The 144,179-nt window shown below is 47.3% G+C and overlaps 3 protein-coding genes, 6 non-coding genes and 2 pseudogenes across 9 annotated transcripts; 4 read left to right on the top strand and 7 right to left on the bottom strand.

The window, feature by feature from the left end:
• Positions 1 to 23,391: 23,391 nt before the first annotated feature.
• On the bottom strand, positions 23,392 to 130,296 carry LOC137315739 (zinc finger protein 850-like; annotated as a pseudogene).
• On the top strand, positions 47,127 to 47,198 carry trnat-cgu (transfer RNA threonine (anticodon CGU)). The gene has a single exon. It is a non-coding gene; the product is annotated as a tRNA-Thr (tRNA).
• trnas-aga (transfer RNA serine (anticodon AGA)) lies at positions 51,589 to 51,670 on the bottom strand. Its single transcript has one exon. It is a non-coding gene; the product is annotated as a tRNA-Ser (tRNA).
• On the bottom strand, positions 52,339 to 52,421 carry trnal-uaa (transfer RNA leucine (anticodon UAA)). Its single transcript has one exon. It is a non-coding gene; the product is annotated as a tRNA-Leu (tRNA).
• trnas-aga (transfer RNA serine (anticodon AGA)) lies at positions 53,718 to 53,799 on the bottom strand. Its single transcript has one exon. It is a non-coding gene; the product is annotated as a tRNA-Ser (tRNA).
• trnas-aga (transfer RNA serine (anticodon AGA)) lies at positions 63,127 to 63,208 on the bottom strand. Its single transcript has one exon. It is a non-coding gene; the product is annotated as a tRNA-Ser (tRNA).
• Positions 63,880 to 63,962, bottom strand: trnal-uaa (transfer RNA leucine (anticodon UAA)). Its single transcript has one exon. It is a non-coding gene; the product is annotated as a tRNA-Leu (tRNA).
• Positions 73,920 to 77,399, bottom strand: LOC137315713 (probable G-protein coupled receptor 139). The gene is made up of 2 exons (XM_067980222.1): positions 77,330 to 77,399; positions 73,920 to 74,824 (listed from the first exon to the last, which is right to left on the bottom strand). Exons 1-2 carry the CDS (start codon positions 77,397 to 77,399, stop codon positions 73,920 to 73,922), a joined length of 975 nt encoding a protein of 324 aa, XP_067836323.1.
• Positions 93,340 to 97,762, top strand: LOC137315712 (probable G-protein coupled receptor 139). Its single transcript, XM_067980221.1, has 2 exons — positions 93,340 to 93,436; positions 96,864 to 97,762. Exons 1-2 carry the CDS (start codon positions 93,340 to 93,342, stop codon positions 97,760 to 97,762), a joined length of 996 nt encoding a protein of 331 aa, XP_067836322.1.
• On the top strand, positions 109,623 to 110,350 carry LOC137315711 (zinc finger protein 436-like). The gene has a single exon (XM_067980220.1). The coding sequence runs from the start codon at positions 109,623 to 109,625 to the stop codon at positions 110,322 to 110,324; it is 702 nt and encodes a 233-aa protein (XP_067836321.1). The 3' UTR covers positions 110,325 to 110,350.
• Positions 130,297 to 130,419: 123 nt separating the features above from the next.
• On the top strand, positions 130,420 to 131,767 carry LOC137315817 (zinc finger protein 436-like; annotated as a pseudogene).
• The last annotated feature ends 12,412 nt before the right edge of the window (positions 131,768 to 144,179 follow it).

The following is a 144,179-nucleotide window of genomic DNA, read 5'->3' as shown; positions in this document are numbered from 1 at the left end:
TGCTGCACCTGTATGTTGACTTATTGTGTTTAATGTACGAGGACACCCAGATCCCTCTTTACTGCAGCAATTTGTAGTATTTCTCCATTCAAATAATATTTTGCTTTTTTTATTTTTCCTCCCAAAGTGGATGAATTCACATTTTCCCACCTAATATTCAATCTGCCTAATTTTTGCCCATTCACTTAACCCGTCAATATCCCTTGGCTGACACGTTGTGTCCTCATCCCAACTTGCTTTTCCACCTATCTTTGTATCATCAGCAAATTTGGACACAAGACACAATGTTCCTGCATCCAAGTCATTGATAGATATTGTAAATAGGTGAGGCCCCAACACAGATCCCTGCGGCACCCCACTAGTTACAGATTGCCATTTTGAAAATGACCCTTTTATCCCGACTCTTTGTTTTCTGTTAATTAGCCAATCTTCTATTCATGCCAGTATATTACCACCAACAACATGAGCTCTTATCTTGTGCAGTAACCTTTTATGTGGCACCTTATCTAATGTTTTTTGGAAATCCAAATATACTGCATCCATTGGTTCCCCTTTATCCACCCTGCCCGTTACTTCCTCAAAGAACTTTAATAAATTTGTCAGACATCATTTCCCCTTCATAAGACCACGTTGACTCTCCTTGACTGTAGTTTGATTCTCCAAATGTCCTGCTACTACTTCCTTAATAATGGATTCTTGCATTTTCCCAAAAACAGATGTTCGGCTAACTGGTCTGTAGTTATCTGCTTTCTGTCTCACTCCCTTCTTGAATAGGGGTGTCACGTTTGCGGTTTTCCAATCCGCTGAGACCTTTCCAGAATCTAGTGAATTCTGGAAAATTACGAACAATTCATCCACTATCTCTATATCCACTTCCTTTCAGACACTCGGATGAAAGCCATCAGGTCCAGGGGACTTGTCAGCCTTTAGACCCATTAGTTCACCACGCACTTTTTCTCCAGTGATAGTGATTGTTTGAGGTTCCTCACTCCCCTTTGCCCCTTGATTTTCTATTATTATTGGTCTGTTATTAGTGTCTTCTACTGTGAAGACTGATACAAAATATATGTTCAATTTCTGTGCCATTTCCTTGTTTTCCATTATTATTCTCCCAGTCTCACCCTCTCAGGGACCAATGTTTACTTTCGCTACCCTCTTCCTTTTTATATACTTGTAGAAGTTTTTACTGTCAGTTTTTATATTTTTTGTTAGTTGACTCTCATCATTTATTTTCTCCCTCTGTATTATTATTTTCGTCATCCTTTGCTGGTTTTTAAATTTTTCCCAGTCTTCATGCTTACCAGTAATCTTTGCCATGTTGTATGCTTTTTCTTTCAACCTGATACCATCCTTTACTTCCTTATTTAGGCATGGTTGGTTCACCCTTTTTGTGGAGACTTTCCTCCTCACAGGGACATATGTTGTTGCGAGTTATAAAATATCTCTTTAAATGTTTGCCACTGCTTATGCACCATCATACCATCTAACCTGTTCACCCAGTCCACTTCAGTCAGTTCCACCCTCATTCCTCTATAATTGCCCTTAATTAAGTTTAATACAATAGTTTCAGACCCAAGATCCTCGCTCTCAAACTGGATGTGAAATTCTGTCATGTTATGATCGCTAACCCAAGGGTTCCTTTACTTTCAGATAACTAATTAATCCTGTTTCGTTACCCATTACCAGATCCAAAATGCCCTGTTCCCTGGTTGGTTCCTCGACGTATTGGTCTAAGAAACAGTCCATAATACACTCTATGCACTCCTCCTCAGGGTTATTTTTTTCCAATATGTTTTGTCCAATCTAAGTGAAAGTTAAAATCGCTCATGATTATTGCATTACCTTTTCTTTACAAGCCCCCCTGATTTCCTGATTTCTATTTTGCCCTGCAGTGTAGCTACTGTTCGGGGGCCTATATATTACTCCCACCAGTGATTTCTTTCCCTTGCTATTTCTTACCTCCACCCAAATTGATTCGACATCTTGATCTTCTGAGCCAAGATCATTTCTCACTGTTATACCAATTTCATCCTTTATGAACAGAGCTGCCCCACCACCTTTACCTTTTTTCCTATCCTTCCGCAATGTTAAATTACCCTGAATATTGAGCTCCCAACCTTGGACATCTTGCAACCACGTCACTGTAACGGCCACGAGATCATACCCATTTGTTTCTCTTTGTGTCGTCAATTCATCGATCTTATTATGAATGCTGCTCGCATTCAGATAAAGAACCTTTAATTTTGTCTTTTTACCATTCTTTCCTACCCCGGTCCCATTTGCTCGTGTTGTACGGTCTGTCCCTTCCTGACACACTCTGTTTGTCATTACCCCCATCACTTTCCTGCACTACTTCCTTGTCTTTTCTCTTTATCAATCTAAACTTCGCCCCACCTGCGTCCTCCGCCCCTCTATTTGGTTTAAAGCCTTCTCTACCGCCCTAATTATTCGTTTTGCCAGGACACTGGTCTCAGCATGGTTCAGATGAAGACCATCCCAACAGAACAGCTCCCTCTTTCCCCAGTACTGGTGACAGTGCCCCATGAATCGAAACCCACTTCTCCCACACCAATCATTGAACCACACATTCATCTCTCTGATCTGATTTACCCTGTGTTAATTTGCTCGTGGCTCAGGTAATAATCCGGAGATTATCACCTCTATGGTTCTGCTTTTTAATTTAGTCCCTCGCTGCTCAAACTCCCTCAGCAGAACCTCTTTCTTAGTCCTACCTATGTCGTTGATACCTACGTGGACCACGACAACTTGATCCGCCCCCTCCCACTCAAAGTTTCTCTCCAGCCCTGAGGAGATGTCCTTAACCCTGGCACCGGGTAGGCAACACAGCCTTCGGGACTCTCGCTCTTGGCTGCAGAGAACAGTGTCTATCGCTCTAACTATACTGTCGCCTACGACAACCACATTCCATTTTACTCCCCCCACTTGAATGGCCCCCTGAACCACGGTGCCGTGGCCAGTTTGCTCATCCTCCCTCCAGTCCCTGCACTCGTCCTTCAAGAACCTCATATCTATTGGACAAGCGCAGAGGCTGAGGCTCCTGCAATGCTACCTCCTGGATCCCCGTACCCGGCTCACTCGCAGTCACACCCTCCTGTCCCTGACCACGTGCCAATTCTACAGTATTAAGACTAAGGGGCGTGACTGCCTCCTGGATCAAACTGTCCAGGTAACGTTCTCCCACCCTGATGCATCGCAATGTCTGCATCTCAGACTCCAGCTCCTCAACTCGGAGCCGAAGATCCTCGAGCTGCAGATACTTACCGCAGATGTAGTCGCCCTGGACAAAACTGTCCAGTAGCTCCAACATATTGCAGCTGCAACACATCTCCTGCCCTGTCATAACTATTTTATTTATTTAATTGATCACTACAATGCCCATCAAATTATTTTTAGGTTGAACCAAGTACTGGCCTTGTTTAATTTATTAAATTAAGTTCATTTTTTAAATGCAGTTTTATGCTGTAAGTTCCTGAGCCCACAGTCCTACGAATGAAGAAAGCAGAAGAGATACTCACCACCAACCACCGAACTGTCTTACCTGGGACATCACACGACAGTTTGGTTTTGTTGTTGCTGTGACCCGCTCTCGGTCCGCTCCGCTCTCCACTCCACTCCGCTCTGCTCTCCGCTCTCGGTCCGCTCCTCTCCGCTCCTCTCCGAACTCGATCCGCTTCTCTCCGCTCTCGATCCGCTCCTCCCTGCTCTCGGTCCGCTCCTCCCCGCTATCGGTCCGCCCCTCTCCGCTCTCGGTCCGCTCTTCTCCGCTCTCGGTCCGCTCCTCTCGGCTCTCGATCCGCTCCTCCCCGCGATCGGTCCGCCCCTCTCCGCTCACGGTCCGCTCCTCTCTGCTCTCGGTCCGCTCATCTCGGCTCTCGATCCGCTGCTCCCTGCTCTCGGTCCGCTCCTCCCCGCTATCGGTCCGCTCTTCTCCGCTCTCGGTCCGCTCCTCTCGGCTCTCGATCCGCTCCTCTCCGCTCTCGGTCCGCTCCTCTCTGCTCTCGGTCCGCTCATCTCGGCTCTCGATCCGCTGCTCCCTGCTCTCGGTCCGGTCCTCCCCGCTCTCGGTCCGCTCCACTCCGCTCTCGGTCCGCTCCTCTCCGTTCTCGGTCCGTTGCACTCCGCTCTCGGTCCGCTCCTCTCCCCTCTCGGCACGCTCCTCTCTGCGCTCGGCACGCTCCTCTCTGCTCTCGGTCCGCCCCTCTCTGCTCTCGGTCTGCTCCCTTCTCTCTCGGTCCGCTCCTCTCCGCCCTCGGTCCGCTTCTCTCCGCTGTCGGTACGCTCCCCTCCGCTCTCGGTCCGCTCTTCTCCGCTCTCGGTCCGCTCCTCTCCCCTCTCGGTACGCTCCCCTCCGCTCTCGGTCCGCTCTTCTCCGCTCTCGGTCCGCTCCTCTCCCCTCTCGGTCCGCTCCTCTCTGCTCTCGGTCCGCCCCTCTCTGCTCTCGGTCTGCTCCCTTCTCTCTCGGTCCGCTCCTCTCCGCCCTCGGTCCGCTTCTCTCCGCTGTCGGTACGCTCCCCTCCGCTCTCGGTCCGCTCTTCTCCGCTCTCGGTCCAATCCTCTCCCCTCTCGGTCCGCTCCCCTCCGCTCTCTGTCCGCTCCTCTCCGCTCCTCTCCGCTCTCTGTCCGCTCCTCTCCGCTCTCTGTCCGCTCCTCTCCGCTCTCGGTCCGCTCCTCTCCCCTCTCGGTCCGCTCCTCTCCTCTCTCGGTCCGCTCCTCTCCCCTCTCGGTCCACTCCTCTCCCCTCTCGGTCCACTCCTCTCCCCTCTCGGTCCGCTCCCCTCCGCTCTCTGTCCGCTCCTCTCCGCTCCTCTCCGCTCTCTGTCCGCTCCTCTCCGCTCTCTGTCCGCTCCTCTCCGCTCTCGGTCCACTCCTCTCCCCTCTCGGTCCGCTCCCCTCCGCTCTCTGTCCGCTCCTCTCCGCTCCTCTCCGCTCTCTGTCCGCTCCTCTCCCCTCTCGGTCCGCTCCTCTCCCCTCTCGGTCCGCTCCTCTCCCCTCTCGGTCCGCTCCTCTCCCCTCTCGGTCCACTCCTCTCCCCTCTCGGTCCGCTCCTCTCCGCTCTCTGTCCGCTCCTCTCCCCTCTCGGTCCGCTCTTCTACGCTCTCAGTCCACTCCTCTCCGCTCTCGGTCCGCTCCTCTCCGCTCTCTGTCCGCTCCTCTCCCCTCTCGGTCCGCTCCTCTCCCCTCTCGGTCCACTCCTCTCCCCTCTCGGTCCGCTCCTCTCCCCTCTCGGTCCACTCCTCTCCCCTCTCGGTCCGCTCCTCTCCGCTCTCTGTCCGCTCCTCTCCCCTCTCGGTCCGCTCTTCTACGCTCTCAGTCCACTCCTCTCCGCTCTCGGTCCGCTCCTCTCCGCTCTCTGTCCGCTCCTCTCCCCTCTCGGTCCGCTCTTCTCCCCTCTCGGTCCGCTCCTCTCCGCTCTCTGTCCGCTCCTCTCCCCTCTCGGTCCGCTCCTCTCCGCTCTCTGTCCGCTCCTCTCTCCTCTCGGTCCGCTCTTCTACGCTCTCGGTCCGCTCCTCTCTCCTCTCGGTCCACTCCTCTCCCCTCTCGGTCCGCTCCTCTCCCCTCTCGGTCCACTCCTCTCCCCTCTCGGTCCGCTCTTCTCCCCTCTCGGTCCGCTCCTCTCCGCTCTCTGTCCGCTCCTCTCCCCTCTCGGTCCGCTCCTCTCCCCTCTCGGTCCACTCCTCTCCCCTCTCGGTCCACTCCTCTCCGCTCTCTGTCCGCTCCTCTCCGCTCTCGGTCCGCTCCTCTCCGCTCTCAGTCCACTCCTCTCCGCTCTCGGTCCGCTCCTCTCCCCTCTCGGTCCGCTCCTCTCCGCTATCTGTCCGCTCCTCTCCGCTCTCGGTCCGCTCCTCTCCGCTCTCGGTCCGCTCCTCTCCCCTCTCGGTCCACTCCTCTCCGCTCTCTGTCCACTCCTCTCCCCTCTCGGTCCGCTCCTCTCCCCTCTCGGTCCACTCCTCTCCGCTCTCAGTCCACTCCTCTCCCCTCTCGGTCCACTCCTCTCCGCTCTCAGTCCACTCCTCTCCCCTCTCGGTCCGCTCCTCTCCGCTCTCTGTCCGCTCTTCTCCCCTCTCGGTCCACTCCTCTCCCCTCTCGGTCCACTCCTCTCCCCTCTCTGTCCGCTCCTCTCCCCTCTCGGTCCGCTCCTCTCCGCTCTCGGTCCGCTCCTCTCCCCTCTCGGTCCGCTCCTCTCCGCTCTCTGTCCGCTCCTCTCCGCTCTCTGTCCGCTCCTCTCCGCTCTCGGTCCGCTCCTCTCCGCTCTCTGTCCGCTCCTCTCCGCTCTCGGTCCGCTCCTCTCCGCTCTCGGTCCGCTCCTCTCCCCTCTCGGTCCGCTCCTCTCCCCTCTCGGTCCGCTCCTCTCCGCTCTCTGTCCGCTCCTCTCCCCTCTCGGTCCGCTCCTCTCCCCTCTCTGTCCGCTCCTCTCCCCTCTCGGTCCGCTCCTCTCCGCTCTCTGTCCGCTCCTCTCCCCTCTCGGTCCGCTCCTCTCCGCTCTCTGTCCACTCCTCTCCCCTCTCCGCTCTCTGTCCGCTCCTCTCCCCTCTCGGTCCGCTCTTCTCCCCTCTCGGTCCGCTCCTCTCCGCTCTCTGTCCGGTCCTCTCCCCTCTCTGTCCGCTCCTCTCCCCTCTCGGTCCGCTCTTCTACGCTCTCGGTCCACTCCTCTCCCCTCTCGGTCCACTCCTCTCCCCTCTCGGTCCACTCCTCTCCCCTCTCGGTCCACTCCTCTCCCCTCTCTGTCCGCTCCTCTCCCCTCTCGGTCCGCTCCTCTCCCCTCTCGGTCCGCTCCTCTCCCCTCTCGGTCCGCTCCTCTCCCCTCTCGGTCCGCTCCTCTCCGCTCTCTGTCCGCTCCTCTCCGCTCTCGGTCCGCTCCTCTCCCCTCTCGGTCCGCTCCTCTCCGCTCTCTGTCCGCTCCTCTCCCCTCTCGGTCCGCTCCTCTCCGCTCTCTGTCCGCTCCTCTCCCCTCTCTGTCCGCTCCTCTCCGCTCTCGGTCCGCTCCTCTCCCCTCTCGGTCCGCTCTTCTACGCTCTCGGTCCACTCCTCTCCCCTCTCCCCTCTCGGCACGCTCCTCTCCCCTCTCGGTCCGCTCCTCTCCGCACTCGGTCCGCTCCTCTCCGCTCTCTGTCCGCTCCTCTCCCCTCTCGGTCCGCTCCTCTCCGCTCTCGGTCCGCTCCTCTCCGCTCTCGGTCCGCTCCTCTCCCCTCTCGGTCCGCTCCTCTCCGCTCTCGGTCCGCTCCTCTCCGCTCTCGGTCCGCTCCTCTCCGCTCTCGGTCCGCTCCTCTCCCCTGACTAATCAAATGCACCTCACCCCTTACTGCACTGAATCCCCTCACTCACCAAATTCCCAATTATAGACTCTGTCGAAACCAGACTCCGTCGATAGCTGCTACTCCGTGCTCCATCACTCTAACTTGTGGTCAGGATTGAGGATTGGGGTCAGTGGTTCGGGCTGGTGGGTAGGATTGAGGATTGGGGTTAGTGGTTCGGGCTGGTGGTTAGTATTTATGTGGCTGGTCCAGTTAAGTTTCTGGTCAATGGTTTCCCCCAGGATGTTGATGGTGGGGGATTCGGCGATGGTAATGCCGTTGAATGTGAAGGGGAGGTGGTTAGACTCTCTCTTGTTCGAGATTGTCATTGTCTGGCACATGTCTGGCGCGAATATTACTTGCCCCTTATCAACCCAAACCTGGATATTGCCCAGGTCTTGCTGCATGCGGGCTCGGATTGCTTCATTTATCTGAGGGGTTGCGAATGGAACTGAACACTGTGCAATCATCAGCGAACATCCCCACTTCTGACCTTATGATGGAGGGAAGGTCATTGGAATAAAGAAGGATAAGGGGGAAGATCCTGTCTCTTTCATTCTGGTTTACAGATGTGTTTTGTATGCAGCGTACTGTCTCTTTAAAAAGCCGAATGAACGTTACTGCCCCTTTTAAAAAGCCGGAGAAACGTTACCGTCCGTTTAAAAAGCCGGTTGACTGTCACTGTCCCTTGAAAAAGCCTGATGAATGTTACCGTCTTTTTAAAGAGCCTGATGCATGTTTCTGTCCCTTTAAAAAGCCTGATGAATGTTACCGTCTTTTTAAAAAGCCTGATGCATGTCACTGTCCCTTTAAAAAAGCCTGATGAATGTTTTCCCACCTGTTAGCACTAACCACATTGTGTTCTTTTTATTTTTATTTATTAATAACACTGTGTTATTCCCCCATTACTCCCTGCTCTCTGTCCTGAATTGATCCATTTTACTAACTAATGTTGAAATCTTTGCTCCGCCCCACAGGGTTCCATCTGTTTGAAGCCACAACAGAAAGGTCCAGTTTTCTCCCGGAGTTTGAGAAAAATCAGGTTTCATAATGGTGCAGAGTTTCAGCCAATGAGGGAGATCCGGGCTCAGCCCCGCCCACTCGGTGCCGCAAGTCCCGCCCCTCACTCGCTCCCATTGTTTGGAGGACCCGTCGCCCGCTCGGTCCTCCAGCCCCGCCCTCGCTCTTCCTATTGGGCCGGATCCCCCGTCAATCAACCGGGACAGTGCGAGCTGAGCATGCGCGGGGGGCGGGCGGCGACTGAGGGAGTGGCGGAGGGGAAAGAGCTGGAGAGAGCGGGTTAATAAAGGGCGGGGATCGCAGGGCCGAGAAACACCGAGTGCAGGGCCCAGGACCCGAGAGAAAACAGGCGGCAACATCCCCCCTCCATTATCCCCCCTTTCCCCCAGTTAGTGACCCGTCGGTTCAAGCGGAAACGCAGCAAGCGGCCCGTGGGCCCCGCGCATGCGCCAAACTGCAGGACTGTCAGGGAGCGTCTGTAAACGATGAGAAACGGTGACGTTAAAGGAGCGTCTGCAAATGAAGGAGAAAAAGTGATTGGGTCAGGGAGTGTCTGTAAATAAAGGAGAAATGGTGATTATCTGGGAGTGTCTGCAATTGAAGGTGAAATCATGATGCATCAGGCAGCGTCTGTAAATGAAAGAAAAATAACAATGTGTCAAGGAGCATTTGTATCGAAGGAGAAATCATGATGGGTCAGGGAGCGTCTTTAAATGATGGAGAAATCATGTTGGAGCAGGCAGCTTCCGGAAATGAAGGAGAAATCATGCGTCAGGGATCGTCTATAAACGAAGAGAAATGGAGACGAGTCAGGGGGTGTTAGAGAATCTTCTTACCTATTTAACACACAGGCTAAAAATCAACATAACAAAAATATAAAGACAAATCATCAGCAATATTATATGAGCGCTTTTCATCAGTTCACTTCAAGGCAGTTTGCAAAGCTCTGTTGCCAGTCTGATTAACCCTTTCCTTAAAGAGAGACAACTCCTGCTACTTCCCCCTCGACCATGTCCCCACCACTGAAGATCATCAATTCTCAGACCGTAACTTACCTCATCTCTTCAGGAGGAGAAACCAGTCATTATAGAACTGAACCCAGTCAGAGTCAGCACCTTCAGGGGAGGAGAGAGAGAGGAACCAGTGAGTGTAGAACTGAACCCAGTCAGAGTCAGCACCTTCAGGGCAGGAGAGAGAGGGGAACCTGTGAGTGTAGAACTGAACCCAGTCAGAGTCAGCACCTTCAGGGGAGGAGAGAGAGGGGAACCAGTGAGTGTAGAACTGAACCCAGCCGGAGTAGTGGGAGTGAGAAAACTGGATATGGAGTAAGGAATATAGAAATGGTGCGATGGGTTTGGATTTCAGCAGAGGGAGGAGGGAGAGTGTGTGGGACGGGGATTTACAGCTTTGGGGGAACAAGAGATGAAAGAATGTTCCATTGAAACTGAAATTGTCTGTTCTGAATTTCTATCCTGTATTTACAGTGATGACTTTTGTAAACTCCTTTTACAGGGCACTAGAAGGGGAGGATTAACAGACCAGAAACTCAAATCAAACATCACTTCAAGATCTGAGAGAGACTCTCGATTCATCAGGACCTGCATATCATCGGCCTTTGAGTATGGAAGGAAACAGCACCATTCACAGAGGGGAGAGGCCGTGTAAATGTGGGGACTGTGGGAAGGGATTCAATTGCCCGTCCCAGCTCGAAACTCATCGACGCAGTCACACTGGGGAGAGGCCGTTCATCTGCTCCGTGTGTGGGAAGGGATTCACTAAATCATCCCACCTCATTGAACACAAATTTGTTCACATTGATAAGAGACCGATGAAATGTTCTGACTGTGAGAAGAGCTTTAAAAACACAAAGGATCTCTTGACACACCAGCGAGTTCACACTGGGGAGAGACCGTTCACCTGCTCCGTGTGTGAGAAGCGATTCACTCAGTCTTGACACCTGCTGACACACCAGCGAGTTCACACTGCAGAGAGGCCGTACCTCTGCTCTGTGTGTGGGAAGGGATTCACTCAGGCTTCCAACCTGTTGAGACACCAGCGAGTTCAGACTGGGGAGAGGCCGTTCACCTGCTCCGTGTGTGGAAGCAAATTCAGTTTTTCAGCCAGCCTCAGTAAACACCAACTTGTTCACACCAATAAGAGACACTTTAAATGTTCTGACTGTGAGAAGAGCTTTAAAAGCACTAAGCATCTGCTGAAACACCAACGTATTCACACTGGGGAGAGGCCGTTCACCTGCTCCGCATGTGGGAAGGGATTCACTCAGTCATCCCACCTGCTGAGACACCAGCGACTTCACACTGGGGAGAGGCCGTTCACCTGCTCCGTGTGTGGGAAGGGATTCACTCAGTCATCCCACCTCCTGTCACACCAGCGAGTCCACAAGTGACTGCAGTGGTTGGATTCTGCTGCTATTGCCGCTGTTAATCACATCCAGGACTGAACCATGTTCATTTTCGCAGTTGGGGATTGTTTCTGCTGATGTTAATTACATGTAGCCGTGGTATCCAGGGAAGGGATCGGTAACACGCTGCAATTTAATATTTAATACATGTGAAATAAATCAGCTTTGCTTCAAACACACAGTTTGTCAAGTCCTTGAGTTCTCCAAGGTAAGAGGAGACTATTTGACGTCCTGTTACCCACTGTTCCATTTTTGGATCTTTCTCCTTTCTAACTCTGGATTATTTCAGTTCTCATACCTTCGGTTACTCTCATGGACAAGTCCCAGCTCTCCATACCTCCCAGATTCCTTCTCCGAACATCAGTATCCAGGGAAGGTATCGGTAACAGGCCCGGGATCTCTAAACACGAAACCCAGTCTGTTAATTACTCCACTGTAGGGGTGAGGGCTGTAACAGGTGAGTGTGATCCTCTCCCAACCAATGTGTGATGCTTCTGCAGTCAAATATCCTGCTGCCACTCACTGCCCCGACTGACGGGTGAAGAGTTGCCACTTAACTGGTCTTGGAGCTTGACCGCAGCCTATGGATCTGTAAGCCCAGTGGGAGTCGGGACCTTCAGGAGAGGAGAGGAGAAAATGGTGAGAAACCCCATGTGAGCAGAGTGAGAATAAAATAAATGAGGCACTGGGACCCTGAAGCCCCGCCCAATCTTTGTTCCCTGTCACTGGGACCCTGAAGCCCCGCCCACTCTTTGTTCACAGTCACTGGGAACCTGAAGCCCCGCCCACTCTTTGTTCCGGGTCACTAGGACCCTGAAGCCCCGCCCACTCTTTGCTCCCGTTCACTGCGACCCTGAAGCCCCTCCCACTCTTTGTTTCTCGTCACTGGGACCCTGAAGCCCCGCCCACTCTTTGTTCACAGTCACTGGGAACCTGAAGCCGCGCCCACTCTTTGTTCCGGGTCACGAGGACCCTGAAGCCCCGCCCACTCTTTGCTCCCGTTCACTGGGACCCTGAAGCCCCTCCCACTCTTTGTTTCTCGTCACTGGGACACTGAAGCCCCGCCCACTCTTTGTTCCCGGTCACTGGGACCCTGAAGCCCCTCCCACTCTTTGTTTCTCGTCACGGGGACACTGAAGCCCCGCCCACTGTTTGTTCCTGTACCATGAAGGCTGCGCCTGCGCAGTTCTGCTGACAAACGTCCTGACCTTCCTCTACAAAAATGGCGGTCGGAGACCCGCGCCTGTTATCGGAGAATGAGGCTCACGGCTTCAATCCGGGTGAACACGTCCGGTCCGGTGGCCTCTGAGGCCGCACTCTATCTTTATAAACCCTGCGGCGTGGGCTTGCCCGGTTTATTAATCTCCGGCCCCCGGTGTCTTTCACCTGCTCCGGACCCGCGGCTCCGGGCAGAAGTCACTCTCGCGCCTGCGCGCTGATCTCCTGCATTGGGGAATAGGGCGTATTCGCACTCGCGCTGCACTCTGGGTAACTCGGACCGCCATTGAACACATTTTATTGACATTTGCAGTGATCGGCGGGGGCCGGGGGGACGGTGGGGGAAACGGGGGGATAAGCGAAAATAAATGGAACTTGATCGGAACATTGGAGCCCGGGGCTCGGCCGCCACATGGAGCGTTCTCCGCCCCGCGCCAGGCTCGCTGGGCCGCCAATAACCGGCAGCAACAGGAGACTGTCGCCATTCTTAAAGGGACAGTGAGCGCACTGTCTCTGCCGTTGGCAGTTAAAATGCTCTCTTCGACTCCAAGTTGTATTTTTGTGGTAGTTGAACGCACAGTGCTTCTCCTCAACCGTGGGGCTGAGGCGGATCTTTAAAGGGACAGTGGTTCCCTTCTTTTACATGGAATTACTTCGAGATTACAGCAGAGAAACAGGCCATTCGACCCAACTGGTCTCAGCCCGTGATAATGCTCCACACGACCCTCCTCCCTGCATCATTTAACTCCTTTCTGTGCGTGTTTATTGTTAAAGGTACAGTGCCACTTCTTACCTGTTGGAGTGGTGCAAATATTTAAAGGGACAGTGACTCCACTTTATGCATATATTTATAGTTAAAATTACAGTGCACCTCCTTACCTATGGTAGTTGGCGGGGTTTCAGGGTCACTGTTCCCAACCTGGTTCCAGTCACCAGGAGACAAAATCTTTGACTCATTTAATGTGTTCTCACGCTGCACACAGGGGTTTCTCACCGTTCTCTCAGCTCCTTCCCTCAAGCTGCTGACACGCACTGGGGTGAGTCTGATTCCCAGAGATTTCTGAAGTAACAACCCCAGGGTCGAATTCCATTTTAAAGTCCCAGGGTTAGAATCCCCATCTACACTCCCAGGGTTCGAATCCCCATCTACACTCCCAGGGTTAGAATCCCCATCTACACTCCCAGGGTTAGAATCCCCATCGACACTCCCAGGGTTAGAATCCCCATCTACACTCCCAGGGTTAGAATCACCATGTACAGTCCCAGGGTTAGAATCCCCATCTACACTCCCAGGTTTAGAATCCCCATCTACACTCTCAGGGTTAGAATCCCCATCGACACTCCCAGGGTTAGAATCCCCATCGACACTCACAGTGTTAGAATCCCTATCGACACTCCCAGGGTTAGAATCCCCGTGTACAGTCCCAGGGTTAGAATCCCCATCTACACTCCCAGGGTTAGAATCCCCATCCCATGTACAGTCCCAGGGTTAGAATCCCCATCTACACTCCCAGGGTTAGAATCCCCATCTACACTCCCAGGGTTAGAATCCCCATCTACACTCCCAGGGTTAGACTCCCCATCTACAGTCCCAGGCTTAGAAACCCCGTGTACACTCCCAGGGTTAGAATCCCCGTGTACAGTGCCAGGGTTAGACTCCCCATGTACAGTCCCAGGGTTAGAAACCCCGTGTACACTCCCAGGGTTAGAATCCCCGTGTACAGTGCCAGGGTTGGAATCCCCATGTACAGTCCCAGGTTTAGAATCCCCGTGTGCAATCCCAGGGTTAGAATCCCCATCGACACTCCCAGGGTTAGAAACCCCGTGTACACTCCCAGGGTTAGACTCCCCGTGTACAGTGCCAGGGTTAGAATCCCCATGTACAGTCCCAGGGTTAGAATCCCCGTGTACACTCCCATGGTTAGAATCCCCGTGTACAGTGCCAGGGTTGGAATCCCCATGTACAGTCCCAGGGTTAGAATCCCCGTGTACAATCCCAGGGTTTAAATCCCCATCGACACTCCCAGGGTTAGAAACCCCGTGTACACTCCCAGGGTTAGAATCCCCGTGTACAGTGCCAGGGTTAGAATCCCCATGTACAGTCCCAGGGTTAGAATCCCCGTGTACACTCCCAGGGTTAGAATCCCCGTGTACAGTGCCAGGGTTAGAATCCCCATGTACAGTCCCAGGGTTAGAATCCCCGTGTACAATCCCAGGGTTAGAATCCCCATCGACACTCACAGGGTTAGAAACCCCGTGTACACTCCCAGGATTAGAATCCCCGTGTACAGTGCCAGGGTTAGAATCCCCGTGTTCAATCCCAGTGTTAGAATCCCCATCTACACTCCCAGGGTTAGAATCCCCATCTACACTCCCAGGGTTAGAATCCCCATCGACACTCCCAGGGTTAGAATCCCCGTGTACAGTCCCAGGGTTAGAATCCCCATGTACAATCCCAGGGTTAGAATCCCCGTGTACACTCCAGGTTTAGAATCCCCATCTACACTCCGAGGGTTAGAATCCCCATGTTCAGTCCCAGGGTTAGAATCCCCGTGTACAATCCCAGGGTTAGAATCCCCATCGACACTCCCAGGGTTAGAATCCCCGTGTACACTCCCAGGGTTAGAATCCCCGTGTACATTGCCAGGGTTAGAATCCCCATGTACAGTCCCAGGGTTAGAATCCCCATCTACACTCCCAGGGTTAGAATCCCCGTGTACAGTCCCAGGGTTGGAATCCCCATCTACACTCCCAGGGTTAGAATCCCCATCGACACTCCCAGGGTTAGAATCCCCGTGTTCAATCCCAGTGTTAGAATCCCCATCTACACTCCCAGGGTTAGAATCCCCATCTACACTCCCAGGGTTAGAATCCCCATCGACACTCCCAGGGTTAGAATCCCCGTGTTCAATCCCAGTGTTAGAATCCCCACCTACACTCCCAGGGTTAGAATCCCCGTGTTCAATCCCACGGTTAGAATCCCCATCGACACTCCCAGGGTTAGAATCCCCATCTACACTCCCAGGTTTAGAATCCCCGTGTACAGTCCCAGGGTTAGAATCCCCATGTACAGTCCCAGGGTTAGAATCCCCGTGTACACTCCCAGGATTTGAATCCCCATGTACAGTCCCAGGGTTAGAATCCCCGTGTACAGTCCCAGGGTTAGAATCCCCATGTACAGTCCCAGGGTTAGAATCCCCATGTACAGTCCCAGGGTTAGAATACCGGTGTACAGTCCCAGGTTTAGAATCCCCATGGACAGTCCCAGGGTTATAATCCCCGTGTGCAATCCCACGGTTAGAATCCCCATCGACACTCCCAGGGTTAGAATCCCCGTGTACACTCCCAGGGTTAGAATCCCCGTGTACAGTGCCAGGGTTAGAATCCCCATGTACAGTCCCAGGGTTAGAATCCCCGTGTACAATCCCAGGGTTAGAATCCCCATCGACACTCCCAGGGTTAGAAACCCCGTGTACACTCCCAGGATTAGAATCCCCGTGTACAGTGCCAGGGTTAGAATCCCCGTGTTCAATCCCAGTGTTAGAATCCCCATCTACACTCCCAGGGTTAGAATCCCCATCTACACTCCCAGGGTTAGAATCCCCGTGTACAGTCCCAGGGTTAGAATCCCCATGTACAATCCCAGGGTTAGAATCCCCGTGTACACTCCAGGTTTAGAATCCCCATCTACACTCCCAGGGTTAGAATCCCCATGTTCAGTCCCAGGGTTAGAATCCCCGTGTACAATCCCAGGGTTAGAATCCCCATCGACACTCCCAGGGTTAGAATCCCCGTGTACACTCCCAGGGTTAGAATCCCCGTGTTCAATCCCACGGTTAGAATCCCCATCGACACTCCCAGGGTTAGAATCCCCGTGTACAGTCCCAGGGTTAGAATCCCCATGTACAGTCCCAGGGTTAGAATCCCCGTGTACACTCCCAGGATTAGAATCCCCATGTACAGTCCCAGGGTTAGAATCCCCGTGTACAGTCCCAGCGTTAGAATCCCCATGTACAGTCCCAGGGTTAGAATCCCCATGTACAGTCCCAGGGTTAGAATCCCGGTGTACAGTCCCAGGTTTAGAATCCCCATGTACAGTCCCAGGGTTAGAATCCCCGTGTGCAATCCCACGGTTAGAATCCCCATCGACACTCCCAGGGTTAGAATCCCCGTGTACACTCCCAGGGTTAGAATCCCCGTGTACAGTGCCAGGGTTAGAATCCCCATGTACAGTCCCAGGGTTAGAATCCCCGTGCACACTCCCAAGTTTAGAATCCCCGTGTACAGTGCCAGGGTTAGAATCCCCATGTACAGTCCCAGGTTTAGAATCCCCATCTACACTCCCAGGGTTAGAATCCCCATCTACACTCCCAGGTTTAGAATCCCCATGTACAATCCCAGGGTTAGAATCCCCATCTACACTCCCAGGGTTAGAATCCCCATGTACAGTCCCAGGGTTAGAATCCCCGTGTACAGTCCCAGGGTTAGATTCCCCATCTACACTCCCAGGGTTAGAATCCCCATCTACACTCCCAGGGTTAGAATCCCCATCTATACTCCCAGGGTTAGAATCCCCGTGTACAGTCCCAGGGTTAGAATCCCCATGTACAGTCCCAGGGTTAGAATCCCCGTGTACACTCCCAGGATTAGAATCCCCATGTACAGTCCCAGGGTTAGAATCCCCGTGTACAGTCCCAGCGTTAGAATCCCCATGTACAGTCCCAGGGTTAGAATCCCCATGTACAGTCCCAGGGTTAGAATCCCGGTGTACAGTCCCAGGTTTAGAATCCCCATGTACAGTCCCAGGGTTAGAATCCCCGTGTGCAATCCCACGGTTAGAATCCCCATCGACACTCCCAGGGTTAGAATCCCCGTGTACACTCCCAGGTTTAGAATCCCCGTGTACAGTCCCAGGGTTAGAATCCCCATGTACAGTCCCAGGGTTGGAATCCCCGTGTACACTCCCAGGATTTGAATCCCCATGTACAGTCCCAGGGTTAGAATCCCCGTGTACAGTCCCAGGGTTAGAATCCCCATGTACAGTCCCAGGGTTAGAATCCCCATGTACAGTCCCAGGGTTAGAATCCCGGTGTACAGTCCCAGGTTTAGAATCCCCATGGACAGTCCCAGGGTTATAATCCCCGTGTGCAATCCCACGGTTAGAATCCCCATCGACACTCCCAGGGTTAGAATCCCCGTGTACACTCCCAGGGTTAGAATCCCCGTGTACAGTGCCAGGGTTAGAATCCCCATGTACAGTCCCAGGGTTAGAATCCCCGTGTACAATCCCAGGGTTAGAATCCCCATCGACACTCCCAGGGTTAGAAACCCCGTGTACACTCCCAGGATTAGAATCCCCGTGTACAGTGCCAGGGTTAGAATCCCCGTGTTCAATCCCAGTGTTAGAATCCCCATCTACACTCCCAGGGTTAGAATCCCCATCTACACTCCCAGGGTTAGAATCCCCATCGACACTCCCAGGGTTAGAATCCCCGTGTACAGTCCCAGGGTTAGAATCCCCATGTACAATCCCAGGGTTAGAATCCCCGTGTACACTCCAGGTTTAGAATCCCCATCTACACTCCCAGGGTTAGAATCCCCATGTTCAGTCCCAGGGTTAGAATCCCCGTGTACAATCCCAGGGTTAGAATCCCCATCGACACTCCCAGGGTTAGAATCCCCATGTACACTCCCAGGGTTAGAATCCCCGTGTTCAATCCCACGGTTAGAATCCCCATCGACACTCCCAGGGTTAGAATCCCCGTGTACAGTCCCAGGGTTAGAATCCCCATGTACAGTCCCAGGGTTAGAATCCCCGTGTACACTCCCAGGATTAGAATCCCCATGTACAGTCCCAGGGTTAGAATCCCCGTGTACAGTCCCAGCGTTAGAATCCCCATGTACAGTCCCAGGGTTAGAATCCCCATGTACAGTCCCAGGGTTAGAATCCCGGTGTACAGTCCCAGGTTTAGAATCCCCATGTACAGTCCCAGGGTTAGAATCCCCGTGTGCAATCCCACGGTTAGAATCCCCATCGACACTCCCAGGGTTAGAATCCCCGTGTACACTCCCAGGGTTAGAATCCCCGTGTACAGTGCCAGGGTTAGAATCCCCATGTACAGTCCCAGGGTTAGAATCCCCGTGCACACTCCCAAGTTTAGAATCCCCGTGTACAGTGCCAGGGTTAGAATCCCCATGTACAGTCCCAGGTTTAGAATCCCCATCTACACTCCCAGGGTTAGAATCCCCATCTACACTCCCAGGTTTAGAATCCCCGTGTACAGTCCCAGGGTTAGATTCCCCATCTACACTCCCAGGGTTAGAATCCCCATCTACACTCCCAGGGTTAGAATCCCCATCTATACTCCCAGGGTTAGAATCCCCGTGCACACTCCCAGGGTTAGAATCCCAGTGCACACTCCCAGGGTTCGAATCCCCATGTACAGTCCCAGGGTTAGAATTCCACAGGAACATGGGAACATAGGAACAGGAGTAGCCCCTCGTGCCTGCTCCGCCGTTTGAAAAAATCATGGCTAATCTGTGATCCATCTCCATATACCGACCTTATGCCCATATCTCTTAATACCTTTGGTGGCCAAAAAGCTATCTCTCTCAGATTTAAATTTAGCAATTGAGCTCGTATCTATTGCCGTTTGCGGAAGAGAGTTCCAAACTTCTACAACCCTTTGTGTGTAGAAATGTTTTCTAATCTCGCTCCTGAAAGGTCTGGCTCTAATTTATAGACTGTGCCCCCTGCTCCTAAAATCCCCAACCAGCGGAAATAGTTTCTCTCTATCGACCCTATCTGTTCCCCTTAATATCTTATAAACTTCGATCAGATCACCCCTTAACCTTCGAAACTCGAGACAATACAACCCCAATTTCTGTAATCTCTCCTCGTAACTTAACCCTTGAAGTCCAGGTATCATTCCAGTAAACCTACGCTGCATTCCCTCCAAGACCAATATGTCTTTCCGAAGGTGCGATGCCCAGAACTGCTCACGGTGCTCCAGGTGTGGTCTAACCAGGGTTTTGTACAGCTGCAACATAACTTCTGCCCCCTTGTACTCTAGTCCTTCTTGATTATTTTCTGCACCTATTCATGACACTTCAATGTTCTATGTACCTGAACCCCTAATTCCCTTTGGACATCCACTGTTTTTAACTTTTTACCATTGAGAAAGTACCCTGTTCTATCCTTTCTTGATCCAAAGTGGATGACCTCACATTTGTCGACATTGAATTCCATTTGCCACGATCCCCATGTACAGTCCCAGTGTTAGAATCCCTATGTACCACACCAGGGTTAGAATCCCCATGTGCAGTCCCAGCGTTAGAATCCCCATGTACAGTCCCAGGGTTAGAATCCCCGAGTACACTCCCAGGGTTAGAATCTCTTTATAATGTGTAGAGGGTGCAGTCGGAAAATTTATGCCTGCATGTGTAAATTGTCTTCAGTCGGTTGTATCTGTGTGTAGCATTTTTGTAATTTCCTTCTGTGTGTCGAATGTGTGTTGTTCGTGTGTAGTTTGAGTGTGTAATTTGTGTCTGTGTGTAGTGTGTGTTGTTTGTGTGTACAATGTGTAGTTTGTGTGTCCAATATGTGTCTGTGTGTAGTGTGTCGTATTTGTGTGTGTAGTTTGTGTCTGTGTTTGTTTGTTTATAGTTTGTGTCTGTGTGTAGTCTGCCTGTGTTGTTTGTATGTGTGAGTTCGGTATTTTTCATTCGTTCATGGGATGTGGGTGTCGCTGGAGGGCCAGCATTTATTGCCCATCCCTAACTGCCCTTGAGAAGGTGGTGGTGAGCCGCCTTCTTGAACCATGCAGTCCATGTGGTGAAGGTTCTCCTACAGTGCAGCTCGGAAGGGAGTTCTAGGATTTTGACGCAGCGACGATGAAGGAACAGCGATATATTTCCAAGTCGGAATGGTGTGTGACTTGGAGGGGAACGTGCAGGTGGTGTTGTTCCCATGAGCCTGCTGCTCTTGTCCTTCCAGGTTGGAGAGGTCATGGGTTTGGGAGGTGCTGTCGAAGAAGCCTTGGCGAGTTGCTGCAGTGCATCCTGTGGATGGTACACACTGCAGCCACAATGCGCCGGTGGTGAAGGGAGTGAATGTTTCGGGTGGTGGATGGGGTGCCAATCAAGCGGACTGATTTGTCCTGGATGGTGTCGAGCTTCTTGAGTGTTGTTGGAGCTGCACTCGTCCAGGCAAGTGGAGAGTATTCCATCACACTCCTGACTTGCGAACTGGGAACTGAGGTTAAGGGATATGTCAGTAGAGATGCAGTGGCAGACATTTAATGGGAAATTTCATCACACTCAGCAAAGATACATTCCAGTGAGAAAGAAAGACTCCAGGGGAAGGACGTACCATCCTTGGCTTACTAAGGAAGTTAAAGATAGTATCAAATTGAAAGAAAAAGCAAACAATTCCGCAAAGCTTAGTGACAGGTCAGAAGATTGGTCAAAATATAAAAAACAGCAAAGGATGACTAAAAGAATAATGAGGGAGAGATTTGAGTACCAGAGAAAGCGAGCTAGAAATATTATAAGAGATAGTAAGAGTTTCTACAGGTGTTTAAAAAGAAGAGTAAGTAAAGTGAGTGTTGGTCCTCTAGACAGTGTGTCTGGGGAATTAATAATGGAGAATAAGGAAATTGTGGATGAATTGAACAGGTATTTAGCATCCGTCTTCACTGCAGAGGATACAAATAACATGCCTGAAATAATTGTGGATCAAGAAGTGAAAGGGAGGGAGGAACTTAAAACATTTACAATCACCAGGGAAAGGGTTTTGAAAAAAATATCAGATCTAAAAGCTGACAAGTTCCCAGGTCTGACGGACTTGATCAGAGGGTATTAAAAGAAGTCGCTGCAGAGATAGTAGGTGCATTGGTATTAATTTTCCAAAATTCCCTAGGTTCTGGAAGGGTCCCATCAGATTGGAAAATAGCAAATACTCCTCTCTATTCAAGAAAGGAAGGACACAGAAAGCCGGAAACTACAGGCCAGTTAGCTTAACATCTGTCATGGGGAAAATGCGAGAATCTATTATTAAGGAGGTTCTAGCAGGGCACTTAGAAAATCTCAATGCAATCAGGCAGAGTCAACACGGCTTTGTGAAAGGGAAATCGTGTTTGACTGATTTATTAGAGTCCTCTGAGGAAGTAACAAGCAACGTGGATAAAGGGGACCCTGTGGATGAGGTGTACTTGGATATCCAGAAGGCTTTTGACAATTAGCCACATCAAAGGTGACTACACAAAATAAGAACTCATGGTGTCGGGGTAACATATTAGCATGGATAAAGGATTGGTTCGCGAACAGGATACAGAGAGTGGGCATAAATGGGTCATTTTCAGTTTGGCAAGATGTAACGAGTGGAGTGCCACAGGGATCAGTGCTTGGGCCTCAACTATTTACAATCTATATTAATGACTTCGATGAAGGGACCGAATGTATGGTTGCTAAATTTGCTAATGAGACAATTGTCGGGAGGAAAGTAAATTGTGAAGAGGACATAAGTAGTCTATAAAGGGATATCGATAGGTTAAGTGAGTGAGCAAAAATTTGGCAGATGGAGTATAATGTGGGAAAATGTGAACTTGTCCATTTTGGCAAGAGAAATAGAAAAGCAGTATATTATTTAAATGGGGAGAGATTGCAGAACTCTGAGGTGCAGAGGGATTTGGGTATCGTCGTACATGAATCACAGAAAGTTAGTATGCAGGTACAAGAAGTGATTAGGAAGGCAAATGGAATGTTGTCATTTACTACAAGGGGACTGGAATACAAAAGTGGAAATGTTTTACTACAGTTGTTCAGGGCATTGGTGAGACCACATCTAGAATACTGTGTGCAGTTTTGGTCTCCTTATTTCAGAAAGGACATAATTGCTTTGGAGGCGGTTCAGAGAAGGTTCACTCGACTGATTCCTGGGATTAGGGGGTTATCTTATGAGGAAAGGTTGGACAAGTTGGGCCTGTATACATTGGAGTTTAGAAGGATGAGAGGTGATCTTACTGAAACCCATAAGATCCTGAGGGGACGAGAAGGGATAGATGCTGAGAGGATGTTTCCCCTTGTGGGAGAGACTAGAACTCGGGGCCACAATTTAAACATAAGGGGTCTCCCATTTAAGATGGAGATGAAGAGAATTTTTTTCCTGAAGGTTGAGAGTCTGTGGAACTCCCTTCCCCAGCGAGCGGGGGAGGCAGGGTCATTGAATATTTTTAAGGCCGAGTTAGATAGATTCCTGATTATCAAGGGAGTCAAATGTTATAGTAGGTAGAAGGGAAAGTAGGGTTGATGTCACAATCAGATCAGCCACGATATTATCAAATGACAGAGCAGGCTCGAGGGGCCGAATGGCCTACTCCTGCTCTTAATTCGTATGTTTATACGAGTGAGCAATATGAACACCATGAGGTTACAGATTGTGTTGGATTACAATTCTGCTGCTGCTGATGGCCCACAGCGCCTCACGGATGCCCAGTTTTGAGCTGCTCGATCTGTTCTGAATCTATCCCATTTAGCACGATGGCAGTGCCACACAACACGTTGGATGGTGTCCTCAGTGTGAAGACGGGACTTGGCTCCACAAGGCCTGTGCGGTGGTCACTCCAACCAATACCATCATGGACAGATGTTTGCCTTGTTTGCCCTCCCCAATTGCATTACCTCACACTTCTCTGGATTGAACTCCATTTGCCACTTTTCTGCCCACCTGGCCAGTGCATTGATATCTTCCTGCAGTCTACAGCTTTCCTCCTCACTACCAACCACACGGCCAATTTATGTATCATCTGCAAACTTCTTGATCAAGTCCTCCACATTCAAGTGCAAATCATTAATACGTACCACAAAAAGTAAGGGACCTGGTACTGAGCCTTGAGGAACCCCACTGGAAACAGCCTTCCAGTTGCAAAAACATCTGTCAATCATCACCTTTTGCTTCCTTCCACTGAGCGAATTTTGGATCCGACTCGCCACTTTCCCTTTGATCCCAAGGGATTTAACTTTTTTGACCAGTCTGCCTTGTGGGACCTTGTCAAAAGACTTGCTGAAATCCACATATAGCAAATCAAACGCGTTGCCCTCTTCGACCCTCCTCGTTACCTCCTCGAAAAATTCAATCAAGTTAGTCAGAAACGACATTCCCTTAACAAATCTATGCTGACTGTCCTTGATTAATCCGTGCCTTTCTAAATGACGATTAATACTGTCCCTCATAATTGTTTCCAATCATTTGGCCACCACCGAGGTTCGGCTGACTGGCCTGTAATTACTCAGTCTATCCCTTTCTCCCTTTTTAAACAATGGTACACTGTATTGAAAAGAAAGCTGATTTATTTGAGACTGATACAGAATATTAAACTCCAGCCCAGTTATAGGGGTTATTATCAGAAACAAACCCAACTGTCAGAATGAACATGGTTCAGTCCTGGATGTGATTAACAGCAGAATCCAACCCCTGTGGTAACATGTGAACTCGCTGGTGTGACTGCAGGTTGGATGACTGAGTGAATCCCTCCCCACACACGGAGCAGGTGAACGGCCTCTCCCCAGTGTGAACTCGCTGGTGAATGAACAGGTTATATGACTGACTGAATCCCTTCCCACACTCTGAGCAGGTGAACGGTCTCTCCCCATTGTGAGTGCGTTGGTGTGTCAGCAGTCTGTTTGTGCTTTTAAAGCTCTTCCCACAGTCAGAACTTTTAAAAGGTCTCTTATCAGTGTGAACAGGTTTGTGTTCAATGAGACTGGATGAACAAGTGAATCCCTTCCCACACTCTGAGCAGGTGAACGGTCTCTCCCCCGTGTGAAATCGCTGGTGTCTCAGCAGGGTGGATGACCGAGTGAATCCCTTCCCACATACGGTGCAGGTAATCGGCCTCTCCCCAGTGTGAGTACGTTCGTGACTCAGGAGAGCATTCCTGCTTTTAAAGCTCTTCTCACAGTCAGAACATTTCAAAGCTCTCTTATCACTGTGAACAAGTTGGTGTTCAATGAGACCAGATGAACAAGTGAATCCCTTCCCACACACGGAGCAGGTGAACGGACTCTCCCCAGTGTGAACTCGCTGGTGTCTCAGCCGGTCGGCTGAATAAGCGAATCCCTTCCCACAGTCTGCGCAGGTGAACGGCCTCTCCCCAGTGTGAACTCGCTGGTGTCTCAGCAGAGTGTATGACTGAGTGAATCCCTTCCCTCACACGGAGCAGGTAATCGGCCTCTCCCCAGTGTGAGTACGTTCGTGTCTCAGTAGAGCATTCCTGCTTTTAAACCTCTTCTCACAGTCAGAACATTTAAAAGGTCTCTTATCAGTGTGAACAAGTTGGTGTGAAATGAGGCTGGATGAACAAGTGAATCCTTTCCCACACACGGAGCAGGTGAATGGCCTCTCCCCAGTTTGAAATCGCTGGTGTCTCAGCAGGGTGGATGACTGAGTGAATCCCTTCCCACATGCGGAGCAGGTAAACGGCCTCTCCCCAGTGTGACTGCGTCGATGAGTTTCCAGCTGGGATGGGTAATTGAATCCCTTCCCACAGTCCCCACATTTCCACGGTATCTCCATGGTCCGGGTGTCCTTGTGTCTCTCCAGGTTGGACGATCAGTTGAAGCCTCGTCCACACACAGAACACGTGGACGGTTTCTCCCCGCTGTGAATGGTGCGATATATTTTCAGGCTGTGTAACTGGTTAAAGCTCTTTCCACACTCAGTGCATTGGAACACTCTCACTCGGGTCTGAGAGTCTCGGTGATTTTCCAGTCACACTGAAGTTTGATCTTTTCCCACAGACAGAACAGACAAACATTTCTCTTTCCACATTCAAAGGCCGATGATATTCAGCTCCTGATGAATCGAGTGACTCGGTCAGATTGACTTGAGGTTTGGTTTGAGTTTCCCGTCTGCAAATCCTCCCCTTCCAATCGCCTGTAAAAGGAGTTTACAAAAGTTATCACTGTAAATGCAGGATAGAAATTCAGAACAGACAATTCGAGTTTCTGCAGAATATTCTTCCCGGCCATTCCCCCAGACTGTAAATCCACGTCCCACACTCTCCCTCCTCCCTGTGCTGAAATCCAAACCCATTGCACCATCCCCAACATATTTAATTCTTTCTGAGTTTTCACACCCTCCCTCTGAAGGTGTTGACTCTGGCTGGGTTCAGTTCTACACTGACTGGTTCCCCTCTCTCTCCTCCCCTGAAGGTGCTGACTCTGACTGGGTTCAGTTCTACACTCACTGGTTCCCCTCTCTCTCCTCCCCTGAAGGTGCTGACTCTGACTGGGGTCAGTTCTACACTCACTGGTTCCCCTCTCTCTCCTCCCCTGAAGGTGCTGACTCTGACTGGGTTCAGTTCTACACTCACTGGTTCCTCTCTCTCTCCTCCCGTCAAGGTGCTCACTCTGACTGGGTTCAGTTCCACACTCACTGGTTCCCCTCTCTCTCCTCCCGTCAAGGTGCTCACTCTGACTGGGTTCAGTTCTGCACTCACTGGTTCCCCTCGCTCTCCTCCCCTGAAGGTGCTGACTCTGACTGGGTTGTGTTCTACACTCACTGGTTCACCTCTCTCTCCTCCCCTGAAGGTGCTGACTCTGACTGGGTTCAGTTCTACACTCACTGGTTCCCCTCTCTCTCCTCCCCTGAAGGTGCTGACTCTGACTGGGTTCAGTTCTACACTCACTGGTTCCCCTGTCTCTCCTCCCCTGAAGGTGCTCGCACTGACTGGGTTCAGTTCTGCATTCACTGCTTCCCCTCTCTCGCTCCTCCCCTGAAGTTACTGACTCTGTCTGTGTGAACTTGCTCTCTCCCCCTCTTTCCAACACTCTGTCGCTCCGGATATGCTGTCCCTCCACAACATCTCCCAATTTTGGTGATGGGCTCTCCTTGACCCATCTCCATTTTTCCTTCTTATATTCACTGACACATCCCGATTTCTCGAACAATGAAACGCTCTCTGACCAGTTACCATTCCTACTTCCTTTACTGACGTTCCCTGATCCATCGTCATTTGGATCTGGGGGCAGGGGGGGGATAATGTTCATTGTTTTATATTCAGGTCCAGAGGGATAATGTTCACTTTTATATTGGGGTCTGGGGGATAATGTTCACTGTTTTATATTGGGGTCTGGGGGGATAATGTTCACTGTTTTATATTGGGGTCTGGGGGGGATAATGTTCACTGTTTTATATTGGGGTCTGGGGGGATAATGTTCGCTGTTTTATATTGGGGTCTGTGGGGGATAATGTTCACTGTTTTATATTGGGGTCTGGGGGGGATAATGTTCACTGTTTTATATTGGGGTCTGGGGGGGATAATGTTCACTGTTTTATATTGGGGTCTGGGGGGATAATGTTCACTGTTTTATATTGGGGTCTGGGGGGATAATGTTCACTGTTTTATATTGAGGTCTGGGGGGATAATGTTCACTGTTTTATATTGGGGTCTGGGGGGGATAATGTTCACTGTTTTATATTGGGGTCTGGGAGGGATAATGTTCACTGTTTTATATTGGGGTCTGGGGGGGATAATGTTCACTGTTTTATATTGGGGTCTGGGGGATAATGTTCACTGTTTTATATTGGGGTCTGGGGGGCACTCGGTGTTCACTAAAGTCTGCGACTCCTGCGCCTGCTCAGCTCACACTGTCCAACAACGGGCCTATGTCACCTCTCAGCTCACACTGTCCAACAATGGGCCTCTCCCACCCCTCAGCTCACACTGTCCAACAATGGGCCTCTCCCACCCCTCAGCTCACACTGTCCAACAATGGGCCTCTCCCACCCCTCAGCTCACACTGTCCAACAATGGGCCTCTCCCACCCCTCAGCTCACACTGTCCAACAATGGGCCACTCCCACCCCTCAGCTCACACTGTCCAACAACGGGCCTCTCCCACCCCTCAGCTCACACTGTCCCACAATGGGCCTCTCCCACCTCTCAGCTCACACTGTCCAACAATGGGCCTCTCCCACCCCTCAGCTCACACTGTCCAACAATGGGCCTCTCCCACCCCTCAGCTCACACTGTCCAACAATGGGCCTCTCCCACCCCTCAGCTCACACTGTCCAACAATGGGCCTCTCCCACCTCTCTCTGTGTGGCTTTAAACAGATGGAACCCTGTGGGGTGGAGCAAACATTTCAACATTTGTTCATAAAAAGGATGAATTCAGGAAAGACAGCACGGATTATTTGAGGAAATAACACAGTGTGGTGAGAAAGGGAATGCAGTGGGTGTTGTGTGGATGGATTGTCTAAAGGTGTTTGAGAAGGTGCAGCACAGGAGGCTTGTTGATAAAATTAAGGCTCACGGAATTGAAGGGAGTGGGGCAGCGTGGACAGGAAGTTGGGGAAAGGGCAGAAAACAGAGAGTCGTGGATAATGGATATTGTTCAGACTGGAGGGATGTAAACGGTGGTGTCCCCCAGGGTCAGTGTTGGGACCATTGCTCTTCTCAATACAGAGAAATGATCTGGGCTTGGGTTTATCGGGCACAAGATGAAAATCTCCAGATAATTCAAATGCCACCAAGATAGGGAGTGTGGGGAACTGTGAAGAGGGCTGGAAGTGACTTCAGTGTCACGGACACTGGATAATAAATTGGACAGATAGATGGCAGATGAAATTTAATGCAGAGAAAAGTGAAGTGATAGATTTTGGGAAGAAGAATAGGGAGAGGAAAAGTGAGAGGCTCCGTTGACAAAGATCTTTAGAAACCATATCCCAGATTTTAATAAATAGGGGTGAATAATGTTAATCATTGGTCATTGATGGCCGCACACTGTCCCAAACACTCCCAGGGCAGGTATCGCAGCGGTTAGATACAGAGTAAAGCTCCCTCCACACTGTCCCTTCAAACACTCCTGGGGCAGGGACAGCACGGGTTAGATACAGAGTAAAGCTCCCTCCACACTGTCCCATCAAACACTCCCAGGGCAGGTACAGCACGGGTGAGATACAGAGTAAAGCTCCCTCTACACTGTCCCTTCAAACACTACCCGGGGCAGGTACAGCACGGGTTAAGATTCTGAGTGAAATGTGCTGAAGCCCCGCCCACACTGTTCCTGTAGCAAGATGGCCGCGCATGCGCCGTGACGCTCCCTCCTCCTGTACCAAGATGGCGGCCGGTTCCATGGTAACCCGGGCCTTTCACCGGGGAGAAGTCCCGCAGTTGCCGTCCGGCTGCTCACACTCGGGACCAGAGGATCCGACTCGGTTCCTGCGCCTCGCTCCATGTTTATAAGCCGTGGGGCGCGGCATCCGCCCGGTTTCTCAGTGTCCTGTCCCCGGCCACCCGCCTCCCTGCTCCCGACCCTCCGACTCCGTCTGGCGAACGCGCAGAGCCTCTCCCGCGCCTGCGCGCTGTGCTCCTGGAGACGTCAGAGCCGAGGCCCCGCCCTCACACACTGGCCCCGCCCCCTCATGGAGCTGCTCCCTCGCGCGAGGCCCCGCTGGTTTTGGGCGGAATGAGACCGCGCGCTGTTCCTCCTCCCACTGCCTGTGGGAATGGGGCAGATATTTAAAGGGACAGGCACTCCCCTTTGTTTACAGTTAAAGGGACAGTCCCGTTTATCTTTGAAAGTCAGGGGATTTCACGAACAGAGCTCCAATTAACAGTCGGCCCGTTCTGTAATTAGTGCAGTGATTAGGAACATTTAAACATTAGGATCAGGAGGAGGCCATTCAGCTCCTCCAGCCTGTTCCGCCATTTAATTCGATCATGGCTGATCTGTATCTTAACTCCATCTACCCGCGTTGGTACCATAACCTTTAATACCCTCGCCTATCAAAATTCTATCAATCTCAGATCTGAAATGTTCAAATGACCCCCAGCCTCGACTGCTCTCAGGGAGAGAGTTCCTAATTTCCACTACCCTTTGTGTGAAGACATGATTCCTGACATCGCCCCTGAAAGGACTCGCTCTAATTTTAAGGTTATGCCCCCTTGTTCTGGACTCGCCCACCAGAGGAAGCAGTTTCTCTCCATCTACCCTATCAAATATTTTAATCATCTTAAACACCTCGATTAGATCACCCCTTAATCTTTTATACTACACCCAATACAGGCCTAGTCGATGCAACCTGTCAGTATCATTCTGGTGAATCTGCTGCACCCCTTCCAAGGTCATTGTGTCCTCCCTGAGGTGCAGTGCCCAGAACTGAATGCAGTCTCCAGATGGGGTCTAACCAGAGCTCTGTCCAACTGTAACATAACTTCCACTCCTTTATATTACAGCCCCCTTGAGATGAAGGGCAACATTCCTTTAGCATTTAAAATTATTTTTTTTAACTGTCCACCAGCTTTTAGTGATTTCTGTACTTGGACCCCAAAATCTCTTTGCTCCTCCACAGTTTCTCGCTGCTTGCCATTTGGTAAATACTCTGATCTCTGTCTTCAGTCCAAAGTGGGTGAATTCACATCTCCCCACATTCAACTCCACCTGCCACCGTTTTGCCCACTCGCTGAATCTATCATTGCCCCCTTGCAACTTTCTGCTCCCATCTACACTATTTACTGTGCCACCTAACCAGTGGACGTAGTGTATTTAGACTTCCAGAAGGCATTCGACAAGGTGCCACATAAAAGATTATTACTTAAGATAAAAAATCACGGGATTGGGGGTAATATTCTGGCATGGGTGGAGGATTGGTTATCAAACAGGAAGCAGAGAGTTGGGATAAATGGTTCATTTTCGGACTGGCAACCAGTAACCAGTGGTGTTCCACAGGGGTCGGTGCTGGGTCCCCAACTCTTTACAATCTATATTAACGATTTGGAGGAGGGGACCGAGTGCAACATATCAAAATTTGCAGATGATACAAAGATGGGAGGGAAAGTAGAGAGTGAGGAGGACATAAAAAACCTGCAAGGGGATATAGACAGGCTGGGTGAGTGGGCGGAGATTTGGCAGATGCAATATAATATTGGAAAATGTGAGGTTATGCACTTTGGCAGGAAAAATCAGAGAGCAAGTTATTTTCTTAATGGCGAGAGACTGGAAAGTACTGCAGTACAAAGGGATCTGGGGGTCCGAGTGCAAGAAAATCAAAAAGTTGGTATGCAGGTGCAGCAGGTGATCAAGAAAGCCAACGGAATGTTGGCTTTTATTGCTAGGGGGATAGAATATAAAAACAAGGAGGTTTTGCTGCAGTTATATAAGGTATTGGTGAGACCGCACCTGGAATACTGCATACAGTTTTGGTCTCCATACTTAAGAAAAGACATACTTGCTCTCGAGGCAGTACAAAGAAGGTTCACTCGGTTAATCCCGGGGATGAGGGGGCGGACATATGAGGAGAGGTTGAGTAGATTGGGACTCTACTCATTGGAGTTCAGAAGAATGAGAGGCGATCTTATTGAAACATATAAGATTGTGAAGGGTCTTGATCGGGTGGATGCAGTAAGGATGTTCCCAAAGATGGGTGAAACTAGAACTAGGGGGCATAATCTTAGAATAAGGGGCTGCTCTTTCAAAACTGAGATGAGGAGAAACTTCTTCACTCAGAGGGTGGTAGGTCTGTGGAATTTGCTGCCCCAGGAAGCTGTGGAAGCTCCATCATTAGATAAATTTAAAACAGAAATAGACAGTTTCCTAGAAGTAAAGGGAATTAGGGGTTATGGCGAGCGGGCAGGAAATTGGACATGAAGCTGAGTTCGGATCGGTCAATGCCCTGTGTGTGGCGGAGAGGGCCCAGGGGCTGTGTGGCCGGGTCCTGCTCCGAATTCTTGTGTTCTTTAGATTTGTGGTTGGGATCAGATCAGCCATGATCTTATTGAATGGCGGAGCAGGCTCGTGGGGCCGATTGGCCTACTCCTGCTCCAATTTCTTATGTTCTTATGTTCTTTATACCCAGTACATCACCACTTTATACCCTGTGCATCACCACTTTATACCCGGTCCATCAGCACTTTATACCCTGTACATCTCCACTTGATACCCTGTATATCACCACTTTATACCCTGTACATCACCACTTTATACCCGGTCCATCAGCACTTTATACCCGGTACATCACCACTTTATATCCTGTACATCACCACTTTATACCCTGTCCATCACCACTTTATACCCTGTACATCACCACTTTATACCATGTCCATCACCACATTATACCCTGTATATCACCACATTATACCCGGTACATCACCACTTTATTCCCTGTACATCAACGCATTGTTCAAATAGTTTTCAATTAAGTAGAGATAAAGCAGGAAATCATAAAAGCATTCGTCTGTAATCAATTGTGGGGAAGTTAGTAGAATCTGTTATTAGGGACAGAGTGACTGATCATCTGGGAAAATTGGAGCTGATCAGAGAGAGCAGCATGGATTTGTAAAGGGTAAGTCATGTCTAATGAACCCCGAGTTAAATTTTTTGAGGAGGTAATTAATGTGGCAGGCAATGGCGTGGCTATGGATGTTATTTTTATGGACTTCCAGAAGACGTTCGATAAGGTTCCACGTAAGAGTCTGTTAATAAAATCGAGAGTGCATGGAATTGGAGGCAACCCATTGGCCTGTGTAGGGAATTGGTTCGGAGTTAGGAGACAGGGAGTAGGTTTAATGAGTCTGTACTCCAATCAGCAGGATGTGACTAGTGGTGTCCTCAGTGAACTGTACTGGGACCGCAGCTTTTCACTGTATTTATAAATGACTTGGATGAAGGAATATAGAGCCGGATATCTTCGTTCACTGACGACATCAAGTTAGGCAGCACAATAAATATTGTAGATGGGAGCAGATAGTTGCAAAGGGACATTGACAGATTGAGTGAGTGGGCAAAACTGTGGCAGATGGAGTTCAAAGTTGGAAAGTGTGAGGTCATCCGCTTTGGTCCGAAGACAGAAAGATCAGGGTATTTTCAAAATGGTGAGAAGCTGGGAACTGTGGAAGTGCCGCGAGATTTAGGGGTCCAAGTACAGAAATCATTAAAAGCTGATGGACAGGTACAAAAACGAATTGAAAAGACTAATGGAACGTTGGGCCTGATCACAAAAGGCTGGAATACAAAAGGGTGGAAGTTGTGTTCCAGTTGGACAGAGCTCTGGTCAGACCCCAGCTGGAGACTGCGTTCAGTTCTGGGCACCGCATCTCAGGAAGGATATTTGGCCTCGGAGGGGGTGCAGCACAGATTCACCAGAATGTTATCGGGGCTAAAACGGTTAAATGATGAGGACAGGTTGCATGGACTAGGCTTGTCTTCCCTTGAATATAGAAGATTAAGGGGTGATCTAATTGATGTTTAAGATGATTAAAGGATTTGATAGGGTAGATAGAGAGAAACTATTTCCTCTGGTGCGCTAGTCCATGACAAGGGAGCATAATCTTAAAATGAGAGGTTCAGAGGTGATGTCAGGAAGCATTTCTTCACACAAAGGGAGTGGAAATCTGGAATCCTCTCCCCCAAAAGCTGTTGATGCCGGGGGTCAATCGAAAATTACAAAACTGAGATTGATAGATTTTTTTTGGGCGCGGGTATTCAGGGTTACAAAACCAAGGGGGTAAATTGAGTTAAGGTACAGATCAGCCATGATATAATTCAACGGAGGAATAGGCTCGAGGGGCTGAATGGCCTCTTCCTGTTCCTCTGTTCTTAAAGAGAAGTGAAATGATTAATAAAAGATGATTCTCTGGTCCTCACACCATGGGCTGCATGTGTGCCCCGCCCCGCCCGCTTTCTGTAAAAACATGAAACAAGAGCCTGGCGGACGGGAGCTTCATCCACCCGCCCCAGGCCGCACCAGAGGACTTAACGGGGCTAAAAACCAGCAGGAATCAAGCGGGACTGATCTCCGTGGACTTCCCCACCTCTCCCGTTCATGTTCGTCACTAAATCAGGGCGGTGAAAGATGAAAACCGGCCTCACTGTGTTTGTATCACAGAGATGAGGGGATTGGGCAGAAAACCAGACCAACACCTTGTGATGATGGAAAGTCTTCTCATTATTTAGTGAATTTAACAATTCCAGTAAAGGGATATTTCACCACATTCTTCAACTCCTCTCTGAATTTAGTCTGGGTCACGGCATAAATACACGTGTTGGTGCAGCAACTCAGGAGCTGGAGCATAAATCCCAGTTCTTGTACAAATTCAGGTAGAGACACAGGAATAAATTCTAACAGATACAATCGGTTCCATACAAAATACAACAGAAACACCGCCCATAACAGGATAAAATTCCCCGATATAACGAACAGTAAAATGATGGATTTCCTTCTCTTCTCCATTTCTGGGTCACTGGGACTCTCCCCACTGCTGTGGGCCCGGAGTCTCCTGCGGACTCTGCTCGACACTAAAATGTGTCTGACGGTTAAAGCATTGAGCAGCAGAATCAGAACAAATGGAAAAAATGGGGTTCCAATATAATGAAGGAATACAATTAATGTCCACACCTGTGAATGACGAACATCCCATGATATATAACAAAACCAGGGAGAATTACTAATCCAATATTCACCTCCAATCATAAAGTACCAGAAAGTGTTCTTCACACAGAACAGCACACTCACTGTTCCCAGAACCACAGCCGCCGTTTTCTCGGTGCAATATTTTGTTTTCAGCTTCTGGCAACAAATGGCCACAAATCGATCAAAGGTGAAAGTGACTGTGAACCAGACAGAACAGTCTGTGGCTGCGTAAAGCAGGACGGCGTGGATATTACACACTTTAAAGTTCCACATGAACTGAAACTGAGTCGAATAAAGAATAGGAATTTGCCTGAATATCAGATCAGTGATAACGACCAGTAGATCCGCCGCTGCCATGGACACCAGGTAACGGGTGACACATTTGGAGAGACCGCACCTTCCTCGAGACAGGACCACAATCGTCACTAAGTTCACTGTAAGGAAGAGAAAAATAGGGAATTCTACATCAGACTGGGAGGAAAAGCAGCAGCCTGGTCGCTCATCCCTGGGAACATTCTACTAAATCTCCTCTGCACCCTCTCCAAGGCCTTGAAATCCTTCCTAAAGTGTGATGCCCAGAATTGGAGACAATTGGACAGCTGAGGCCTGACCAGTGATTTATAACCAGTGGTTAGTCCACTCTTGGAGTATTGTGCACAGTTGTGATCTCCATTAGTAACAAGGGCTTAAAGGCACTGGAGTGAGTGCAAAACTGATTTACAATGATGATACCAGAACTGAGAGGATATACTTATCAGGAGATGCTGAAAAGGCTGGGACTCTTTTCTCTCCTTTTTTTCACTTGTGGTGTAGTGGGGGGACAAAACTAGTGCTCATAAATGTAAGATAATGACAACAAATCCAATCAGCAGTTCAGGAGAAACTGAGTTACCCAGGGACTGGTTAGAATGTAGAGCTCGCTACCACAAGCAATAGTTGAGGAGAATAGAATAGATGCATTTAAGGAGAAGTTAACTAAGTACTAGAGGGAGAAAGGAATGGAAGAATATGCTGATAGGGTGAGCTGAAGTAGAATGGGAGGAGGCTCGTGTGGAGCATAAACACCGGCATGGACCAATTGGGCCGAATGGCCTGTTTGTGAGCTGTAAATTCTGTGTATTTCTCTGTAACCCGAGTTTCGGAATTTTTAAATTGAGGCTTCGCTCGACTGGGGGCCAATGTAAGTCAGCAAGCAGAGGGGTGATGGATGAACGGGACAAGGTGCGAGTTTGGATGCGGGCAGCAGAGTTTTGGATGAGCGCAAGTTTATGGAGGGTGGTGGGTGGGAGACCGGCCAGAAGAGCATTGGAATAGTCGAGTCTGGAGGTCACAAAACCATGGGTCAGGATTTCAGCAGAAGATGGGCTGAGGCTGGGGCAGAGACGGGCAATGTTCGGGAGGTGGAAGTCGGCGATCTTGGTGATGGAGAGGATATGGTTCAGAAGCTCAGCTCAGGGTCAAACAGAACGTCTACTAGTCCGGTTCAGCCTCAGACTGTGACCAGGGAGGGGAATGGAATCAGTAGCGAATGAACGGAATTTATGATTGGGGCCGAAGACAATGGCTTCAGTCTTTCTAATGTTTAAATGGACGAAATTTCTGCTCATCCAGGACTGGACGTTGGATTCGCAGTGAAGGGATCGAGAGAGGCGGTGGTGAGAAACAGCTGGGTGTCAGTTACATGTGGAATCTGACTTTGTGTTTTCGGATGATGTCACCGAGGGGAAGCTTGAATATGTGAAATAGGAGGAGGTCAAGGATTGTTCCTTGTGAGACACCAGAGATAACGGTGTGTGGGCGGGAAGATGAATCATTGCAGGAGATTCTCTGGCTAAGCCTGGATTGATAGGAATGGAACCAGGCGAGGGCAGTCCCACCCAGTTGGACAACGGACGAGAGGCGTTGGAGGTGGATGGTGTGGGCACCCGTGTCAAAGGCTGCAGACAGGCCAAGAAGGAAAAGGAGGGATAGTTTTCCACGGTCAGTCACATAGGATGTCATTTGTGACTTTGATTCGGGCCGTTTCAGTGCTGTGCCAGCGGTGGAAACCTGATTGGAGAGGTTAGTAATGCATTTGCAGGAAAGATGGGCACAGATTTTGGAAACGACAACACGTTCAAGGAGAGGAAAGGGAGGTTGGAGATGGGGGCCGTAATTTACAAGGACCGAGGGGTCATGGATTTTTTTTGAGGATGGGGTGATGACGGCAGATTTGAAGAGGAGACGAGAGAGAACCGTGAATGGAAGGGTTAACTTTGCCCCTTTGGACATTACATTTGGACATTGTAAGTTTAAACTGCAAAGGCAGCAATGTGCAGAAACTTTGAGAAGCTTCGGTTTTCAACAACAACTGATCTGAATGAAAGCAACGATGAGTAGAAGCTTCGAAAAGCTTCGAACTGGCTTTTGGTTCTCAAAACAACTGATAAGAACCTCAACAGAGAACAAGTTGGAAAAAACAATGCTGAAACAGTTGGAAACCCTTGGGAAAGACAATTCAAGTTACTTGTTCACAGGTAACAGGAGTTTTAAGGTCTGCTGGTTGTAGTTAATGACACTGATCTGTGGAAACCAGCGTTAACAGATAGGTCACCAATACACGCTGAAATATTGGACAATATCCAATAATGATTCAGCTCCAGGCAGCTGTCTTACTCGATGAACCCATATTTCTGATCCGATACTGGGGTTCAGTGCAGAGAGCAGACGGCAAACTGTTCAAAAAAGAGAATCGTCCACCAACATTCCTTGTGTACGAGACTCAAATAACAGTCAAATCCTAAAAAATGACCATCAGTTGAAGAAAGTTATGGAAAGGAAATGGTGTTCATCGAACTGGGGCAGTGAATCGGCAACTGTTCACATGTTACATGAAGGAAACAAGGTGCATTACCAGAGACTGAACAAGACGATTACACTGAATACAATTAATAACCTGGTCTTAAGGACAAGGGCAGTAAATACTGTTAAACATGGTTTACAGAATTGATTGCTGAAATAATGACTTACCAGGAACACCAACAGCAGCGAGGAGCGGATAGTAAATCTTTTGTACATCAAAAATTGCCCACAGAATCCGAAGCTGAGTTGGAATGTACCAGAACATGACTTCATTATCTGTGAGATCCAATGATCACTGTTTGTACTGGAGGCAAAGCTGCATCAAACACTCTGCTGTGACGCCTTGAAAACAGTCCCTATTTATGGCCCAGAGGGAACTCTCCAGTGAGACAATTAAACGACACATTGACATTAATTAAGGTCAGTGAACAAACAGGTTCGGTTAATCCCTTAACACCATCACTCCATATTGAAAATTACAGGTAAACAAGCATTTTACTGATGTGAAGTGAAGCTACCGAAAGTTCTGAATATTACTGAAAGAAAATGACGTAAAAAAGAAAATATGAATCCCGCAGTCTTACAGTGCTGATGTGAAGAGAGAGCAGCTTCACTGACAGAGTTCAGATTATTTCTGTGATTTGAATTCAGCCGGCAATTTCAGAATGTTTCAAATACGTTTTCTGGGGTGGAGTTAACAAAAGTGCAAAAGACAACAAGGATAGATTGAAGCAGATCAAGTAATGGTCAGTAAGGAGACATGGGGGCTGATAATATAATGGTCAGTAAGGATACATGGGGACTGATAATACAATGGTCAGTAAGGATACATGGGGACTGATAATACAATGGTCAGTAAGGATACATGGGGACTGATAATACAATGGTCAGTAAGGATACATGGGGACTGATAATACAATGGTCAGTTAGGGTACAGGGGGACTGATAATACAATGGTCAGTAAGGGTACACGGGGGCTGATAATATAATGGTCAGTAAGAACACATTTGGTGTGATAATGCAATGTCCTGTACGGATACATGTGGGTGACAACTGAATGTTCCGTAAGGATTCTTGAATGCAGATAATGCAATGATCAGTAAGGAAACACAGGGTTTGCTAATGCAATGGTCAGAAAGAACACATTTGTGTGATAGTGTAACGGTCAGTAAGAACACAGCGGAATGATAATACAGCAGTCAGGAAGAACACCTGGGGTTTATCCGACAATGGTCAGTAAGGATACGTGTGGTGTGATACTGCCATGGTCAGTAACTGTAAATGGGGCAGATAATATAATGGTCACTAATAATGTGTAGGGGTGATAATACAACGGTCAGCACGGATACTTGAGATGTGATAATGCAATGGTCGATAAGGATACTTGGATGCAGATGATACAATGGTCAATTATGATACATAGAGGTTATAATACAATGGGCAGTAAGGATACTTGGGGGCTGATAAGGTAATGGTCAGCAAGGAGAGATGGGATTGATAATACAATGTTCAGTAATTATACATGGGGTGTGATAATGCAATGGCAATAAGGATACATCGGTGGTAATAATACAATGATCAGTAAAAATACACGGGTTGATAACACAATGATCCATAAAAATACACGGGGGTGATAATACACTATTCATTCAGGAAACATGGGGCCGTTAATTCAATAGTCGGTTAGAATACATGGGATCTGACATTTACATGCTCATTTAGGATATTTTAGGCAAATAATGCAATGGTCAGTAAGGAGACATGGGGGTTGATAATGGAGTGGTCTGTGGGAACACATGGTGGTGGTAATACAATGGTCAGTAAAGATAATTGGACATAGATATTACAATTGACAGTACGAATACATGTGAGTGATAATGCAATGGTCAGTAAGAATACATGACGGTTCATAATACAATCGTCAGTCAGGATACATGGGATTGATAATACAGTGGTCAGTAAGCATACATGGGGGCCGATAATACAGTGGTCAGCAAGTATACATGGGGGCTGATAATTCAATGGTTACCACGGATTCAGGGGGCCAGATAATACAATGGTCAGTAAGGATACATGGGGGCCGATAATACAGTGGTCAGTAAGTATACATGGGGGCCGATAATACAGTGGTCAGCAAGTATACATGGGGCCCGAAAATACAATGGTTAATAAGGATACATGGGGGCTGAAAATACAATGGCCAGTAAGTATACACGGGGGCCGATAATACAATGGTCAGGAAGTAAAGATGGGTGCTGATAATATAATGGTCAGTAAGTATACATGGGGACTGATCATATAATGGCCAGTAAGTATACATGGGGTCTGATATTACAATGGTCAGTAAGGATACATGGAGACTGATAATATCATGGTCAGCAATATACATGGGGTCTGATTTCACAATGGTCAGTAAGCATACATGGGGGCTCATAATACAATGGTCAGTAAGGATACATGGCGGCTGATAATAAAATGCTCAGTGACTATACATGGGGTCTGATATTACAATGGTTCGTCAGGACACATGGGGGCTGATAATACAATGGTTACGAAGGATACATGGGGGCTGATAATACAATGGTTACGAAGGATACATGGGGGCTGATAATACAATGGTTTCAAAGGATGCATGGGGCCTGATAATACAATGGTTACTAAGGATACATGGTGGCTGAAAATACAATGGCCAGTAAGTGTACATGGGGACTGATAATACAATGGTCAGTAAGGATACACGAGGGCTGATAATACTGTGGCCCGTAAGTAAAGATGGGGATTGATAATACAATGGTCAGTAAGGATACACGTGGGCCGATAATACAATGGTCAGTGTGGATACATGGGGGCTGATAATATAATGGTCAGGAAGTATACATGGGAGCTGATAATATAACGGTCAGCAAGTATACATGAGGGCTGACAATGCAATGGTCAGTAAGGATACATGGGGCCTGATAATACAATATTTACCAAGGATACATGGGGGCTGATAATATAATGGTTACAAAGGATGCATGTGGCCTGAAAATATAATGGTTACTAAGGATTCATGGGGCCTGATAATTCAATGGTCAGTAAGGATGCATGGGGCCTGATTGTACAATGGTTACTAAGGATACATGGGGGCCGATAATACAGTGGTCAGTATGTCGACATGGGGGCCGATAACACAATGGTCAGTAATTATCCACGGGGAGTATTAATACAATGGTCAATAAGTATACAAGGGTGCTGACAATACAATGACCAGTAGGTATACACGGCGGCTGATAATACAATGGTCAGTAAGTTTACACGGCGGCTGATAATAGAATGGTCAGTAAGTGTACACGGGGGCTGACAATACAATGGCCAGTACGTATACATGGGGGCTGATAATACAATAGTCTTGAAGTACACATGGGAGTGATAATATAATGGTGAGTAAGGATACATGGGAGTGATAATAGAATGGTCCATACGTATACATGGGGGATAATAATACAATGCTCAGTAAGTATACATGGCGGCTGATCATACAATGGTCAGTAAGTATACATGGGGGTTGATAATACAATGGTCAGTAAGGATACATGGGGGCTGATAATATCATGATCAGTAAGTACATATGAGGGCTGATAATACAATGGTCTTTAAGTACACATGGGTGATGATAATAAAATGGTCTTTAAGTATACATGGGAGTGATAATAGAATGGTCAGTAAGTATACATGGGGGCTGATAATACAATGGTCAGTCAGTATACATGGGGGCTGATAATACAATGGTCAATAAGTATACGCGGCGGCTGATCATGCAATGGTCAGTAAGTGTACATGTGGACTGATAATACACTGGTCAGTAAGTGTACATGTGGACTGATAATACAATGGTCAGTAACTGTACATGTCGACTGATAATACACTGGTCAGTAAGTGTACACGTGGACTGATAATACAATGGTCAGTAAGGATATATGGGAGTGATGATACAATGGTCAGTAAGTATACATGGGGACTGATAATGCAATGGTCAGTAAGGATACATGGGAGTGATAATACAATGGTCAGTAAGTATACATGGAGTCTGATAATGCAATGGTCAGTGAGGAAGCATGAGGCAGATCTTGCCAGAAATTGTTCGGAGCGTCGAATCAACGTTCACCGCCGCTCCTTCGATTTAAATTAACGAAATTCCTTCCGGCGGGCTCTTCGGCGTCGAATTGTTTGAATTGGACCATGAATCCAATCCTGCTCTGTCCCCCGAGCCTCTGAGCAGTGTTGGTTGCAGCGGCTGGAAATGTCTGTGGGAGGAGAAGACACGCCCACAAAATCTGTCAGGAAGTGAAGTCACGCCCACAGCTCCAGCCTTCATTGCTCAAAGAGGTGAACAGACTTCTCATTGAAAGTTCGTGTTCAGCATGTAATTGTGAATTCAAAACAAAGTTTTTATAAAAAGCCGAATTTAAATGCATTTTTAAAAAGCAGTGGAAACTTAAATAAACAGTCTTTAAAAGGGAGTGTAAAATAAAATGAACTATTTTTGAAAAGGCTGTTTTTACACTGAGAAAAATGATGGAACAGCAAAAGATGAATGAGAAGAGGTGAAACAAATGTTGTGATGAACACCTCTCCACACTCCTCAATGAGGTTGAGGTGAGGCTTCGGCGGCTTCTGGGGAACGGAAGTCTCGGGCGGCACAGAAAGTTAGCGTGTTGGTGTGGAAGGAGGTGGCACAGGTTCTGAGCACGAACAGCACCGTGTCACGGAGAGCGGAACAGGGCCGCAAAAAATCAATGATTTAATGCAGTCGGGTAGGATATATAGAGAGTTTTTGAAATTCAAAAGTTCACATTTAACTGAGCTGAGTTTAACTAATGCATAAACACAGGTTGTTTCTGGGTGTTGTGGTCAAGGTTCAATCTAATGGCAACTGGTCGTAAAACTCAGTTGCCATTGTGGACGGGCCTCACTAAATGCTTTTCGAGATCTTTTATCCCCACTCCAGAGATTTGAGGTGTTAAATTACAATGAGTGAATTGGACCCTGCCCCCAAACCCCCAACTTATCTCTCTCTCACAAACAAGAACAAACTGATTTTTATTGTTAAATGTCCTGTAGAGTCAATTGGCTTTTAATAACCGTGAGAAGGCGAAGACCGGCGGCGGTTCAGCCTTTATGAGGGAGATGACCGAGCATGAAGAAAGGGCCACTCAGCTGCAGGGCAACACTTCCAGTTTAGTGCCTGGTGACCGATGAGACACTGGAGCGAGGAAAGGTGAGTTTCACATTCCTCTATTGGCCAGCTGCATGTTTGAAACCTGCGTGTTGTCTGAAGGATGGGAAAAGGAGATTCGAGTCTGACCATGCTCGTGCAGCGTGTGGGCGTCTGTGATGTGACCGATGAACATGCTTCACCAGGGGAACATTTTGTTCTTCCTTCCCACAGGTTCACAGCCGTCTGAGGACACTCGGGCTGCAGCAGGTGGTGAGTCGGCGGCGGCAGAGGGTGATGGTGTTTGGGCTGCAGAGGGTGATGGTGTTTGTGCTGCAGAGAGTGATGGTGTTTGGGCTGCAGAGGGTGATGGTGTTTGTGCTGCAGAAGGTGATGGTGTTTGGGCTGCAGAGAGTGATGGTGTTTGTGCTGCAGAGGGTGATGGTGTTTGGGTATAGAGAGTGATGGTGTTTGTGCTGCAGAGGGTGTTGGTGTTTGGGCTGCAGAGAGTGATGTTGTTTGTGCTGCAGAGAGTGATGGTGTTTGTGCTGCAGAGGGTGATGGTGTTTGGGCTGCAGAGAGTGATGGTGTTTGGGCTGCAGAGCGTGATGGTGTTTGGGCTGCAGAGAGTGATGGTGTTTGTGCTGCAGAGGGTGATGGTGTTTGGGCTGCAGAGGGTGATTGTGTTTCAGCTCCTGACGCCACCTGCCACCCTCAGGGTGTTGATGTGGGGGGAGTGCGTGACAATGAGTCGCCTCACCTCACCGCCTCTCCAACTCCAGGCCCCTCTGGCTCTGTGTGAGACACACACAATCCCCGTCTCACAGGCAGCCGCCAGCTGAGTCCGACCTGTCGGTGGTTGAGGGATCGATGCGAGTTGTGGTAGATGCGCCCCAGTCCCTCGTGAGGCGACGTCGACGTCATCACACCTCTCCCCCCCAAAAAATGTGCATGAAGAATTGGGAGAGGACATCAACGTTCAACAAGTAAGACGATTGACGGCTGATGAGAGCGACAATTACCATGACTGTTTCGTCGCCATGGGACAGGAGATCAAGGATGCTGGTCAGAACATTAGTGCCAAGCTGGCCCATACTGGACACAGCATCAATGCCAAGCTGGCCCATACTGGACAGAACATTGCCCAGCTGGCCCATACTGGACAGAACATTGCCCAGCTGGACAATACTGGACAGAACATTGCTCAGCTGGCCCATACTGGACAGAACATTGCCCAGCTGGCTCAGACTGGACAGAACATTAGTGCCCAGCTGGCTCATACTGGACAGAACATTGCCGAGCTGACAAATATTCACCAGGCTCTCGTGCATTTCATGGAGTTGAATGCGAGTACGGCTGTGCTGCACCCGAAGCCCGTGATACACCCCGTGCCACTTCCTGCCGCAGACAGAGTACAGGCCCAAAAGCCAGGAGCTATTCCTGCACCTGACGCTACTTTTATTCATGTCCCCATGGAACAGCAGCACTCCAGCTCCGAACTCCCAGATTACAGCCATTTTGTAAGACACAGATTTCGTGCCCTTTGCTCAAGAGGGGCTCGATCACAGGGAGGGATGGGGGCCAGGAGGAAATAGGATGCTCCTCTCGTGCAGAGTTGCCCTCCTCTTGTTCAGAGTGTCACAGCGACCCTCGAGCATGCCGCAAGGGGGCGTCTGTAAATCTTATTGCTGTTTGTTCGGTTGATGTTTTGGTTGTTTGTTTTTATTCGCTTGTTGATATTTTGTGATGTAATGAATCTCCTCTGATTGTTTGTGTGATAATTTTTGTTGCTGCTGCTGCTGCCCTTCGAACTTAATCAGAAGTCATTTGTAATTGTTCTAAAATTTTATGAACCATGTTAACATCGCAACTGATTTCGAACTAGAAAATGAATAAGTTAACGCAACTTTTATTTAAAGTTTTGCACTACACACCTCAATGTTCACAATAAAGTTTTGCAATAACTAACGACCTCAAAATGTCAATGTAAAGATTCGCACTAATTTTTTGATGCTGCAATTTAAGCTCACTGTTTCACTTTCAATCTTGTTTGTCCTGTTATCTGCTTTCCCGGGAGGGGGCGAGGAGACAATTACCCATTTTCATCGATGTCTGAAAGCATCAGCCACTGGGTGCTCTCTCGCTGCCCTGTCCCCTGTTGCCACGGTTTCCTCGGGGGTGGGAGTGTGGGCACCAACAATGGCCCCAGCAACATCCGGGTTGTCATCCTGCATCTCGTCCATTCCCAGCGGTATCTCGTCTTCCTGGTCAAAGGTCAGCCCTTCCCGCAGGGTAAAGTTGTGCAATGCGCATCAGACAACCACAACCCTGGACACCTTGACAGGTGAGTACGGCAAAGATCCCCCGACCTGTCCAAGTATCGAAAGCGTGATTTCAGCTCCCCGATTCTCCTCTCCACGACTTGGCGTGAGCACACGTGGGCACGGGTGTTCCTCTCCTGTACTGTACTATTGGTCCTGTGGCAGGGTGTCATCAGCCACGGCTTCAGCGGGTATCCCTTGTCACCTGATATCCATCCAGATCCTTGCTGCTCTCCGGTGAAGGTATCATTGCAAGTCTGAGTGGCGAAGGACGAAGGCATCATGGGCACTTCCCTTGTGATCTGTATTTACACTCATGATCCACAGGTCGGCATCGCAAAGGATTCTCACATTTAACCAATTAAACCCCTTCCTGTTGAAGTTAGTGACAGGTGCCTCATTGGGTGCCTTCCACATCACATGGGTTCCATCGACAGCACCCTGCACTCTGGGGAATCCAGTGATCCTGTGGAACACGGTAGATCTCTTCCTTTGGGGAATCCAGCGATCCTGTGGAACACGGTAGACCACTCCCTTTGGGGAATCCAGCGATCCTTTGGAACACGATAGACCTCTCCCTTTGGGGAATCCAGCGATCCTGTGGAACACGGTAGACCTCTCCATTTGCCGAATCCAGCGATCCTGTGGAACACGGGAGACCTCTCCATTTGCGGAATCCAGCGATCCTGTGGAACAAGGTAGACCTATTCCTTTGTCGCTCTGGGGACATGTCGAGGTTGATGAACTGGGAAATCCTGCGGAATACCGCGCCTATGACCTCATGAATTCACTCTCGCAGTGCTCTGGGTGATGGTGTCTCTGTGATCTGATGAATTCAGACTCTCACAGGGCTCTGGGTGATGGTGTATCTGTGAGCCGATGAATTCTGACTCTCACAGGGCTCTGGGTGATGGTGTATCTGTGACCTGATGAATTCAGACTCTCACAGGGCTCTGGGTGATGGTGTATCTGTGATCTGATGAATTCAGACTCTCACAGGGCTCTGGGTGATGTTGCACATGTTACCGGGGCCTGACTGAAATGACCCACATGCCACTGACGAGGCCCTGCAGGAAATAGAAGGTGGCTGAAGCTCCTCTTGTGATATCTCACAGAGGCGGCCGATTGCCTCCTTGCTGAAACGAAGTCTCCACAGAAATATCTCTTCCGACAACAATGTGGTTGATGTGGTGTGTATGGACTTCCAATGGGCGTTTGATAAAGTTCTGCCTGGTAGGCTTATCATCAAGACTGCGGCCCATGGAATAAAGGGGACTGTAGCAACATGGATACAGAAATGACTGGGGAACAGAAACAGAGAGAAGTGGTAAACGGTTGTTTTTCGGACTGGAGGAAGGTGTACAGTGGTGTTCCCCAGGGTCAGAGCTCGGACCACTGCTTTTCTTGATATATATTAATGACTTGGACTTGGGTGTTCAGGGCACAATTCCAAAATTTCCAAAGCTTGGAAGGGTCGTATGCAGTGAGGAGGACACTGATAGACGTCAAGAGGATATAGACAGGCTGGTGGCTTGGGCGGGCACGTGGCAGATGAAATTTAAAGCAGAAAAATGCGAATTGATACATTTTGGTGGGAAGAATGAGAAGACGCAATGTAAACTGGAGGGCACAACGCTAAAAGGGATAAAGAAACAGAGAGATCTGGGGGTTTATGTGCACAAATCGTTGAAGGTGGCAGGGTATGTTGAGAAACTGTTTGAAAAAGCAACGGGATCCTAGGCTTTATAAATAGAGCCACAAGTACGAAAGTATGGAAGTCATGATGAACCTTTATAAAACACTGGTTTGACCACAACTGGAATATTTTGTCCAGTTCTGGGCACCGCACTTTAGGAAAGATGTGAAGGTCTTCGAGAGGGTGCAGAAGAGATTTACGAGAACGATTCCAATGATGAGGGACTTTAGTTACGTGGATAGACTGGAGAAACTGGGGTTGTGATTCTTGGAACAGAGACGGTTGCGAGTAGATTTGATCGATGTGTTCAAAATCATGAAGGGTCCAGGCAGAGTAGATCGAGAGAAACTGTTCCCAATGTGGAAGGGTCAAGAACTAGAGGACATAGCTTTAAGGTGATTGGCAAAAGAACCAAAGGTGACGTGAGGAACAGCTTTTTAACACAGCGAGTGGTTGCGATCTGGAATGCACTGACTGAGGGGGTGGTGGAGGCAGATTCAATCATGGTTTCAAAGGGGAATTGGATAAATACTTGATAAGAAAAAAATGCAGGGCTCCAAGAAAAGGGACGAGCTGGAATGATCTTGCACAGCCGAGGCACAGATTCGATGGGCCGAATGGCCTCCTTTCGTGCTGTTGCCTTTCTCTGACGGTGTGATGGAAATGGGAAAAGAGTGAAAATGAGACCGTAATAACAACTATCAGGAGGGGGGTTTGAACCCACGCTGGTAAAACCCATTGAATTTTCCGTTTCAACTCTTAACCACTCGGTCATCCTGGTCCTTCCAGCACGACCGTTAGTCTTTAGCTTTTTACATCCCGGGAGAAGCTTTTAGAGTCCGTTATGTTTCTTGCCAGTTTACTCTCATTTTCTATTTTCCCTCTTTATCAATTTCTTGGTCCTCCTTTGCTGAATTCTCAAATGCTCCAAATCCTCAGGCTTACTGCTTTTTCTGGCAACTTTATTTGCCTCTTCCTTTGATTTAATACGAACTTAAATTTATCTTGTTAGCCACGGTTGGACCACTTTTCCTGTTGGGTTTTTGTGCCTTAAGGAATATATATTTGTTGCAGTCTATCACTGTCCTCCTCACTGTTCACTACACTTCCAAGTTTTGTGTCATCTGCAATTTTTAACATTTTGCCCTGTACACCCAAGTCCAAGTTATTAATATATATCAAAAAAGCAGTGGTCCGAATACCGAACCCGAGGGAACACCACTGTACACCTCCCTCCGTCCGAAAAACTTTCACTTGCAATTTATCTCCAATATTTGATGTGGAAAATACATTGAAAGACTAACCCAGATAATCCCACTTTGGACAATTTAATTTCACTGATATTCCAGCGATTTTAAACTCCATTCAGGTCTCTCTCTGCACCCGACCGACCCCCCCGGCTCCGCCCCGTCCCGCCCCCTTGTCTCCATCTGTGTCAATCTCTCCATCTGTGCATCTCTCTCCCTCTGTCTGTCTCTCTCTCTCTCTTTCTGTCTGTCTCTTTCTATCTCTCTGTGAATCTTTCCACAATAGCCCGTTAAATAAACTGTCATGAAATTATTCGTTCAGGCGGAACAGTCGAAATCCATTTTTCCTCAATCAGTCGATTGTCGCAATCAGTTGCAGAAACCTTTTGATCTGACTTCACCCACTGAAGAACATTATCATCCGAGTGTCGATCATGGGGTGCGGTGGCCAAGTGGAAAGGCGTCGGTCTCGTACACCGAAGAGCGCGGGTTCGATCCCCGTCCGCACCTGCTTCAGGTTTCAAATTTTAATGAAATGACCGAATTGATGACAGTTTGTTGAACTTTCCACGGGCCACTGTTGAAAGAAGACTCACTGTTCACATTTCCATCTCTCTGTTGGTTCAGATTCAGAATAAAGTGATGTGGGGTGCGAGGAAAAGAGTGATAAAGAGAGACACTCAGAAAGAGAGAGAGATTCACTGGGACAGAAAGAGACTCTCTCGGTCTGTCTGAGTCTGTGTCAGTCTCTCTCCCTCCATCTGTCCAATACTCGCAGATTTGAGAATCACAGGGTCAAAGAAGGAAACAGATTGGAACACATTGAGCCTGTGTCCTGTTTCAAAACCGACTCCCAGGAAAACGGCTCCGGTAGAATCGTTAAATGGTCAAAGTTTTTCCGGCGACTTTGACCTCTTCCCTGAGATGGCGACACACGGGGACGTGGGGCGATTAAAAGGCTTCGGAAAAATCATTTCTAATTGGATATTCTCCATCGTGGTGAGATATCCCCCCTCAGCCAGGGATTTAGTTCCCTGACAGGGAGGAAGCATTTTTAAGACGCCAACGACAAATTTTACTTCTTTGCCTCTTCTTCTTCAAAAACGACAGAGAAAAATAGAACAGAAAAAGAATGAAACAGGTGATTGTCACTTTCAGAATATTATTGAGCGGAGACTGTTTGGGGACTGAATTCTTGGGGCCCGTCTGTTGCAGAGCACAAATGTGTTCCGATCTGTTTCCTTCTTTGACCCTGTGATTCTCAGATCTGCGGGTATTAGAGAGAGGGAGGGGAGAGACAAAGAGACAGAGAGAGAGCGACAGAGAGACAGAGACAGAGAGAGACACACACAAAGACTGATCGTGAGACACACATTGAAACTTAGAGGGAGAGAGAGAGAGAGATTTAACCATTATGCCTCTTTGTGTAATGTGCCTGTGTGTATGTGTACATATAAATGCCGGTGTGTTTAATGTGCCTGAGTGTATGTTTAGTGCTGATGTTCCTTTGAGAGTGAGGTGCGAGCTTGAGGAAGCTTCCCACTCTCCCCTTGTGCGCAAAGCTTTCCAATAAACTTGAACTTTCGTCTGGTTTTGCTCCAAAAATTCGAGTATAAAAATGTTTGTATATGTGTGTATGCCTGCGTGTGTAATGTGCCTGTGTATATACATATGCCTGCGTGTGTAATGTGTCGAAATGTGTGTGTGTGTGTGTGTGTCTCACTTTTTCTAAGCTTCTCTGAGTGGGTCTCTCTTTCTCTGTCTTTCTCTCTCTGTCACTCCCTCCCGCTCTCCCCACATCACGTTATTCTGGACCTTGACGAACAGAGAGATGGAAATGTGAAAGGTCAGTCTTCTTTCAACAGTGGCCCTTGGAAACCAGGGTTCAATTTCCCCACCGGGAGGTTACAGTTTTATTGCCTTTAAAAGCTTCACTTTCATTCCTCTTGCAATATATCTCCAAGTGGAGGTTTACCAGAAAGATCCCACATACAACAATGAAATGGATGGTCAGTTAATCTGCGTTTTGGTTTTGTTAGTTGAGGGAGGAAGGATAATTTCCTTAATAATGGATTCTAGCATTTTCATTTTAGACACACACATGCACAGCCATGTACACACGCAGACACTGATACATAGACAGATACTAACACACACACACACACACACACACACAGGTACACTCACTGACAGACAGACACACGTGTAGATTGAACCGCAGAGACGAAAGGTCATCAAATAAATGGTTAGAACAGATTCACTGAAATTTGAAGCATGTTAAACGCTATCTGTGGTGAGTGTCCTTTACTGACCCACACCAGTTCTTCGTTGGTGTACTGGTGAGTATCACCGCTTATCACGCAAGTGACCGGGGGTTCAATTCTCTAACGGGGAGGTTGCACTTTCGCTGCCTTTAAAAGTTTCACGTTATTTTCTCTTGCAATTTATCTCAAGCATTGGATGCGTGAAAAAACACTGAGAAACTAACTCGGACGATCCCACTTTCCACAATGTAATTTCACTGACATTCCAGCGATTTTAAACCTTCCTCTCTGCGTCACCTTGATAACAGAGCCACAATAATGAGCAAGAAATGAAATAAACAGTCGCGTTGTTTTATTTTATTCGTTCATGGGATGTGGGCGTCGCTGGAGAGACCAGCATTTAATGCCCATCCTTAATTGCCCTTGAGAATGTGTTGGTGAGCCGCCTTCTTGAACCGCTGCAGTCCGTGTGGTGAAGGTTCTCCCACAGTACTCTGCGGAAGGGAGTTCCAGGATTTTGACCCAGCTACGATGAAGGAACGGCGATATATTTCCAAGTCGGGATGGTGTGTGACTTGGAGGGGAACGTGCAGGTGGTGTTGTTCCCATGCGCCTGCTGCCCTTGTCTTTCGGGTGGTAGAGGTCGCGGGTTTGGGAGGTGCTGTCGAAGATGCCTTGGCGAGTTGCTGCAGTGCATCCTGTAGATGATACACACTGCAGCCACTGTGCGCCGGTGGTGGAGGGAGTGAATGTTTAGGGTGGTGGATGGACCTGAGGAACTTCTGCAGCAGTGTCCTGGGGCTGCGATGATTGGCCTTTGGCAACCACTAACCATCTTCCTTTGTGCTCGGTATGTCTTCAGCCACTGGAGAATTTTCACCATGATTCCCATTGACTTCAATTTTACGAGGGCTCCTTGGTGCTACACTCGGTCAAATGCTGCCTTGATGTCAAGGGCAGTCACTCTCACCCAACCTCTGGAATTCAGCTCTTTTGTCCATGTTTGGCCAAAGGCTGTCATGAGGTCTGGAGCCGAGTGGTCCTGGCGTCACCCAAACTGAGCATTGGTGAGCAGGTGCCGCTTGATAGCACTGTCGACGACACCTTCCATCACTTTGTTGATGATTGAGAGTAGACTGATGGGGCGGTAATTGGCCAGATTGGTTGTGTCCTGCTTTTTATGGACAGGACACACCTGGGCAACTTTCCACATTGTCGGGTAGATGCCAATGTTGTACCTGGACTGGAACAGTTTGGCTGGAGGCGCCGCTAGTTCTGGAGCACAAGTCTTCAGCACGAGAGCCGGGATGTTGTCGGGGCCCATAGCGTTTGTTGTATCCACTGCACTCAGCTGTGATACACACTCGCACAGACACATTACACACACGCAGCCATGTACAAACAGACACTGATACACAGATAGATAATCACACATACAGTTACACACACTAACACACAGACACACACGTGTCGGTTGAAACGCAGACGTGAATGGCTTGAAAAGAAAGTTCTGAACCATAGTCGGCAAGACTCCAACCTGCCCGGGGAGACCCCAGTGAATTTTTTATCCATCGCTTGAAACAACCCCCGCCACGACTGCTTGAGTTTAGCGAAATGCTGCCCACTTAAAATTGCCACGATCCATCGCTCTGCAACAGACGGGCACAAAGAACGACCATGCCTCTGTGTGTAATGTGTGTGTGTCTCACTTTTTCTAAGCTTTTCAGTGAGAGTGTCCGTTTCTCTGTCTTTCTCACAATAGTTCAACGTTCAGTTTGTCTTCTGGATTACCTGCTGCACCTGTGTGTTGACGTTTTGTGTTTCGTGTACGAGGACACCCAGATCCCTCTGTACCGCAGCATTTTGTAGTATTTCTCTGTTCAAATAATATGTTGCTTTTTTATTTTTCCTCCAAAGTGGATGAATTTACATTTTCCCACGTTATATTCCATCTGCCAAATTTTTGCCCATTCGCTTAACCTGTCAATATCCCTGTGCAGATACTTTGTGTCACCCTCACAACTTGTTTTTCCACTTATTTTCGTATCATCAGCAAATTTGGCCACAATACACTCTGTCCCTTCATCCAAGTCATTGAAATATATTGTAAATAGTTGAGGCCCCAGCTCTGATCCCTGTGGCACCCCACTAGTTACAGATTGTCATTTTGAAAATGACGCTTTTATCCCGACTCTTTGTTTTCTGTTAGCCAATCCTCAATCTATGAGCTCTTATCTTGTGCCTGTTATTCTCTGCGAGGTAAAGGCCAGAAGCAGTGGCTGCAGCGTGGCAGGAAGCGGCAGAAGGCACGGGTGGGTGCAAGCGTGGAGAATAACAAGCAGCAGGGATATCACCTTTTATGTGGCATCTCATCGAATGCCTTTTGGAAATCCAAATATACTGCATCCATTGGTTCCCCTTCATCCACCCTGCTCGTTACTTCCTCAAAGAACTCTAATAAAATTGTCCGACACGATTTCCCATTCATAAAACCATGTTGACTATTTTAGATTGTATTGTGAGTCCGCGAATGTCCTGCCACTACTTCTTAATAATGAATTCTCGCATTTTCATTTTACACGCACTCGCATTGGTTGAAGAGCAGAGATAAAAGCAATGAAAAGAAAAATCTAAACCGTAGTCGGCAGGATTCGAACCTGCGCGGGGAAACCCCATTGGATTTCTCGTCCATCGCCTTAACCACTCGGCCACGACTACTGGTTTCAAACCTAATGCTGCTCACTTAAAATCGCAATAATCCAGCGCTCTGCTGCACAGAGCCACAGAACTGGTATCGGTATCAACCGTCGCTCAGGGCGTCGGATGTCCATGCCAGTTACTCGTTTGCATAGTGGTGGGTATCCCTGCCTATTACACGGTCGACCTGGCTTCAAATACACCTGGACGATGAACTTCTTCTACCTTTAAAGTTTTCATTTTTCTCCAACATTGGACGTGTGAAAAAACACACATAAAATAACTCAGACAATCCCACTTTCCACAGAATAATTTCACTGATATTTCTGCGATTTTAAATCTCACTCTCCGCGTCACCTCGATGTCAGAACCACCATAATGAGCAAGAAATGAAAGGCAGAGTCGCGTTGTGAACAGACCCGGGCTAATTCAGCACCCCGACGGGGGGATGGCGGCAGATTCAATCATGGCTTTCAAAACGGAACAGGATAAGTACTTAAAAGGAAAAAATTGCAGCGCTACGGGGATAAGGCTGGCGAGTGGGACCAGCTGGATTGGTCTTGCATCGAGCCGGCACGGACTCGATGGGCGGAAAGGCCTCCTTCCGTGGTGTGAACTTTCTGTGATTCCGTGATGCAAATGGAAAAGGAGGGTCAATGAGCAGTATCAAAATTCAACTGAGTAATACATACCAGGAGTGGGGTTCGAACCCACGCGGGTATAAGCCCATTGGATCTTAAGTCCAACGCCTTAACCACTCGGCCATCCTGGTGCACTCGCACGTTTGTTCTATGTGTAATGTACCTGACTGTCACTTCTTCTACGCTTTTCTTTGTCATTGAATAAATGGTGGGAAAAGATTCACTGAAGTTTGAAGCGTGTCTCACGCCATTTGTGGGGAGTGTCCATCACCCGCTCACGCCAGTTCCTCGTTAGTGCAGTGCTGAGTATCCCCGTCTGTCAAGCGGTTGATCCAGGTTAAATTCTCCTGTGTCGAGGTTCCAGTGCTGCTGCCTTTAAAAGCTTCACTTTCATTGATCTTGCAATTTATCTCCACTATTTGATGTGGAAAATACACTGAATGTCGAACTCGGACCATCCCACTTTCCACAATTTAATTTCACTGATATTCCAGCGATTTTAAAACCTGCTCTCTGCCTCACCCTTCACCTCGTTGAACCCCAATAATTTATAAAGTAATGAATACGCCGAATCGAGCTGCGAGGAGACCCGGGCTAATTCAGCAACCCGAAACAGAGAGATAGAGAGAGAAATAGAAAGAAAGGGAAACAGAGAGCGAGACACAGGAAGAGAGACGGAGCCTGAGAGAGGCCCTGATCAGGGCGCAGAGGAGGTTTATCAGAAAGATCCCGCATACAACAGTGAAATGAATGGCCAGTTAATTTGCATTTTGGTGGTGTGAGTTGAAGGAGGAAATTAAGCTAATTGTCATCAAATAAATGTTTGAAATATATTCACTGAAATTTGAAGGCTGTCTAACGCCATCTATGGTGCGTGTCCATCACCAGACGACACCAGCTCCTCGTTCGTATCGTGGTGAGCATCCTTGCCTGTTATTCGTTGGACCCGCGGTTCAATTTCCCGACCGGTGGTGGAAATTTTGCTGCCTTTAAAAGCTTCATTTTCCGTCCTGTGCCAGTTCCTCGTTAGTGTCGTGGTGAGGGACAGGGAGAGACAGAGAGAGAAAGGCATCGGAAAGGGCGGAGAGGAGGTTCACCAGAAAGATCTCACAAACAGCAATGAAATGGATGGTCAGTTCATCGGCTTTTTGGTGGTGTTGATTATCGTCCAGGTTTCGAAATTCAAATATACTGCATCCATTGGTTCCCCTTCATCCACCCTGCTCGTTACTTCCTCAAAGAACTCAAATAAAATTGTCAGACACGATTTCCCATTCATAAAACCATGTTGACTATTTTAGATTGTATTTTGAGTCCGCGAATGTCCTGCCAATACTTCTTAATAATGGATTCGAGCATTTACATTTTGCACACACTCGCATTGGTTGAAACGCAGAGATAAAAGCTGTGAAAAGAAAAATCTAAACCGTAGTCGGCAGGATTCGAACCTGCGCGGGGAGACCCCAATGGATTTCTAGTCCATCGCCTTAACCACTCGGCCACGACTACTTGTTTAAAATTTAATGGTGCTCACTTAAAATCGCAATAATCCAGCGCTCTGCAACACAGAGCCACAGAACTGGTATCGGTATCAACCGTCGCTCAGGGCGTCGGATGTTCATGCCAGTCACTCGTTTGTACAGTGGTGGGTATCCCTGGTCGACCTGGCTTCAAATACACCTGGACGATGAACTTCTTCTACCTTTAAAGTTTTCATTTATCTCCAACATTGGACGTGTAAAAAAACACACATAAAATAACTCAGACAATCCCACTTTCCACAATATAATTTCACTGATATTTCAGCGATTTTCAATCTCACTCTCCGCGTCACCTCGATGTCAGAACCACAATAATGAGCAAGAAATGAAAGGCAGAGTCGCGTTGTGAACAGACCCGGGCTAATTCAGCACCCCGAGTGGCTGATGGAGTCAGATTCAATGATGGCTTTCAAAACGGAACGGGATAATATTGAAAGGAAAAAAATGGCAGTGCTAGGGGGATAGGGCGGGGTAGTGGGACCAGCTGGATTGGTCTTGCATGGAGCCGGCACGGACACGATGGGCCAAAAGGCCTCCTTCCGTGCTGTCACCTTTCCATGATTTTGTGATGCAAATGGCAAAAGAGAGTCAATGATCAGTATCAAAATCTAACGGAAATATCATCTCACAGAAATGGGGCTCGAACGCACGCGGGTAAAAACCCATTGAATTTTAAATCGAAACCCTTAACCACGCGACCATCCTGGTCCTTCCACAATCTTGTTCTATGTGTAATGTGCTTGAGTGTCACTTCTTCTACGCTTTTTTTGTCATCAAATAAATGGTTGGAATGGATTCATTGAAATTTGAAGCGTGTCGAACGCCATCTGTGGGAAGTGTCGATCAACTGCTCAAGCCAGTTCCTCGTTCGTGTTGTGCCCATGTCTCCCCCATGTCTCCATCTCTCTCCCTCGTTATCCCCATCTTTCACGCGGTTGATCAGGGTTCAATTCTCCAATGTCGAAGTCCCGGTGTTTCTGCCTTTAAAAGCTTCACTTTCATTGATCTCCACTATTTCATGTGGAAAATACACTGTAAGTCGAACTCGGACCATCCCACTTTCCACAATTTAATTTCACTGATATTCCAGCGATTTTAAAACCTGCTCTCTGCCTCACTCTTCACCTCGATTTCAGAACACTAATAACGTGCAAGTTATGAATACGCAGAATCGAGCTGTTTGCAGACGCGGGCTAATTCAGCCGCTCTGAACAGAGAGAAAGAGACATACAGAAAGGAATTTATTTCTAATATTTGATGTGGAAAAAACATTGAAAGATTAACTCGGACCATCCCACTTTCCAAAATTTAATCTCACTGATACTCCAACGATTTTTATACTCTCTATTAAGGTCTCTCTCTCTCTCCCCCCATGTCTCCATCTCTCCATCTCGTTTTCTCTCTCTGTCTCTTTCTATCTCTCTGTCTGTGAATCTTTCCACAATGGTCCGTTAAATGAACTGTCATGAAATTATTTGTGAATGCGGAATAGTCGAAATCCATTGCTCCTCAATCAGTCGATTGTCGCAATCAGTTGCAAAAAGCTGTTGATCTGACTTCACCCGATGAAGAACATTATCATCCGTTGTTTGCTCGTGGGGTGCGGTGGCCAATTGGAAAAGCGTCAGTTTCATTAAACAGAGAAGCGCGGGTTCGATTTCCGTCCGTACTTGCTTCCACATTCAACTTTTAATGAAATGACCTATTTGATGACAGTTTGTTTAACTTTCCACGGGCCACTGTTGAAAGAAGACTCACCGTTCACATTTCCATCTCTCTGTTCGTTAAGATCCAGAATAAAGTGATGTGGGGTGCGAGGAAAAGCGTGATAAAGAGAGACACTCAGAAAGAGAGAGAGACACTGGGACAGAAAGAGACTCTCTCGGTCTGTCTGAGTCTGTGTCAGTCTCTCTCCCTCCATCTGTCCAATACTCGCAGATTTGTGAATCACAGGGTGAAAGAAGGAAACATATTGGAACACATTGAGCCTGTGTCCTGTTTCAAAACCGACTCCCAGGAAAACGGATCCGGTAGAATCGTTAAATGGTCAAAGTTTTTCCAGCAAGTTTGACCTCCTCCCTGAGATGGCGAGACTCGGGGACGGTTTCGGAAGGCTTCAGAAAATTCATTTCCAATTGGATATTCTCCATCATGGTGAGATATCCCCATTAGCCAGGGATTCAATTCCCGGACGGGGAGGAAGCATTTTTAAGAGGCCAACTGCAATTTTTTCTGCTTTGCCTCGCTTCTTCTTCAAAAACGACAGAGGAAAATAGAACAGAAAATGAATGAAACGAGTGATTGTCACTTTCAGAATATTATTGAGTGGAGACTGTTTGCGGACAAATGTGTTCCGATCTGTTTCCTTCTTTGACGCTGTAATTCTGAGATCTGCGGGTATTATAGAGAGGGAGGGGGAGAGACAAACAGACAGACAGGCCGAGAAACAGAGACTGAGAGAGAGAGAGAGAGAATCAGAAAGAGAGAGAGAGAGAGAGGCATAGACTGATCATGAGATACACATTGAAACATAGAGGGAGGGAGAGAGAGAGGTTTAACGATTATGCCTGCGTGTGTAATGTGTCTAAGTGTGTGTGTGTGTGTGTGTGTTTCTCACTTTTTCGAAGATTTCTGAGTGAGTCTCTGTTTCTCTGTCTTTCTCTCTCTTTCGCTCTCTCCCGCTCTCCCCTCATCACTTTATTCTGGATCTTGTCTAACAGAGAGATGGAAATGTGAAAGGTCAGTCTTCTTTCAACAGTGGCCCGTGGAAACCAGGGTTCAATTTCACGACCGGGGGTTACAGATTTATTGCCTTTAAAAGCTTCACTTTCATTTCTCTTGCAATTTATCTCCAAGTGGAGGTTTACCAGAAAGATCCCACATACAACAATGAAATGGATGGTCAGTTAATCTGCGTTTTGGTTTTGTTAGTTGAGGGAGGAAGGATAATTTCCTTCATAATGGATTCCAGCATTTTCTTTTTAGACACAAAGATACACAGCCATGGACACACGCAGACACTGATAGACAGACAGTTACACACACACACAGGTACACACACTGAGAGACAGACACACACGTGTAGATTGAAATGCAGAGATGAAAGGTCATCAAATAAATGGTTAAAAAAGATTCACTGAAATTTGAAGCGTGTCTAACGCCATCTGTGATGAGTGTCCTTTACAAACTCACACCAGTTCGTCGTTAGTAAACTGGTGATCACGCGGGTGACCAGGTTCAATTCTCCAACGAGCAGGTTGCGCTTTCGCTGTCTTCAAAAGTTTCAATTTCATTTCTCTTGCAATTTTTCTCTAATATTTGATGTGGAAAATACCGTGAAAGACTAACACGGACCACGAGGCACCGGACACAACAAAAGCAAACCAAGCCCAGTCGACCCTGCAAAGTCCTCCTCACAAACATCTGGGGACTTGTGCCAAAATTGGGAGAGCTGTCCCAAGCAATAGCCTAACATTGCCATTCTCACAGAATCATAACTTTCAGCCAACGTCCCAGACTCGTCCATCACCATCCCGAGGTATGTCCACTCCCACCGTCAGAACAGACCCACCGGAGGTGGCAGTATATGCAGTCAGGAGGGAGTGACGCTGGGGGTCCTCAACATTGACTCCGGACCCCATGAAATCTCATGGCATCAGGTCAAACATGGGCAAGGAAACCTCCTGCTGATTTCCACCTACCGCCCTCCCTCAGCTGATGAATCAGTCCTCCTCCATGTTGAGCACCACTTGGAGGAAACACTGACGGGAGCAGGGGCACTCTGGGTGGGGAACTTCAATGTCCATCACCAAGAGTGGCTCGGTAGCACCACTAAGTTAAACAAATTGTAATGAACTAAATGTTTAAAATAGAATTAGTGAAACTTGAAACGCATCTAACGCCACCTGTGGTGATTGTCATTGACCGACTCACGGCAGTTCCTCGTTCGTATAGTCTGTCGCGCGGGAAACCGGGGAGGCCCAACTCTTACTGCCATTAAAATACAGAGAGACGCTCTGAAAAACGTTGAAGAAGTGAGACACATTACACACACATATATACAGCCGCGTAAACACATAGACACTGATACACAAACAGGTACACGCACTGACAGACAGGCGCACCCTTCACCTCGATGTCAGAACCACAATAATGTTCGAGTAATGAATACGCAGAGCTGTGAGCAGATCCGGTCTAATTCAGCAGCTCTAAACAGAGAAAGAGAGAGAGAAAGAGAGAAAGAAAGACAAAGAGAGACATGCAGAAAGAAAGAGAAACAGAGAGCGAGACACAGGAAGAGAGACGGAGAGTGAGACAGGCCTTGATCAGGGCGCAGAGGAGGTTTAGCAGGAAGATCCCACATACAACAATGAAATGGATGGCCAGTTTATCTGCTTTTTGGTGGTGTTAGTTGAGGGAGGAAGGATTACCGTCCAGGTTTCCAAATTTGCGCACAGCAAGGTCCCATTAATAGTAATGAGAAAGTCCCAGGTACATAATTCGGATGTAAAAAGTGTGTCACTGAACAGTATGAAAGTGTAAATTAAAAAGCTACCAGGAGTGGGCTTCAAACCGCAGAACTGGTCGAGGTGTCAGCAGTCGCTCAGTGGGCAGCACTCTCGGCAGCCAGCACACAATCTGCTGAAAGAAGACTTGTCTTTCACATTTCCATCTCTTTGTCAGTCAAGATGAAATGATGTGGGGAGCGGGGGAAAGAGAGACAGAGAGAAAGAAAGAAAGAGAAACACACTGAAAAGCGTTGTAAAAGTGAGACACACACAAGCAGACACCCACACTGACAGACAGACACACTCGTGCAGATTGAAACGGAGAGGTGAAAGGTTTGAAAATAAATCTCTGAACCGTAGTCGGCAGGATTCGAACATACGCGGGGAGAATCCAATGGATTTCGGGTCGACAACTTGACCTGATCGAAAAGCTACTCACCATAAAATTACAAAGATCCATCGCTCTGTAACAGATGAGCCTTAAGAATCAGGATGCCTGTGTGTGTAATGTACCTGTATTTGTGTGTCTCACTTTTTCGAAGCTTTTCTGAGTGAGTCTCCGTTCCTCTGCCTTTCTCTCTCTGTCACTCTCTCCCGCGCTCCCCACATCACTTTATTCTGAACATTGAAGAACAAAGAGGTGGAAATGTGAAAGGTAAGTCTTCTTTCAACAGTGGCCCGTGGAAAGTTAAGCAAATTGTCATCAAATAAATGGTTAAAATAGATTCACTGAAACCTGAAGCGTGTCTGACGCCATCTGTGGTGAGTGTCCTTAATTAGCCCACGCCAGTTCCTCGTTCGGACAGTGGTGAATATCCCCGCGTGTTATGCGAGAGGCCGGGGTTTAATTCCCCGACGAAATATTGCCTTTAAAAGCTTCACTTTCATTTCCCTTGCAATTTATCTTCAACATTGTATGTGTGAAAAAACACTGATAAACTAACTCGGACTATCCCACTTTCCACAATATAATTACACTGATGTTCCAGCGATTTTAAATCTTGCTCCCTGCGTCACCTCGATGACAGAATCATAATAATGAGCAAGAAATGAAGGCAGAGTCGAGTTGTTTTATTTTATTCGTTCATGGGATCTGGGCGTCGCTGGAAAGACCAGCATTTATTGCCCATCCGTAATTGCCCTTGAGAAGGTGGTGTTGAGCCGCCTTCTTGAACCGTTGTGGTCCGTGTGGTGAAGGTTCTCCCACAGTGCTGTTAGGAAGGGAGTTCCAGGATTTTGACCCAGCTACGATGAAGGAATGGCGATATATTTCCAAGTCGGGATGGTGTGTGACTTGGAGGGGAACGTGCAGGTGGTGTTGTTCCCATGTGCCTGCTGTCATTGTCCGTCAAGGTGGTAGAGATCGCGGGTTTGGGAGATGCTGTCGAAGATGCCTTGGCGAGTTGCTGCAGTGCATCCTGCAGATGATACACACTGTCGCCACTGTGCGCCGGTGGTGGAGGGAGTGAATGTTTAGGGTGGTGGATGGACCTGAGTAACTTCTGCAGCAGTGTCCTGGGGCTGAGATGATTGGCCTTTGACAACCACTGACCATCTTCCTTTATGCTCGGTATGTCTTCAGCCACTGGAGAGTTTTCACCCTGATTCCCTTTGACTTCAATTTTACGAGGGCTCCTTGGTGCCACACTCGGTCAAATGCTGCCTTGATGTCAAGGGCAGTCACTCTCACCCCATCTCTGGAATTCAGCTCTTTTGTCCACGTTTGGACAAAGCCTGTAATGAGGTCTGGAACCGAGTGGTCCTGGCGTAACCCAAACTGAGCATTGGTGAGCAGGTGCCGCTTGATAGCACTGTCGACGACACCTTCCATCACTTTGTTGATGATTGAGAGTAGACAGATGGGGCGGTAATTGGCCGGATTGGTTGTGTCCGGCTTTTTATGGACAGGACATACCTGGGCAACTTTCCACATTGTCGGGTAGATGCCAGTGTTGTACCTGTACTGGGACAGTTTGGCTGGAGGCGCCGCTAGTTCTGGAGCACAAGTCTTCAGCACGAGAGCCGGGATGTTGTCGGGGCCCGGAGCTTTTGTTGTATCCACTGCACTCAGCTGTGAGACACACACGCACAGACACATTACACACACGCAGCCATGTACAAACCGACACTGATACACAGATAGATAATCAGACGTCCAGTTACACACACTGACAGACAGACACACACGTGTATGTTGAAACGCAGATATGGAAGGTTTGAAAAGAAAGCTGTGAACCGTTGTCGGCAGGATTCGAAGCTGCGGGGAGGCCCCAATAGATTTCTGGTCCATTGCCTTCAGCACAACGACTGAACCTCAACTAAAACCTGCTCACTTAAAATGGCAACGACCCATCGCTCTGCAACACACGGGCACCAAGGTTCACTAGGCCTGTGTGTGTAATGTGTATGTTTGTCTCACTTTTACCAAGCTTTTCTGAGTGGGACTCCGTTTCTCTGCCTTTCTCGCTCTCTGTCACTCTTTCCCGCGCTCCACACATCACATTATTCTGGACGTTGACTAACAAAGAGATGGAAATGTGAAAGGTGAGTTTTCTTTCATCAGAGGCCCGTGGAAAGTTTGTGTGCAACGTGCCTGAGTGTCACTTTCACGCTTTTCTGAGTGTCTCGCAGTCTTTCTTTCTCCCTGTCATTTTGTCCCCTGCTCCCCACATCATTTTGCTCTGTACCTTGACCAACAAAGTGATGGAATTGTGAAATGTAAGACCTCTTTCAACAGAGACCCGTGGAAAGTTAAACAAACTATCATCGAATAAATAGTTTAAAAAGATTCACTGGAACATAAAACATGTCTCAGACCACCTGTGGTGAAAGGACATTCACTTCGTGCATCAGTTCTCCGTTAGTGGGAGCACGCGGAAGACCGAGGTTCAATTGTGGCATTAAAAGTCTCACTTTTATGTTTCCGGCCATTTATCTGCAATATTGGATGCAGAAAATCTATTGATAAAATGTTCCCACCTTCCAGAAATTAATTGCACTGATATTCCAGCGAATCTCAGATCTCTCTTCTCTGCTCCACTCTGGCCTTTGAGTCTGAAGATTGTGGGTTCAAGCCCCACCCCACCAGAGAGCTGAGCAGAGCAGAGGTTCCCAAACCGGGAACCGGACAAGGTTATCAAGGGGCCTGAGAAGAGGGAGGCCGGTGAAACTCACAAAACAGGAGATGCCTGCAATACCAATCGCCTCCAGTGGTGGCGGGGCAGCTCTCCCCTCAACTCTCTCAGTTTGATGCAATCACAATTGCCCACAACAAAAATTTGCATTGATATCGAGTCTTTAACGCAGCAAAACGCCCCAAGGCGCTTCACACCAGCGTAATCGGACAAACAATTGACGCAGAGCCGCATGACTGGTATAGTTATCAGCCGTCGCTCAGTGGGCATCAGTCTTGGCAACGAGCTCACAATGTGTTGAAAGAAGGCTTGTCTTTCACATATTCCATCTCTTTGTTAGTCAAAGTCCAGAATGAAATGATGTGGGGAGCGGGGGAAAGAGTGACAGAGAGACACTCTGAAAAGCGTTGAATAAGTGAGACACACACGGACTGACACAATTCACACACACTGACTCAGCAGACACTGATACACAGATAGATACTCAAACACACAGGTACACACACTGACAGACAGGCACACACGTGTCGGTTGAAACGCAGACGTGAAGGGTCTGAAAACAAAGCTCTGAACCTGCACGGGGAGACCCCATTGAATTTTTTATCCATCGCCCGAAACAACTCGGCCACGACTGCGAGAGCTCAGCTAAATGCTGCTCACTTAAAATTGCAAGGATCCATCGCGCTGCAACAGACGGGTACCAAGAACGACCATGCCTCTGTGTGTAATGTGTGTGTGTCTCATTTTTTCTAAGCTTTTCTGTGTGAGTGTCCGTTTCTCTGTCTTTCTCTCAATAGTCCAATATTCCGTTTGCCTTCTGGATTACTTGCTGCACCTGCATGGTGACTTTACGTGTTTCATGTAAGATGACACCCAGATCCCTCTGTACTGCAGCATTTTGTAATATTTCTCCGTTGAAATAATATTTTGCTTTTTTATTGTTCCTGCCAAAGTGGATGACTTCACATTTTCCCACCTTATATTCCATCTGCCAATTTTTTGCCCATTCGCTTAACCTGTCAATATCCCTTTGTGTCACCCTCGCAACTTGCTTTTCCACCTATTTTCGTATCATCAGCAAATTTGGCAACAATACACTCTGTGCCTTCATGCAAGTCATTGATATGTGTTGTAAATAGGTGAGGCCCCAGCACTGATCCCTGCGGCACCCATCAGTTACCGATTGCCATTTTGAAAATGACCCTTTAATCCCGACTCTTTGTTTTCTGTTAGTTAGCAAATCCCCAATCTATGAACTCTTATCTTGTGCCTGTTATTCTCTGCGAGGTAAAGGTCAGAAGCAGTGGCAGGAAGCGGCAGAAGGCACGGGTGTGTGCAAGCGAGGAGAATAACAAGCAGCAGGGATACCACCTTTTATATGGTACCTTTTCGAATGCCTTTTGGAACTCCAAATATACTGCATCCATTGGTTCCCCTTTATCCACCCTGATCGTTACTTCCTCAATGAACTCCAATAAAATTTTCAGACATGATTTCCCATTCATAAAACCATGTTGACTATTCTAGATTGTATAATGAGTCCGCGAATGTCCTGCTACTACTTCTTAATAATGGATTAGAGCATTTTCATTTGACACACACTCGGATCGGTTGAAACGCAGAGATGAAAGGTCGGAAAAGAAAATTCTGAACCGTAGTCGGCAGGATTCGAACTTGCGCGGGGAGACCCCAATGGATTTCTCGTCCATCACCTTAACCACTCGGCCACGACTACTTGCTAAAAGCACAATGCTGCTCACTTAAAATCGCAATAATCCAGCGCTCTGCGACACAGAACAGCAGAACTGGTGTCGGTGTCAGCCGTCGGTCAGGGGGTCGATTGTTCACGCTCGTTACTCGTTTGTATAGTGGTGGGTATCCCGACCTATTACATGGTCGACCTGGCTTAAAATACACCTGGACGATGAACTTCTTCTATATTTAAAGTTTTCATTTATCTCCAAAATTGGACGTGTGAAAAAACACTGATGAACGAACTCGGACAATCCCACTTTCCACAATCTAATTTCACTGATATTTCAGCGATTTTAAATCTCACTCTCCGCGTCACCTCGATGTCAGAACCACAATAATGAGCAAGAAATGAAAGGCAGAGTCGCGTTGTGAAGAGACCCGGGCAAATTCAGCATCCCGAAGTGGCTGATGGAGGCAGATTCAATGATGGCTTTCAAAACGGAACGGGATAAGTACTTGAAAGGAAAAAAAATGCAGTGCAAGGGGGATAGGGCGGGGTAGTGGGACCAGCCGGATTGGTCTTGCATGGAGCCGGTACGGACACGATGGGCCAAAAGGCCTCCTTCCGTGCTGTGAACTTTCTATGATTCTGTGATGCAAATGGAAAAAGAGAGTCAATGATCAGTGTCAAAATATAACGGAAACAGCATCTACCAGGAGTGGGGCTTGAATCCACGCGGGTACAAAACCATGGGATTTTAAATCCAAGGCCTTAACCACTCGGCCATCCTGGTCCTTTCACAATCTTGCTCTATGTGTAATGTACTTGAGTGTCACTTCATCGACGCTTTTCTTTGTCATCAAATAAATGGTTGGAATGGATTCAATGAAATTTGAAGCGTGTAAAACGCCATCTGTGGGGAATGTCCATCAACTGCTCACGCCAGTTCCTCGTTCGTGTCGTCCTGAATATCCCCATTTGTCACGCGGTTGATCAGGGTTCAATTCTCCAATGTCGAAGTCCCGGTGTTTCTGCCTTTAAAAGCTTCACTTTCATTTATCTCCAATATTTGATGTGGAAAATACACTGAAAGTCGAACTCCGACCATCCCACTTTCCACAATTTAATTTCACTGATATTCCAGCGATTTTAAAACCTGCTCTCTGCCTCACTCTTCACCTCGATTTCAGAACACTAATAATGTGCAAGAAATGAAGACGCAGAATCGAGCTGTGAGCAATCCCGGGCTGATTCAGCAGCCCGCAACAGAGAGAGAGAGAGAAACAGAAAGAAAGAGAAACAGAGAGCGAGACACAGGAAGAGAGACGGAGAGTGAGAGAGGCCCTGATCAGGGCGCAGAGGAGGTTTGCGAGAAATATCCCACATACAACAATGAAATGAATGGCCAGTTAATCTGCGTTTTGGTGGTGTTAGTTGAAGAAGGAATTTTCGCAAATTGTCATTAAATAAATGTTCAAAATAGATTCACTGAAATTTGAAGGGTGTCCAACGCCATCTGTGGTGAGTGTCCATCACCAGATTACACCAGCTCCTCGTTAGTATTGTGGTGAGTATCCTCGCCTGTAACTCGGGCACCCGCGGTTCAATTCCCCGACTGAAAGTGGAACTTTTGCTGCCTTCAAAAGCTTCACTTTCCGTCCTGTGCCAGTTCCTCGTTCGTGTTGTGGTGAAGGACAGGGAGAGACAGAGAGAGAAAGACATCGGAAAGGGCGGAGAGGAGATTAACCAGAAAGATCTCACATACAGCAATGAAAAGGATGGTCAGTTCATCTGCTTTTTGGTGGTGTTCATTATCGTCCAGGTTTGGAAATTTGCGACCAGCAAGGCCCCACAAACAGCAATGACAGAGTAACAGGTGCATGAGGCAGATGGAACAAGAGTTTCAATGAGCAACATCAAAATGGAACGGAAATAACTGTTATAAGAAATGGGTTTCGAACCCACGCGTGTATAAACCCGTTGGATTTTTAGTCTAATATTTTAACCCCACGCCTCCATGCTTGTCGATGTGTTGAGATGGTGCTGAGTTTCCCCGAGTGGTTAAAGCGATGGATCAGAAATCCATTGGGATCTTTCCGCGAAGGTCCGGATCCTGCCGACTGCGGATGCCATTATCAGCGGTTTAACAAGCAGCAAACTTCTCATTCTTCCGTGAATTAAAAATGCACGGCTTTGAACACTTCGAGTTTTATGCTCGTTGGAATTGATCTGCAAGATTTCACGAAATCGACGACAGAAATATAACAAAGAATGTGCCAAATGACCGATAGTCTGTCTCTCTCTGTGTGTTTGAGTCACCCGATGTGTTTCTGTCTGTTTGGGTGTGTGTGTTGGTATGTGCGCGCGCCACACATTTTCTCCGTTTTTCTGAGGGGGTCTCTGTCTCTTTCTTTCTCTCCCTCACTCTCTCCCGCGTTCCTCACATAATTTGACTCTGGACATGATCCAACAAAGAGATGGAAAAGTGGTCGTTCATCTTCTTTCACCAGTGGCCCGTGGAAAGATAAATAAAGTGTCATTAAGCACCGGGCCGAGCGGTTAAAGACTTAAGATCCAATTGGTTCACAACCGGGTGAACCCCACTCCAGGCAGCTCTTTAATTTAATCCCGTTACACTTTCATACTGCTCAGTTCCACTCGTTTCCCATCTGCATTATGTACCTGTTACTTTGTCATTGCGGTTTGTGGGACCTTGCTGTGCGCACGGCTGGAAACCTGGACGATAATCTTTCCTCAAACAATACCACCAAAAAACAGATGAACTGTTGGTTCTGATATCGAGGTGAAGGGTGAGGCAGAGAGCAGCTTTTAAAATCGCTGGAATATCAGTGAAATTAAATTGTGGAAAGCGGGATGGTCCGAGTTTGTCTTTCAGTGTATTTTCCGCATCCAATATTACAGGTAAATTACAAGAGAAATGAAAGTGAATCTATTAAAGACAGCAAAAGTGTAACCTCCCTGTCGGGGAATTGAATCCTGGTCTTCCGCGTGGATTTTTCTCTCTGAATACACAGATTCCAATGTTGAAACCGTGACATGAACATTCTCTCCAACACGAATTATATATAAGACACTTGGAAATCCATGAACACACATTGATAGCCTCATGGTAGCACTGGGTCTGGAAATGGAATGGCCGGTTCAAATCACTGGAGAATGACAAGAATCCCATCGTTTTAATTCTGTTTGGGAATAAAATCACTTATTTAAATTTTTTAAATAAAGCATGAAGCAATATAAGGGCATAAGAACATAAAATAGGAGCAGGAGTAGGCCACTCGGCCCCTCGAACCTGCACCGCCATTCAATAAGATCATGGCTTATCTTCGACCTCAACTCCACTTCCCGCCCGATCCAAATATCCCTTGATTCCCCGAGAGTCGAAAAAATTATCGATCTCAGTCTTGAATATATTGAATGACTCAGCATCCACAGCCCTCTGGGGTTGAGAATTCCTCAGATTCACAACACTCTGCGTGAAGAAATTCCTCCTCATCTCAGTCTTGAATGGCTGACCCCTTACCCTGAGACTATGCCCCCTTGTTCTCGACTCTCCAGCCAGAGAAATCAGCCTCTCGGCATGTACCCTGTCAAGCGCCCTCAGAATCTTATATTTTCCAATGAAATCACCTCTCATTCTTCTGAACTCCAGAAAGTATTGTCCCATTCTACTCAACCTCTCTTCATAGGACAAACCTCTCACCCCAGGAATTAATCTAGTGAACCTTCGTTGCACCGCCTCAAAGGCAAGTATATCCCTCCTTAGATAAGGAGACCAAAACTGTGCGCAGTATTACAGGTGAGGTCTCACCAATGCCCTGTACAACTGCAGTAAGACTTCCTTACTCTTGTACTCCAACCCCCTTGCAATAAACGCCAACATGCCGTTTGCCTTACTCATTGCTTGCTGCACCTGCATAATCACTTTTTGTGTTTCTTGTTGGAGGACACCCAATTCTTCCTGAACACCAAATTTTACTAATTTCTCAACATATAAAAATATTCTGCTTTTCTATTTTTCATACCGAATTGTAAAACCTCACATTTCCCCACATCATACTCCACCTGGCACCTTCTTACCCATTCACTTAGCGTGTCTATATCCCTTTGCAGACTCTTTGTGTCCTCCTCACAGCTTACTTTCACACCTAGCTTTGTATCATCAGCAAACTTGGATGCATTACACTCGGTCTGTTCATCTAAGCCATTGATATAGATTGTAAATAGCTGAGGCCCAAGCTCCGATCCTTGCGGTACCCCACTAGTTACAGCCTGCCAACCTGAAAATGACCCATTTATCCGCACTCTATTTTCTGTCCGTTAACCAATCCTCTATCCGTGCTAATGGATAATCCCAACTCCATGAACGCTTACATTGTGCAACAACCTTTGATGTGTCATCTTATCGAATGTCTTTTGAAAATCCAAATGTACGACATCCATTGGTTCACCTTTATCTATCCTGCTAGTTGCATCCTCAAAAAACTCGAATAAATTTGTCAAACACGATTTCCCTTTCATTAAACCATGTTGACTCTGCCGAATCATATTATGATGTTCTAAGTGCCCTGTTACCACTTCCTTAATAATGGATTCCAGCATATTCCCGACGGCAAGAGGTCAGGCTAATTGGCCTGTCGTTCCTTGTTTTTTCTCCCCCTCCCTTCTTGAATTGCGGGATAACATTTGCTGCATTCCAATCCACTGGGACCATTCCAGAATCTAGAGAATTTGGGAAGATCATAACCGATGCATCCACTATCTCTGCAGCCACCTCTTTTCGAACTCACGGATGTTGGCCATCAGGTTCAGGGGATTTGTCGGCTTTTAGTCCCATTAGTTTGTCCAGTACTTTTTCTCCAGTGATATTAATTGTATTAAGTTCCTTCCTCTCATTTACCCCCTGGTTCTCCATTATTTTTGTTATGCTTTTAGTGTCTTCCACTGTGAAAATAGAGAAAAAAAATATTTGTTTAACGTATCTGCTACTTCCTGTTTACCTATTATAATTTCTCCTGTCTCAGCCTGTAAGGGACCAATGTTTACTTTTGCTACTCTCTTCCTTTTTACATCGAAACATAGAAACAAAGAAAATAGGAGCAGGAGTAGACCATTCGGCCCTTCGAGCCTGCTCCGCCATTCAACATGATCATGGCTGATTCTTTATCTCAATACCATATTCCCGCTTTCTCCCCATACCCCTTCATGCCTTCTGTGTCTAGAAATCTATCAATGTCCTTCTTAAATATTTTCAGTGACATGGACTCCACAGCCTTCTGGGTAGAGAATTCCATTGGTTCACCACCCTCTGAATGAAGAAATCTCTCCTCATCTCAGTCCTAAATGTCCTGCTCCGTTTCCGAGACTGTGACCCCTCGTTCTGGACTCCCCAGCCAGGGGAAACATCCTCCTTGCATCCAGCCTGTCTAGCCCTGTCAGAGCTTTATACGTTTCAATGAGATCCCCTCTTTTTCTTCTAAACTCTGGTGAATACAGGCTTAGTCGACCGAATATCTCCTCATACGACAGCGCTGCAATCCCAAGAATCAATCTGGTGAAACTTCGCTGAACTCCCTCCATGCCAAGTGTATCCTTTCTTCGGTAAGGAGGCCAAAACTGCACACAAACAGGTGTGGTCTCACCAAGGCCCTGAAAACTGCAGTGAGACATCTTTTCTCCTGTACTCAAATCCACTTGCAATGAAGGCCAACATACCATTTGCCTTCCTAACTGCTTGCTGCACCTGCATGCTTGCTTTCAGTGATTGGTGTACAAGGACACCCAGGTCCTTTTGTACATCAACGTTTCCCAATCTATCACTGTTTAAATAATACTCTGCCTTTCTGTTTTTCCATCCGAAGTGGATAACTTCACATTTATCCACGTTATGCTGCATCTGCCGTGTATTTGCCCACTCACTCAACTTGTCTAAACCGCCTTGAAGCCTCTTTGCATCATCCTCACAACTCACCATCCCACCTAGTTTAGTATCATCAGCAAACTTGGAAATATTACATTTGGTTGCCTCATCCAAATCAGGGGACCAAAGAACGGATCCCTGCGGTACCCCACGAGTTACCACCTGCAACCCCGAAAAAGACCCATTTATTCCTCCTCTGTTTCCTGTCTGTTAACCAATTTTCAATCCATGCCAGTACATTAACCCCAACCCCATGTGATTTAAGTTTGTACACGAACCTCTTATGTGGGAGTTTCTCAAAGGCCTTCTGAAAATCATAATGCACCACATCCACTGTTTCCCACTTATCTATCCTACCAGTTACACCCTCAAAAACCTCCAGTAGGTTTGTCAAACCAGATTTTCCTTTCATAAATCCATGTTGACTTTGTCGAATCCCATTGATATTTTCGAAGTGTCCTGTTATCACATCCTTTACAACAGACTCGAGCAATTTCCCTACTACTGATGTTAGGCTAACCGGTCTGTAGTTCCCTGTTTTCTCTCTCCCTCCTTTTCTAAATAGTGTGGTTACATTTGCCACCCTCCAATCTGCAGGCATTTCTCCAAAAACTATACAATTTTTGAAGATTACAACCAATGCATCCACTATTTCCATAGCGAACTATTTTAATACTCTGGGATGCAGATTATCAGGCACTGGGGATTTGTCGGCTTTCAGTCCCATTAATTTCTCCAGCACTATTCTTTTACAAACACCAATTTCCTTCAACACTTCCTTCTCACTGGACCCTTGGTTCCCGAGCATATCTGGGAAGTTGTTTGTGTCCTCTTCCGTGAAGACAGAACCAAAGTATTTGTTTAATTGCTCTGCCATTTCCTTGTTCCCCATTATAAATTCTCCCGTTTCTGACTGTAAGGCACCTACATTTGTCTTCACTAATCTTTTTCTTTTTACATACTTGTAGAAGCTTTAACAGTTTGCTTTTATGTTGCTTGCAAGTTTACTCTCATGCTCTATTTTCCCCTTTTAATCTTTTTTGCTGAATTATGAACTGGTCCCAATCCTCAGACTTGAAACATTTTCTGGCAACTTTCTATGACTCCTCTTTGGATCTAAAATTATGCTTAATTTCTTTTGTTAGCCATGGTTGGGCCGCTTTTCCTTTTGTGTTTTTGCGCCAGAAAGGAACGTATAATTGATGCAGTTCATGCATTCATTCCTTAAATGTTAACCATTGCCTAACCACAATCATGGTAATCCCCAATCTATCACAGCCAACTCACTCCTCATTCTTCGTAGTTTCCTTTGTTTAGATTTAGGACCCTAGTTTCGATTGGACTATTTCACTTTCCATCTAAATGAAGAATTCTATCATGTTATGGCCATTCTTTCCAAAAGGACCACGCAAACAAGATCATTAATTAACCCCTTCTCATTGCACAATATCCAATTAGGGATAGCCTGTTCCCGAGTTGTCTCCTTAACGTACTGGTCTAAAAAACCATCTCAGACTCACTCCAGGAATTCATCCTCCACAGTATTATTACCAATTTGGTTTGGCCAAGTCAAGATGTAGATTAAAGTCACCCATGATTACTACAGTACTCTTGTTACATGCATCTCCCATTCCCTGTTTGATGCCATTCCCTATATTACCACTGGTGGTATTGATTCATGTTATCATGAAGAATCTTTTTTGTTTTCATTTTATTCCGTTTACCTTATTTTATGGACACTCCGCAAATGGCGGATGAAAATAAAATCAGCAATCATTTTGAGAGAATTGTTGTAACCTGGAGTTCAGGTTACATGAGCTGATGCCTGATTGCTGGACGCTTAACTTTCACATATTGATTGGTAAAAAATGGTCCTTGCCTGGGCACAGTTTGCACTCCAGGGATTTGAGCATAAAATCTCGCCTGACATTCCATTGCAGTGCTGAGATAGTGCTGCAATGTTGGAGATGCCGTCTTTCGGATGAGTCGTTAAACTGAGGACCTCATCGGTGGATGTAAAAGATCCCATGGTACTATTCGAAGAAGAGCAGTGGAGTTCTCCCCGATGTCCTGGCCAATATTTATCACTCAACCAACATCTAAACAGATTATCTCATCATGTTCTTCATTGCTGTTTATGGGAGCTTGCTGTGCTCAAATTGGCTGCCTGCATTACAACCGTGAGTACAGTTAAAAGTATTTCATTGATTGTAAAGCGCTTTGGGACAACGTGACACTGGGAAAGGCGCTATAGACATGCAAGACTTTCTATCTTTCTCATTCTGCATGGGGTCATTTGACTGAGATAATCTGATACACCCCTCTACCCATGATTCCTCTCTTGCTTTGTGCTTTTTGCATACTTAAATATTGTTTTTTAAAAATTTATATACGTGTAGATAGCCCACGTCTATTTTTCTGATTGGATGAATTTTGATGAAGAAGATTCTCCACGCCCGAAACGATAACCTTTGTTCTTTCAGATTTAGAGTATTTTGCTTTTTGTTACAGTGCTGTGGGACTCTGTCCAGTTTACTAACACAGCAGAAGGGGTAAGAGTACAGGCTGATTTAATACAGAATACAGCAGGTCACTGGGAAAGTTACACACTGTACAGAGCAGCTGGTAAAACTCCTGCTGTAAATAAAGGGCAGGGTCAGTTCCACAAGACTGAGTGACTTTATTGTGCAGCCTCCAGGCATCATCTTAACAACTGTCAAAATTAAACCCAAAACCTGTTCCCCCAGAACAGACATTAACTGGCTCGCCTGCTTCATCTGCTGCTGTTCTGCTTCTGCACTCACCCACTCCAAGCTGATTACAATGAGTTGTTTTATGATTATTTCGTGCTCTCTGTGTGTTAATCACATTCCTGTCTCTACCTTGCTGTTTTTTTTATCTGTCTGCCTTTCACTGGTTCTGTCTCTCTGTCAATATATTTATCTTTCTCAGTCTTCTTTCTGGCATTTTTCTCTCTTGTTACTTCACCCTCTTTTAATTTCTATCCCTGTATCACTGTTCCATTTCTACATTTTTTCTCTGTCACCCTTTGCTTCTCTCTTTATATCTCTATGTTTATGTCTTCCATCTTTATCTCTTCTTTCCATTTGCCTCGCTGTCCCTCTCGCTCGTTCTCTCCCCACTCTCTCTGTCTATCTGTCTTTTTCGCCTTCTCACCCCCTTTTCAACTCTTTCTCTCTCTTTCGCTCTGCCTTTCACTCTCTCTGTTCTGTCTCTCCTTTTCTTTATTTCTCTCTTCACTTTCTCCATCTCCTTCTTTTTTATGAATTCACAATCAACTTTAATTTCGTTGTTCGCAGACTACGTAAATGTATCATTAATTCTTGCAAATAAGTCCAACATTATCTTTTATACAAATGAAGAAAAAGTAACAGTAAAATTGGATTTTTTTTCAACATAAAAATACCCATTTCTTCTGTTCAGATACATATATAGTAATTATATTCATAAACATATTTATTTACATAGCTGTCTCCGCAGTTCAGAATTAATTCATTGTGCAAAGTGTTTTGAGATGTGTTAATATAAAGGGCACTGTACAAATTGCGTTTTAATGAATTACATTGTCCATTTGTAGACCAGCAAATATCCGCCTCTTTCTTTTGTTGTCTCACTTTGTCTCTTTTGCAGTCTGTCTCTCTCCTGCACTGATTCTTTCTGTGTCTCCAGTTCTCTTTGTTTCACTTCTTTTGTCTCTATCGCCCTGTTTCAATCTCTCTTTGCAATTTTCCCTGTGTGCCTCTCACTTCCTGTCCACTTTCCTTCTGCACCTCTGAGTTTCTTTCTCCATTTGTCCACCTGTTTCTCTCAACTAGCTATCGCTGGTAAATTCCCTCTCTTTCTCTTAATCTGTGTTATTAATTTCCTGTCTCTGATTTCTAATGTATACATGCTCCTTTCCTGTTTGTGCTTTTTCTCCCTGTATTTCTTTCTCATTATATTTTTCTCCTTTCATGTTTTTCCATCTCTCTTGTCTTTTCTATTTATCTTCCTGTCCCCTCTCTGTTTCTGCCCTTTATTCTTTCTCCCTCTCTCCCTCTTTTCTGTTTATTTATTTTTCTTTCTGATTGTCTCGAGATGTTTCTCCATCCAAATCTCTTACTCTGTTTCTTTCCGTCTTTCTTCAACTTGTTAACTGTCCTTTTCTCTCTGCCGCTTTCTGCTCTTCGGTCACTTTCACTTTCTTTTTCTCCACGTCTTCCTTTCTATCTCTTTCTTCACTAGGTCTTTCTCAATGATCTGCTTTTCTCTCTGTTTATGGCTCTAACTGTCTCTCATTTCCCCTTTCTATCTGCCTCTATATGTAAGTTTATCTCTATGTGTAACCCTGTCTCTTCCTCTCCATGCCTTTATCTATCTATCTATCTATCTATCTATCTATCTATCTATCTATCTATCTATCTATCTATCTAACTATCTATCTATCTGTTTGTTGGTCTGTCTGTCTATCTCTCTCTGTCTATCTCTCCATTTATGTGGAGTGCACCCATTCTGATCAGGCCCACAGTAGCTACTTTCATTGACAGGTTTGCCCATTTTGCAGGGCGGCCATTTCGTTGAAGTCCAGTTGAGCTCTTTCGTGCCGCCTGTTGGAGCAACAATTCATGCGTTGTCTGCAGAGCGAATCACGCCTCAATGGGGCAGATTATCAATATAATGTAACATCAGAATCAGATGCAAGATTATTTCAGCGAATATAAAATGTACTTTCCATCCGGTGGGTAGTGCAGGGGGTGGAGTATGAAATGGCTAGAAATAGTTATTGTGCTTGAAACCCTTCAGCCCTTTCTACGATTTAACGAATTTAACAATTAGATTGAGTGGGTATTTCACCGCGTTCTTCAGCTCCTCTCTGAATTTAGCCTGGGTCAGGACATAAATACACGTGTTTGTGCAGGAACTGAGAATCTGCAGCATTCGTGATGTGGCTTCTGTGATATAACGAGGGTCAGTGTAGGGATTATAATACCGAGTGTCTGAAATTCGCCGATAAATGTTATTTGCAACCTGGGTCACCCATAATAGGATAAAACTGCCCGATATACTGAAGAGTAAAATGATGGATTTATTTCGGTTCTCCATCTCTGGATCCTTCTGATTCTCTTCATTGCTGCGGCCCCGGAGTCCCCTGCGGACTCGACTGGCCACTAAAATACGTCTGACCGTCAGAACATTGAGCAGCAAAATCAGAAAGAACGGGACACAAGGGGTTAAAATGAGGTGAACGAACTCATATGCGGCCCACACTGGGGAAGTGCGGAAGTTCAGTTTAAAGACACAATACCGGGGAACATTATCAATTATAAGGTAAGGTTGATATATAAAGTACCAGGGAACACTCTCTAAACAGCCCAACACACTCACTGTTCCTATAACTACAGCCGCCGTTTTCTCGGTGCAATATTTTCTTTTAAGATTCTCACAACAAATGGCCACAAATCGATCAAAGGTGAAAGCGACTGTGAGCCAGACAGAAACCACTGTGGCTGCAGAACCCAAGAACATAATCGGACGACACACGGGAGTAATGAACAAGAATGAATTGGGGAAATAACTTAGACCAACCCGTGTCAATATCAGATCAGTGATAACGACCAGGAGATCGGCCGCTGCCATTCCCAGCAGGTAGCGACTGATACACTTGGAGAGCCCGCACTTTCCTCGGGACAGGATCACAATCGCCAACAAGTTAACTGTAAGAGAGAGAAAAGGAAGCAGAGAAATTACTGATCAGACCTGGAGCCAAAGCAGCAATTTGACAGGATCTGAGGTTAAATTTCCAGCTTTGTTGCTGCATCGAACGGTGGAAACTGATTCATTAACCTGGACAGCGCTTTCAGGCTGAGAGATGTTTATAAACTCAATTATCAATAACGAATTGTGAGAGCGATAAAGAAAGTGAATAAATGAGCACCGGATCCACTGGAAGGGCCGAGTGAGAGCGCAGTGCCGGTGGGGAAGAGAGAAGGAGTTTTACCGAGCGGGAATCCGGGTTAAAGCCGAATTTGGGCTCCAGATTGACGGGAAAGAGAGCGAAGGCCGGGAAGGTAAGGGGACAAGGGAGGTGCAGCTGGTTTGTTGCCCTGGGTTAAGAGAACCGACAGAGGCTGGCACAAAACGGGGAAAGGCCGAAAGCGGTGGCCGTGAGTTTGAGGCTTCGGATCGGATTGGAAGAGGCAGCTGGAGACAGAGGCAATGAGTGAGATTGGGAGGGAGACAAGGAAAAGGACATGTCGGAGCAGGAGGGGAGTTAGGAGCAGATTGTTTGAGAACGCGGATAAACTGAAGCAATGGATGAGGAGACAGAGGATTCAATGTGGTGGTTGGAGAGGCTGGGATTCACAGGGAGAGACTGCAGCAGAGTGTGAGAGGAAATCTAATCTATCGGTCCCACTAACACAATCCAACTAATACATTGAACGGTTCACTTCAGTGGTTATTGGTGTCAGGGAACAGCTGGTTGGATATAAAATGTGTTCATTAAATTTACTTTGCACATTCAATTAAAACTAAATTAAAATATATGAATTAAATCAACCACGTTCTTCAGTGAATTCTGCTGATTCTGAGTTTTTGAATACAGTATCCTAATAATTCATTAGGATCAAGAAATCACTAATTCTATTCTTTAAATACATTTGAATTATGTTTATTTATTCAGTCAGTGAATAAGGAAAAGTAATAATCACCAAAACAGACTGATGCCCTGATAACGATAAACACACCCAGCGAGAGTGCAATAAAACTCTCACAATCTGACAACTTCTTATTGACATCCTCAAGTCACATTTCCTCTTCATAATTGTACTGGAAGCTTCAACAGTTCATTCCGATGAATGATTCACCGCATGGCCGCTTTATCTCTGTCTCTCTCCCATTCTCTCTCTCTCTTTCTCTCTCTCTTCTCACGTTCGTTCTCCCCCTCCCTCTCGTTTTACGTCTCCGTCTCTGTCTCTATCGCTTCTCTATCTATTATTCTGCCATCTCTACTCTTTCTCAATGCCCCTTTTCACATCCGATTCAATCCTAACATCCTGCAGCGCATTCTGTTCCACGGATCCGATTCTCAGTGTCAGTTTGTTAAATTGTGAATCCTCTGTGGAATAGTTTAATGTTTCTACAGAAGATCCAAGTCTCCACCTGGACACCTACACTGTTAACTTCATCTGCAAATCATGGAAGAAACAGAATCAAATGTCTCTTCCAGACAGACCTCACAATAATTGAAATTCCTTCTCCTGTAATTATCGTTCACCTGACGAAGGAGGAAGCCTCCCAAAGCTTGTGAATTTAAAATAAAATTGCTGGACTATTACTTGGTGTTGTAAAATTGTTTACAATTGTAATTATAAAGTACACCATTAGATGGAGCTGTTGTTCAATTCACAAAACGCCAACATCACCGCTGCTGCAAAGAATCGACAGATAAATAGAAGGGCTCAGGATTCCAATGGATACAGTGCAAACTGATTTATCATACCCTCAAAACATTGCATTTTACAATAAACTCATCCACCGTGACACAGAGAAGGAGATGTGAAAGAGTCAGCAGTAAACTCAGTTCAGTAGCCAGAACTTTGGAGCTGCGCCAGATACACACAATGAAATAATATTTCATAAGAGTGAGAACCAATAAATACATTGAAATCCCAGTTAAGCTGAACCATGAAACTGGGGAGGGAGGACATTGCGCTGCCTCCTTGTAACACTGAGACCGTGAGCTGTCTCGTTATCAATCACTCAAAACACATTTTTGAAAAAAATCTGCAGGACACGTTCGTTCCACAACATGAAACTGTTCCGAGCTCCTGATGGTCTGATACCAGCTCTTAGCCCAGACACCTGATTCCAATACATTTAGTACAGAGAATAATTCAGTGACAATGCCAGGGTTGGAAATAAAAAGTTCATTGTAGATATAATGGAATTGCTACAAGACCGAAAGTTTACAATTGAAGAGATGCCATTATTGAACAGCACACTTAGTGCAGACAATTATCCAGTGACAAGGTCATGGTTGGATACACAAAGATCATTCCTGCTCAGTCCTGTAACTGAAAGAGCAGAGACTCCATCAGTCAACTGGTAGAACAGAACAGGCGACTGTGTGAGACATTCAGGGAGCAAACATATTTTGCTAAGTACAGCAGCACAGTTAACACCGATTTACACCATTAACAGCTGAGATAACAGCTTACCCGGCACTCCAATTACTGCAAGGGCAGGATAGTAAATATCTTCTATCTGATAAATTATTGGATATTCCATTTCTGTGAGAAGCAGTCACTTCCGTTGTTCTGGAAACCAGAAGTCCGGCAGGTACTCTGAGCTGATACATTCCAATGAACCCTGATTTATACAGGGGACAAGACTCCACTGACACGGTTATACTCGTGATCATTGCTATTAGTTACAGTCACTTAAACAAACACATTATATCTGCAGCTTTGACTCCGATATAAATAATGCGGTGGATTTAACACAAACATCTCAAAGTCCAGGACATTATCTTAATGAGACCTCTCTCAGGAATAAAGTTAAAATCTGTGCTCAGTCAGGACTGATCCAACAATAATGAGCGGCTTCATTTACAGTTTTCATATAATTGTATTGGACATATTAACTCTTAGCGATTCATTTATGATTGATACCGATTTATCCGCAGTGTACATTAAATCCAGTGTCTCAACCAGGCCCGTTTCACTCTTTTCCTGCAGTTTCCCAGTTATAATATGAATTCTGAGTCTCTAACCCGAGGAGATTTAAAGGGCAGGTTGAGGATTGCAGCCTCGAAATGACTGTGGGTGATATTAAGGGACGGAGACTGAAAGTGCCCCATTGAGATTCCTCACTTATCGTAACTTTGACGTCGTATTCGACCCCGTGCTGAGCTTCTGACCCCATATCCTCTCCATCACAAAGACCGCCTACTTCCGGGTCCGGAATAACTCCCGTTCCACTCGCCCTGCCAATCTGCGACTAAAACCCTTACCATGCCTATCTACCCTCTCTGGCCTTTGTTCTCCTCTCCGGCATCTCCAAAAATGTTTACTCATCCAAAACTCTGCTGTCTGTAACCATTCCCTCACTAACTCCTTCACCAATCATCCAAGCCCTTACTGAGCTGCATTGGCTTCCAGTCTCCGAAGTATTTATTTATTTCTTTCTTAGAAACTTAAATACATAAGAGCCTCACCCCTCCCTATCTCTGCAACCGCCCCCAGCTTTACAGCCCCTCTCTCTTCTCCTCCACCCCTGGCTGCTTGTGTATCCACAGTCTCTTTGGCCTACTATTGGCAGCTTATTCTTAAGCCACAGCCACGCCCCAGAATGTGCTCCCTAACTCCCCCCATCTCCATTACTCACTTTCAGGTATCAGCTGTGATTCAGTGGGTGGAACTCTTGCCTCTGAGTTAGAAGTTGAGAAGGTTGTGGGTTCATAGATCCACTCCAGAGACTTGAACACAATATCTTCATTTCAGTGCTGTACTGAGGTAATGCTGCACTGTCACAGGTGCTGTCCTTCAGATGAGACGTTAAACCGAGGGCCAGTCTGTCCCCTCAAGTCGATGTACAAGATCCCATGGCACTATTCGAAGAAAAGCAGGGAAGTTCTCCACGGTGGTCTGGGCCAATATTTATGCCTCAACCAACATCACTAAAACCAGATGATCTATTCAATTTCACATTGCTGTTTGTGGGATCTTGCTGTGTGCAGTATGTCCGCTGTGTTTCTCACATTAAAGCAGTATTTCTTTGGTTGCAAAGCACTTTGGGACATACTGAGATTGTGAACTGCGCTGTATGAATGCAACTTTCTTTCTTTCGTTCTATCCATCTCTTGCTCCAAGCTTTTGTCCCTCTGCGAATATCCCCATCTTTGGCTAGGGACCATTTTTGTCTGATTATATCTCTGTGAAGCACCTTTAATTTCTGTCCATGCAAAAGGCGCTTTATCAATCCAGGTAGTTATTGTTATACTTTACCATCCTCCTCTATCTTCATCCCACCATTGCTGGCCATTCCTCCACACAACTAAAACCAACCTTATCCCCTCCGTCTCTCGTTTTACACCCCCCTTAAACCCTCCTTGCCGAAAGATTTCATCATACCTCCTGATTCCGTTTGTGCCTGTTTTACTTCCAGCCCCTGTGAATCCCCTTGGGAATGTTTATTACATTAAAGGCGGTCTGTGAATGCAAGTTGTTGTTGATTTTTATTGGAATGTGTTCATTAGTTGTCCACTGTATGAGCAAAAGTAATTACTGGGCTAATATTCTTGTACCAGAAAGAGATTTATGTAATAGGCGGATTTGATGAGATACATTAATTTCGGCAACTACTCGGAGAAATCTTTTTGTTAGAACAACATAAGTTGGTTTGTCTACAGACAACACATTGAAATAAGTTTGTCCCTTTGTGAGACAACCTTTAGGGAGTCTGCTATCTAAGATGAGACCAGCTACAGTGACTAAGATGATGATTTATTCGTTATTTGTCTTTTTTCTCTTTGGTTATAACTGATTTTACTGCACCCTGGCTGATGACAAGGATGAAGCTTTAATAGTTATTCTCTTCGGTTTGGGACTGTTTCACTTTTTGCCATCCAATCTGCGATATCACTGCTCCCTGGGGCTGATTGAGAAAGGCCCCGTATGTTCTGACATTGTGTTGACTTGGTATGAAATTAGATTGTTGTTATTGGTACGGGAGGGAGAGAGAAATCCATTGGATACGTGTAGACCAGAGGTTCTAACCTTATTTGTGGAGAGACTCTTAGAATCCATCATTGGATCGAAAACTGTGGAGCAGGCTGCAGTGCTCGGGTTAAAAAAGGACTGTCCATGTGCCAAACCCCACTAAGTCCCACGGTTTGTCGAGATGATTTGGACTTAGACTGACGGAGGACAATCTCTAATTTTGCTGGGAAACAAATGCAGGGTTTGGCAAAATATGAGGAAGACTATAACAACATTAAAGAACGATGTAGAAGGCTTGTCTGGATTGAGCAGACACGAGGAAGCTGCATTTTAATGCTAAGTGATACATATTTGAAGCAAATCAATGAATTTGTGTATACAGTTAATGAAAAGACGCCGAATGATGTTGAATAAAAGTGAGAATTAAGTACTTAAATGTGTAATTCCATGGAATCGTGACGGCAGCTCCATAAATTATAAACAAATGCAAACAGCATTTTGAATTTTATAAGTAGCTCAAACAGTACAAATATAAAGAAGCAATGACAAATTTGTACAAAACATGGGTTGGCCTACATTTCCAGAGTATTGTGTGCAGCTTTGTGCATCCCATTATAGAAACGACATTAAAGCCATAGAGAGCACAGTGCAGATTTACTCTAATGAAGCCCAGGAAGGGAAACTGTATTCGGGTTAGATATTGGAACTATTTCCACAGAAACAGAGAAGACTGGGGGAAACCAACGTAACGGGAAAGGAGGGTGAAGAATACTTAAAATGTGAACAGGAGAACTTTCTTAATCTGTATGTTTCTAGCCCAAAGAGGAAGGAAGCAGGGCTGGATCCAGTTCTATGGAATGAAATAGGGCAGGTGGAGTGTGTTTCATTGGGAGAACATCTGGGAAACAGTGATCATAATATAGTTAGGATTAAAGTAGTTACGGAAAGGGACAAATGAAAATCAGCTGTCAAAATACCCAATGGGAAGAGAGACAAGGTCAGTAGTTTCAGAAGGGATCGAGGACAGGTGCAAATTGTTGTTGTAACAAGCTGTTGCGGTGGTGGTGTGGACGCGATTAGACCCCACTTGTGGTGCTTGCCGTACCTCTAACTTTAATCACTCATGAGCATAGGAACAGAAGGAGGCCATTCAGACCCTCCAGCTTGTTCCGCCATTCTATTAGATGGTGGCTGATCTGGACCTCAACTCCACTTCCTCGCCTTTGTTCCGTCTCCTTTGATCCCCTCACCCAACAAAAATCTTATCAATCTCAGTCTTTAAAGCTTCAATTGACCCCCAGCATCCACAGCCTTTTCGGGGAGACGGTTCCAGATTTCTACTGCTCTTTGTGTGAAGAAATGCTTTCTGACATCTCCCTTGAACAGTTTAGTTATAATTTTAAGATTAGCCCCCTTGCTCTGGAATCCCCCACCAGAGGAAATAGTTTCTCCGTATCTCCCCTATCTAATCCCCCGATCATTTTAAACGCCTCGATCAGTTTTCCGCACAACCCTCCAAACTATAGGGAATACAAGCCAATTTTATGCAACCTGTCCTTATAATGCAGCGATTTAAGCCCCTGTATCATTCTGGTGAATCTGCGCTGCTCCCCCTCCAAGGCCAATATATCCTTCCTGAGGTTCGGTGCCCAGAACTGAAGACAGTCTCCTGATGGGGTCTGACCAGAGCTCCAAACAATTGAAGCATAATTTCCACCCCTTTGTATTCCAGCCCTCTTGAGATAAAGGTCAACAGCCCAATGGGCTTTTGATTAATTTTGGTGAATTGTGTACTTGAACCCCTAAATCTCTCTGCTCATCCACGGTTCCTAATCTCTCCCCATTAAGAAAATATTCTCCTTTGTTTTTCTCTGACCCAAAGCGAATGGTCTCACACTTGCCCACATTAAACATAAATTCTGCCCCAGTTTTGCCCACTCACTTAGTCTGTCTGTTTCCCTGGTTTCTAGTTTCTGAACAGGATCAGATTCTGTTTTCAGTACAAAGTAGTAAGTAATAAAACCTCCCCTTTTATTTGACCTGGGGATCGAGGGATATGGAGCTAAGGCGGGGAAATGGAGTGAGATACAGATCGGCAAAGATTTAATAAAGTGGCGGGAAAGGCTCGAGGTGTTGAATGGCCTCCTCCTGTTTCTGTGTAACAGGCTTGAGAGGCAGAGTGGACTCCTCCTGTTCCTGTATAACAAGTTGAAGGGGATTAATGGGCATCCTCCTGTTCCTGTGTAACAGGGAAGGGGTCTGACGAGGCTTCCGACTGTTCCTTTGTAACTGATACGAGGGGCTGAATCATGGAAACATAGAAAGTTACAGCACAGAAGGAGGCCATTCGGCCCATCTTGTCCGTGCCGGCCGAAAAAGAGCTATCTAGCTTAATCCTAATTTCCAGCACTTGGTCTATAGCCGTGTAGGTTACGGCACTTCAAGTGCAAATCCAAGTAATTTTTCAATGAGTTGAGGATTTCTGCCTCTAACACCCTTTCAGGCATCGAGTTCCAGACCCCACCAACCTCTGGGTGAAAAAGATTCTTCTCAGCTCCCCTCTAATCCTTCTACCAATCACTTGAAATCTATGTCCCCTGGTCAATTACCCCTCTGCTAAGGGTAATAGGTCCTCCCGATGCACTCTATCTAGTCCAGTCATAATTTTAAACACCTCAATTAAATCTCCCCTCAGACTCCTTTGTTCCAAAGAAAACTGCTCCAGCCTTTCCAATCTTTCCTCATAGCTAAAATTCTACAGAAGTGGCAACATCCTCGTAAATCTCCTCTGTACTCTTTCGAGTGCAATCACGTCTTTCTTGTAACGTGGTGGCCAGAACTATACGCAGTACTCAAGCTGTGGCCTGACCAATGTTTTATACAGTTCTGGCATAAACTCCCTGTTCTTCAATTCTATGCCTTGGCTAATAAAGGAAAGTATTCCATATGCCTTTTTAACCACCTTATCTACCTATCCTGCTACTTCAGGGGTCTGTGGTCATGCACTCCAAGGTCCCTTTGTTCCCCTAAACCTCTCAGTATCCTCCCATTTATTGTGTACTCCCTTGCCTTGTCTGTCCCGAAATGCATTACCTCACACTTCTGTAGATTGAATTCCATTTGTCAATTTTCTCCCCATCTGACCAGTCCATTGATATCTTCCTGCGGTCTACAGCTTTCCTCCTCACTATCAACAACACGGTCAATTTTTATATCATCTGCAAACTTCTTGACCTAAGGCGCTTCGCAGATGCATAATCAGATATAAATGGACACTGAACTACAGAATGAGGTATTATGAGGATCGGCCGAAAGCTTGGGCGAAGAGGGGGTTTCCGAGGAGGGTCTTGAAGGAGGTGGAGCGGTTTTGGGAGGGAATTCCAGAGCTTGGGGCCTAGACGGCTGGAGGCACGGCCGCCAATGGTTGGAAGAAAAGTGTGGGGGTGGATAAGACGCCAGAATTGCAGGAGCGCAGAGATCTCAGGTGGTTGTAGGGCTGGAGGAGGTTCCAGAGATAGGGAGGAGTGAGGCCTTGGAGGGTTTTAAAGACGAGGATGAGGATTTTAAATTGGAGGCGTTGGGGAACTGGGAAACAATGTGGGACAGCGAGAACAGTGGTGATGGGTGAGCGGGACTTCCTCTGTGTATTCCAAAGCAGACATGTTCATTGTGATTTTTTAATGTTTTTTGTTTACTTACATGGTTAAACAGACATGTAATAATCAAGATCGCTGATTTACAGTTTGCATGCCAATATGCTCAGAATCATCAAATTTGAGCCGAAGAATATCACTAACAATGTGATTGTACCACATTTGGAATGGGAAACGCCGACGGAACTTGGCACGATGCAGTTGCACTCTCTTGCCAGTGAAGGCGCTGCAGTGCCACTGCTGGTGGGTGGGTGCAATTGCAGCGTGACAAGTTTCCAGAGGCGGTTCCCATTTTCAAAGCGGCCTTGTGGTTTAAAGAACATAAAAATTCCAAAAGGAAAGAAAGACCAAGGACCATCTAGTTGACCTTCTACCATCCTGGGTAGTCGCATGATGCAATGTTAATCGAGTTGTTAACTAAACATGAAAATCAATCTCAATAAATTATCAACATCAGACCCAGGCATGAGGGGAGGGAAACCCCAGTGGTGGAGAGCTTTCGGAACCCAAGGTCCAAAGTCACCTGTTCCTCTCAACCATGTTACACTTACCACATGTCATGTCCCATATTACTCTTATATTTGATCCTATATTTTCTTTATGACTATACCAGTTGTCCACCAGAAACGTTCAAGTTTGCGTCCACTGGACCTAAGGGAGTGGTGACGGGGGCCGTACCAGGGCGCGCGACCCGGGTGAGAGAGAATAATGGTTTTAATGGGGACAAGGGCATCAAAGGTGGAGGTGAGGGTGTGATTGGAGGGGCAAAGGCTAGACAGTTGTGAATTTGGAAATGCCGTTGTAAATGATTTGGGGGAGAGTTTGTTCCAGGGACGAACACAGAAAGAAGTGCAGTTGGGAGGGGGTAGGGCGATCCGGTTGGAGAGGGATACAACTTCGTCGTCAGAGATGGCCGTATCCGTGATTGACACGATAGGAGAAGAGAGGTCACGTGAGCTGGCAAGGTCGAGGCGGTGGCTATGAAATTGAATGGGGAATTTATATGGACGGTGAGCGACCTTATGGTAAAGGATTGGTTAGTTAACAGGAAACAGAGAGTAGACAAAAATGGGTCATTTTCAGGATAGCAAGTTACAAGGAGTGGAGTGCCACAGGGATCAGTGCTTGGGTCTCAACTATTTACAATCTATATCAATGAATTGGATGAAGGGACCGAATGTGTAGTTGCTAAATTTGCTTATGACATAAAGGTAGGTAGGAAAGTAAGTTGTGAAGGGGAGATAAGGTGTCTACAAAGGGATATAAATAGGTTAATTATGTTGAGTGGGCAAAAATCTGGCAGATGGTGTATAATGTGGGAAAATGTGAACTTGTCCACTTTGGCAAGAGGAATAGAAAAGCAGCACATTATTTAAATTGAGAGAGATTGCAGAACTCTGAGGTACAGAGGGATCTGGGTGTCCGAGTACAAGAATCACAGAAAGTCAGTATGCAGGTACAGCAAGTGATTGGGAAGGCAAATGGAATGATGTCATTTATTGCAAGGAGAATGGAAAATAAAAGTGGAGATGCTTTGCTACAGTTGTACAGGCATTGGTGAGGCGACATCTGGAATACTGTGTGCAGTTTTGGTCTCCTTATTTAAGAAAGGACATAATTACTTTGGAGGCGGTTCAGAGGCGATTCACTCGACTGATTCCTGGGATGAGGGGGTTAACTTATGAGGAAAGGTTGGACAAGTAGGGACTGTATACACTGGAGTTTAGAAGACTGAGAGGTGATCTCATTGAAACACATAAGATCATGAGAGGACTGGAATGGGCAGCTGCTGAGAGGATGTTTCCCCTTGTGGGAGAGACTAGAGAGACTAGGACCACAGTTTAAAAATAAGGGGTCACCAATTTAAGATGGAGATGAGGAGATTTTTTTTCTTTCAGAGGGTCGTGAGTCTGTGGAACTCCCTTCCCCAGAGAGCGGGGGAGGCAGGGTCATTGAATATTTTTAAGGCTGAGTGAGATAGATTCCTGATTATCAAGGGAGTCAAATGTTATTGTAGGCAGACGGGAAAGTGGGGTTGAGGTCACAATCAGATCAGCCATGATCTTATCAAATGGCAGATCAGGCTCGAGGGGCCGAATGTCCTCTTACGAGTGAGGAATATGCCGCGCCATGAGGTTACAGATTGTGCTGGAATATAATTCTGCTGCTGCTGCTGACGGCCCCCAGCTACTCATGGATTCCCAGTTCGTATGTTCATATGAGAGATTAAGGGAGGATAGGAGGGCAGTGAACTCAGAGAAGAGAGAACATGATGAGTTGAGATGGAGATTGAAATCACCGAGGATGAGAAGTCGCTCGGTGCAGAGGCTGAGGGAGGAAAGCAGTGAAGATATCTCGGTGAGAAACTTGGCGTGGGATTTGCGTGGCTGTGGAGAACGAGGATTTTATAGGAGAGGTGAGAGGAGCGGAACAACGTGAGATGCTCAAAGGAGGAGAAGGTGCCAGTGGAGTAGGGGGTCAGACATTGGAGTGATTTGGTGATAAGATGCACACCGCCACCGCGGCGGTCTGGGCGGGTCAAGTGATAGATATAACCAGGCGTCAGGCTCAATTAAGGGGGAAAGTGTCATCACCCGTCAGCCAGGTTTCTGTCAAGGCCATGATATCGATGCAATCATCCACAGTAAGATCATGGATCGCAAGGGCTTTGATCACAAGTGAACGGACATTCTGGAGGGAGATGCGGAGAGGGGCGGCGATAGCTGATCCACTGGTAGAATCGACAGTGTCAGCGCTGGGAGGGGTGAGTGGGACAGGAAGGGTAGCCCACAGCGGATACGTTGGGTTGGAAGGTCGGTGAGAGAGTCGGAAGGGGCAGTTGGGGTTGCTGCTCAAAAGGAGGTAGCGACGAGTGTCTCAATGGGCCCTTCAGAGGATGTCAAGAGAGGCACAGAAGGAAGCTGTGGGATTATCTAAGAGGGAGTCAAGCCTGGGATGGCGGTAGGAGAGTAGGAAGGTGGAGGAGTGCTGAAGGTTTGGGATAGGGATTGGGGGGGCAGAGTACCCGAGAGGAGAGAAATGAAAGGAGGCATGACGACAGAAGGGAGGGGCCTAGGAGGGGTAAAGAGAAAAGAAGAAAAAAGGGGAAATAGAAGCGATGGGCTCGGGTCTGGAGCGGCAGCAAAAACACACACGTGAATGGACACAGGGAAACTCAAGTTACATAGGCGCAAGATTGGGATAGAAATGTCCTGGTAATAAACAGAGAATAGAGGCGACAATAGGAGGGAGAACAAAGTTATAGTCAGTGATCCCGTGGTGGGATAAAGGTGACGTAGATAGGATGGAGTCAGCTTGGAGCATCGACGAAATGATGTCCTGGTTCGGAGACAGGTGTGGAGGGAGAGAGAATCCAGACGCTATTTGAAGTACCAGAGAAGGCACTGCTGGAGGTATTTCCGTGAGAATGAAGAGCCCGGATGTGTGCAGAATCGATGGCGGGGCCGAAAAACGGTGGCGAAGTTGGAGGTCATTGTAAGATCCAGAAGCGGTGGAGAGATGGACTACGGCCCAGGAGAGTGAATTTCTGGCCAGGAATTCTCACTTCAGTAAAATAAAACTGAAAAACCAGTAGGACCAATGGGACAGTCATCAGCTCAGCAGATAACAGCAGTGGTGGGGGTTGGGCTGTGTGTCTGGACAAAGTTACCTGAAAACTTAAGCAACTGAATAGCAGATCAGAGTCACATCAGCTGAGTCTTGCAGTGTAGTCCAGTGGAGAAGCGTCGTCTTGACGGCAGAGAAGGCCAGGAATTTGGAATCCAAATTTGAGCAAAGATCCAGCCTCAGTGATGAAAACAAAGAGTAGGCATGGTCGGGGGATGGGCAGTGGGCCCAGGTAACTTTAAACTTGCAGCTTGAACTTGTAGTTAGGGCCATAATGCACCCACCATTGGAGCCAGGGGAACTTAAACAGTGGAAGAGGGGAGACTGGGGGAGAAAGGGCAAAGGTTGGCAACGGATGGCCAAGCATAGAGCGACAGTGCAAACGAGCTCCCGAGGGAGCAGCCAAATCTGGGGAGGATCTTAGCCTCAAGAATATCCGGGTAATAGAGGAATAGGTGATCAATGTATCTTTACCCGAACCCAGGTGTTTGGTGAATGGGACAGAAATCCAGGCACTACAGTCACAAGGATTTATCTGCAGTTTCAGACTTGCTTCCCATTGGTTTAAACTTCCCATCGAGGCGACTGCACGGAGTCACAGACAATGCCTCGCGCCTCTATGTGGAAGGGGGCAGACACTTGTATTCCTGGTAAATGTGGAGGAAGATCATTTAAAATGGGATTAATCTGTCCGTCAGACTCATCTTCATGGACACAGGAGGGCGGCTGGTGGGCGGTGACCAATGATATGAGAATAATGGGCGGTCAGTGTGTGTCACATTTCAAAGACAATCGTTCGTTCAAGAGGAAAACCATTCGCCAGGGTTAAAATAAGTTTCCATTGTTGGAACATAACCGTGGTTCTATATGGGTTTTATCATTAAACAATGATAATATGGCTATTACAGGCATCATGGGCAAGTGGAGTTAGCTTCGGAACAGAGGAACATGAGGAGGCCATTCAGCCCCTCGAGCCTCTATTTTTTTTTCTTTTCCAGTATTTATCCAATTCTCTTTTGAGAGTTACTATTCAATTTGCTTTCACCATCCTTTCAGGCCGTGCATTCCACATCATTACAAATATCTGCATTAAAACAATCTTTCTTCATGTCGCCTCTGGCTCTTTCCATGTCCTCCTGAAGTCTGTTACCAGCCTTCACATTGCTTATTGCATTCCTGAGTTACATATCATCCGAAAACTTTGAAATTATACCCTGTATACCTAAGTCCAGGCCATTAATGTAGATCACATATAGCACGGAAGCCAGTCTTCGGCCAATTCGATTCACTTCACGTGATATCAAGAAACGGCTGAGTGCACTGGATACAGCAAAGGCTATGGGCCCCGACAACATCCCAGCTGCAGTGCTGAAGACTTGTGCTCCAGAACTAGCTGCGCCTCTAGCCAAGCTGTTCCAGTACAGCTACAAAACTGGCATCTACCCGACAATGTGAAAAATTGCCCAGGTACGTCCTGTTCACAAAAAGCAGGACAAATCCAATCAGGCCAATTACCGCCCCATCAGTCTACTCTCAATCATCAGCAAAGTTATGGACCGTTTCGTCGACAGTGCTATCAAGCGGCACTTACTCACCAATAACCTGCTCACCGATGCTCAGTTTGGGTTCCGCCAGGACCACTCGGCTCCAGACCTCATTACAGCCTTGGTCCAAACATGGACAAAAGAGCTGAATTCCAGAGGTGAGGTGAGAGTGACTGCCCTTGACATCAAGGCAGCATTTGACCGAGTGTGGCACCAAGGAGCCCTAGTAAAATTGAAGTCAATGGGAATCAGGGGGAAAACTCTCCAGTGGCTGGAGTCATACCTAGCACAAAGGAAGATGGTAGTGGTTGTTGGAGGCCAATCATCTCAGCCCCAGGATATTGCTGCTGGAGTTCCTCAGGGCAGTGTCCTAGGCCCAACCATCTTCAGCTGCTTCATCAATGACCTTCCCTCCATCATAAGGTCAGAAATGGGGATGTTCGCTGATGACTGCACAGTGTTCAGTTCCATTCGCAACCCCTCAAATAATGAAGCAATCCGAGCCCGCATGCAGCAAGATCTGGACAACATCCAGGCATGCGCTCATAAGTGGCAAGTAACATTCGCACCAGGTAAGTGCCAGGCAATGACCATCTCCAACAAGAGAGAGTCCAACCACCTCCCCTTGACATTCAACGGCATTACCATCGCCGAATCCCCCACCATCAACATCCTGGGGGTCACCATTGACCAGAAACTTAACTGGACCAGCCATATAAATAATGTGGCTACGAGAGCGGGTCAGAGGCTGGGTATTCTGCGGCGAGTGACTCAACTCCTGACTCCCCAAAGCCTTTCCACCATCTACAAGGCACAAGTCAGGAGTGTGATGGAATACTCTCCACTTGCCTGGATGAGTGCAGCTCCAACAACACTCAAGAAGCTCGACTCCATCCAAGATAAAGCAGCCCGCTTGATTGGCACCCCATCCACCACCCTAAACATTCACTCCCTTCACCACCGGCGCACTGTGGCTGCAGTGTGTACCATCCACAGGATGCACTGCAGCAACTCGCCAAGGCTTCTTCGACAGCACCTCCCAAACCCGCGACCTGTACCATCTAGAAGGACAAGAGCAGCAGGCACATGGGAACAACACCACCTGCACGTTCCTCTCCAAGTCACACACCATCCCGACTTGGAAATATATCGCCGTTCCTTCATTGTCGCCTGGTCAAAATCCTGGAACTCCCTTCCCAACAGCACTGTGGGAGAACCGTCACCACAAGGACTGCAGCGGTTCAAGAAGGCGGCTCACCACCACCTTCTCGAGGGCAATTAGGGATGGGCAATTAATGTGGACTCGCCAGCGACGCCCACATCCCGTGAACGAATAAAAAAAAATGGTCCTAACACCAACCCCTGGGGAACACCACTGTATGCTTCCCTCCGGCCTGCAAAACAACCGTTTTCCATTACTCTCTGCTTTCTGACCCTATGCCAATATTTTATCCACATTGCCGCTGTCCCTTTAATTCCATATGCTTCAATTTTGTCTGTTAAGTTTACTTCATGAAAAGCCTTTTGAAAGTCCATATTTACAACATCTACCACACTGCCCTTATCAACCCTCTCCATCACTTCATCAAAGAACTCACTCAATTTATTCAAACGCGATTTTCCGTTGACTAATCCGTGCTGACATTCACTTATTAGGCCATTCTTTTCCAAGTGCAAAATAATTTTGTCGTGGATTATTGTCTCTAAAAGTTTCCCCACCACTGACGTTCGGCTGATTGGCCTGTAATTGCCGGGTTTATCTCTCCCCTCTTTATTGAGCAGGGGTATAGCAATTGCGTTCCTCCAATAATCTGGCATTGCCCCGTATCTAAGGAGGATTGGAAGATTGTGGCCAGAGCCTCTGCAATTTCTACCCTTCCTTCCCTCAGCCACACAGGATGGATCTGGTTAGGATCGGTTGATATTTCTATTTTGAGAGCTGCCAACCTTTCAAGTACCTCCTCTTTACCTATTTTTGCCCTATCTGATATCGCTGCTACCTCCTCCTTTACTGTGACAGTGGCAGCATCCTCTTCTCACTTGAAGACTGATGCGATGCATTCATTTAGTACCTCAGCCATGCCCACTGCCTCCACAAGAAGATCTCCCTTTTTGTCCCAAATCAGTCCCACGCTTCCTTTGACAGCCCTTTTACTCATTGTTTTATCAGCCGCGGTGTATCCTTACTGACCATTGTATTATCAGCCCCCATGTATCCTTACTGACCATTGTATTATCAGCCCCCATGTATCCTTACTGACCATTGTATTATCAGACCCCATGTATCCTCACTGACAGTTGTATTATCAGACCCCATGTATCCTTACTGACCATTGTATTATCAGACCCCATGTATCCTTACTGACCATTGTATTATCAGCCCCCATGTATCCTTACTGACCATTGTATTATCAGCCCCCATGTATCCTTACTGACCATTGTATTATCAGACCCCATGTATCCTCACTGACAGTTGTATTATCAGACCCCATGTATCCTTACTGACCATTGTATTATCAGCCCCATTTACCCTGATTGACCATTGTCTTATCAGACACCATGTACCCTTATTTATCATTGTATTATCAACACCCGTGTACCCACACAGACCGTTGTATTATCAGTCCCCAGGTATCCTTACTGACCAGTGTATTATCAACCCCTCTGGAACTTAATGACCATTGTATTATCAGTCCCATGTATCAACATTGGCCATTGTATGATTAGCCCCAAATATCCTTAATGCAGTTTGTTTTATCAGACCCCGTGTATCCTTACTTAACGTTGTATTATCAACCCCAGATATCCTAAATGACCATTGAATTATCCGCCCCATGTATCCTGACTGACCGTTGTATCATCAACCCCAGATATCCTTCCTGACCACTGTATTATCAGCCCCCATGTATCCTTACTGGCAATTGAATTATCAGCCCCCATGTATCTTTACTGACCATTGTATTATCATCCTTCGGTATCCTTAGTTACCATTGTATTGTCATCCTCTTGCATCCATACTCACCATTGTATTATCAGAGCCATGTATCCTTGAAGACCATTGTATTATCATCCACCTGCATCCTTTCTGACCATTGTATAATCAGCTCCAATTATAATAACCGACCGTTGTATTATCATTCTCCTGTATCCATACTGACAATTGCATTATCAGACCCCGTGTATCCTTAATGACCATTGCATTATCATCGCTCATTTATCCGTACCTACCATTGTATTATCAGCCACATTTATCCTGACTGACCATTACCTTATCAGACACCATGTACCCTTACTGGCCATTGTATTCTCAGCCCCCATGTACCCTTACTGACCATTGTATTATCAGACCTATGTATCCATACTAATCGTTGTATTATCAGCCCCATATATTCTTTCTGACCATTGTGTAATCAGCCCCATGTATACTTACTGACCACTGTATTCTCAGCCCCCATGTACCCTTACTGACCATTGTATTATCAGCCCCCATGTATCCTCACTGACCATTGTATTATCAGCCCACGTGTACCCTTACTGACCATTGTATTATCAGCCCTAATGTATCCATACTAACCGTTGTATTATCAGCCCCCTATATTCTTTCTGACCATTGTATTATCAGCCCCCATGTATCCTTACTGACCATTGTATTATCAGCCCCCGTGTACCCTTACTGACCATTGTATTATCAGCCCTAATGTATCCATACTAACCGTTGTATTATCAGCCCCCTATATCCTTACTGGCCATTGTATGATCAGACCCAATGTATCCTTACTGACCATTGTATTATCAGCTCCCATGTATCCAGAATGACCATTGTGATATCAACCTCCATATATCATTACTGACCATCGTATTATCAGCCCCTATGTATCCTTACTGACCATTGTATTATCAGCCCTATGGATCATTACTGACCATCGTATTATCAGCCGCTATGTATCCTTACTGGCCATTGTATTATCAGCCCCTATGTATCCTTACTGACCATTGTATTATCAGCCCCTATGTATCCTTACTGGCCATTGTACTATCAGACCCAATGTATCCTTACTGACCATTGTATTATCCGCCCTATTTATCATTACTGACCAACGTATTATCAGCCCCTATGTATCCTGACTGACCATTGTAATATCAGGTCCCATGTATCATTACTGACCATTGTAATATCAGGTCCCATGCAGCCTTACTGACCATTACTTGATCTGCTTCAATCCATCCTTTTTTGTCTTTCGCACATTTGTTAAGTCCAACCCAGAAACTGATTTGAAAAATTCTGAAATTGCAGGCTGAATTCATATCACAGAAATAATCTGAACACTGTCAGTAAAGCTGCTCCCTCTTCACATCAGTACTGTAAGACTGCGGGATTCATATTTTCTTCCTTCACGATTTTTTTTGAAGTAATATTTAGAATTATTGGTATCATCACTTCATGTCAGTAAAATACTTGTTTACCTATAATTGACAATATAGAGTGATGGTGTTTAGGGATTAATCTAACCTGTTTGTTCAGTGACTGTAATTAATGTCAGTCATTGTGTCGTTAAATTGTCGCACTGGACAGTTCCCCCAAGATACAAATAGAGACTGTTTTCAAGGCGTCACATCAGAGTGTTTGATGCAGCTTTGCCTCCAGGTCAAACAGTGATCATTGGATCTCACAGATAATGAAAGAATGTTCTGGTATATTCCAACTGAGCTTCGGATTCTGTGGGCAATTTATGATGGACAAAAGATTTACTATCCGCTCCTCGCTGCTGTTGGTGTTCCTGGTAAGTCATTATTTCAGCAATTAATTCTGTCAACCATATTTAACTGTATTTACTGTCCCTGTCCTTTATACCCGGTTATTAATTGTATTCAGTGTAAGCCTCTTGTTCAATGTCTGGTAATGCACGTTGTTTCCTTCATGTAACATGTGAACAGTTGCCGATTCCTTGCTCCCAGTCCAATGAACAGTCTGTCCTTTTCATTACTTTTCATTCCTTTCTTCAACTGATAGTCATTTTTATCGGATTCAATGCTAATTTGACTGTTGGCTGCAAACAAGGAATGTTGGTGGACGATTCTCTTTATTGAACAGTTTGCTGTCTGCTCTCTGCACTGAACCCGAGTATCGGATCAGAAATATGTGTTCACATGTAGCAGGAGTTTTAAGGTCTGCTGGTTACAGTTAATGACACTGATCTGTGGAAACCAGCGCTGACAGTCAGATCACCAATACACTCTGAAATATTGGACAATATCCAATAATGATTCAGCTCCAGGCAGCTGTCTTACTTTCAAACGTCTCCCGCTCCACCTTATGGTCATTGGTGTTAGATGGTCAGGACAGGCTTTAAACTATAATATTTGTTCCAGTAAATTGTTTATTCAGTTATGTTTGAGTTGATTTATTTCCACTGTTTTCATTTCGTCCCGTTCCCGTGGGCCACATTACAGGAGATCTCAGTGATGTCCACATGGACTATCTAACATCTGCTGTTGATACGCAATGGGATATTTTACGATGTTAAAGGCGCTATATAAATGCAAATTGTTGTTGTTTATTCAGTTATGTTTGAATTGATTTATTTCCTTTGGTTTTGATTTAATTCCCATTCCTTCAAATCACTTTGAAATTCCCAACTGTTTCACCTTTGACCCTCCATTCGCCACGATACTTCTGCAGATACTGATCTGCTCAATCTCACCCTCACCTCCACCTTTAATACCCTTGACCCCAGTAAACCCTTTACTCTCTCTCACCCTGTTCGTTTTCCTTGGTACGACTTCCATCGTTGCTCCTTAAAGTCCAAGGGACGCAGATTTGAACACTAGATAAGCCATTAATCGTCAGATCTCGCTGGACCTCATCAAGTACTATCGGGACCTGCTCTCCTCTGTTAAAACTGCTCACTATTCCAGGATCACCCTGAAATGCGAAGATGACCCGGCTTCTCTTCACTACAAACCGTCTTCTTAAACCCCTCTTCCCTGCCTCGTCCACCCTCACTTCCTTCAAGTGCGAGGAGCTCATGGATTTCTTTGTCACTAAGATTGAGACCATTCATTCAGCTGCCTCTGCCGCTTCTCTACCTTCCTCCAGTACACCGAGCCAATCTTCCCGAAGTTCCCTGCCCCCCAGCCCTAACCCTGAATCCACATCTTTCTCTAGTTTCTCTTCTATCTCCCCTCATGCCCTCTCCGAGCTCATCTTGACCATGAAACCAATCTGCTGCTCCCTCGGCCCTTTTCCCACTGAACTGCTGACCACACAACTTCCCTTCCTGATCCCCATGCTAGCTGATATTGTAAACGACTAAAGGGCCTGGACAATAGTCAGTCAAAGATGTATGTTGTAGGTTCGTGAATCAAAGTGATTATTTAATGATTTACTTAATTCTCACAAGCATCAAACAAATCAATCAATACATTCAAGCTGAAAACCAAGGATTTCAGCACCAAGGCAGAAGAATGATCAGCTCTCTCTCTCTCTCTCTTGAAGTTTTCTTCTTTTGTTGTTGGACGTCCTTCCTCCAGGCGAAGCTTCTTAAGGTTCCTCCAACGACATTAAAGAGTCTGCCACGATGTCCCATCTTTATATGATTTTGCCAGTTGGGGTGTGAGTAAAAGTTAAGAGAAGTCCCATTTTGGCCACTCACCCACTAATGCATTGATAATGGACTGTTGGCTGGGCCACTCAAAACCATGTGACCCCAGGTGCGGCCTTTCCACCGTGTGAAATCACCCGTGTGAACCCACCGTGTGAAACCACCGTGTGAAATCATCGTGTGAAATCTCCAACAGCCTTTTCCCCGTGTGAAACCAGGTGTAAGTAACTTGAATTGTCTTTCCCAAAGATTTCAAACTCTCTCAGCACTATTTTTCCAAGTTGCTATTTGTTGAGGTTCCTATCAGTTGTTTTGCGAACCAAAAGCCTGTTCGAAGCTGCTCGAAGTTTCTGCACATTGCTGCCTTTGCAATTTAAACTTACAATGTCCGAATGTAATATCTCAAGGGGCAAAGTTAACCCTTTCATTCCCGGTTCTCTCTTGTCTGATTCTGTCAACTTCCTTTCAAATCTGCCGTCATCACCCCATCCTCAAAAAAAACATCCATGACCTCTCTGTCCTTGCAAATTACCGCCCCCGTCTCCAACCTCCCTTTCCTCTCCTGAAACTTGTTGTCACCTCCCAAATACATGCCTTTCTTGTCTGAAACTGCACCAGTAACCTCTCCAATCAGGTTCCCGCCCCTGCAAAGCGCGGAATCGGGCCGAATCAAAGTCACAAATCACATCCTATGTGATTGACATTGGTAAACTATCCCTCTTCATCCTTTGACACGGGTGACCACACCATCCACCTCAAACGCCTCTCGTCCGTTGTCCAACTGGGTGGGACTGCCCTCGCCTGGTTCCATTCCTTACCTTCAAGGTTTCTTCAGAGAATCTCCTGGATCGGCATATCTTCCCACCCCCGCACCGTTATCTCTGGTGTCCCCAAAGGAACAATCCTCCTATTTCACATCTGCAAGCTTCCCCTCGGCGACATCCTCCGAAAGCACACTGTCAGATTCCAGGTGTACACTCACACCCAGCAGTACCTCAGCACCGCCTCTCCCGGCCCCTTCACTGCCTCTGATTTTTCAGACTGCTTGTCCAACGTCCAGTCCTGGATCAGCAGAAATTTCGTCCATTTAAACATTGCGAAAATTGAAGCCATTGTCTTCGGCCCCTATCACAAATTCCTTTCCCTCGCTATTGATTCCAGCCCCCTCCCTGGCCAGGATCTTAGGTTAAATCGGTCTAGTAGGCGTTCTACTTCATCTCCTAACCCAAGGTCACTGAGGCCATTGTAACTTCCAACTACCGACCCACGACAGGCCCTGGATTGGAGTTGGGCCCTGCTGGTGGTTTTGGTTTCCTTCTACACCGGGGCAGTCCTTTACAACAAACCCTCTCCGCAGCAGAAAGTTCTGTTGCAAGGAAAGTACATAAGAATATAAGAAATAGGGGCAGGAGTAGACCATCCGGCCCCTCGAGCCTGCTCCGCCATTCAATAAGATCATGGCTGATCTTCGAACACAACTCCACCAGTAATTAGATTCTGTCCCTGGATTCAATAATAACGCTGAACATTTCACCCTGAATTCGACCAGGCTGCTGCTTTTACTCCCAGTCTGAAGTAGAATTCCCTGTTTTTCTCTTCCTTACAGTGAACTTAGTGACGATTGTGATCCTGTCTGGAGGAAGGTGCGGTCTCTCCAAATGTGTCACTCGTTACCTGGTGTCCATGGCAGCGGCGGATCTACTGGTCGTTATCACTGATCTGATATTCAGGCAAATTCCTATTCTTTATTGGACTCAGTTTCAGTTCATTTGGGCCTTTAAAGTGTGTAATATCCACGCCGTCCTGCTTTACGCAGCCACAGACTGTTCTGTCTGGTTCACGGTCACTTTCACCTTTGATCGATTTGTGGCCATTTGTTGCCAGAAGCTGAAAACAAAATATTGCACCGAGAAAACGGCGGCTGTGGTTCTGGGAACAGTGAGTGTGCTGTTCTGTGTGAAGAACACTTTCTGGTACTTTATGTATGGAGATCAATATTGGATTAGTAATGATCCCTGGTTTTGTTTTGTATCAAATGATGTTATTTACTCTCAGGTGTGGGCAGTAATTCAATTCCTTCATTATGTTGTAACCCCATTTGTTCCATTTGTTCTGATTCTGCTCCTCAATGTTTTAACCGTCAGACACATTTTAGTGTCGAGCAGAGTCCGCAGGAGACTCCGGGCCCACAGCAGTGGGGAGAGTCCCAGTGACCCAGAGATGGAGAAGAGAAGGAAATCCATCATTTTACTGTTTGTTATATCGGGGAATTTTATCCTGTTATGGGCGGTGTTTCTGTTGTATTTTGTATGGTACCGATTATATGTGTTAGACTTTATTCCTGTGTATCTCCCTAAATTTGTACAAGAACTGGGATTTATGCTCCAGCTCCTGAGTTGCTGCACCAACACGTGTATTTATGCCGTGACCCAGACTAAATTCAGAGAGGAGTTGAAGAATGTGGTGAAATATCCCTTTACTGGAATTATTAAATTCATTAAATAATGAGAAGACTTTCCATCATTACAAGGTGTTGGTCTGGTGTTCTGCCCAATCCCCTCATCTCTGTGATACAAACACAGTGAGGCCGGTTTACATCCTTCACCGCCCTGATTTACTGACTAACAGGGACGGTAGAGGTGGGGAAGTCCGCGGAGCTCAGTCCCGCTTGATTCCTGCTGGTTTTTAGCCCCGCTCAGTCCTCTGGTGCGGCCTGGGGCGGGTGTATGAAGCTCCCGTCCGCCAGGCTCTTGTTTCATGTGTTTACACAAAGCGGGCGGGCGGGGCACACATGCAGCCCGTGGTGTGAGGACGAGAGAATCATATTTTAATAATCATTTAACGTCTCCTTAGGAACAGAGGAACAGGAGTCGGCCAATCAGCCCCTCGAGCCTATTCCTCCGTTCAATTAGATCATGGCTTTTCTGTATCTCAACTCCATTTACCCCCTGGTTTTTCAACCCTTAATACCCTCGCCCAACAAAAATCTATCAATCTCAGTTTTGTAATTTTCTATTGACCCCCGGCATCAACAGCTTTTGGGGGAGAGGGTTCCAGATTTCCACTCCCTTTGTGTGAAGAAATGCTTCCTGACATCACCCCTGAACCTCTCATTTTAAGATTATGCTCCCTTGTCATGGACTAGCCCACCAGAAGAAATAGTTTCTCTCCATCTACCCGATCAAATCGTTTAATCATCTTAAACATCAATTAGATCACCCCTTAATCTTCTATATTCAAGAGAATACAAGCCTAGTCTGTGCAACCTGTCCTCATCATTTAACCGTTTAACCCCGATAACATTCTGGTGAATCTGTGCTGCACCCCCTCCGAGGCCAAATATCCTTCCTGAGATGCGGTGCCCAGAACTGAACGCAGTCTCCAGCTGGGGTCTGACCAGAGCTCTGTACAACTGCAACATAACTTCCACCCTTTTGTATTCCAGCCTTTTGTGATCAGGCCCAACGTTCCATTAGTCTTTTCAATTAGTTTTTGTACCTGTCCATCAGCTTTTAATGATTTCTGTACTTCGACCCCAAAATCTCGCGGCACTTCCACAGTTCCCAGCTTCTCGCCATTCAGAAATTACCCTGATCTTTCTTCGGACCAAAGCGGATGACCTCACACTTTCCAACTTTGAACTCCATCTGTCACAGTTTTGCCCATTCACTTAATCTATCAATGTCCCTTTGCAACTATATGCTCCCATCTACAATATTTATTGTGCTACCTGACTTGATGTCGTCAGTAAACTAAGATATACGCTTCTATATTCCTTCATCCAAGTCATTTATAAATACAGTGAAAAGCTGCGGTCCCAGTACAGTTCACTGGGGACACCACGAGTCACATCCTGCTGATTGGATTACAGACTCATTAAACCTACTCGCTGTCTTCTAACTCCGAACCAATTCCCTGTACAAGCCAATAGATTGCCTCCAATTCCATGCACTCTCGATTTTATTAACAAACTCCTTTGTGGAACCTTATCGAACGTCTTCTGAAAGTCCATATAAATAACATCCAGAGACACGCCATTGCCGACCACATTAATTACCTCCTCAAAAAATTTAACTAGGGGTTCATTCGACATGACTTACCCTTTACAAATCCATGCTGCTCTCTCTGATCAGCTCCAATTTTTCCAGATGCTCAGTCACTCTGTCCCGAATAACAGATTCTACTAACTTCCCCACAATTGATCACAGACGAATGGGTTTATAATTTCCTGCTTCATCTCTACTTAATTGAAAACTATTTGAACAATGCGTTGATGTACAGGGTATAAAGTGGTGATGTATCGGGTATCAGGTGGAGATGTACAGGGTATAAGGTGGAGATGTACCGGGTATAATGTGGTGATGTACAGGGTATAAAGTGGGGATGTACAGGGTATAAAGTGGTGATGTACAGGGTATAAAGTGGTGATGTTCAGGGTATAAAGTGGTGATGTACAGGGTATAAAGTGGTGATGTACAGGGTATAAAGTGGTGATGTACAGGGTATAAAGTGGAGATGCACAGTGTATAAAGTGGTGATGTACAGGGTATAAAGTGGTGATGTACAGGGTATAAAGTGGTGATGTACAGTGTATAAAGTGGTGATGTTCAGGGTATAAAGTGGTGATGTACAGGGTATAAAGTGGTGATGTACAGGGTATAAAGTGGTGATGTTCAGGGTATAAAATGGTGATGTACAGGGTATAAAGTGGTGATGTACAGGGTATAAAGTGGTGATGTACAGGGTATAAAGTGGTGATGTACAGGGTATAAAGTGGTGATGTTCAGGGTATAAAGTGGTGATGTACCGGGTATAAAGTGGTGATGTACAGGGTATAAAGTGGTGATGTACAGGGTATAAAGTGGAGATGCAAAGTGTATAAAGTGGTGATGTACAGGGTATTAAGTGGAGATGTACCGGGTATAAAGTGGAGATGTACAGGGTATAAAGTGGTGATGTACAGGGTATAAAGTGGTGATGTACAGGGTATAAAGTGGAGATGTACAGGGTATAAAGTGGTGATGTACAGGGTATAAAGTGGAGATGCACAGTGTATAAAGTGGTGATGTACAGGGTATAAAGTGGTGATAAGATCATGAGAGACAGGAGCAGGAGTAGGCCATTCGGCCCCTCGAGCCTGCTCCGCCATTCAATGAGATCATGGCTGATCGGATTTTTCCCTCAACTCCACTTTCCCGCCCTTTCCCCATATCCTTTGACTCCCTTGCTGATGAAAAAATTGTCTAACTCAGCCTTGAATTTATTCAATGACTCAGCCTCCACAGCTTTATAGGGTAAAGAATTCCAAAGATTCAAGACCCTCTTGGAGAAGAAATTCATCCTCATTTCCATCTCAAATGGTCGAACCCTTATTCTGAGACTATGCCCCCTCGTTTTAGATTCCCCCATGAGGGGTAACATCCTCTCAGCATCTACCCTATCGAGTCCCTCAGAATCTTGTATGTTCCAATAAGATCTCCTCTCATTCTTCTAAACTTCAATGAGTATAGACCCAACCTGTTCAATCTTTCCTCAAAAGGCAACCCTTACATGCCCGGAATCAACCGAGTTAACCTTCTCTGAACTGCCTCAAATGCAGTTATGTCCTTCTTAAAATAAGGGCACCAGAACTGTACGCTGTGCTCCAGGTCTGGTCTCTCCAGCACCCTGTGAGGTTGTCGAATGACATCCCTGCTTTTATACTCCATCCCCCTAGAATTAAAGGCCAATATTCAATTTGCCTTCCGGATTACCTGCTGCACCTGTATGTTGACTTATTATGTTTAATGTACGAGGACACCCAGATCCCTCTTTACTGCAGCAATTTGTAGTATTTCTCCCAAAGTGGATGAATTCACATTTTCCCACCTAATAATCCATCTGCCTAATTTTTGCCCATTCACTTAACCCGTCAATATCCCTTGGCTGACACGTTGTGTCCTCATCCCAACTTGCTTTTCCACCTATCTTTGTATCATCATCAAATTTGGACACAAGACACTATGTTCCTGCATCCAAGTCATTGATATATATTGTAAATAGTTGAGGCCCCAGCACAGATCCCTGCGGCACCCCACTAGTTACAGATTGCCATTTTGAAAATGACCCTTTTATCCCGACTCTTTGTTTTATGTTAATTAGCCAATCTTCTATTCATGCCAGTATATTACCACCAACACCATGAGCTCTTATCTTGTGCAGTAACCTTTTATGTGGCACCTTATCTAATGTTTTTTGGAAATCCAAATATACTGCATCCATTGGTTCCCCTTTATCCACCCTGCCCGTTACTTCCTCAAAGAACTTTAATAAATTTGTCAGACATCACTTCCCCTTCATAAGACCATGTTGACTCTCCTTGACTGTAGTTTGATTCTCCAAATGTCCTGCTACTACTTCCTTAATAATGGATTCTTGCATTTTCCCAAAAACAGATGTTCGGCTAACTGGTCTGTAGTTATCTGCTTTCTGTCTCACTCCCTTCTTGAATAGGGGTGTTACGTTTGCGGTTTTCCAATCCGCTGAGACCTTTCCAGAATCTAGTGAATTCTGGAAAATTCCGAACAATTCATCCACTATCTCTATATCCACTTCCTTTCAGACACTCGGATGAAAGCCATCAGGTCCAGGGGACTTGTCAGCCTTTAGACCCATTAGTTTACCACGCACTTTTTCTCCAGTGATAGTGATTGTTTGAGGTTCCTCACTCCCCTTTGCCCCTTGATTTTCTATTATTATTTCTCGGTTATTAGTGTCTTCTACTGTGAAGACTGATACAAAATATATGTTCAATTTCTGTGCCATTTCCTTGTTTTCCATTATTATTCTCCCAGTCTCACCCTCTAAGGGACCAATGTTTACTTTCGCTGCCCTCTTCCTTTTTATTTTCTTGTCGAAGTTTTTACTGTCAGTTTTTATATTTTTTGTTAGTTTACTCTCATCATTTATTTTCTCCCTCTGTATTATTATTTTCGTCATCCTTTGCTGGTTTTTAAATTTTTCCCAGTCTTCATGCTTACCAGTAATCTTTGCCATGTTGTATGCTTTTTCTTTTAACCTGATACCATCCTTTACTTCCTTATTTAGGCATGGTTGGTTCACCCTTTTTGTGGAGACTTTCCTCCTCACAGGGACATATGTTGTTGCGAGTTATAAAATATCTCTTTAAATGTTTGCCACTGCTTATGCACCATCATACCATCTAACCTGTTCACCCAGTCCACTTCAGTCAGTTCGACCCTCATTCCTCTATAATTGCCCTTAATTAAGTTTAATACAATAGTTTCAGACCCAAGATCCTCGCTCTCAAACTGGATGTGAAATTCTGTCATGTTATGATCGCTGCTTCCCAAGGGTTCCTTTACTTTCAGATAACTAATTAATCCTGTTTTGTTACCCATTACCAGATCCAAAATGGCCTGTTCCCTGGTTGGTTCCTCGACGTATTGGTCTAAGAAACAGTCCATAATACACTCTATGCACTCCTCCTTAGGGCTATTTTTTTCCAATATGTTTTGTCCAATCTAAGTGAAAGTTAAAATCGCTCATGATTATTGCGTTACCTTTTCTTTACAAGCCCCCCTGATTTCCTGATTTATATTTTGCCCTACAGTGTAGCTACTGTTCGGGGGCCTATATACTACTCCCACCAGTGATTTCTTTCCCTTGCTATTTCTGACCTCCACCCAAATTGATTCGACATCTTGATCTGCTGAGCCAAGATCATTTCTCACTATTATACCAATTTCATCCTTTATTAACAGAGCTACCCCACCACCTTTACCTTTTTTCCTATCCTTCCGAAATGTTAAATTACCCTGAATATTGAGCTCCCAACCTTGGTCATCTTGCAACCACGTCACTGTAACGGCCACGAGATCATACCCATTTGTTTCTCTTTGTGTCGTCAATTCATCTATCTTATTACGAATGCTGCTCGCATTCAGAAAAAGAACCTTTAATTTTGTCTTTTTACCATTCTTTCCTACCCCGGTCCCATTTGCTCGTGTTGTACGGTCTGTCCCTTCCTGACACACTCTGTTTGTCATTACCCCCATCACTTTCCTGTACTACTTCCTTGTATTTTCTCTTTATCAATCTAAACTTCGCCTCACCTGCGTCCTCCGCCCCTCTATTTAGTTTAAAGCCTTCTCTACCGCCCTAATTATTCGTTTTGCCAGGACACTGGTCTCAGCATGGTTCAGATGAAGACCATCCCAACGGAACAGCTCCCTCTTTCCCCAGTACTGGTGACATTGCCCCATGAATGGAAACCCACTTCTCCCACACCAATCATTGAACCACACATTCATCTCTCTGATCTGATTTACCCTGTGTTAATTTGCTCGTGGCTCAGGTAATAATCCGGAGATTATCACCTCTATGGTTCTGCTTTTTAATTTGGTCCCTCGCTGCTCAAACTCCCTCAGCAGAACCTCTTTCTTAGTCCTACCTATGTCGTTGATACCTACGTGGACCACGACAACTTGATCCGCCCCCTCCCACTCCAAGTTTCTCTCCAGCCCTGAGGAGATGTCCTTAACCCTGGCACCGGGTAGGCAACACAGCCTTCGGGACTCTCGCTCTTGGCTGCAGAGAACAGTGTCTATCCCTCTCACTGTACTGTCGCCTACGACAACCACATTCCATTTTACTCCCCCCACTTGAATGGCCCCCTGAACCACGGTGCCGTGGCCAGCTTGCTCATCCTCCCTCCAGTCCCTGCACTCGTCCTTCAAGAACCTCGTATCTATTGGACAAGCGCAGAGGCTGAGGCTCCTGCAATGCTGCCTCCTGGATCCCCGTACCCGCCTCACTCGCAGTCACACCCACCTGTCCCTGACCACGTGCCAATTCTACAGTATTGAGACTAAGGGGCGTGACTGCCTCCTGGATCAAACTGTCCAGGTAACGTTCTCCCTCCCTGATGCATCGCAATGTCTGCATCTCGGACTCCAGCTCCTCAACTCGGAGCCGAAGATCCTCGAGCTGCAGATACTTGCCGCAGATGTAGTCGCCCTGGACAAAACTGTCCAGTAGCTCCAACATATTGCAGCTGCAACACATCTCCTGCCCTGTCATAACTATTTTATTTATTTAATTGATCACTACAATGCCCATCAAATTATTTTTAGGTTGAACCAAGTACTGGCCTTGTTTAATTTATTAAATTAAGTTCATTTTTTAAATGCAGTTTTATGCTGTAAGTTCCTGAGCCCACAGTCCTACGAATGAAGAAAACAGAAGAGATACTCACCACCAACCACCGACCTGTCTTACCTGGGACATCACACGACAGTTTGGTTTTGTTGTTGCTGTGACCCGCTCTCGGTCCGCTCCGCTCTCCACTCCACTCCGCTCTGCTCTCCGCTCTCGGTCCGCTCCTCTCCGCTCCTCTCCGCACTCGATCCGCTTCTCTCCGCTCTCGATCCGCTCCTCCCTGCTCTCGGTCCGCTCCTCCCCGCTATCGGTCCGCCCCTCTCCGCTCTCGGTCCGCTCTTCTCCGCTCTCGGTCCGCTCCTCTCGGCTCTCGATCCGCTCCTCCCCGCGATCGGTCCGCCCCTCTCCGCTCTCGGTCCGCTCCTCTCCGCTCTCGGTCCGCTCCTCTCTGCGCTCGGCACGCTCCTCTCCGCTCTCGGTCCGCTCCTCTCTGCTCTCGGTCCGCTCCTCTCGGCTCTCGATCCGCTGCTCCCTGCTCTCGGTCCGCTCCTCCCCGCTATCGGTCCGCTCCTCCCCGCTCTCGGTCCGCTCCTCTCCGCTCTCGGTCCGCTTCTCTCCGCTGTCGGTACGCTCCACTCCGCTCTCGGTCCGCTCCTCTCCGTTCTCGGTCCGCTCCACTCCGCTCTCGGTCCGCTCCTCTCCCCTCTCGGCACGCTCCTCTCTGCGCTCGGCACGCTCCTCTCTGCTCTCGGTCCGCCCCTCTCTGCTCTCGGTCTGCTCCCTTCTCTCTCGGTCCGCTCCTCTCCGCCCTCGGTCCGCTTCTCTCCGCTGTCGGTACGCTCCCCTCCGCTCTCGGTCCGCTCTTCTCCGCTCTCGGTCCGCTCCTCTCCCCTCTCGGTCCGCTCCCCTCCGCTCTCGGTCCGCTCCTCTCCGCTCTCGGTCCGCTCTTCTCCGCTCTCGGTCCAATCCTCTCCCCTCTCGGTCCACTCCTCTCCCCTCTCCGCTCTCTGTCCGCTCCTCCCCGCTCTCTGTCCGCTCCTTTCCGCTCTCGGTCCGCTCCTCTCCGCTCTCGGTACGCTCCTCTCCGCTCTCTGTCCGCTCCTCTCCCCTCTCGGTCCGCTCTTCTACGCTCTCGGTCCACTCCTCTCCCCTCTCGGTCCACTCCTCTCCCCTCTCCGCTCTCTGTCCGCTCCTCTCCGCTCTCTGTCCGCTCCTCTCCGCTCTCGGTCCACTCCTCTCCCCTCTCGGTCCACTCCTCTCCCCTCTCGGTCCACTCCTCTCCCCTCTCGGTCCGCTCCTCTCCCCTCTCGGTCCGCTCCTCTCCGCTCTCTGTCCGCTCCTCTCCCCTCTCGGTCCGCTCTTCTACGCTCTCGGTCCACTCCTCTCCCCTCTCGGTCCACTCCTCTCCCCTCTCGGTCCGCTCCTCTCCCCTCTCGGTCCGCTCTTCTACGCTCTCGGTCCACTCCTCTCCCCTCTCGGTCCACTCCTCTCCCCTCTCGGTCCGCTCCTCTCCCCTCTCGGTCCACTCCTCTCCGCTCTCTGTCCGCTCCTCTCCGCTCTCGGTCCGCTCCTCTCCGCTCTCTGTCCGCTCCTCTCCCCTCTCGGTCCGCTCCTCTCCGCTCTCTGTCCGCTCCTCTCCCCTCTCGGTCCGCTCTTCTACGCTCTCAGTCCACTCCTCTCCCCTCTCGGTCCACTCCTCTCCCCTCTCGGTCCACTCCTCTCCCCTCTCGGTCCACTCCTCTCCGCTCTCTGTCCGCTCCTCTCCGCTCTCGGTCCGCTCCTCTCCGCTCTCTGTCCGCTCCTCCCCGGTCTCGGTCCGCTCCTCTCCCCTCTCGGTCCGCTCCTCTCCGCTCTCTGTCCGCTCCTCTCCCCTCTCGGTCCGCTCTTCTACGCTCTCGGTCCACTCCTCTCCCCTCTCCGCTCTCTGTCCGCTCCTCTCCGCTCTCTGTCCGCTCCTCTCCGCTCTCGGTCCGCTCCTCTCCGCTCTCTGTCCGCTCCTCCCCGCTCTCGGTCCGCTCCTCTCCCCTCTCGGTCCGCTCCTCCCCGCACTCGGTCCGCTCCTCTCCGCTCTCGGTCCGCTCCTCTCCCCTCTCGGTCCGCTCCTCTCCGCTCTCGGTCCGCTCCTCTCCGCTCTCGGTCCGCTCCTCTCCGCACTCGGTCCGCTCCTCTCCGCTCTCTGTCCGCTCCTCTCCGCTCTCGGTCCGCTCCTCTCCGCTCTCGGTCCGCTCCTCTCCCCTCTCGGTCCGCTCCTCTCCGCTCTCGGTCCGCTCCTCTCCGCATTCGGTCCGCTCCTCTCCGCTCTCGGTCCGCTCCTCTCCCCTGACTAATCAAATGCACCTCACTCCTTACTGCACTGAATCCCCTCACTCATCAAATTCCCAATTATAGACTCTGTCGAAACCAGACTCCGTCGATAGCTGCTACTCCGTGGTCCATCACTCTAACTTGTGGTCAGGATTGAGGATTGGGGTCAGTGGTTCGGGCTGGTGGGTAGGATTGAGGATTGGGGTCAGTGGTTCGGGCTGGTGGGTAGGATTGAGGATTGGGGTCAGTGGTTCGGGCTGGTGGGTAGGATTGAGGATTGGGGTTAGTGGTTCGGGCTGGTGGTTAGTATTTATGTGGCTGGTCCAGTTAAGTTTCTGGTCAATGGTTTCCCCCAGGATGTTGATGGTGGGGGATTCGGCGATGGTAATGCCGTTGAATGTGAAGGGGAGGTGGTTAGACTCTCTCTTGTTCGAGATTGTCATTGTCTGGCACATGTCTGGCGCGAATATTACTTGCCCCTTATCAACCCAAACCTGGATATTGCCCAGGTCTTGCTGCATGCGGGCTCGGATTGCTTCATTTATCTGAGGGGTTGCGAATGGAACTGAACACTGTGCAATCATCAGCGAACATCCCCACTTCTGACCTTATGATGGAGGGAAGGTCATTGGAATAAAGAAGGATAAGGGGGAAGATCCTGTCTCTTTCATTCTGGTTTACAGATGTGTTTTGTATGCAGCGTACTGTCTCTTTAAAAAGCCGGATGAACGTTACTGCCCCTTTTAAAAAGCCGGAGAAACGTTACCGTCCGTTTAAAAAGCCGGTTGACTGTCACTGTCCCTTGAAAAAGCCTGATGAATGTTACCGTCTTTTTAAAGAGCCTGATGCATGTTTCTGTCCCTTTAAAAAGCCTGATGAATGTTACCGTCTTTTTAAAAAGCCTGATGCATGTCACTGTCCCTTTAAAAAAGCCTGATGAATGTTTCCCACCTGTTAGCACTAACCACATTGTGTTCTTTTTATTTTTATTTATTAATAACACTGTGTTATTCCCCCATTACTCCCTGCTCTCTGTCCTGAATTGATCCATTTTACTAACTAATGTTGAAATCGTTGCTCCGCCCCACAGGGTTCCATCTGTTTGAAGCCACAACAGAAAGGGCCAGTTTTCTCCCGGAGTTTGAGAAAAATCAGGTTTCATCATGGTGCAGAGTTTCAGCCAATGAGGGAGATCCGGGCTCAGCCCCGCCCACTCGGTGCCGCAAGTCCCGCCCCCTCACTCAATCCCATTGGTTGGAGGACCCGCCGCCCGCTCGGTCCTCCAGCCCCGCCCCCGCTCTTCCTATTGGCCCGGAGCTCCCGTCGATCACCCGGGCAGTGTGAGCTGAGCATGCGCGGGGGGCGGGCGGCGACTGAGGGAGAGGCGGCAGGTAAAGAGCTGGAGAGAGCGGGTTAATAAAGGGCGGGGATCACAGGGCCCAGAAACACCGAGTGTAGGGCCCAGGACCCGAGAGAAAACAGGCGGCATTATCCCCCCTCCATTATCCCCCCTCCCTTATCCCCCCTCCATTATCCCCCCTCCATTATCCCCCCTCCATTACCCCCCCTCCATTACCCCCCCTCCATTATCCTCCCTTTCCCCCCGTTTGTGACCCGTCGGTTCAAGCGGAAACGCAGCAAGCGGCCCGTGGGCCCCGCGCATGCGCCAAACTGCAGGACTGTCAGGGAGCGTCTGTAAACGATGAGAAACGGTGACGGTAAAGGAGCGTCTGCAAATGAAGGAGAAAAAGTAATGGGGTCAGGGAGTGTCTGTAAATAAAGGAGAAATGGTGATGATCTGGGAGTGTCTGCAATTGAAGGTGAAATCATGATGCATCAGGCAGCGTCTGTAAATGAAAGAAAAATAACAATGTGTCAAGGAGCATTTGTATCGAAGGAGAAATCATGATGGGTCAGGGAGCGTCTTTAAATGATGGAGAAATCATGTTGGAGCAGGCAGCTACCGTCAATGAAGGAGAAATCATGCGTCAGGGATCGTCTATAAACGAAGAGAAATGGAGACGAGTCAGGGGGTGTTAGAGAATCATACTTACCCATTTAACACGCAGGCTAAAAATCAACATAACAAAAATATAAAGACAAATCATCAGCAATATTATATCAGCGCTTTTCATCAGTTCACTTCAAGGCAGTTCGCAAAGCTCTGTTGCCAGTCTGATTAACCCTTTCCTTAAAGAGAGACAACTCCTGCTACTTCCCCCTCGACCATGTCCCCACCACTGAAGATCATTAATTCTCAGAACGTTACTGACCTCATCTCTTCAGGAGGAGAAACCAGTCATTATAGAACTGAACTCAGTCAGAGTCAGCACCTTCAGGGCAGGAGAGAGAGAGGAACCAGTGAGTGTAGAACTGAACCCAGTCAGAGTCAGCACCTTCAGGGCAGGAGAGAGAGGGGAACCTGTGAGTGTAGAACTGAACCCAGTCAGAGTTAGCACCTTCAGGAGAGGAGAGAGAGGGGAACCAGTGAGTATAGAACTGAACCCAGTCAGAGTCAGCACCTTCAGGGGAGTAGAGAGAGGGGAACCTGTGAGTGTCGAACTGAACTCAGCCGGAGTAGTGGGAGTGAGAAAACTGGATATGGAGTATGGAATTTAGAAATGGTGCGATGGGTTTGGATTTCAGCAGAGGGAGGAGGGAGAGTGTGTGGGACGGGGATTTACAGCTTTGGGGGAACAAGAGATGAAAGAATGTTCCATTGAAACTGGAATTGTCTGTTCTGAATTTCTATCCTGTATTTACAGTGATTACTTTTGTAAACTCCTTTTACAGGGCACGAGAAGGGGAGGATTAACAGACCAGAAACTCAAATCAAACATCACGTCAAGATCTGATAGAGACACTCGATTCATCAGGACCTGCATATCATCAGCCTTTGAGTATGGAAGGAAACAGCACCATTCACAGAGGGGAGAGGCCGTGGAAATGTGGGGACTGTGGGAAGGGATTCAATTGCCCGTCCCAGCTCGAAACTCATCGACGCAGTCACACTGGGGAGAGGCCGTTCATCTGCTCCGTGTGTGGGAAGGTATTCACTAAATCATCCCACCTCATTGAACACAAATTTGTTCACATTGATAAGAGACCGATTAAATGTTCTGACTGTGAGAAGAGCTTTAAAAACACAAAGGATCTGTTGACACACCAGCGAGTTCACACTGGGGAGAGACCGTTCACCTGCTCCGTGTGTGAGAAGCGATTCACTCAGTCTTGCCACCTACTGACACACCAGCGAGTTCACACTGCAGAGAAGCCGTACCTCTGCTCTGTGTGTGGGAAGGGATTCACTCAGGCTTCCAACCTGTTGAGACACCAGCGAGTTCATACTGGGGAGAGGCCGTTCACCTGCTCCGTGTGTGGAAGCAAATTCAGTTTTTCAGCCAGCCTCAGTAAACACCAACTTGTTCACACCAATAAGAGACCCTTTAAATGTTCTGACTGTGAGAAGAGCTTTAAAAGCACTAAGCATCTGCTGAAACACCAACGTACTCACACTGGGGAGAGGCCGTTCACCTGCTCCGCATGTGGGAAGGGATTCACTCAGTCATCCCACCTCCTGTCACACCAGCGAGTCCACAAGTGACTGCAGTGGTTGGATTCTGCTGCTATTGCCGCTGTTAATCACATCTAGGACTGAACCATGTTCATTTTCGCAGTTGGGGATTGTTTCTGCTGATGTTAATTACATGTAGCCGTGGTATCCAGGGAAGGGATCGATAACACGCTGCAATTTAATATTTAATACATGTGAAATAAATCAGCTTTGCTTCAAACACACAGTGTGTCAAGTCCTTGAGTTCTCCAACGTACGAGGAGACTATTTGACGTCCTGTTCCCCACTGTTCCATTTTTGGGTCGTTTCTCCTTTCTAACTCTGGATTATTTCAGTTCTCATACCTTCGGTTACTCTCATGGACAAGTCCCAGCTCCCCATACCTCCCAGATTCCTTCTCCTAACCTCAGTATCCAGGGAAGGTATCGGTAACTGGCTCGGGATCAATAAACACTGAACCCAGTCTGTTAATTACTCCACTGTAGGGGTGAGGGCTGTAACAGGTGAGTGTGATCCCCTCCCAACCAATGTGTGATGCTTCTGCAGTCAAATATCCTGCTGCCACTCGCTGCCCCGACTGACGGGTGAAGAGTTGCCACTTAACTGGTCTTGGAGCTTGACCACACCAGTGGATCTGTGACCCCAGTGGGAGTCGGGACCTTCAGGAGAGGAGAGGAGAAAATGGTGAGAAACCCCCTGTGAGCAGAGTGAGAATAAAATAAATGAGGCACTGGGACCCTGGAGCCCCGCCCACTCTTTGTTCCTGGTCACTGGGACCCTGAAGCCCCGCCCACTCTTTGTCCCTGGTCACTGGGACACTGAAGCCCCGCCCACTCTTTGTTCACAGTCACTGGGATCCTGAAGCCCCGCCCACTCTTTGTTCCGGGTCACTGGGACCCTGAAGCCCCGCCCACTCTTTGTCCCCACTCACTGGGGCCCTGAAGCCCCGCCCACTCTGCTCCCGGTCACTGGGACCCTGAAGCCCCGCCCACTCTTTGTTCCCGGTCACAGGGACCCTGAAGCCCCGCCCACTCTTTGTTCCTGTGCCATGAAGGCTGCGCCTGCGCAGTTCTGCTGACAAACGTCCTGACCTTCCGCGACAAAAATGGCGGTCGGAGACAAGCGTCTGTCATCGGGGAATAAGGCTCACGGCTTCAATCCGGGTCAACACGCACGGTCCGGCGGCCTCTGAGGCTGCGCTCTATCTTTATAAACCCTGCGGCGTGGGCTTGCCCGGTTTATTGATCTCCAGCCCCCCGCGTCTTTTACCTGCTCCGGACGCGCGGCTCCGGACAGAAGTCACTCTCGCGCCTGCGCGCTGGTCTCCTGTATTGGGGAATAGGGCGTATTCGCATTCGCGCTGCACTCTGGGTAACTCGGACCGCCATTGAAACCATTTTATTGTCATTTGCTGTGATCGGCTGGGGGCCGGGGGGACGGTGGGGAAAACGGGGAAATCAGCGAAATTAAATGGAACTTGATCGGAACATTGGAGCCCGGGGCTCGGCCGCCACATGGAGCGTTCTCCGCCCCGCGCCAGGCTCGCTGGGCCGCCATTAACCGGCAGCAACAGGAGACTGTCGCCATTCATAAAGGGACAGTGAGCGCACTGTCTCTGCCGTTGGCAGTTAAAGTGCTCTCTTCGACTCCAGGTTGTGTTTTTGTGGTCGTTAAACGCACAGTGCTTCTCCTCAACCGTGGGGCTGAGGCGGATCTTTAAAGGGACAGTGGTTCCCTTCTTTTACATAGAATTACTTCGAGATTACAGCAGAGAAACAGGCCATTCGACCCAACTGGTCTAAGCCGGTGATAATGCTTCACACGACCCTTCTCCCTGCATCTTTTAACCCCTTTTTGTGCGTGTTTATTTTTAAAGGTACAGTGCCACTTCTTACCTGTTGGAGTGGTGCAAATATTTAAAGGGACAGTGACTCCACTTTCTGTATATATTTATAGTTAAAGTTACAGTGCACCTCCTTACCTGTGGCAGTTGGCGGGGTTTCAGGGTCTCTGTTCCCAACCTGGTTCCAGTCACCAGGAGACAAAATCATTAACTCATTTAATGTGTTTTCACGCTGCACACAGGGGTTTCTCACCGTTCACTTAGCTCCTCCCCTCAAGCTGCTGACACGCGCTGGGGTGACAGTCTGATTCCCAGAGATTTCTGAAGTAACAACCCCAGAGTCGACTTCCATTTTAAAGTCCCAGGGTTAGAATCCCCATCTACACTCCCAGGGTTAGAATCCCCATCTACACTCCCAGGGTTAGAATCCCCATCTACAATCCCAGGGTTAGAATCCCCATCTACACTCCCAGGGTTAGAATCCCCATCTACACTCCCAGGGTTAGAATCCCCATCGACACTCCCAGGGTTAGAATCCCCAACTACACTCCCAGGGTTAGAATCCTCATCTACACTCCCAGGGTTAGAATCCCCATCTACACTCCCAGGGTTAGAATCCCCATCGACACTCCCAGGGTTAGAATCCCCATCTACACTCCCAGGGTTAGAATCCCCATCTACACTCCCAGGGTTAGAATCCCCATCTACACTCCCAGGGTTAGAATCCCCATCTACGCTCCCAGGGTTAGAATCCCCATCGACACTCCCAGGATTAGAATCCCCATCTACACTCCCAGGGTTAGAATCCCCATCGAAACTCCCAGGGTTAGAATCCCCATCTACACTCCCAAGGTTAGAATCCCCGTGTACAATCCCAGTGTTAGAATCCCCAATCTACACTCCCAGGGTTAGAATCCCCATCGACATTCCCAGGGTTATAATCCCCATCTGCACTCCCAGGGTTAGAATACCCGTGTACAATCCCAGTGTGAGAATCCCCATGCACAGTCCCAGGGTTAGAATCCCCGAGTACAGTCCCAGGGTTAGAATCCCCGTGTACAGTCCCAGGATTAGAATCCCCGTGTACAGTCCCAGGGTTAGAATCCCCAAATACAGTCCCAGGGTTAGAATCCCCGTGTACAGTCCCAGTGTTAGAATCCCCGTGTACAGTCCCAGGGTTAGAATCCCCAAATACAGTGCCAGGGTTAGAATCCCCGTGTACAGTCCCAGGGTTACAATCCCCGTGTACAGTCCCAGGGTTAGAATCCCCAAATACAGTCCCAGGGTTAGAATACCCAATAAAGTCCCAGGGTTAAAATCCCCATGTACAGTCCCAGGGTTAGAATCCCCAAATACAGTCCCAGGGTTAGAATACCCAAATACAGTCCCAGGGTTAGAATCCCCAAATACAGTGCCAGGGTTAGAATCCCCGTGTACAGTCCCAGTGTTAGAATCCCCGTGTACAGTCCCAGGGTTAGAATCCCCGTGTACAGTCCCAGTGTTAGAATCCCCAAATACAGTGCCAGGGTTAGAATCCTAGAATCCCCGTGTACAGTCCCAGGGTTACAATCCCCATGTACAGTCCCAGGGTTAGAATCCCCAAATACAGTGCCAGGGTTAGAATCCCCAAATACAGTCCCAGGGTTAGAATCCCCGTGTACAGTCCCAGGGTTAGAATCCCCAAATACAGTGCCAGGGTTAGAATCCCCGTGTACAGTCCCAGGGTTACAATCCCCGTGTACAGTCCCAGGGTTAGAATCCCCAAATACAGTGCCAGGGTTAGAATCCCCAAATACAGTGCCAGGGTTAGAATCCCCGTGTACAGTCCCAGGGTTAGAATCCCCAAATACAGTGCCAGGATTAGAATCCCCAAATACAGTGCCAGGGTTAGAATCCCAAAATACAGTCCCAGGGTTAGAATCCCCATGTACAGTCCCAGGGTTGGAATCCCCATATACAGTCCCGGGGTTAGAACCCCCAAATACAGTGCCAGTGTTAGAATCCCCGTGTACAGTCCCAGGGTTACAATCCCCGTGTACAGTCCCAGGGTTAGAATCCCCAAGTACAGTCCCAGGGTTAGAATCCCCATCTACACTCCCAGGGTTAGAATCCCCATCTACACTCCCAGGGTTAGAATCCCCATCTACACTCCCAGGGTTAGAATCCCCATCCGCACTTGCAGGGTTAGAATCCCCATCTACACTCCCAGGGTTAGAATCCCCATCTACACTCCCAGGGTTAGAATCCCCATCTACAGTCCCAGGGTTAGAATCCCCATCTGCACTCCCAGGGTTAGAATCCCCATCTACACTCCCAGGGTTAGAATCCCCATCTACACTCCCAGGGTTAGAATCCCCATCTACACTCCCAGGGTTAGAATCCCCATCTACACTCCCAGGGTTAGAATCCCCATCTACACTGCCAGGGTTAGAATCCCCATCTGCACTCCCAGGGTTAGAATCCCCATCTACACTCCCAGGGTTAGAATCCCCATCTTCACTCCCAGGGTTAGAATCCCCATCGACATTCCCAGGGTTAGAATCCCCATCTACACTCCCAGGGTTAGAATCCCCGTGTACAATGCCAGTGTTAGAATCCCCATGTACAGTCCCAGGGTTAGAATCCCCAAATACAGTGCCAGGGTTAGAATCCCCAAATACAGTCCCAGGGTTAGAATCCCCGTGTACAGTCCCAGGGTTAGAATCCCCAAATACAGTGCCAGGGTTAGAATCCCCGTGTACAGTCCCAGGGTTACAATCCCCGTGTACAGTCCCAGGGTTAGAATCCCCAAATACAGTGCCAGGGTTAGAATCCCCAAATACAGTGCCAGGGTTAGAATCCCCGTGTACAGTCCCAGGGTTAGAATCCCCAAATACAGTGCCAGGATTAGAATCCCCAAATACAGTGCCAGGGTTAGAATCCCAAAATACAGTCCCAGGGTTAGAATCCCCATGTACAGTCCCAGGGTTGGAATCCCCATATACAGTCCCGGGGTTAGAACCCCCAAATACAGTGCCAGTGTTAGAATCCCCGTGTACAGTCCCAGGGTTACAATCCCCGTGTACAGTCCCAGGGTTAGAATCCCCAAGTACAGTCCCAGGGTTAGAATCCCCATCTACACTCCCAGGGTTAGAATCCCCATCTACACTCCCAGGGTTAGAATCCCCATCTACACTCCCAGGGTTAGAATCCCCATCCGCACTTGCAGGGTTAGAATCCCCATCTACACTCCCAGGGTTAGAATCCCCATCTACACTCCCAGGGTTAGAATCCCCATCTACAGTCCCAGGGTTAGAATCCCCATCTGCACTCCCAGGGTTAGAATCCCCATCTACACTCCCAGGGTTAGAATCCCCATCTACACTCCCAGGGTTAGAATCCCCATCTACACTCCCAGGGTTAGAATCCCCATCTACACTCCCAGGGTTAGAATCCCCATCTACACTGCCAGGGTTAGAATCCCCATCTGCACTCCCAGGGTTAGAATCCCCATCTACACTCCCAGGGTTAGAATCCCCATCGACACTCCCAGGGTTAGAATCCCCAACTACACTCCCAGGGTTAGAATCCTCATCTACACTCCCAGGGTTAGAATCCCCATCTACACTCCCAGGGTTAGAATCCCCATCGACACTCCCAGGGTTAGAATCCCCATCTACACTCCCAGGGTTAGAATCCCCATCTACACTCCCAGGGTTAGAATCCCCATCTACACTCCCAGGGTTAGAATCCCCATCTACGCTCCCAGGGTTAGAATCCCCATCGACACTCCCAGGATTAGAATCCCCATCTACACTCCCAGGGTTAGAATCCCCATCGAAACTCCCAGGGTTAGAATCCCCATCTACACTCCCAAGGTTAGAATCCCCGTGTACAATCCCAGTGTTAGAATCCCCAATCTACACTCCCAGGGTTAGAATCCCCATCGACATTCCCAGGGTTATAATCCCCATCTGCACTCCCTGGGTTAGAATACCCGTGTACAATCCCAGTGTGAGAATCCCCATGCACAGTCCCAGGGTTAGAATCCCCGAGTACAGTCCCAGGGTTAGAATCCCCGTGTACAGTCCCAGGATTAGAATCCCCGTGTACAGTCCCAGGGTTAGAATCCCCAAATACAGTCCCAGGGTTAGAATACCCAATAAAGTCCCAGGGTTAAAATCCCCATGTACAGTCCCAGGGTTAGAATCCCCAAATACAGTCCCAGGGTTAGAATACCCAAATACAGTCCCAGGGTTAGAATCCCCAAATACAGTGCCAGGGTTAGAATCCCCGTGTACAGTCCCAGTGTTAGAATCCCCGTGTACAGTCCCAGGGTTAGAATCCCCGTGTACAGTCCCAGGGTTAGAATCCCCAAATACAGTGCCAGGGTTAGAATCCTAGAATCCCCGTGTACAGTCCCAGGGTTACAATCCCCATGTACAGTCCCAGGGTTAGAATCCCCAAATACAGTGCCAGGGTTAGAATCCCCAAATACAGTCCCAGGGTTAGAATCCCCGTGTACAGTCCCAGGGTTAGAATCCCCAAATACAGTGCCAGGGTTAGAATCCCCGTGTACAGTCCCAGGGTTACAATCCCCGTGTACAGTCCCAGGGTTAGAATCCCCAAATACAGTGCCAGGGTTAGAATCCCCAAATACAGTGCCAGGGTTAGAATCCCCGTGTACAGTCCCAGGGTTAGAATCCCCAAATACAGTGCCAGGATTAGAATCCCCAAATACAGTGCCAGGGTTAGAATCCCAAAATACAGTCCCAGGGTTAGAATCCCCATGTACAGTCCCAGGGTTGGAATCCCCATATACAGTCCCGGGGTTAGAACCCCCAAATACAGTGCCAGTGTTAGAATCCCCGTGTACAGTCCCAGGGTTACAATCCCCGTGTACAGTCCCAGGGTTAGAATCCCCAAGTACAGTCCCAGGGTTAGAATCCCCATCTACACTCCCAGGGTTAGAATCCCCATCTACACTCCCAGGGTTAGAATCCCCATCTACACTCCCAGGGTTAGAATCCCCATCCGCACTTGCAGGGTTAGAATCCCCATCTACACTCCCAGGGTTAGAATCCCCATCTACACTCCCAGGGTTAGAATCCCCATCTACAGTCCCAGGGTTAGAATCCCCATCTGCACTCCCAGGGTTAGAATCCCCATCTACACTCCCAGGGTTAGAATCCCCATCTACACTCCCAGGGTTAGAATCCCCATCTACACTCCCAGGGTTAGAATCCCCATCTACACTCCCAGGGTTAGAATCCCCATCTACACTGCCAGGGTTAGAATCCCCATCTGCACTCCCAGGGTTAGAATCCCCATCTACACTCCCAGGGTTAGAATCCCCATCTTCACTCCCAGGGTTAGAATCCCCATCGACATTCCCAGGGTTAGAATCCCCATCTACACTCCCAGGGTTAGAATCCCCGTGTACAATGCCAGTGTTAGAATCCCCATGTACAGTCCCAGGGTTAGAATCCCCAAATACAGTGCCAGGGTTAGAATCCCCAAATACAGTCCCAGGGTTAGAATCCCCGTGTACAGTCCCAGGGTTAGAATCCCCAAATACAGTGCCAGGGTTAGAATCCCCGTGTACAGTCCCAGGGTTACAATCCCCGTGTACAGTCCCAGGGTTAGAATCCCCAAATACAGTGCCAGGGTTAGAATCCCCAAATACAGTGCCAGGGTTAGAATCCCCGTGTACAGTCCCAGGGTTAGAATCCCCAAATACAGTGCCAGGATTAGAATCCCCAAATACAGTGCCAGGGTTAGAATCCCAAAATACAGTCCCAGGGTTAGAATCCCCATGTACAGTCCCAGGGTTGGAATCCCCATATACAGTCCCGGGGTTAGAACCCCCAAATACAGTGCCAGTGTTAGAATCCCCGTGTACAGTCCCAGGGTTACAATCCCCGTGTACAGTCCCAGGGTTAGAATCCCCAAGTACAGTCCCAGGGTTAGAATCCCCATCTACACTCCCAGGGTTAGAATCCCCATCTACACTCCCAGGGTTAGAATCCCCATCTACACTCCCAGGGTTAGAATCCCCATCCGCACTTGCAGGGTTAGAATCCCCATCTACACTCCCAGGGTTAGAATCCCCATCTACACTCCCAGGGTTAGAATCCCCATCTACAGTCCCAGGGTTAGAATCCCCATCTGCACTCCCAGGGTTAGAATCCCCATCTACACTCCCAGGGTTAGAATCCCCATCTACACTCCCAGGGTTAGAATCCCCATCTACACTCCCAGGGTTAGAATCCCCATCTACACTCCCAGGGTTAGAATCCCCATCTACACTGCCAGGGTTAGAATCCCCATCTGCACTCCCAGGGTTAGAATCCCCATCTACACTCCCAGGGTTAGAATCCCCATCTTCACTCCCAGGGTTAGAATCCCCATCGACATTCCCAGGGTTAGAATCCCCATCTACACTCCCAGGGTTAGAATCCCCGTGTACAATGCCAGTGTTAGAATCCCCATCTGCACTCCCAGGGTTAGAATACCCGTGTACAATCCCAGTGTGAGAATCCCCATGTACAGTCCCAGGTTTAGAATCCGACAGGAACGGAGGAACAGGAGTAGGCCATTCAGCCACTTGTACCTGCTCCGCCATTTGATTAGATCATGGCTGATCTGTGATCTAACTCCCTATCCCTGCCTTTGGCCCATATCCCTTAATACCTTTGGTTGCCAAAAAGCTATCTATCTCAGGTTTAAATTTAGAAATTGAGCTCGTATCAGTTGCCGTTTGCGGAAGAGAGTTCCAAACTTCTACAACCCTTTGTGTGTAGAAATGTTTTCTAATCTCACTCCTGATAGGTCTGGCTCTAATTTTTAGACTGTGCCCCCTACTCCTAAAATCCCCAACCAGCGGAAATAGTTTCTCTCTATCCACCTTATCTGTTCCCCTTAATATCTTATAAACTTCGATCAGATCACCCCTTAACCTTCGAAACTCTAGAGAATACAACCCCAATTTATGTAATCTCTCCTCGTAACTTAACCCTTGAATTCCAGGTATCATTCCAGTAAACCTACGCTGCACTCCCTCAAAGGCCAATATGTCCTTCCGAAGGTGCGGTGCCCAGAAATGCTCACAGAGCTCCAGGTATGCTCTAACCAGGGTTTTGTATAGCTGCAGCATAACTTCTGCCCCCTTGTAATCTAGTCCTTTCGATATAAATGCCAGCATTCCATTAGCCTTCTTGATTATTTTCTGCACCTGTTCATGATACTTCAATGATCTATGTACCTGAACCCCTAAGTCCCTTTGGAGATCCACTGTTTTTAACTTTTTACCATTTAGAAAGTACCCTGTTCTATCCTTTCTTGATCCAAAGTGTATGACCTCACATTTGTCTACATTGAATTCCATTTGCCACGATCCCCATGTACAGCCCCAGGGTCAGAATCCCGATGTACAGTCCCAGGGTTAGAATCCCCAAGTACAGTCCAAGGGTTAGAATCCCCATGTACAGTCCCAGGTTTAGAATCCCCGGGTGCAGTTCCAAGGTTAGAATCTCTTTATACAGTGCAGAGGGTGCAGTCGGAAAATGTCTGCCTGCGTGTGTAAATTGTCTTCAGTAGGTTGTATCTGTGTGTAGCATGCTTGTAATTTCCTTCTGTGTGTCGAATGTGTGTTGTTTGTGTGTAGCTTGAGTGTGTAATTTGTGTCTGTGTGTCGTGTGTGTGTACCATGTGTAGTTTGTGTGTCTAATATGTGTCTGTGTGTAGTGTGTCGTATTTGTGTGTGTACTTTGTGTCTGTGTTTGTTTGTTTACAGTTTGTGTCTGTGTGTAGTCTGCCTGTGTTGTTTGCATGTGTGTAATTTCTGACCGGATGTAGCATGTGTGTTGTTTGTATGTGTGAGTTAGGTATTTTTCATTCGTTCATGGGATGTGGGTGTCGCTGGAGGGCCAGCATTTATTGTCCATCCCTAATTGCCCTTGAGAAGGTGGTGGTGAGCCGCCTTCTTGAACCATGCAGTCCATGTGGTGAAGGTTCTCCTACAGTGCAGCTGGGAAGGGAGTTCTAGGATTTTGACGCAGCGACGATGAAGGAACAGCGATATATTTCCAAGTCGGAATGGTGTGTGACTTGGAGGGGAACGTGCAGGTGGTGTTGTTCCCATGTGCCTGCTGCTCTTGTCCTTCCAGCTGGTAGAGGTCATGGGTTTGGGAGGTGCTGTCGAAGAAGCCTTGGCGAGTTGCTGCAGTGCATTCTGTGGATGGTACACACTGAAGCCACAATGCGCCGGTGGTGAAGGGAGTGAATGTTTAGGGTGGTGGATGGGGTGCCAATCAAGCGGGCTGCTTTGTCCTGGATGGTGTCGAGCTTCTTGAGTGTTGTTGGAGCTGCACTCGTCCAGGCAAGTGGAGAGTATTCCATCACACTCCTGACTTGTGAACTGGGAACTGAGGTTAAGGGATATGTCAGTTGAGATGCAGTGGCAGACATTTAATGGGATATTTCATAACACTCAGCAAAGATACATTCCAGTGAGAAAGAAAGACTCGAGGGGAAGGACGTACCATCCTTTGCCAACTAAGGAAGTTAAAGATAGTATCAAATTGAAAGAAAAAGCATACAATTCCGCAAAGATTGGTGACAGGTCAGAAGATTGGTCAAAATATAGAAAACAGCAAAGAATGACTAAAAGAATAATGACGGAGAGATTTGAGTTCCAGATAAAGCGAGCTAGAAATATAATAACAGATAGTAAGAGTTTCTACAGGTATTTAAAAAGAGTAAGTAAAGTGAGTGTTGGTCCTGGAGAGAGAGTCTGGGGAATTAATAATGGAGAATAAGGAAATGGTGGATGAATTGAACAGATATTTTGCATCCGTCTTCACTGTCGAGGATACAAATAACATGCCATAAATAATTGTGGATCAAGAGGTGAAAGGGAGGGAGGAACTTAAAACATTTACAATCACCAGGGAAAGGGTTTTAAAAAAATATCAGATCTAAAAGCTGAGAAGTTCCCAGGTCCTGACGGACTTTATCCGAGGGTCTCAAAAGAAGTGGCTGCAGAAATAGTCGATGCATTGGTATTAATTTTCCAAAATTCCCCAGGTTCTGGAAGGGTCCCATCAGATTGGAAAATAGCGAATACTCCTCTATTCAAGAAAGGAGGGAGACAGAAAGCCGGAAACTACAGGCCAGTTAGCTTAACATCTGTCATGGGGAAAATGCGAGAATCTATTATTAAGGAGGTTCTAGCAGGGCACTTAGAAAATCTCAATGCAATCAGGCAGAGTCAACACGGCTTTATGAAAGGGAAATCATGTTTGAATAATTTACTAGAGTTCTTTGAGGAAGTAACAAGCAACGTGGATAAAGGGGACCCTGTGGATGTGGTGTACTTGGATATCCAGAAGGCTTTTGACAAGGTGCCACATCAAAGGTGACTGCACAAAATAAGAACTCATGGTGTAGGGGGTAATATATTAGCATGGATAAAGGATTGGTTAGCTAACAGGAAACAGAGAGCAGGCATAAATGGGTCATTTTCAGGTTGGCAAGATATAACAAGTGGAGTGCCACAGGGATCAGTGCTTGGGCCTCAACTATTTACAATCTATATCAATGACTTGGATGAAGGGACCAAATGTATTGTTGCTAAATTTCCTAATGAGACAAACGTAGGTAGGAAAGTAAGTTGTGAAGTCAGGAGTTTATATAGGGATATAGATAGGTTAAGTGAGTGAGCAAAAAATTGGCAGATGGACTATAATGTGGGAAAATGTGAACTTGTCCACTTTAGCAAGAGGAATAGAAAAGCAGTATATTATTTAAATGGAGAGAGATTGAAAAACTCTGAAGTGCAGAGGGATCTGGGTATCGTAGTACATGAATCACAGAAAGTTGGTATGCAGGTACAAGAAGTGATTAGGAAGGCAAATGGAATGTTCTCATTTACTACAAGGGGAATGGAATATAAAAGTGGAAATGTTTTACTACAGTTGTTCAGGGCATTGGTGAGACCACATCTAGAATAATGTGCGCAGTTTTGGTCTCCTTATTTCAGAAAGGACATAATTGCTTTGGAGGCGGTTCAGAGAAGGTTCACTCGACTGATTCCTGGGATGAGGGGGTTATCTTATGAGGAAAGGTTGGACAAGTTGGGCCTGTATACATTGGAGTTTAGAAGGATGAGAGGTGATCTTATTGAAACACATAAGATCCTGAGGGGACGAGAAGGGATAGATGCTGAGAGGATGTTTCCCCTTGTGGGAGAGACTAGAACTAGGGGCCACAGTTTAAAAATAAGGGGTCTCCCATTTAAGATGGAGATGAGGAGAATTTTTTTTCCCTGAAGGTTGTGAGTCTGTGGAACTCCCTTCCCCAGAGAGCGGGGGAGGCAGGGTCATTGAATATTTTTAAGGCTGAGTTAGATAGATTCCTGATTATCAAGGGAGTCAAATGTTTTAATAGGTCGACGGGAAAGTAGGGTTGATGTCACAATCAGATCAGCCATGATCTTATCAAATGACAGATCAGGCTCGATGGGCCGAATGGCGTACTCCTGCTCTTAATTCGTATGTGAATACGAGTGAGGAATATGCCGCGCCATGAGGTTACAGATTGTGTTGGGTTATAATTCTGCTGCTGCTGATGGCCCACAGCGCCTCACGGATGCCCAGTTTTGAGCTGCTCGATCTGTTCTGAATCTATCCCATTTAGCACGATGGCAGTGCCACACAACACTTTGGATGGTGTCCTCAGTGTGAAGACGGGACTTGGCTCCACAAGGACTGTGCGGTAGTCACTCCTACCAATACCGTCATGGACAGATGCTTGCCTTGTTTGCCCTCCCCAATTGCATTACCTCACACTTCTCTGGATTGAATTCCATTTGCCACTTATCTGCCCACCTGACCAGTCCATTGATATCTTCCTGCAATCTACAGCTTTCCTCCTCACTACCAACCACACGGCCAATTTATGTATCATCTGCAAACTTCTTGATCAAGTCCTCCACATTCAAGTGCAAATCATTAATATATACCACAAGAAGCAAGGGACCTGGTACTGAGCCTTGAGGAACCCCACTGGAAACAGCCTTCCAGTTGCAAAAACATCCATCAACCATCACCCTTTGCTTCCTGCCACTGAGCCAATTTTGGATCCAACTAGCCACTTGCCCTTTGATCCCAAGGGAATTTACTTTTTTGACCAGTCTGCCATGTTGGACCTTGTCAAATGACTTGCTAAAATCCATGTATACTGCATCAAACGCGTTGCCCTCATCGACCCTCCTTGTTACCTCCTCATAAGAGTCAATCAAGTTAGTCAGACACGACATTCCCTGAACAAATCCATGCTGACTGTCCTTGATTAATCCGTGCCTTTCTAAATGACGATTAATACTGTCCCTCAGAATTGTTTGCAATCATTTGCCCACCACCGAGGTTAGGCTGACTGGCCTGTAATTACTCAGTCTATCCCTTTCTCCCTTTTTAAACAATGGTACACTGTATTTAAAAGAAAGCTGATTTATTTGAGGCTGATACAGAATATTAAATTCCAGCCCAGTTCTAGGGGTTATTATCAGAAACAAACCCTGTGGAAATGCATGAAGAGATACCTGACCATATTAACTCTCTCTAATACACCTAACCCACGAATGTAGAAATGCATGATGGATATTTGACCATATTAACTGACCAGCAAATTCAATGTAAAGCTCACATAATAGTTTCTCATGAAAAACACACAGAAGCACAATTGTGTTATTACTTTGAGCTCTCTCTCATGCTGATAACTGTCTGACTAACAGAAATGAATGACCATATAGCCTTGAGACTCGGTACAGACTTACTGATAATAAAGACAGTTTCTGAGGGAAAAGCACTTTCCCAGGCCTGTGTCCAAAATCACCAGACGGCCATGGGAACCAGAGGGTGGGTTTCCTATTTCGATTGACTAACTACCTGAACCAATAAAGAATGTACGTGTACGCCCATATTCCATGACAGGTGGCCGTTGTTAATGAACTGTATAAACGTGAGCTGTTTCTTGAACTCAGCGAAGACGTATCATCAACCAGTGTTTGAGGGACACTTCCTCTTGTACAAGTTTCTTAATAAACTCTTGCTTGTCTGAATGAAGCGATTGGGAGTTAATGCATTGTCTATAATAGGAAACATTAAGTTTAAGTTTTTGACAACCCCAACTATCAGAATGAACATAGTTTAGTCCTGGATGTGATTAACAACAGAATCCAACTCCTGTGGTAACATGTGAACTCGCTGGTGTGACTGCAGGTTGGATGACTGAGTGAATCCCTTCCCACACACGGAGCAGGTAAACGGCCTCTCCCCAGTGTGAACTCGCTGGTGAATTAGCAGGTTGGTTGGCTGAGTGAATCCCTTCCCACAAACGGAGCAGGTGAACGGCCTCTCCCCAGTGTGAACTCGCTGGTGAATCAGCAGGTTGGTTGACTGAGTGAATCCCTTCCCACACACGGAGCAGGTAAACGGCCTCTTCCCAGTGTGAGTACATTGGTGTCTCAGCAGAGCATTCCTGCTTTTAAATCTCTTCTCACAGTCAGAACATTTAAAAGGTCTCTTATCAGTGTGAACAAGTTGGTGTTCAATGAGACTGGATGAACAAGTGAATCCCTTCCCACACACGGAGCAGGTGAACGGTCTCTCCCCAGTGTGAACTCGCTGGTGTTTCATCCGTTCGCCTGAATGAGTGAATCCCTTTCCACACTCTGCGCAGATGAACGGTTTCTCCTCGGTGTGAACTCGCTGGTGTCTCAGCAGGGCGGATGACTGAGCAAATCCCTTCCCACACTCTGCGCAGGTGAACGGCCTCTCCCCAGTGTGAACTCGCTGGTGTCTCAGCAGGGTGGTTGACTGAGTGAATCCCTTCCCACACACGGAGCAGATAATCGGTCTCTCCCCAGTGTGAGTACGTTCGTGTCTCAGTAGAGCATTCCTGCTTTTAAACCTCTTCTCACAGTCAGAACATTTACAAGGTCGCTTATAACTGTGAATAAGTTGGTGTGAAATGAGGCTGGATGAACAAGTGAATCCTTTCCCACACACGGAGCAGGTGAACGGCCTCGCCCCAGTGTGAACTCGCTGGTGTTTCAGCAGGGTGGATGACTGAGTGAATCCCTTCCCATATGCGGAGCAGGTAAACGGCCTCTCCCCAGTGTGACTGCGTCGATGAGTTTCCAGCTGGGATTTGTAATTGAATCCCTTCCCACAGTCCCCACATTTCCACGGTTTCTCCGTGGTCCGGGTGTCCTTGTGTCTCTCCAGGTTGGACGATCAGTTGAATCCTCGTCCACACACAGAACACGTGGACGGTTTCTCCCCGCTGTGAATGGTGCGATGTTTTTTCAGACTGTGTCACTGGTTGAAGCTCTTTCCACACTCAGTGCACTGGAACACTCTCACTCGGGTCTGAGAGTCTCGGTGATTTTCCACTCACGCTGATGTTTGAAATCTTTTCCCAGAGACAGAACAGACAAACATTTCTCCTTCCACATTCAAAGGCCGATGATATTCAGGTCCTGATGAATCGAGTGACTCGGTCAGATTGACATGAGGTTTGGTTTGAGTTTCCCGTCTGCAAATCCTCCCCTTCTAATACCCTGTAAAAGGAGTTTACAAAAGTCCTCACTGTAAATACAGGATGGAAATTCAGAACAGAATATTCTCGTTTCAACAGAATATTCTTCCAGCTCATTCCCGCAGACTGCAAATCCCCGTCCCACACACTCTCCCTCCTCCCTGTGCTGAAATCCAAACCCATCGCACCATCTCCAACATATTTCCTTCCATCTGAGTTATCTCTCCCTCCCGCTGAAGGTGCTGACTCTGGCTGGGTTCAGATCTACACCCACTGGTTACTCTCGCTCTCTCTCTCCCCTGAAGGTGCTGACTCTGACTGGGTTCAGCACTACACTCACTGGTTCCCCACTCTCTCCTCCCCTGAATGTGCTGACTCTGACTGGGTTCAGTTCCACACTCACTGGTTCCCCTCTCTCTCCTCCCCTGAAGGTGCTGACTCTGACTGGGTTCAGCACGACACTCACTGGTTCCCCACTCTCTCCTCCCCTGAATGTGCTGACTCTGACTGGGTTCAGTTCCACACTCACTCGTTCCCCTCTCTCTCCTCCCCTGAAGGTGCTGACTCTGACTGGGTTCAGTTCCACACTCACTGGTTCCCCTCTCTCTCCTCCCCTGAAGGTGCTGACTCTGACTGGGTTCAGTTCTACACTCACTGGTTCCCCTCTCTCTCCTCCCTGAAGGTGCTGATTCTGACTGGGTTCAGTTCTACACTCACTGGTTCCCCTCTCTCTCCTGCCCTGAAGGTGCTGACTCTGACTGGGTTCAGTTCTACACTCACTGGTTCCCCTCTCTCTCCTGCCCTGAAGGTGCTGACTCTGACTGGGTTCAGTTCTACACTCACTGGTTCCCCTCTCTCTCCTCCCCTGAAGGTGCTGACTCTGACTGGGTTTAGTTCTACACTCACTGGTTCCCCTCTCTCTCCTCCCCTGAAGGTGTTGACTCTGTCTGTGTGAACGTGCTCTCTCCCCCTCTTCCCAACACTCTGTCCCTCCCTATATACTGCCCATCTGCAACATCTCCCAATTTTGGTGATGGGCTCTCCTTGACCCATCTCCAATTCTCCCTCTTGGACAAACGCTCACGAACACATCCCAATTTTTCTTTGAATGAGACGCTCTGTGACCCGTAAACATTTCTACTTCCTTGACAGACGTTCCCTGATCCATCATCATTCAGGTCTGGTTTTGAGCAGGTGCGGGGGGGCGGTGGGGGGGGGGGGGGGGGTGGGGAGGAGGAAAGAGATAATGTTCACTCTTTTATATTGGGGTCTGGGGGGATAATGTTCACTGTTTTGTACTGGGATCTGGGGGGGATAATGTTCACTGTTTTATATTGGGGTCTGGGGGGGCTAATGTTCACTGTTTTATATTGGGGTCTGGGGGGGATAATGTTCAGTTTTATATTGGGGTCTGGAGGGATAATGTTCACTGTTTTATATTAGAGTCTGGGGGGATAATGTTCACTGTTTTATATTGGGGTCTGGGGGATAATGTTCACTGTTTTATATTGGGGTCTGGGGGGGATAATGTTCGCTGTTTTATATTGGGGTCTGGAGTGGGGGGATAATGTTCACTGTTTTATATTTGGGTCTGGGGGATAATGTTCACTGTTTTATATTGGGGTCTGGGGGGGATAATATTAACTGTTTTATATTGGGGTCTGGGGGCGATAATGGTCACTGTTTTATATTGGGGTCTGGGGGGGATAATGTTCGCTGTTTTATATTGGGGTCTGGGAGGGATAATGCTCACTGTTTTATATTGGGGTCTGGGGGGATAATGTTCACTGTTTTATATTAGGGTCTGGGGGATAATGTTCACTCTTTTATATTGGGGTCTGGGGGGGATAATGTTCACTCTTTTATATTGGGGTCTGGGGGCGATAATGTTCACTGTTTTATGTTGGGGCCATTCAGCCCTTCCAGCCTGTTCCGCCATTTAATTAGATCATATCTGATCTCTATGGAAACTCCATCTACCTGCCTTGGTACCATAACCTTTAATACCCTCGCCTATCAAAAATCTATCAATCTCAGATCTGAAATTTTCAATTGACCTCCAGCCTCGACTGCTCTCAGGGAGAGAGTTCCAGATTTCCACTACCCTTTGTGTGAAGACATGATTCCTGACATTGCCCCTGAAAGGCCTCGCTCTAATTTTAATGTTATGCCCCCTTGTTCGATACTCCCCCACCAGAGGAAGTAGTTTCTCTCCATCTGCCCGATCAAATATTTTAATCTTCTTAAACACCTCGATTGGATCACCCCTTAATCTTCTTTGCTCCACCCAATGCTAGCCCAGTCTTTGCAACCTGTCAGTATCACTCTGGTGAATCTGTGCTGCACCCCTTCCAGGTCCAGTATATCCTCCCTGAAGTGCAGTGCCGAGAACTGAAGGCAGTCTCCAGATGGGGTTTAACCAGAGCTCTGTCCAACTGTAACATAACTTCCACCCCTTTATATTCCACCCCAATTGAGATGAAGGCCAACATTCCTTTCGACGTTAAAATTATTTTTTGCAACTGTCCACCAGCTTTTAGTGATTTCTGTCCTTGGACTCCTAAATCTCTCTGCTCCTCCACAGTTTCCAGTTGCTTGCCATTTGGTAAGTACTCTGATCGATCTGTCTTAGGTTCAAAGTGGGTGAATTCACATTTCCCCACATTCAACTCCACCCGCCACCGTTTTCCCCCTCGCTGAATCTATCATTGACCCCTTGCAACTTTCTGCTCCCATCTACACTATTTACTGTGCCACCTAACTCAGTGTCATCTGCAAACTTGTTTTTTGAAGATGTTGCTGTGTCAGTGGATGAGGATAATCCGGTTCACATTGTCTGTCTCAGGGGTGTCTTTTGAAGAAGTTGCTGGGTCAGTGGATGAGGGATTCCGGTTCACATTGTCTGTCTCAGGGTTGTTTTTTGAAGATGTTGCTGGGTCAGTGGATGAGGGATTCCGGTTCACATTGTCTGTCTCAGGGGTGTTTTTTGAAGATGTTGCTGGGTCAGTGGATGAGGATAATCCGGTTCACATTGTCTGTCTCAGGGGGGTCAAACTCATTTTCTATGGTGGGCCTGATCCGATCTCCTGACACTTGGCCTGGGCCACATTCAGCAAAACTTATTGCACTAGAAATAGATCAAGATGAACGATATCGGTCCTCACAGCACACAGAAAAAAATGAGGCCTCGAAGTTTCTCTCAGAATGACAGGCCTGAACTCGAGGTGGAAAATACAGTTGGAAACATTGATCAATTGAACCAGACTGGGCGGGGCCTGAGGTGCGAGTTGGTGAAGGAAAAGTGCCGACCAGTGAACTTCGCTCCCTGTCTGAGGGCCCGGGCACTCGGGTTTCTGTATAATTTATTGATTGATTTTGTTTAATGTTTATTGTCCCTCCGGCCCCAATCTCGATGCGATGACGAAATTTCTGTTCACCGATTCGGACCTTCAATGGCGGAGACTTTACCCAGAATCCCCCGCGGCCCAGAAAGTGCCCTATCAGTGACTATAGGAGTCCAGTGCGCAGGCGCGGAGCTGGGCTGTGCTCTGAGCATGCGCGGTGCGAGTGGTGGAGACGGACTGAGGCGGAACAGGCGGGTCGGGATTCGGTCGGAGACGGTGGGCGCGGGGGAGGAATTGGACCTGTGGGTGGGCAGGGAAGCTTCATAAACACCCGGTGTAGGCCTCAGGCCCCGAATAAGAGCCCACAGGCCCCGTGTTTACACCGCGGTGACAGACCCGACCGGCGGCCGCCCGGGTGAGCGGGGTACTGCCGTCATCTTGGTCAATGTCAGGGATCACGGCGCATGCGCGGCCATCTTTGCTCAAGAGTGGGCGGGGCTTCAGGGTCCCAGTGACAGGAAACAAAGAGTGGGCGGGGCTTCAGGGTCCCAGTGACTGGGAACAAAGAGTGGGCGGGGCTTCAGGGTCCCAATGACCAGGAACAAAGAGTGGGCGGGGCTTCAGGGTCGGAGTGACCAGGAACAAAGAGTGGGCGGGGCTTCAGGGTCCCAGTGACGGGGAACAAAGAGTGGGCGGGGCTTCAGGGTTCCAGTGACCGGGAACAAAGAGTGGGCGGGGCTTCAGGGTCCCAGTGACCGGGAACAAAGAGTGGGCGGGGCTTCAGGGTCCTAGTGACCGTGAACAAAGAGTGGGCGGGGCTTCAGGGTCCCTGTGACTGTGAACAAAGAGTGGGCGGGGCTTCAGGGTCCCTGTGACTGTGAACAAAGAGTGGGCGGGGCTTCAGGGTCCCTGTGCCTCATTTATTTTCCTCTCACTCTGCTCCCAGGGGGTGGAGAACTGAACCCGACCAGAGTAGAGGGAGGGAGGAAACTGGGAGTGGAGGGAAGAAATGATGGAGATGGTGCGATGGGTTTGGATTTCAGCACAGGGAGGAGGGAGATTGTGTGGGACGGGGATTTACAGTCTGGGGGAATGAGCGGGAAGAATATTATATAGAAACTAGAATTTTCTGTTCTGAATTTCTATCCTGTATTGACAGTGAGGACTTTTGTAAACTCCTTTTACAGGGTATTAGAAGGGAAGGATTTGCAGACCGGAAACTCAAACCAAACATCACGTCAAGATCTGACAGTCCCTCGATTCATCAGGACATGAATATCATCGGCCTTTGAATGTGGAAGGAGAAATGTTTGTCTGTTCTGTCTGTCGGAAAAGATTTCAAACATCCGTGTGAGTGGAAAATCACCGAGACACACACACCCGAGTGAGAGTGTTCCAGTGCACTGAGTGTGGAAAGAGCTTTAACCAGTTACACAGCCTGAAAAAACATCGCACCATTCACAGCGGGGAGAAACCGTCCACGTGTTCTGTGTGTGGACGAGGATTCAACTGATCGTCCAACCTGGAGAGACACAAGGACACCCGGACCACGGAGAAACCGTGGAAATGTGGGGACTGTGGGAAGGGATTCAATTACCCGTCTGAGCTGGAAACTGATCGACACAGTCACACTGGGGAGAGGCCGTTCACCTGCTCAGTGTGTGGGAAGGGATTCACTGAATCTTCCACCCTGCTGAAACACCAGCGAGTTCACACTGGGGAGAGGCCGTTCACCTGCTCAGTGTGTGGGAAGGGATTCACTGAATCTTCCACCCTGCTGAAACACCAGCGAGTTCACACTGGGGAGAGGCCGTTCACCTGCTCTGTGTGTGGGAAGGGATTCACTCGGTCATCCACTCAGCTGAGACACCAGCGAGTTCACACTGGGGAGAGACCGTTCACCTGCTCCGTGTGTGGGAAGGGATTCACTCAGTCACAGCACCTACTGACACACCAGCGAGTTCACACTGGGGAGAGGCCGTTTAAATGTTCTGACTGTGAGAAGAGCTTCAAGGGAACATGGGATCTGCTGAAACATCAACGAGTTCACACTGGGGAGAGGCCATTCACCTGCTCCGTGTGTGGGAAGGGATTCACTCAGTCATCACACCTGCTGGCACACCAGCGAGTTCACACTGGGGAGAGGCCGTTCAACTGCTCCGTGTGTGGGAAGAGATTCATTCGTTCATCCACTCTGCTGAGACACCAGCGAGTTCACCTGTGATGCAGGGGTTGGATTCTGCTGTTATTGCTTTTGTTAATCACATCCAGGACTGAACTGTTCATTCTGACAGTTGGGGTTTGTTTCTGATGTTAATAACGCCTATAACTGGGCTGGAGTTTAATATTCTGGATATATGCACTCCAGAGGGGCTCTGACCGAGGCTCTGTGGAACTGAAGCATAACTTCCTCCCCTTTGTATTCCAGCCCTCGAGATAAAGGCCAACATTCCATTAGTCTTTGTGATTACTTTTTGTATCTGGGCACGAGCTTTTAGTGATTTGTGTACATGGACACCCAAATCCCTTTGCTCCTCCACAGTTCCCAGTCTCTCACTAAGAAAATACTCCAATGTTTCCTTCTTGTATCCAAAGTGGATGATCTCACACTTCCCCACACTGAACTCCATCTGCCACAGTTTTGTCCACTCATTTAATCTGTCCCTTTGTAACTTCCTGCTCCCATCCACACAACTTACTGTGTCTCCTAACTTAGTGTCATCTGGAAACTTGGATATAAAACTCTCTATTCCTTCATCCAAGTTATTGATAAATATGGTGAAAAGCTGAGACCCCAGTCCAGATCCCTGGGGAACACCACTTGTCACATCCCACCAATCAAAGAACGTTCCCTTTATCCCCACTCTCTGTCTCCCACCTCCCAACACAAGTCACAAGGTCACTTTTAATTTCGTGCACTTTTATTTTTGCGAATAATCTCTTGTGCTGAACCCTATCAAATGCCTTCTGGAAGTCCACACAGACAATGTCCATCGACACTCCCTGTCCAGCCTGTTAGTGACCTCAAAAAATTCATCTAGATTAGTCAGACATGACCCACCCTTCACAAATCCACACTGACTCTCTTTGATCAGCTCAGACTTGTTCAAGTCCTCAATCATTTTGTCTCTGGTGATAGATTCCTGTAACTTCCCCACTCCTGACGTTAAACTGACAGATCTGTCGTTTCCTTTTCTCTCTCTTCCTCCTTTCTTAAATATTGGAGTGATATTTTCACATCCAAAGGCACAATTCCCGAGTCCAGAGAGCTTTGTGAAACTATGACTAATGTTTCTGTAATTTCCCCACCTGTTTCCTTGAATACCCTGAGGGAAAACCATCAGGTCCTGGAGATTTCATTCTTTCTTTGCAGTTATTTATTTATCTATTTCCAGAGATAATTGATTCATATTTTAATATTAAACATTGATTATCAGATGGATTTAATTTGTATTCTTTTAGTTACTTTTTATTGCTTACTTTAGTATAATTCACCTGTTTCTTTCTTTTATTGAATCAGTTTTTATTAATTTCCTTTTTATTACTCACTCCTTTCATACAAACCTCAGATTCCCCAGTCTAAGTTCCCTCGGTTAACTCGAGGTTTTCACCATCACCACTGTAACTGGAAGATCAACTTCAGGTAACTACTGGGGAGATCACACGACGGGGCACCGGTGAGATCAGAAGAGATAGGAGCAGGAGGAGGCCATTCGGCCCCTCGAGCCTGCTCCACCATTTAATGAGATCATGGCTGATCTGATTTTTACCTCAACTCCACTTTTCCGCTCTTTCGCCGTATCCTTTGACTCCCTTGCTGATCAACAATTTGTCCAACTCAGCCTTGAATGTATTCAATGACTCAGCCTCCACAGCTTTTTGGGGTAAAGAATTCCAAAGAATCACGACCCTCTGGGAGAAGAAATTCCTCCTCATTTCTGTCTTAAACGGGCGAACCCTTCTTCTGAGACTATGCCCCCTCGTTTAAGATTCCCCCTGAGGGGTAACATCCTCTCAGCATCTACCCTATCGAGTCCCCTCAGAATTGTGTATGTTTCAATCAGATCTCCTCTTATTTTTCTAAACTCCAATGAGGAGAGACCTAACCTGTTCAGTCTTTCCTCATAAGACAACCCTTCCATACCCAGGATCAACCCAGTGAACCTTCTCTGAACTGCGTCCAATGCAAGTATGTCCTTCCTTAAATAAGGGCACCAGAACTGGATGGAGTACTCCAGGTATGGTCTCACCAGCACCCTGTACAGTTGTAGCATGACTTCCCTGCTTTTATACTCCAACCCCCTCGAAATAAAGGCCAATATTCTGTTTGCATGCTGCACCTGTATGTTGACTTTTTGTGTTTCATGTCCGAGGACACCCAGATCCCTCTGCACCGTAGCATTTTGTAGTATTTCTCCATTGAAATAATATTTTGCTTTTTTATTTTTCCTCCCAAAGTGGACGACTTCACATTTTCCCATATTATATTCCATCTGCCAAATTTTTCCCATTCACTTCACCCGTCAATATCCCTTTGCAGACACTTTGTGTCCTCATCTCAACTTGCTTTTCCACCTATCTTTGTATCATCAGCAAATTTGGCCACAAGACACTCTGTTCCTTCATCCAAGTCATTGATATATATTGTAATCGTTGAGGCCTCAGCAGTGATCCCTGTGGCACTCCACTAGTAACAGATTGCCATTTGAAAATGACCCATTTATCCCGACTCTTTGTTTTCTGTTAATTAGCCAATCCTCTATCCATGCCAGTATATTACCCCCAACACCATGAGCTCTTATCTTGTGCAGTAACCTTTCATGTGGCACCTTATCGAATGCCTTTTGGAAATCCAAATATACTGCATCCATTGTTTCCCCTTTATCCACCCTGCTCGTTACATTCTCAAAGAACTCTGATAAATTGTCAGACATGTTTTCCCCTTCATAAAACCAATTTGACTCTCCTTGATTGTATTATGAGTCTCCAAATGTCCTGCTACTACTTCCTTATTAATGGATTCTAGCATTTTCCCAATGACAGATGTTAGGCTAACTGATCTATAGTTACCTGCTTTCTGTCTCACTCCCTTCTTGAATAGGGCTGTTACGTTTGCGGTTTTCCAATCCACTATCTTTGGAGCCACTTCCTTTAAGACCCTTGGATGCAAGCCATCAGTTCCAGGGGATGAGTCAGCCTTAAGACCCATTAGTTTACCGAGTACTTTTTCTCTAACCGGTCTCTCTCCGGTGTGACTGTGCCGGTGTGTCAGTAAATGGGATGATCGAGTGAATCCCTTTCCACACACACAGCTGGTGAACGGATTCTCCCCATTACGAAGATTCTGGTGTGGCAGTCGGTGAGATGAGCGAGTGAATCCATTCCCACACTCAGCTGGCGAACGGCCTCTCCCCGTGTGACTGGGTCCATGAGTTTCCAACAACTGAACCCCTTCCCACAGTCCCCACATTTACACTGTTGATTCCCGGCACGTCTGTGTTTGTGTCTCACGGGCGAGACGATTTCCTGAAAGGATGTTCACACACAGAACACGTGACCAGTTTCTCACCACTGTGATTGGTGATTTTTCCTTCTGTATCCAAAGGCCGATGATATTCAGGTCCTGATGAATCGAGTGACTGTCAGACCTTGACGTGATGTTTGGTTTGAGTTTCCCATCTGTAAATCCTCCCCTTCTAACATCCTGTAAAAGGAGTTTACCAACGTTCCTACTTTAATTACAGGATAGAATTTCAGAACAGACAATTCTAGTTTCTTGTCTCTCGTTTCAAATTCTACCATCAAATTTTATTTGATTTCACTCCTGTGAGGCACCTTGGGATGTTTTACTTCGTTAAATGCTCTGTATAAATACAAGTTGTTGGTGTTTCTGACGAATATTCGGTCGTCTCCTGTCCCTTCTGAGCTGTAAATTCCCCATTCAACACTTTCTCCCTCCTCCCTCCGTCCTTACTGTCTGAAATCAACATTCATTACGCCATCTGTGATTTTGTATAAGAAGATAAGAACATAATAAATAGCAGCAGGAGTAGGCCATTCGGCCCCTCGTGCTTGCTCCGCCATTCAATATGATCATGGCTGATCTTCGCCCTCAACTCCACATTCCCGCCCGATCCCCATATCCCTTGATTCCCCTACAGTCCATCATGAGGTCAGAATTGGGGATGTTCGCTGATGATTGCACAGTGTTCAGTTTCATTTGCAAATTCTCAGATAATGAAGCAGTCCGAGCCTGCATGCAGCAAGACCTGGACAACATCCAGGCTTGGGCTCATAAGTGGCAAGTAACATTCGCGCCAGACAAGTGCCAGGCAATGACCATCTTCAACAAGAGAGAGTCTAACCACCTCCCCTTAACATTCAAGGGCATTACCATCGCCGAATCCCCCACCATCAACATCCTGGGGGTCACCATTGACCAGAAACTAACTGGACCAGCCATATAAATACTGTGGCTACAAGAGCAGGTCAGAGGCTGGGTATTCTGCGGCGAGTGTCTCACCTCCTGACTCCCCAAAGCCTTTCCACCATCAACAAAGCACAATTCAGGAGTTTGATGGAATACTCTCCACTTGCCTGGGTGAGTGCATCTCCAACAACACTCAAGAAGCTCGACACCTTCCAGGACAAAGCTGCCCGCTTGATTGGCACCCCATCCACCACCCTAAACATTCACTTCCTTCACCACCGGCGCACAGTGGCTGCAGTGTGTACCATCCCCAGGATGCACTGCAGCAACTCGCCAAGGCTTCTTCGACAGCACCTCCCAAACCCGCGACCTCGACCACCTAGAAGGACAAGAGCAGCAGGCACATGGGAACAACACCACCTGCATGTTCCCCTCCAAGTCACACACCATCCCGACTTGGAAATATATCGCTGTTCCTTCATCGTCGCTGGGTCAAAATCCTGGAACTCACAACCAAATAGCACCGTGGGAGAACCTTCACCAGACGGACTGCAGCGGTTCAAGGAGGCGGCTCACCACCACCTTCTCAAGGGCAATTAGGGATGGGCAATAAAGGCTGGCCTTGCCCGCCGCGCCCACATCCCATGAACGAAAAAAAAATGTAAACCGTGCTGTCGTTGCCCTGGGAATGTTTCATTGGACAGTGTAGAAGGAGCTTTATTCTGTATCTAACCCGTGCTGTACCTGCCCTGGGAGTGTTTGACGGGACAGTGCAGCGAGAGATTTGCTCACATATCCTCTCCATCACCAAGACCACCTACTTCCACCTCTGTAACATTGCGCATCTCCAGCCGACTTGACTTCTCCAATGCTCTCCTGGCCGGCCTCTCATCTTCCACCCTCCATAAACTTGAGCTCATACAAAACTCTGCTCCCCGTATTCCAACTCGCACCAAGTCCTGCACATCCGTCACCCCTGTGCTTGCTTTGGTCGGTCTGGGAACACCTCGATTTTAAAATTCTCATCCTTGTATCCAAATTCTTGCATGGTCTCGCCCCTCCCTATCTCTGTATCCTCCTCCAGCCCCACAACCCTCCGAAATTTCTGCCTTTCTCCTAAATCACTCCACCATTGGCGGCCGTGCCTTCAGCTGCCTCGGCCCTCAGCTCTGGAATTCCCTCCCTAAACCTCTCCGCCTCTCCGCCTCTCTCTCCTCCTTTAAGACGCTCATGAAATCTTACCTCTTTGACCAAGCTTTTGGTCACCTGTCCTCATATCTCCTTATGTGGCTCGGAGTCAAATTTTCTTTGATAATCGTTCCTGTGAAACGCGTTGGGACCTTTTATTATGTTAAAGGCGCTACATGAATGCAAGTTTTTGTTGTTGTATGTTAATTGCTCTGTGCCTGACCTGGGAGTCCCGGATACTGACAAGAGGTGCTCTGACTGATTAAATGTCCCATTTCCAGACTCTGACATCCATCACCTCGATGAGCACAAAGATTCACCTGAAGAAGGTCACACAAATCCATCAGCTTCTCCCTGGACACAGATACTGAGGGACAGGGAGTGTCCGGGACAGTGACAAGTCTGACTCAATAAGCTATAAATTGATCCTGGACCTCTTAGAATCATATAATTATAGAAAATTTACGGCACAGAAGGAGGCCATTCGGCCCATCGTGTCCGCGCCGGCTGAGAAACGAGCCACCCAGCCCAATCCCGCTTTCCTGCATTTGGTCCGTAGCCCTGCAGGTCACAGCTTTTCAGGTGCACATCCAGTTATTTTTTTACATGAGTGAAGGGTTTCTGCCTCTACCACCCTCTCAGGCAGTGAGTTCCAGGCCCCCACCGCCCTCTGGGTGAAAATATTTTCCTCATTTTCGCTCTAATCCTTCTACCAATCACTTTAAATCTATGCCCCCTGGTTATTGATCCCTCTGCTCAGGGAAATAGGTCCTTCTGATCCACTCTACCTAGGCCCTGCATAATTTTGTACACCTCAATCAAATCATCCCTCAGCCTCCTCTGTTCCAAGGAAAGCAACCACAGACTATCCAATCTGTCATCACAGCTAAAATTCTCCAGTCCTGGCAACATCCTCGTAAATCTCCTCTGCACCCTCTCTCGTGCAATTACATCCTTCCTGTAATGTGGTGACCAGAACTGTGCGCAGCACTCAAACTGTGGCCGAACTAGTGTTTTATACAGTTCCAGCATAACATCCCTGCTTTTATGTTCCATGCCTCAGCTAATAAAGGAAAGCATTCCATCTGCCTTCTTAACCACCTTATCTACCTGTCCTGCTACCATGTCCAACGAAGCTAGTTGATTTTTTTGAGGAGCTAATTAATGTGGTAAATTAGGAGTGTCTATGGATGTTATTTATATGAACTTCGAGATGACATTCGACAAGGTTCCACATAAGACTCTGTTCACAAAATCGAGAGTGCATGGAATTGGAGGCAATCTATTGACTTGGACAGGGAATTGTTTATGAGGTAGGAGACAGAGAGTGGGGATAATGGGTATGGACTCAAATCAGCAGGATGTGACTAGTGGTGTCCCCAGGGATCTGTACTGGGGCCTCAGCTTTTCACTATGTTCATAAATGACTTGGATGAAGGATTAGAGAGCCGTGTATCCAAGCTCGCTGACGACAGTAAGTTAGGAAGCACAATAAATATTGTAGATGGGAGCAGATAGTTGCAAAGGGACGTTGAAAGATTAAATGAATGGGCAAAACTGTGGCAGATGGAGTTCAATGTGGGAAAGCGTGAGGTCATCCGCTTTCGACCGAAGAAAGATAGATCAGGGTATCTAAATGGTGAGATGTTCGCAACTGTGGAAGAGCAGAGAGTTTGTGGGGTCCAAGTCCAGAAATCACTAAAAGCTAATGGACAGGTACAACAAAATAATCGAAAAGCTAATGGAACGTTGGCCTTTATTTCAGTGGGTGGAAAAAAAAACGGTGGAAGTTATGTTAAAGCTGTGCTGAGCTCTGGTTAGACCCCATCTCGAGACTCCGTTCAGTTATGGGCAGCGCACCTCAGGAAGGATATATGGGCCTTGGAGGGGGTACAGCACAGATTCACCAGAATGATACCGGGGCTAAAAAGGTTAAATTACGAGCACAGACTGCACAGACTAGGCTTGCATTCCCTGAAGTATGGAAGATTAAAGGCTGATCTCATTAAGGTGTTTAAGATGATGAAAGGATTTGATGGGGTCGATGGGGAGAAACTATTTCCTCTGGTGGGGGAGTCCAGAAGAAATGGGCATAACCTTTAAATTTGTGGTAGTCCGTTCAAGGGTGATGTCAGAATGCATTTCTTCACACAAAGGGCAGTGGAAATCTGGAATCCTCTCCTCCAAAAAGCTGTTGACGCTGGGGGTGAGTGGAAAATTTCAAAACTCCGATTGATAGATCTTTGCTCGGTAAAGGTATTAATGGTTACAAATCCAAGGGGGGAAATGGAGGTAAGATACAGGTCAGCCCTGATCTAATTGAATAGAGGAAAAGGTTTAAGGGGCTGAATGGCCTATGTCTGTTCCAAAGGAAACGTAAAATTATAATTAAAAGATGATTCTCTGGTCCTCACTCCATGGGCTGCATGTGTGCCCAGCTCGCCCGCTTTGTGCAAACACATGAAACAAGAGCCTGGCGGACGGGAGCTTCATACACCCGCCTCAGGCCGCTCCAGAGGACTGAGCGGGGCTAAAAACCAGCAGGAATCAAGCGGGACTGAGCTCCGCGGACTTCTCCACCTCCACCGTCCCTGTTAGTCACTAAATCAGGGCGGGAAAAGATGTCAACCGGCCTCACTGTGTTTGTATCACAGAGATGAGGGGATTGGGCAGAAAACCAGACGAACACCTTGTGATGATGGAAAGTCTTCTCATTATTTAATGAATTTAACAATTCCAGTAAAGGGATATTTCACCACATTCTTCAACTCCTCTCTGAATTTAGTCTGGGTCACGGCATAAATACACGTGTTGGTGCAGCAACTCAGGAGCTGGAGCATAAATCCCAGTTCTTGTACAAATTCAGGTAGATACACAGGAATAAAGTCTAACACATACAATCGGTTCCATACAAAATACAACAGAAACACCGCCCATAACAGGATAAAATTCCCCGATATAACAAACAGTAAAATGATGGATTTCCTTCTCTTCTCCATCTCTGGGTCACTGGGACTCTCCCCACTGCTGTGGGCCCGGAGTCTCCTGCGGACTCTGCTCGACACTAAAATGTATCTGACTGTTAAAACATTGAGCAGCAGAATCAGAAGAAATGGAACAAATGGGGTTACAATATAATGAAGGAATTCAATTACTGCCCACACCTGTGAATAACGAACATCCCATGATATATAACAAAACCAGGGATTATTGCTAATCCAATATTCACCTCCATACAAAAAAGTACCAGAAAGTGTTCTTCACACAGAACAGCACACTCACTGTTCCCAGAACCACAGCCGCCGTTTTCTCGGTGCAATATTTTGTTTTCAGCTTCTGGCAACAAATGACCACAAATCGATCAAAGGTGAAAGTGACTGTGAACCAGACAGAACAGTCTGTGGCTGCGTAAAGCAGGACGGCGTGGATATTACACACTTTAAAGGCCCAAATGAACTGAAACTGAGTCCAATAAAGAATAAGAATTTGCCTGAATATCAGATCAGTGATAACGACCAGTAGGTCCGCCGCTGCCATGGACACCAGGTAACGGGTGACACATTTGGAGAGACCGCACCTTCCTCGAGACAGGATCAGAATCGTCACTAAGTTCACTGTAAGGAGGAGAAAAACAGGGAATTGTACTTCAGACTGGGAGTAAAAGCAGCAGCCTGGTCGCTCATCCCTGGGAACATTCTACTAAATCTACTCTTCACCCTCTCCAAGGCCTTGAAATCCTTCCTAAAGTGTGATACCCAGAATTAGAGACAATTGGACAGCTGAGGCCTGACCAGTGATTTATAACCAGTGGTTCGTCCACTCGGAGCGGAGCTACAGGCGGGAGCAGACCGAGGAGAGACCTACGTGAGTCTTTTTCCCCAGCGGGGAAGGAGCTTCGCGGCTTTTTCAAAGGCAGGGGGCGGGGCCAATTCATTGGTTCCCGGAAATAGGTGGAGCGGTTGCTGAACCCGAGACACGACACTCGTAGTGACTCCCAACCTCCCACCTCCTCTAACCTTTTGGGGGGGTAGAGGGAATTTAAAGGGTAGGTTCGTTTTTATATTTTGTTTTCAGGGACTTAACTCCTGGACCTAAGATAAATAAGAAGCAAAAAGTAATCCAAAGTGGGACGTCACCAAGGAAGACGTAAGTGATTGGTTGGTGAGTATTTTCCTGCTGAATTTGTCTCAGGTTCGAGTTTGTGGATTCTCGGGTCTCTGTTGTGCAGTGGGTGACTGCTGTTCAGCAAGGGCCCTCGAGTATACCTTTTAATTGAAGTGAAATTGGTGGGATTCATTTAATTTGAATTAATTAGTTCAAGGGTAAGTCATGTCAGGACAGCCCAGCCACGTGTTATGCTCTTCCTGCTCTATGTGGGAAATCAGGGACCCTTCCGGTGTCCCTGACGACCATGTGTGCGGGAAATGTATCCAGCTGCAGCTACTGACAAACCAAATTGCGGCACTGGAGCTGCGGATGGATTCATTATGGAGCATTCGCGATGCTGAAAACGTCGTGGATAGCACGTTTAGTGAGATGGTCACACCGCAGGTAAAGGTTGTACAGGCAGGAAGTAAGTGGGTGACCTCCAGGCAGAGTAAGAGGAGCAGGCAGGCAGTGCAGGGGTCCTCTGTGGCCGTCCCCCTCTCAAACAAATATACCGCTTTGGATATTGTTGAGGGGGATGACTTATCAGGGGAAGGCAGCAGCAGCCAACTTCCTGGCACCAGGGGTAGCTCTGCTGCACAGGCTGGGAGGAAAAAGAGTGGAAGAGCTTTTGTGGTAGGGGATTCTATCGTAAGGGGAACAGAGAGGCGTTTCTGTGGCCGTAAACGTGACTCCAGGATGGTTTGTTGCCTCCCTGGTGCCAGGGTCATGGATGTCACTGAGCGGCTTCAGGGCATTCTCAAGGGGGAGGGTGAGCAGGCAGAGGTCGTGGTCCACATTGGGACCAACGACATAGGTCGGAAGGGAGATGAGGTCCTGCATCAAGAATTTAGGGAGCTAGGTAGCAGATTAAAGAGCAGGACCTCAAAGGTTGTAATCTCTGGATTACTCCCAGTGCCACGGGCTAGTGAGTATAGAAATAGGAGGACGGAACAGATGAATGCGTGGCTAAAGAGTTGGTGCAGGAGGGAGGGTTTCAGTTTCCTGGATCACTGGGCCTGCTTCTGGGGAAGGTGGGACTTGTACAAGTCGGACGGGTTGCATCTGAACCAGAGCGGGACAAATATCCTTGCGGGGAGGTTTGCTCGCACTGTTGGGGGGGGGGGGGGGCGGGGTTTAAACTAACTTGGCAGGGGGATGGGATGCAGAGTGGAGCAACAATAGGGGGTGATGTCCAGCCAAATATTGAGAAAAAAACAAGTCAGCTTGGAAGACAGGGCAAATATGTAAGAGCAAGGCTGGATGGCATCTATTTTAATGCAAGGAGTCTTGAAAATAAGGTGGATGAACTGAAGATGTTGATAAACACATGGGAGTATGATATTGTTGCTGTCACAGAGACATGGTTGAGGGAGGGGCAAGACTGGCAGCTCAATATTCCAGGGTACAGAATCTTCAGGCGAGACAGAGGGGGAGGTATAAGAGGAGGGGGGTCGCAATATTAATTAAATAATCAATTACTGCCATAAGGAGGGATGATATATTAGCAGGTTCCTCAAATGAGGCCATATGGGTGGAGCTTAAAAACAAATAGGGGGCAAGCACTTTGATGGGAGTGTACTATAGACCCCCAAACAGTCAGGGGGAGATAGAGGAACAGATATGTAGGCAAATCTCAGAAAATTGTGCAAATAATAGGGTAATAATAGTGGGGGATTTCAACTTCCCCAATATTAACTGGGATACTCAGAGTGTAAAAGGCTTAGAGGGTACAAAATTCTTAACGTGCATCCAGGAGAGCTTTTTGAGCCAGCATGTAGAAAGTCCAACAAGAGAGGGGGCAGTACTGGAACTAATTCTAGGGAATGTGGCCGGCCAAGTGGAAGAAGTGCTAGTAGGTGAGCACTTTGGTGACAGTGACCATAATTCAGTGAGATTTAAGGTGGTCATGGAAAAGGACAGGGAGGGGCCGGAAATAAAGGTTCTAAATTGGGGGAAGGCCGATTTTAATAGGATAAGGCAGGATCTGGCCAAAATGGACTGGGATCAGCTGCTTGTAGGAAAATCCGCATCGGAGCAATGGGAGTCTTTCAGAAGGGAGATTGAAACCATACAATGGCAACATGTTCCCGTAAAGGTCAAGGGTGCTTCCAAGAACTCCAGGGAACCTTGGATGTCAGGGGATATACGAGAATGGATTAGGAAAAAAAGGAGGGCTTTTGGCAGATACAAAAGGCTAAGGACGGAGGAAGCCCGAGAGGAGTACAAAAAGTGCAGTGGGATACTTAAAAAGGAAATTAGGAGATCAAGGAGGGGCCATGAAAAAACACTGGCGAGCAAAATAAAGGAAAATCCTAAGATGTTTTATAAGTATATTAAGGGTAAGAGGATAACTAGGGAAAAAATAGGGCCCATTAGGGACAAAAATGGCAATCTGTGTGTGGAGCCGGAAGATGTAGGAGGGGTTCTAAATGAATTTTTTGCATCTGTTTTCACTATGGAGAAGGACGACGTAGACAGAGAAATACGACAGGGGGACTGTGATCTTCTCGAACATATTAACATCGAGCGGGAGGAGGTATTGGCGGTTTTAGCAGGCCTAAAAATGGATAAATCCCCAGGCCCGGACGAAATGTATCCCAGGCTACTCTGTGAGGCAAAGGAGGAGATAGCGGGGGCTCTAACACATATATTCAGAACCTCTCTGGCCACAGGGGATGTGCCAGAGGACTGGAGAACCGCTAATGTAGTACCATTATTCAAGAAGGGGAGTAGGGAAAAACCGGGGAACTACAGGCCAGTGAGCCTAACATCAGTGGTAGGAAAATTATTGGAAAAAATTCTGAAGGACAAAATTAGTCTCCACTTGGAGAAGCAAGGATTAATCAGGGATAGTCAACATGGCTTTGTCAAGGGAAGATCATGTCTGACTAATTTGATTGAATTTTTTGAGGGGGTGACTTGGCGTGTGGATGAGGGTAACGCAGTGGATGTGGTATACATGGATTTCAGTAAGGCCTTCGATAAAGTCCCCCACAGGAGACTGGTCAAGAAGGTACGAGCCTATGGAATCCAGGGTGCCTTGGCACTTTGGATACAAAACTGGCTTAGTGGCAGAAGGCAGAGGGTGATGGTCGAAGGTTGTTTTTGTGACTGGAAGCCAGTGGCCAGTGGGGTACCACAGGGATCTGTGCTGGGGCCCTTGCTGTTTGTGGTCCACATTAACGACTTGGATATGAATGTAAAAGGTATGATCAGTAAGTTCGCTGTTGATACAAAAATTGGTAGGGTGGTAAATAGCGAGGAGGATAGCCTCAGTCTGCAGGACGATATAGATGGGTTGGTCAGATGGGCGGAACAGTGGCAAATGGAATTTAACCCGGAAAAGTGCG

The sequence above is a fragment of the Heptranchias perlo genome, unplaced genomic scaffold (genome assembly GCF_035084215.1).
Source record: "Heptranchias perlo isolate sHepPer1 unplaced genomic scaffold, sHepPer1.hap1 HAP1_SCAFFOLD_56, whole genome shotgun sequence".
NCBI lineage: Eukaryota > Metazoa > Chordata > Chondrichthyes > Hexanchiformes > Hexanchidae > Heptranchias > Heptranchias perlo.
The sequence above is the reverse complement of the archived record's forward strand: the minus strand, read 5'-3'. Positions and strand labels throughout refer to the sequence as shown.

Coding starts and splice junctions, on each gene's coding strand:
- LOC137315713 (XM_067980222.1), bottom strand. CDS start 77,399: ATGGAATATCCAATAATTTATCAGATAGAAGATATTTACTATCCTGCC. Junction 74,825..77,329: donor TGCAGTAATTGGAGTGCCGG/GTAAGCTGTTAT, acceptor TCTCTCTTACAG/TTAACTTGTTGGCGATTGTG.
- LOC137315712 (XM_067980221.1), top strand. CDS start 93,340: ATGTTCTGGTATATTCCAACTGAGCTTCGGATTCTGTGGGCAATTTAT. Junction 93,437..96,863: donor CGCTGCTGTTGGTGTTCCTG/GTAAGTCATTAT, acceptor TCTTCCTTACAG/TGAACTTAGTGACGATTGTG.
- LOC137315711 (XM_067980220.1), top strand. CDS start 109,623: ATGGAAGGAAACAGCACCATTCACAGAGGGGAGAGGCCGTGGAAATGT.